Below are 144,179 nucleotides of genomic sequence, written 5' to 3' on the forward strand. Positions count from 1 at the left end.
GCTGTGCTTTTCTTAAGCTGATCTAGAATTTCTAGTTCATGAGAATAGTTTTCCACTCCTTTATCCGCAAAGAACTCCTTGTACAGCAGGCGTTGCATTGATTCAGCTAGGAGTTTTTGCGCATCCAGTGAACGACTGTAATGTCCTGCATTGAGAATAGAGTTCTGGATTACCGTTGGCCCATACACTCCAGCTTCTAGCCACACATTTTCTGCACCACTTCCTTGTAAACTCTTTCCAGTGCATTTTAGCAAAGTCTTGACTGTGTGGAATGTCCCAAGACATAGTACGAGACTCTTGAATTCCGCTGGTCGCAGAAGCTGGATCTCCTTAGCCATACAGTACACCTTTTCATCTGCATAAACGGAAAGCTTGTCCTGGACCAGTTGTGAGCATATTGCTACCAGATTCTTCATCTGTGTGTACACAGCACTATACAATGTGACGGGATATGGCAGAACAGGTAGGAATGCTACTTGCTTGAGTGGAACTTTTTCATCTGTCCAGACGGCATTACTAGCACTCCAAGAAGGCATGGTCTGCAATTGATGGGAGATGATGCGAGCAACCTGGTTGTCTTTGACCTCAAGGTTAAGACGTCCAATTGACCACGCAATGCCAGTGAGCTTCTTCTCTTCTGTGTTATCACTTTATCAGATTCGGAGAGTTCATCATTGCCCTTGAAGGAACTTGGAAGGTCAGGTCGTTTCACAGGTGCATGGAAATCTTGAAGAATCTGGCATGGGAGCGTTCCCTTAAAAGCCTGCGGGCCATGTTATGAGCTAAAATATTTTAAGAAGGTGCATCATGTGCATATTGGGTTTAAATCGAGGCATATGCAGTAATTAATACCTATTTATTCCAACAAATTACTCATCAAGTACAGTTTTTACATCAGATTATTTAAGTGTGCAATATCTAGAATAAATTGGGTCAGTATAGTTGGTACTCATAAAACAGACAGGGTACTCATCAAAATTTATATGTAAAAACATGTATTCAAATAATATGACAAAATTGGCTCAAATATGTATATTCAGCGGTACAATTCAGGACTCGTTTCCGACCCTTTTTTTAAATCTGCACGCTTTAAATGATATGCAGACAATTTTCAATTCCAGGTCATGTTTCAGACACTTTTTGTAATCTACATGCTTTGAATATGTAAACAAATCTTTCCAATTTCAAGCCATGTTTCCGACACTTTTTTTTAAATCGACATGCTTTAAAAGATAGGTATACAAAGTTTCATGCTTTCTGCCACAAGTGAACATCTCATCCATTTTTGTCGCATATCCGCCCCACTATGAGGGGCAAACTGGGCAAATATATGAAAAACGTGCCACATATGCACGCAATGATATTTGCTGCTCGACACCTATACCTCGCTGTTTCAGCACTGAAAGTAAGACTTTTGACTGAATAATACAGAATTAAAAACGTTTTCTCTTTGGTTTCTCCTTTTTGAAACAATCAAGACTGGGAGGAGTATGTTGGGAAGATTCATGGCACGGTTGGGAAGAGGTGGTTGAGTCGGTCCGGCTGGTTGAGCAACATTTCACATGAGATGATGAGACGTCAACGATTTCGAACATGTCTCTGGTAATTTTGTTCACGTGATTATTTTTTAAATTTGTAATAGGATTACAATTAGAGAGCTGAACGACAATAACGAATGAGTGAATAAGGTGGATCGGTCTCCAAATACCAAGCAAGGATTGGATTAAGAACAAATCCTTTATATATTTATTAGCGATCGAATGAGGGTGTGGTTCTGAGTGCGTGCGCAGCACACCCGGCACACCCACTTGCCAGGACGAGTTGTTGTGCAGCCATGTCGGCATGCGTGAGTTATCGATCGACGGATCGTCTCCTTTGGGAGACTTCGTGCCCCCCAAACCCACCTGACTGTGCTGCATCTTCTTTAAGAAACCTCATGCCCCCCCATCCCCATCCCCATCCCTCACCCCCTCCGTATACCCGCTTCTGCTCCCATCGTCTCCTTGGTGAAACCTCTTCCCCCCCATCCCCACCCCCTCCGTATACCCGCTTCTGCTCCCATCGTCCCCTTGGGGAAACCTCTTCCCCCCCATCCCCACCCCCTCCGTGTACCCGCTTGTGCTCTTCCTTTTCCAAGCAAAGCACGGGTTATGCTCAATCAGGTTTTATATTTGCGCACGGAATTCTTCTATCAATTATAATAATGTTGTTGTTTTACGGTTATGTAAAACTACTAATAGAAGCTTTATTTTTATGACCCAAATAGTATTAACTATAAGTGATTATCAAAGGACCTTTTATTTATTACGTGTTAAAAAGAGCAGAACATTTTTATCTCATCTTTTTCCCTCCAAAATGCGCCGATGCATGACCCTTCCCATTCCCATTTACTTTCACCATGACTCCCACGCTCCCCAAACCTAACAATTTCCATCCCCAAAAACTCCTTTTTCTTTAGACCCAACCAGGCCTCATCCCGCATGGGGTTTACATTTGGATGTGGTTATTCCGTCCGTCCAATAACCCCAATCACCGCACCCCTACATAACACCTTTAATTATACATATATATATATATTATATATATATATATATACCCTTTACAAGGACGACTACCAACATTCCACCTTGAATTATTAATTTATTGATACACATTACCAGGACAACTACCACATTCAATTATTTATTTATATACACTTTACCAGGACCACTATGGACATACCACATTGAATTTTTTATTTATATACGTTTTCCTTTTCCCCAACATTTATTTATTTATATATTTAAATGTAAATCTCGACAGCCCATTTTAAAGTGTTATTGGGGGCTGTTTCTTCGATGAGGATTTGCATCCTTGTTTTTTCTCGATTTTATTTTTGTCATTTTTCAGCACATTGTGCGTACAATCATGGTGACCCTCAATATCGTATTTAACAAGTATGACAGGTTGAAGCAGAGGTCGTGAGTGCACTTACCTTTGAGCTGTGGAGTCTGTTTGATGACCTGACTATAAACTGTTGGTTTGGTGTTTTTCAAGCAGGGCATTGCATCAGAAAGATGGACGTTAAACTGGGTGTCCCATCTGCTAGAATTAGTTGGTGAAAGCTAAATATCCCACTGTTTTTTGTGAATAGTAGGCGAGTTATCCCTAAACAAAGGCCAAGTTCCTGCCATAATCACCTTGTCAAACACCAGGCCTGGTCAACCAGTTCATGAAAAAACTGGGCTAAAAACATTCACCAGTCGACCCTGCAAGAAGATCGGAATAATTGTGGCCGTCAAAAAATGCTAATGGAAGCTTTAGTGGAAAAAATGCTAATGGATAGTGAGACCCAAAAGCTTGAGCAACAGAACTTCTTGGAGAGGATTGTTGAGAAAGTAGATGGGAGGGTTTTCCAGTCGGTCTTTTCGGAGAGACATCGTAAGAGTGTGAGATTTGTCAGGATTGAAAGACATGTTCCACTTGTTTGACCAGTCTGTGATTTTGTCCAGGTCTGCAGAGAGTGAGGAGGCTGCAGACTGCCGATCTGAGGGATGAGGAATGGAGCGGCAGATGGTGGAGTCATCGGCAAAGAGACAGAGAGGATTTTCCAGAGTCGGAGAGATCATTGATGAAGACCAGAAATAGCACAGGGCCCAGAACACTACTTTGGGGAACTCCAGCCAGAACAGGCAGGGGAGATGAGAGAAATCCATTCAGGGCCACACGTTGCCTACAACCAGAGAGGAAGTCCGCAAGCCATGAGTGGAGATTTCCATGGATACCATAGGAGGAGAGTTTGGTGAGCAGAGCTGGGTGCCAGACCGCATCGAAGGCATGTGATATGTCAAGTGGGACAGCTCTGAGTTCCTGTTTGGCATCGAGGACCTCCATCCATTGTTGAGACAGCAGAAGCAACATGTCCAGAGTGGAATGACCTGGTCTGAATCCAAATTGATGATCAGAGATTAGGCCATTAGAGAAGAGGAAGGACTTGATATCCGAAGCAATGATGGATTCCATGACTTTGCTGAAAATTGGAAGCAGACTGATTGGTCTGTAGTTGCAAGGATCTGTTTTTGCACCTTTTTATGTAAAGCGGTAATGTTTGCTGATTTCCAAGATGCTGACAGATGACCTTGAGCAAAAGAGAGGGTGAAAAGAACAGAGAGAGGGTGAGATAGAGTGGCAGAGCAGGATTTTAAGACCCGTGGGCTGATGCCGTCTGGTCCAGTTGCAGATTCAGTCGAGGTTTTACAAAAACTTCTGCACATTGTTAGGAGAGAAGGACAGAGTCCAGGAGCAGTTGGGTTCGGTGGGAACAGAGAGAGATGGGTTTGGGACACAATATTTTGACGTGCTATTTTTGACGTGCTATCAAATATTTGACGTGCCTCAACGTGTACGTGCTCTCCTGAATGCTCGTGGGGGTTGCACGAAGTACTGAACTGTAATTTTACTGTCCGTAATCCCAGTCGTAATTTAACTTTTGTTTTTGTTTAAAAATTTTTTGGCTAATGTGCAAAATAAAGAGATACTTCTCGAAAACGTACAGAAGTTTAACACAGTACTGTCCATGAATTGAGTTCGATATCAGTTTACATCACTTTCAAGTATCAATTTATTTGTTTCGAAATGTCAAATGTTTTATGTTTCTTTTAAAGGTCACATTAACAAAATCTAGAATAATTTCAACATAATTCCAATGAACTTTTGGTTTTAAGACATCTTGAAAAGTAAGTTCACCCCCACAAAAAAAAATTCCATATTAAATGCCAAGTCTGTATATATATATATATAAAGAAATAAATAAATCCAGATCCTGTGTATTGAGATCCAGAAAGTTTATTACTGTTGTGTTTACATATTTCAGATAATCAAATGATAACTTGTGACACCACTTCTCCTTCCCTCACACACTCCGTTGTGTCTGTATCCACAGGGAGCTGACCCACTTTGGATCTATTTTTCAGCTGTGGCTGGCCAGGTAATTTTTTATTTCAACCTAGGGAGCTGAACTCCTGGTTAGCAAATTGCTTATTTCAGCTGAAGCATGGTGGTAATAATTGTGTTGCTGTTGTGACAGGATGGACAAATTGATGCTGAAGAGCTACAACGTAGTCTCACTAGTTCAGGAATCTCGGGCAACTACAAGCGTGAGTGTCAATAGGGCTATTTATTTGATGTTACATTTCCCATCAGGCATGTTTCCAGATCCACATAGTTTTCCAGTCCACCATGTTTCCCGGAGATAAGTCGTGTTGTAAAATGTGCACCGATGAGGAGTCAGCGTCCATTAAAGAGCACAAACGTTTCCCCCACCCCCCACAAACGCTTTACTCAGCCTGAAAATTCTTCCACAGAAAGCTGCCCTCTCTTGTGCAGAGATCCATCCGATCTCATCTTCAGCTATCCTACCCTTCTCTGAATCTGAACCTCATGGTGAGCCAGTTGCTTTGAAACAATTTGCCTTCTCTTACTGGAAGGCTAATCCGAATGAAGGCAACCTCAGATCATTTGACAAAGCCCAAAACAAGTGTCTTCTCTCAGGTGAGCCAGAAAATAACATATGTCCAATCTCAAGAATGAACTTTCAAACTTGTCTCCCTCCAAAACCTGGTGGCGCCTTGTCAACTCGTGTATGGTCCCCTTCCATCCCTTCAAATGGCACCACAACCGACTCCACTCATGAAAAGGCCGAATTCCTCAATCATGTGTTTGCTTCCAAATATTGTGTCCCCAACCCCTCGCTCCCTGTACCCAACCTACCCAGTCACACCAAACTGCTCCTGGACTCTGTGTCTTTTGCACTTAAGAAGGTAGAGAAGTTTCTGACAACCTTTAGCCTCGATTCTGTAACTGGATCGAATGGTGTCAGCTCATGTCCAAAAACTCTGCTCTACTGATCTTGCACAACTTCTTTTTGCTCGTTTCACTGTATAATTTGCCCTAGGACCTAGGTCATCTTCCATTTGCTGGGAAGACAGCCACGATCACCACATTACATAAAAAGGTGCAAAAAACAATCACCTTACTTCCCATCATCAGCAAAGTCATGGAATCCATCATCACAGTTGACATAAAATCCTTACTTTTCTCCAACAGCCTCATCTCAAATCACGAATTTTGGATTCTGACCAGGTCCCTCCACCTTGGACATGCTGCTCGTACTCCTCCCAACAATGGATGTCGGCCCTCGATATGAGACATGAGATCAGGGCTGTCTCTCTGGACATATCTGGAGCTTTCGATGGAGTCCAGCATCCCACCTTGCTCTCCAAACTCTCGGCCGATGGCATCCAAAGCCAAATCCACACATGGCTGATGATTTTTCCTCTACTCTCATAATCAACGTGCCGCTCTCAACATCTTTATCTATTTGCTGATGACTCCACCCTCTGCTGTGTGCCATCCCTCATCCTTCAGAGAGGAAGGCTGCTGCCTCTTCCCTCTCTTCAGACCTTGAAAAAAAAAATCACAAGCTGGTCAAACACTTGGAATATGTCTTTCAATCCTGACAAATCTCACACTCACTCTTTCTCTCTACGAAACAACCATAAAGCAAACCCTTTCCCACCCCTCCATTTACTTTCTTAACAAGCCTCTTGAAGAAATTCAGTCACTCAAACTCTAGGGTCTTACTATCAGCCATCATCTTTTTTGAGCAAAGCACATTTCAAAATTGGCCTCCAAAACCAGTTTGCCAAATGCACATCCTCTGTCAAATGAAGTCCTTCCTTGGTCCCCACCTGAGCTTCTATCAACCTATAAGGCCTTCATCCACAGCTTGATGGAGCACTGCTCTCCCCTCTGGGCTTGTGCCCCTGCTCATACCTTGCTCAACTTGATGCCGTGGAAGTCAGGGCATTCAAGATCACTGGAATTGGAATCTCCCATGACAAAGCTGATTTATGTGAGAAAAGTTTAAAGCGAACCCAGGCAAGATGGCTCAGAGTTGAGTGCACATACCTCCAGGGCCTCGGCCAGTGGTTCCCAAATGTTTTTGGTGGCGACCCTGCATACAATCTTGTCCTGGTCTGGCGACCCTGAATGCTGTACACGGTGTTAATGACCTATCATTTTGATAGTGTTTATTCACATGGTTTTAATTCATTAATTACCAACACAAAATGATTTTCAAAGAGTTTGTAATTGGACAAAATGAAAAACAAATTTAAAAGGAAAATGAGACTTTATCACACGAATAATTTCTCAGTGGGTACCTGATATTGCTTCATTTTCTGGGTAAGCTCCTCTAAGTTTGGTTTTATGTTGATGGACAGAGCACAATGCAAGTCATACTGAGGATCCACGTGGGTCCACTTCTTTGCTTTAGTCTTGATTGCAACAAGACCTGAAAATCCTTGTTCACAGAGATATATTGTTTGAAAAGGGAGAAGAGCTTTTTCAGCCTCCTGAGTCAGAATGGACTTATCCTCAAGTTGCGTGAAAAATTTCGAATACGGGAGCTTTTCAAAGCGTTGCTTCTGCATTTGATTTTCCTGGGTTTTTTTGTATACAAGATCGAGGCTCGTGGAAGAGCTAATATTAATCACACAAAGAGTCAAACCGACACATAAAACACAAAAATAAGGGGAGCGGTAGACAAGATGGGGAGAGAGGGGGAAGGACACAAACAACATTTGAGAGCAGGGACATTGGGAGAAATGTGGGAGGAGGAGGGCTTTGGGGGAGGTGGGAGAGGTATAAAGCATATGAACACTGCAAGGACTTCCAGGAAAGAAGTTGGAATTACAAAAAAAGTGTATATGGGGTGAATTAGCGGGGATAGAAAAGATCAAGGTTTTGGATGGGGGAAGATAAGAGATGGTGGTGAACAGCTGTTTTAAAGACCTGGAGGGAGGAGTGGGATTGAAGGGAGTTGGGGAGTTTGTTCCAGAGGCGGGAGAAAAGGGGACTGAAAGAGGCAGAGAGCCAAGATTTTGGCAGTTTAACCATAAGAGGGTTGCAGGCAGTTCTTGTGCGACCTGAAGGAATATTAGGGGGACAGAGTACAGAGAGATCTGGGGGAGAAAGGCCGGAGAGGAGTCGGTAAAGACAGAAAGACCACCAACCTGCCTGTGGGGAGTGAGTGAAAGGCCCTCGGAGTTAGCTTCATCGCAGGAGATTCCAGTGATTCTGAAAGCTTTGGTTTCAACAGCGTGAAGCTGAGCAAGGTGTGAGGCAGGAGCACCGGCCCAGAGGGGGGAACAGTATTCCATTGAGCTGCGGATGAAAGCCTTGTATGTGGTGAAGAGCTCAGGTGTGCCAAGGAAGGACTTCGCACGACAGAGGGTGCCCAGTCGGCGACTGGCTTTGAAGGGCAGCTCGGAAATGTGGTTTTCCCAAGAAAGAGCATGGCAGATAGTGAGACCCAAAAGCTTGAGCAACAGAACTTCTTGGAGAGGATTGTTGAGAAAGTAGATGGGAGGGTTTTCCAGTCGGTCTTTTCGGAGAGACATCGTAAGAGTGTGAGATTTGTCAGGATTGAAAGACATGTTCCACATGTTTGACCAGTCTGTGATTTTGTCCAGGTCTGCAGAGAGTGAGGAGGCTGCAGACTGCCGATCTGAGGGATGAGGAATGGAGCGGCAGATGGTGGAGTCATCGGCAAAGAGACAGAGAGGATTTTCCAGAGTCGGAGAGATCATTGATGAAGACCAGAAATAGCACAGGGCCCAGAACACTACTTTGGGGAACTCCAGCCATAACAGGCAGGGGAGATGAGAGAAATCCATTCAGGGCCACACGTTGCCTACGACCAGAGAGGAAGTCCGCAAGCCATGAGTGGAGATTTCCATGGATACCATAGGAGGAGAGTTTGGTGAGCAGAGCTGGGTGCCAGACCGCATCGAAGGCACGTGATATGTCAAGTGGGACAGCTCTGAGTTCCTGTTTGGCATCGAGGACCTCCATCCATTGTTGAGACAGCAGAAGCAACATGTCCAGAGTGGAATGACCTGGTCTGAATCCAAATTGATGATCAGAGATTAGGCCATTGGAGAAGAGGAAGGACTTGATATCCGAAGCAATGATGGATTCCATGACTTTGCTGAAAATTGGAAGCAGGCTGATTGGTCTGTAGTTGCAAGGATCTGTTTTTGCACCTTTTTATGTAAAGTGGTAATGTTTGCTGATTTCCAAGATGCTGACAGATGACCTTGAGCAAAAGAGAGGGTGAAAAGAACAGAGAGAGGGTGAGATAGAGCGGCAGAGCAGGATTTTAAGACCCGTGGGCTGATGCCGTCTGGTACAGTTGCAGATTCAGAGTCGAGGTTTGACAAAAACTTCTGCACATTGTCAGGAGAGAAGGACAGAGTCCAGGAGCAGTTGGGTTCGACTGGGAAAGGTGGGAACAGAGAGAGATGGGTTTGGGACACAATATTTTGAGGCAAACACATAGTTGAGGCATTCGGCTTTGTCACGTGCGGTGTCAACTGTGTAGCCATTTGAGGTAAGGGAGGGGATGGAGGGGGAGCAAACAACAGAAACGGATTTGACCAGATGCCACCAGGATTTGGAGGAAGGAAACAGGTTTGAGAGTTCAATCTTGAGTGTGGAGAGATAGTGCTTCCTGGCACTCCTGAGGGCAGACACAGACTTGTTCCAAGCTTGGTGGAAGGAACCGAGATTGCCTTCCAAGAGGCAAAGGCAGGTTGTTTCAGGGCAACTGCCTCACCACAAGATTCAGTGGACCATGGACGAGAGTAAGGGTAAGACAACTGAAGACGAGATGGGATAAATCTGTGCATGAGAGAGAGCAGTTTACTTTGGAAGAATTCCCAGGAAGAATTGATGTCAGAGGCAGTAGAGATGGGAGACCAGTCCAGATGATTGATGGCTGCTTGCATCTAAGCCAGTCAGTCAGCCTGACTAAGCCAGTCAGCCTGAGTGAAATGCCAGACTCGCCGGCGCTGAGGAGGCTCTCTGAGAATGGCCAGAGAGATGTCCATTTTAACAAGCACATGATCAGAAGAACCGATTGGAGCAGAAGAGCAGCAGACATTTGCAGGGAAGTTTGTCATAACTAAGTCCAAAAGAAAAGATACTCCATTGACTGCGATCCGGGTCGGGAAATTGACAGATTGTGTCAGTCCCAATGAGTCGCAGAAGTCCTTTGCTGAGGTGCCATGGCTGGTGAGAGAGGAACCCACACCCAGCCAGCTGGCATGATGACAGTTGAAGTCGCCACATATGAGGAAGAGACAGTTTGGATGAGTTGATAGAAGTTGGTCCATGCTGTCCGACAGCGAAATGTAAATGGAGTCATCACTGTTTGGAGGACGGTACAGAACACATATGAACAAAAGGTGGGAGCAGAGAGGAAGCCATAGCCAGAGGTCCTCCTGGGGGTGTGGTGGAGAGAGGGCAGTGCAAGGAGAGTGAGGAAGAGTTTTTGATAAAGATAGCCACCCCACCACCAGGACGAGGCTCAGGTCTATCATACCGGAGGAGGGAGTAACCAGGAAGAGATATGAAAGCATCAGAGACATCTTGAAGGAGGAAAGTTTCTGTTAAGCAGATCAAGTCTGGATTGTCAGAAGCAACCTGAATGGAGATCAATCAGGTTTGAGCGAAGGCCCCGGATGTTTGAGGTCCATACCATTAATGAGGAGAGAGGGGGAGCATCGGGTGCAGGACACGGGAGGGAAGGGGTAGGGTCAGATGAAGGATGAGAGGGGGAGGTAGGGAGAGCAGCTGATAGTGTGTCAGAGATGACAGAAGAGTTACAAGAAAGGGAAGGATGAGGAGGACGAAAGGTTTGATGGTGATGGGATGAGGCACAGTGAGGGGTTGTTTGAGGGGAGGCAGAGGAAAGTAGAAGGTTGGGGGAGGTGGAGGTATGAGATCGAAGGGAGACGAAGTGGGGAGGAGGCAGCTTTGAGAAGGAGGTGGGAGGGGGGAGAATTTGGGAGGGATGGTTGGGGGGGAGATTTGAAGGGGAGGGGTTGGGGGGGAGTTTTGAATGGGAGGGGCAAGGGGGCAGTTTAGGAGGGGAAGGGCAAGGGGGGAGATTTGGAGGGGAGGGGTAAGGGGGGAGATTTGGAGGGATGGGGCAAGGGGGAGATTTGGAGGGGAGGGGTAAGGGGGGAGATTTGGAGGGGAGGGGCAAGGGGGAGATTTGGAGGGGAGTGGTAAGGGGGGAGATTTGGAGGGGAGGGGCAAGGGGGGAAATTTGGAGGGGAGGGGAAAGGGGGGAGTTTAGAAAGTGGATGATTAATGAAAGATGAACATTTATAACAAATTGGGTTTGTTGTGATTTTCAAGTTAGCGATCCGTTTAAGAACGATGGAGGAGGGGTGGAATGAATGAGAATTTAGAGCATGTCGTGAGAAAGAATTATAAGAGATTGAATATTTTTTTGAAATGGAATGAGTTGAAGAGGAAATTGAAAGGAGCCTTTTAAATAGGAAGAAAAACAGCGTGTTGTAATAAACCACTGACTAAAACACTGCAGGGGAAAGTTTAAACATATTTAAACAAAACCGTGAAGAACAGTCTTGTATTCACAGGGATACCAATGGGGAGAGGGCCTTGAGGGACAACCACGAGTCACTTGAACAGGGCAAAAGGTGGAAGGCAAGGTGATAATGGGGGCGGGGCAGGACAGCGCACGTGGACAGACACACACGATGGGACAAAAGCACACGAGGAGAAAGGGAAATAATTTTTTTGTTGTTGTTTTTTTTTGGGGGGGGGGGGCGGGGGTTACAACGTTAGACAAAGAGTAGATGTTCGGGGAAGTTTGGGGGAGAAGGGAAAATCTAAAAACCGAGCAAAAACAGCGAAGGAAGGAACAAACTTCGACGGTGGAAGCCTGAGGCAAGGCCGCACACACGCGCGGCAAACAGAAACGATTAATTTATGAAAGATAAACACCAAGAAACTTCCAATGGGCACACTATAGGTTCACACACCGAAAGATAAATACAGTTTCGACAAAATACAACTGTGAACAATGACTTAACTTTGAAAACGTGGAGACCGTGTTCAGCTTCGAAAATCCGTGACGTCGTCTCCAAGATCTCGCGAGATCTTGAATGAATGAGGAGAACTTGAATGAGGAGTTCTTCAAGTTCTTCTTGAAATCCCGGAATATCTTCTCCGACTTCACTGACGTTCACATTGAACACATTTCTGATCCAACTGCTTCTTGAGGTCGACGTTTTCTGGAAAATACCTGTCCATTTCTTCCTGAAGGTTCTTCAGATGATCTTCGAAAATACTTTTGACGTCAACAAGGGATATTTCCGACGCATCTTCCAGCAAAGCACTCAGTTCTGGAAAGGCAGCAGTTTTTCCTTTAGCCAGTTTTTTCTCTCCAAAGAGCAAGCTTTTTCTTGAATGAGGCAATTTTTTCACCAATGTCCACCATGGTATGATTGCAGCCCTGCATGTCTGAATTCAGTTCATTCAGGTGCATGAAGATGTCACTCAAATAGGCAAGCTTTGCCAGCCAAGCAGCATCTCTAAAGCACTCTGCCAGTGAATGTCTCTTCTCACGTTAAAAAAATTAAATTCCCGTTTTTAGTGAAATAACTTCCGAGAATCTTCCCTCGAGAGAGCCAACGAACATCAGTGTGGAACAGCAAGACTTGGTGATGTGATCCCATCTCTTCACACATTTTATGGAAAATACGTGAGTTTAGAGCCCTGGCCTTGACAAAATTCACAATTTGGATGGCATTATTGAGAACTACATGTAGGTCCGGTTGAAAACGTTGAGTGGCAAGGTTTCCCCGATGTAAGAAACAGTGAAGTATTGTAATATATCAGGGTTTTCTGCTTTACCACGAGTAACAAAACTCAAACGACTTCTCATCATAGATGGAGCTCCATCAGTGCACACAGCCAAACAATTCAACCAGTCAAAATCATGTTTCTTGAAAAAATTATTCATCATAATAAAGAAGTCTTCTCCAGTGGTGGTACTTGACAGGGCATTGCAGAAAAGAAATTCTTCCAGAATGTCGTCTTCTCCTCTGTACCTTACAAAAACCATAAGTTGAGCGTCACCTGCAATGTCGACTGATTCACCCGTCTGCAATGAAAATTTTTCTGTTTTTTTCAGTGCCACAATCAGTTGAGCCAAAAAATCATCTGAAATGAGATCAATTACGTTTGATGCTATTATCAGAAAGTGGTTGATCAGATGTCCACATACATCAATTTCTATTATCAGAAAGAAACCGAATCAATGTTCTTGGAAACATCTGCTCCGCAAACAGTTTTCACCATTGCCACTGCTGCTGGCTTCACCAGCTCCTCTCCGATGTTATGGGGCTTTTTGCATCTTGCAATATACCACGCCACTTCAAAGGATGCCAAGAAAGCTTTCTCCAGAGAAAAGGCTGAACTCGAGGGAGCATCAATCCGACTTCGTTTTACCTGTTCTTCTTTGTTCTCCCAGTAACTCGGTGGCTTTTCACCAAAATTTGGATGAACTGAATGCAAATGACGCTTCAATTTGTTTTCCTTCATAGATTCATTGGTGAGGACTTGCAGGCACTGAACACACTGAGGTCGGACATTCCCAGATTTTTCTCTCATCTCGGTGAAGCCGTATTTCAAAAAAATCATGCTTATACAACTCATCTGGAAGTTATGAATGTATAAATATCAAACATTTTTAATTTAAATAAAAACATTTAACGAATATAAAGTGCATTCGATAATTAAGCTCAAAATGCTAAAATTACAGCGCCATCTATAATATCGCATTCAGATAAGAGTGCTACTTCACAACAGGCTCTTTGCTGGTCTGCTTGACGCACGAGTATTGGACGTGAACGGACGCGAACATTATTATATTAGGGCATTAGGCGTATATGGATGCTGTTTTATCCAGCAATTACCCGAAACGTACTTGATGGTAACGTCAACGGTTCAATCCGAAATCTCAACGCAGCACAGCATGCCCATGAGGCCTCCAAAACCCTGTCTTTCCTTAGCTCCTCCCACTCTCCAAAACCAACCATCACTTCCGTTTCCCATACATATTGTTGCGGATTTGAGAATCCTGCACGTTGGTAATTGTTTGTAAATATCACCCTCTGTAAATAATGTAATAATTCTTTGTAAATACCTCCATTAATTGTAAAGATCAAAGGTCGTCCCCTTAGTGAGTCCATCGCACACACGTAGAAAATCATAGGACCTTCTAAATAGTTATCTCTTTATTATATGTCAGTAGAAGGCTCTGTTTTTCCACTAGTTCATTGCATTGCACCGAATCAAATAAGATAGGTCCCCTTCAAGGATTTCATTTCCCAGCAAAACTCTCTCTCTCTCCGTGCAAAACAGCTTGACAAGCGTGGGGTGCGCGCCCTCTCAACTGGCCCTGGTTTGAAAGCGGCGTTCGCCGCCATTGTGAACATGTGCTCCGTGCTCTGTTTGGACAAGAAGGGTGGGGTCGCCGAGAAGAGACAAGCCCGTGGCTCGCCACGGGGGCGGGGCTGTTCAGCTCTATGCCCAAATAAGGCTACAAGCCCGTGGCTCGCCACGGGGGCGGGGCTGTTCAGCTCCATGCCCAAATAAGGTTACAAGATCGTGGCATTGCCATATAAGGCCACAAAACAGAGCACGGGGGTGGTACCCAAACGGCCGAGGGCGTGTCACGACCCCGCTTGAGATATGTGTGCGACGATCGCACACAAAAAAGCTGGTACGTGCTGCTGCGTTGGTTCAAGAGCTGGATTTTGGTTCAGAGCTGGTACGAGAGCTGGGTACGTGCTGCTGCGTTGGTTCAAGAGCTGGATTTTGGTTCAGAGCTGGTACGAGAGCTGGGTACGTGCTGCTGAGTTGGTTCAAGGCTGTAGCTGGGTTTGAGGTACGAGGAGGAAGAGGATCTGGAGAGGAAAATCCCAGTGTTTCCGACAGAGAGAGAGAGAGAGAGAGAGAGAGAGAGAGAGAGAGAGAGAGAGAGAGAGAGAGAGAGAGAGAGAGAGAGAGAGAGAGACACAGAGACAGAGACAGAGAGAGAGACAGAGACAGAGAGAGTCGTGGGTCGGAACGGAACCTCGCCACCTGAACGAACCTTCTGCCATTCCTTTCGTCCCCCAGTTGTGTGAGTCTGCTCGTCGTCTGTCCTCTGTGTTGTCTGGGGTATAAGTTAAACCTGTGTCGATAAGCTAGGAATTGCAGTCTTCTTCTTCTTCTGTAAATTACTTTTGTTTCTTTCTCTTCTCTTTGATTGTGGTTGTGTAAATAATTAATAAATATCTGTTCCTTCACTTTGGTTTTCTTTCCCATCCGATCGTCTTTGTGATTTCCCCATTGAGTACCTGTGGTGCGATTTCGGCTAACGCTTATGAATCGGGTTAGTTCTCTGTTAACGGCTCGAACAAGCGGGCTGCTAAAACCGCTCGGCAAAATACCATCTTGTCCGTGGTTTCGAGCGGAGTTACCCACCTGCCTTGTGGAGGGATTGGCGGGGGTGTACGGGAATCCCTTGACCAATCGCTTCGGCCAATCCCGCCCCACAGGAGAGCGGGGTAGCTTCGGGATCGGAGACGGCCAGTGCAAATAGAAGGGGGATTACCCCCCCCCCCCTTGCTAAGGGGGAGCGCCGTCCTCGTTTCCGTAACAATATGAACGATAACATGTGAATTATAAACATAGATTACATGTGAATTATAACTCGTGGATTCCAAACATAACAGATGCTATATTATCCACAACTATTGTACTTTAATTACTATTTCAATAATCCTTCATATTGTGGCATGTGAAGTAATCCCCTTATAATACTGTTATATGTCTTTTTTTGAGACCGTCCCGCAACCCTCAGGAACACCACCGCGACCCTCATTTGGGTCGCGACCATAGGTTACGGACCACTGGCCTAGACTATCCTGCTCGCTGCCCAGAAAAATATCGATACAGTCCTGACAATACAATATTTCCTGAATGTGGCCAGAAAATACAGTGGTGAAACTAATCACTTCAAGTTTGCAAGCTTGAATGAAAGCAATGTAAAAATGTACCTCATTCATTCTTCAAATGAATGTGGTGAAAGTGTTTATTGACTTTTTCTCTATGAACCTTTCTTTACAGCATTTTCCTTAGAGACTTGCAAGCTCATGTTGGCCATGCTTGACGTATCCTTTTGTAGAGTGGTCGGACACTCGATGTTCTCACTTAAAAACAGCCTCGTCATTGGTTCCCGTAAAGACTCTAAGATCTGTTGTTCTGATGTGGTGCCAATAGGAAGAGTTGCATTGGAGAAAATGCTGTACTTGGTATGTATGCGAACAGAATGGGAGCAATCCCATCTGCCTTTCGTTGTCAAAATAATCCTTGCTCCGCTTCATGAAGATAAGTACACTGCCCGGCATATCTGCTTGAGATAACCTGTAGAATTATGGTTTGTCCCATTAGGTGGGACAATTTGAATGTGGATATAGCACAGGCATGATTGGTCAAGTGGCCTTGACCTGTGCCCTAATTATCTTGTATGGGTAAGAAAGCATGGCAAGACAGTCCAAAATTATTCTGGTCAAACTCCAATGCAATTATCAACAATCCTAGTATAATAAAACAACTAATGAAAACTTTTTTTTAATGTCAAAGGATGTTGGGATGGTATGCCAAAACATGTAAACAAGATAGGGATGGTCACAATAAATGATCATGTGAAACCATCCCTTTTTCTGAATAATGGTTGTACCCTGTGCGTCCCTGCATCCGTTTGCAATGATAGTGTATGTTTATTGTTTACATGTATGAATTTGACCAGTGAAATATAAAATAGTTAGCACACAACACACACAAACAATGGTGGATACTTTGAGTCCTTGTCGGACTCCGTTCCACCTTTTGAAACCTGCACATGAAAATAACAACCAACAACACACACACACGATTCACCTTGCATTTTCAAGGGATTATGAACCCAAATAGAGGAGTGATGTTTTGTGCCATTTGCAGGCAACAACCATTATTCAAAGAAAGATGGAGGGACATGTTCATTTGTTGTGACCATCCATACCTTGTTTACACACGTTTTGACATACCATCCCGACATCCTTTTACATTAGAAAAAGTTTGTATCACTTGTTGCTGTACTTTTAAAACTGCATGTGCATTTTTACTCAACAACTTCATTTAAGGTCTGCCACACCTCAACGATGACAAGTCGACGACAAACTGCATGGCTGCGTGCGTGCAAGCTTTATAGATGGAAGTTTCCTGGACTCAGTGCACATACACACTCTCTGTTCCGTGCACATGCCGTCATGCATGTGATAATTATCGTACATCTGGCAATAATGGTCGTCAGACTGTACATAATACACCTTTAACCACACCCACCTAGTTGTGATTGGCCCTTGGGCAATTGTCGCCACAACCCGGCCCCCACCAAGCAGATTGACAGTGGTTGTCCCACCCACTCCTCTTTTCCCTTCATATTCCGATGGGTACTTATGCCTAATTTTCATGAAATCCTATCAAGTTATGAAAAACTTGAATCATCATGGACATTTGCACTATAAAATGCAGTCAATTCGTGTTTATACCAAATCCGATGCTTAAACCATTTTTGAGTTAGGCTGTCAGAAAAGAGGAAGAAGACTAATTACAAAGTGGCTATTTTTAGTCAGTCAGTTTTGTAGCTCAGTCCAAAAGTTTCGTGAGTGCTAGTGGATGTGAAATCCTCTACACACGACTGGTGGGTTTATACAGTAAGTTGACAAATCTTATAGGTTTATGCAGTAAGTTTGCATCTTAGTTGATTTTTTTTTGGAGGATTTGTGTTGTATTAAACCTATGGAGTGTCTGTACCATCCCTACATCAGAAGCCAAGTGACTTCCTGAAAATGCAATTCTCCGAGAATGTATATGTCTGAAAATCATCGAAAACAAGCATTACGCCTCGGTCCCCCGTCAGTGAAGTGAGTTGACAAAGTGGAAGACGCAAGGCGGCCATCTTAGATTTTGACGTGGCGACCCAATTTTCAATAGCGTTCTTCCTTATGCGTAGATACATCCACACCAGATTAAGTTACTAGTTCGTTTATTTTTCAAGATATTTCGCTCACAAGGTTCAGACATATATATGATGGCGGCCATCTTAGATTTTGACGTGGCGACCCAATTTTCAATAGCTTTCTTCCTTATGCCTAGATACACCCACACACCAGATTAGAAGTTGGTACTTCGCTTATTTTTCAAGATATTCCACTCACAAGGTTCAGACATACATGGCGGCGGCCATCTTGGATTTTGACGTGGCGACCCAATTTTCAATAGCGTTCTTCCTTATGCCTAGATACACCCACACACCAGATTAGAAGTTGGTACTTCGCTTATTTTTCAAGATATTCCACTCACAAGGTTCAGACATACATGGCGGCGGCCATCTTGGATTTTGACGTGGGTTGCACCCACACACCAAATTAGAATTAGACTTACGCACACACGCACGGACGGACAGACGCACGCACACACGTACGGAGGGAAAAACCATAGTCCTCCTTTCGCTCCGCGGTGCGACAGGGGACAAAAAAGTGCTGGCCAATCTCCACCAAATTTTGTATACTTTCTGGGAGCACCCAGACACCATGGCAAGGGGAAACACCACCCCACAAGAATGGGGAGTGCACTTATATTTTTCGCCTGTACAGCTGGGACAATAATCTCCAATCATGACCTAAAACAGAAAGTGCCATTTTTTTTCTTCAGGAAAACATACCCAAATCTCACAAATAATGACTGTTGCACAGCTTAGCTTCGTTCTTCACCGAGTTATGTTCACAGAGGGAACTGGTATTTACTAGTGAGCCAAAGTAAGCTATGTATTGTAACGAATGAGTGCAAACAAATTACACTGTTGTTCCTTATCGAGGTTCAAACAGCAAGACTACTCTGGATCAATGGGTTTTGAAGAGTTCAAGAACCTGTCGACGGCTCTGAATGGCTGGAAACAGCACTTCATACGCATCGATGTCGATCGTAGCGGGACCGTAGAAGGACCGGAGCTAAATCAAGCTCTTGCTTCAATGGGTGAGTTATCCATTTTATTACTGTTTAAGAAGAAGATGATAAAAAGGTGGCATGTTTAATTTTGAGCTGCTGGTCTGGGTCCGAATCCTGACCCAACTAGCAATTGTAACCACGGTGCTTTGCAGGCAAGATCAATTAATGTGTTGTCCCTCAAAGGACGTGATGTTGGGTATCCCATCTGCTAGCACTTCCTGGTGGATATCAAAGACTCCATGGCACCCTTCACAATGGGATCTTTGACCTCCACCAGCCAGTGCCAAAATTGGTTAATGTGGGGCCTCACCGACACATGTTTAGCAGACTCACCATAATGAACATTTTTATGTTGCACCCTCAATCTAAAACAAAGAGATCAATGTTTAAACATCCCAATGAATTCAGCATTTCATCATCATTGTCTTAAATGAATGTTTTATTAACAATTTATGCCAGGAAGAGGAACGACAGACGCGCTCTTTATTGTGAGGCAGTTGCAGGAGAAGTACACGGAGAAGAGGAAGAAGTTGTTTCTTGGGTTTGTTGATCTGGAGAAAGCATTCGATAGGGTTCCACGCGAAGTATTGACATGGGCATTGAGGAAGTTAGAAGTGGAGGAATGGTTGATCAGAGTTGTGATGGCAATGTACAAAAGAGCGCGCACAGCTGTAAGGACGAAGGACGGGAACAGTGGTGAGTTTGAGGTGAAGGTGGGAGTGCATCAGGGGTCGGTACTAAGTCCACTACTATTTGTAGCTGTGATGGAGGTGCTGGCTCGGAACGTAAAGGAGGGTTTACCGTGGGAGTTGTTGTATGCAGATGATCTGGTGTTGATTGCGGAAAGTATGGATGGACTGAAGGAAAAGATGAACAATTGGAAGGAAAGTATGGAGTGGTGCCGTTAGCCAGATTCAAAATCCCGTCTCGGAACCGTCTCGATAAATTTTCAATTTTCATAACGGGATCTCGGATCGGCTCGGTTCCTGACAAAGTAATACATAAAAAAAATAAGGCTTCAAAAATAATGGAATTTCATTACAATATATAAACAACAATGAAAAAAATTCATTTCTGATGTTGAGTACTTAAATTCCGACTTAGCTTCCATTTACCGGGATGAAATAAAATACACCGCCTACATGCAGATGATCGGCCACCGCTAACGCTAAGCGTTCAATATAGCGTGCTCACCGACCTGACGCACGTCCCACTACCCGTAAGTTTAGCAACCCATTCATCGTGAATCCCCGATGAAGCCTAATAACAATAACATGTATATCTTCCACGAAAGTTTTGTTGAATTATCTCACCGGGACCGGGTTATCTCATCACAGTTTGTATTGTCGTGTAATTTCTTGCTCGGAATGTCAGAAAGGGAGAAAATGTTTCTGCCCAGGCATATTCGAGTCCCGGTTGGAGTTTCATTATCATTTTGTGAGTTGTGATCGGGCATGTCAAGCGTTCTCGTAGCTCGCGCGCGGACACATACGACCGTTCGATATTCATGAAAGTTCAATAGTTGCCGAGTCCTGCTGCTGCGCACATGTGCATGTTACTTTTTTTTTTAATAGTTCCGTTAAGCGGGCTATAATGACGCAGCGTTGCGTGCCTCAACTCAAATCGGAATGTACAATTTTTTGTTCAACCCGTTGATAGCCGTTCGGTGGACGGATCGAATATACCGACCCCTTATTCCAGAAATTGAAACTAACAACGCGAAATAACGCCTTTCATCGAATGTTCACGTGTTTTAACAATTGTCGACTGATAAGGCACCCAAGTTATCCGAGCCCATGCTTTGATCAACCGGACTGCGTTACCTGAATTCCTGGGAAGCCCCACCAGGACGACGGCAGACATTTTCAGAAGTTCCTGCCGCACAAGGAAATTGTGTTTTCGCTGTGATTATGTCTCCTTTATTGTTCGTGGGAATCGTGGCATTGCGCAAGGTCGCTGTTTATGTTGGGCCTGGGCAATGTTGTGGTGGGCATGCTGCAGCGAGCAACAGGTGACGAGCGTCGAGACTGCACGTTCTGCAACCTAATTGGTGGAACTCGGAGGCCTGCGCGTGATGTGCAACCTAATTGGTGGAACTCCGTCAAACCAAAATTCATACAAAACTTCAAACCGTCAAACCAAACCCCCCCCCCCCCCCCCCCCCCAGGCCCGAGTCCTTATCTTTACAATTGTTATCGCCATGCTGCCTTATCATATTCGTTATCTTAAACACCAAGATAGAAACAAATTAACTTAAAAAGCCATTGAAAAGTTTGAATGTGAACTCATTCTGGGATCTTGAAGTTAATTCATACAAAACGAACATTAAACTCATTTTTTCAGTCCAACACGATGGATAATGACAACATAAAGCAGAGCGAAAAGCGATGTCAGGAAGTAGTGTACTTTATATACACAAAGAATTAAGTTAAGCACCCCCCCCCCCGTTTATTTACAACCTCGCACATTACAAGTTTGTTGTCGTCAAAACAGTGTAATATACCCATGATATTGCTATATTTTCTGGAGAAGTGATATTATGGTCACATAAAAACATAACAATCATGCCGTTTTCAATATTTTATTCTGAATAATTTAAGGTGAAATTTTTGGGGAATTTTAGGCATATTTTCACCTCAATTTAAGTATGGAGCTATAGGTCCATCACGGACAGTGTGGATGACGTTTATGTTTTCTAACGTACAGTCATTGTTCTGAGAAGACCTCTAGCGATCTTTGCGTCAATAACGTGTGTAGGACCCACGTGATCGGATCCCTGACTCAACCCTACGTCTCATAGACCCTGTAAGCCGTCGTATGCGTTGCTGTGGCAGGTTGAACCCCCTCGAGCACGTTTGGGACATGTTGGGACGACAAATTGCGAAGATGGTCCCTCCAATAGCCAATCTGGATGAATTGGAACGTGCATTACATCGGGAATGGAACAACCTGCCACAGCAACGCATACGACGGCTTACAGGGTCTATGAGACGTAGGGTTGAGTCAGTGATCCGATCACGTGGGTCCTACACACGTTATTGACGCAAAGATCGCTAGAGGTCTTCTCAGAACAATGACTGTACGTTAGAAAACATAAACGTCATCCACACTGTCCGTGATGGACCTATAGCTCCATACTTAAATTGAGGTGAAAATATGCCTAAAATTCCCAAAAAATTTCACCTTAAATTATTCAGAATAAAATATTGAAAACGGCATGATTGTTATGTTTTTATGTGACCATAATATCACTTCTCCAGAAAATATAGCAATATCATGGGTATATTACACTGTTTTGACGACAACAAACTTGTAATGTGCGAGGTTGTACAAAAACGGGGGGGGGGGGGGTGCTTAACTTAATTCTTTGTGTATATATTACGTGTACAATCCGAAATGCATTATAGGCTTATAAATATGACTTAAGTTATGTACAGCAATGAAAAACGACAAACTGTAAACATCAAGTCATCAACACATTATGTGGGATTTGAAATAAATCTCAACCAACGTCAATTATTTGAAAGTACCAACTATTTACGAGTCGAATTATTTACTCGCTCGCTAGGCTTCAACAACCTGCGCCAAGATACTGCCCAGCTCCCGGTCGGGCGGGATTTGTTTTTCTTTTTCCCCTCTCGTTATCAAAGTATTTTTCGCTTCGCCGCGCCAGCCACAGCCCATAAATCTCAGCTGAAGTTGAGCCGCAGCGGCGGGTCATTGCGATCGCGCAGCGGCATGTTTGCAGCGCATTGTTTGTTGACAGGGGGAAAATCCTGGAACAGTGAGTTTACTTTATCTATCATCGTTTGTGCCAGTTCAGCTGCACTTGCGAAAAATTATGCTTGTGCAGAAGCAGAGTAATGAAAGCAAGGCTCAATAAATGCCTCTATTATGCAAAAATATCTGCAAGAAGTTGGAATTTTAACCGGGATTTTTTTTACCGAAAAATTGCGTCAGTCAATTTATCTCGGGACCATCCCGAGACCGTCTCGAAAGCCGAAACCGCCGTGATTTCGTCCCGGTCTCGGATCGGTTGACAGCACTAGTATGGAGACAAAAGGTCTGAAGGTGAATATAGGAAAGACGAAGGTGATGGCAAGTGGTAAAGCATGTGGTGAGGTGGAAAGAACTGGGAAGTGGCCATGTGCTGTGTGCAGGAAGGGTGTCGGAGTGAACTCCATTCAATGTACAATGTGCGGAGTGGGTTCATCAAAAATGTAGTGGTCTGAGAGGGTCATTAACCAATGTGGCAGCTACATTCAAATGTAAGGTGTGCACAAAGGGAGCTGCAGATGAAGGAAATGTTGAGTTGGATCTTGGAGACGGCGTGAAGCTGGAAGGTGTGAAAACATTTTGCTATCTCGGAGACATGCTGAATGGAGAAGGTGGATCAGACTCGGCAACGGTTGCTCGAGTGAGATGTGCATGGAAGCAGTTTCGGGAACTGAGTGACGTGCTGATTAGGAGGGGAGTGTCATTGAAGCTGAAGGGAAAGGTGTATGCTGCATGTGTGAGAAGTGTTATGATTTATGGGAGCGAGACATGGGTCATGAATGTAGAGCAGCAACGAAGGCTGGAAAGGGTGGAAATGTGAATGGTTCGGTGGATGTGCGGAGTGTCGCTGAGAGAGAGGAAGACAAATGATGAATTGCGAAAGATGATGCGAATAGAGCCTGTGATTGATGCTGTGAAGAGGAACAGGTTGAGATGGTTTGGTCATGTGTTGAGGAAGGATGAAAGTGACTGGTTGAGAAGAGTGATGGAAATGAATGTAGAAGGAAGTAGAGGACGGGGAAGACCGAGAAAGACTTGGCTAAAGACGGTGGAAGAAGACATGCGGGCAAGGGGGTTAACAAGGAGAGATGCAGAAAATAGGGCAAAATGGAGAAGATTGTCATGGGGACCGCAAGGCTAACCCCCGCTCTTGCAGGGAAAATGGCCTGAAAATGCATGTTGTTGTGTTGTTGTATTAACAATGTGTATACCCATAATATGGTACACCAGACTTGGTGGCCCAACAGTTAGAGCGTCCGCCCTGAGTCTGGGAGGTCAATGGTTTGAATCCCGGCCGAGCCAAACCAAAGATTATTTTAAATGATGTGCGCTGCTTCCTTGCTAATGCTCAGCATTTAACAAGGATAGAGCATGGATAAACAACACTGGTAAGGCAAAGGCAAACCATCTAGTATAACCCTTGCCAAAAAAACGATTTGGCATCACCAACGCCCTATAAGGAGTTTGGGACATCAAACTAGAGGTTCCAGGGAACCTGAACTCAACTTGTCGATATCAATATGGTTAGAATATGCATAATAGAACCACAAATTATATCGTTTATATGTGCTAAAAAAATATAACAAAAATTGATTTTTCAATATGGCCACCCTGCCGTGCCCATTTTTGGGCGTGCAACGCCCAAATGCAATCCCAAACTAGTTTGTCTTAAAGATGCTGCATAACAAGTTTCATCAAATTTAATCAATATTTGTGACTTTTAGAGCGTAGACTCTAAAAGTTATAGTAAAAGTTATAGTATTTTTTCCATTCGTGTCTTCGTCAATTTCTACTCGTTTTTTATTGTGCATGTGTTGCAGTGTGTTTTCCAGTTGGTGTTGATTTGCAATTCTTGCAAACTTTTGTATAATTTAATCGTTTTCTGTCCCACCGCGTGCACAGCCTGGTTTCTCTCGGCTTCCCTACCCCCATAGGAAATCTGCGCTTCCAATAGAGCTGAAACGAAACTTCTTTAGAGCAGCTGTTGAATCAGTTCTTGTATATGGGGCAATTACATGGACCTTGACATCATCACTAGAAAAGGCCCTGGATGGTGCATACACTTGCATGCTCAGAGCAGCCCTTAACATCTCATGGAAAGAGCACCCCACAAAATATGAATTGTATGCAAAAATCCCACCAATCAGTGTAACCATACGTCAACGTAGATTAAGATTCGCTGGGCACTGCTGGAGAAACAAAGATGAGCTCGCAAGCGATGTTTTACTTTGGTTACCAACTCATGGCAAACAGGCACCAGGGAGACCTGCGAAAACATATATCGATCAGCTTACAAATGATACTGGGTGTCTGGATAACGAACTACCTAATGCCATGAGTGACAGAGATGAATGGAAGAAACGTGTCATGGAATGCCGAGCAAGCTCGACGCAGTAAGTAAGTAAGAGCGAAGACGTCTAATTGTTTACAGACGACAGACAGACAGACGGACACTGGGTGATGACAAAAACTCAGCTGGACATAGTCCAGTTGAGTTAATAAAAACACCAAAGGGAAGGTTTCATGGAATGATAGTGTTTTCATATGAATATTACAAACAGAAATAGATGCCTTTTTAAATTTCGATACAAGGCCCATGGATAAACTTCACATGAACCACATACAGGAGAGAGACAGTAGGAGACAGCCATGAATTTTTATGGGAATTCCACTGACATCGAGTAGACAATGGGCAAATGTACATGGTATGAGGTGGTAGAAGGATTCAAACCTTAGTAAAACTTAGAGACGAAAAATGAATTGATGCAGTGGAAGCACATGATATCTCCACCACCAAAGAAGTTCAACAGCCGCTCCGGAACAAGGAAGATTCTAACCGGCGCATTCTGGTAATCAAAAGGGGGTTTTGGTGATGAGATGAGATGCTTGAAAAGGATGCACTTCAACCACATCAGTTCCACTTACATCACTCACACCTCTGTCCAACGGGTATTGGTCATCTGCAGCACATTAATGGTTTATTTTATTTATTCGTATTCAGCCTGTTTGCTTGGCTGGATCATTTTCTGGGGGCATGGCTGTGTCGCTGATGCAGTGTCCTCATTACGAGTCAGCTGGGACTCATTTTGCCAACCTCGGAAGGATGACAGGCTGAATCAACCCCCCTGGTGTTAATTCAACGGCACGACAGGGGCTCAAACACAGGACCTTAAGACGTCAAGCCAGCTACCTTGATCGTTAATCCACCAAGGAAAATCTTAATCTGATCGCACTAATCAATAGAAATAGAAATAAATCAAGGATGTAACCTCTGAAATATCACTAATCAAGGATGTAACCTCTGAAATATCACTAATCAAGGATGTAATCTCTGAAATATCACGAATCAAGAATGTAACCTCTGAAATATCACTAATCAAGGATGTAACCTCTGAAATATCACAAAGCAAGGATGTAACCTCTGAAATATCACTAATCAAGGATGTAACCTCTGAAAAATCACTAATCAAGGATGTAACCTCTGAAATATCACTAATCAAGGATGTAACCTCTGAAATATCACTAATCAAGGATGTAACCTCTGAAATATCACGAATCAAGGATGTAACCTCTGAAATATCACTAATCAAGGATGTAACCTCTGAAATATCACGAAAAAAGGATGTGTCCTCTGAAATATCATGAATCAAGGATGTAACCTCTGAAATATCACTAATCAAGGATGTAACCTCTGAAATATCACAAAGCAAGGATGTAACCTCTGAAATATCACTAATCAAGGATGTAACCTCTGAAATATCACTAATCAAGGATGTAACCTCTGAAATATCACTAATCAAGGATGTAACCTCTGAAATATCACTAATCAAGGATGTAACCTCTGAAATATCACTAATCAAGGATGTAACCTCTGAAATATCACTAATAAAGGATGTGTCCTCTGAAATATCACTAATAAAGGATGTGTCCTCTGAAATATCACGAAAAAAGGATGTGTCCTCTGAAATATCATGAATAAAGGATGTGTCCTCTGAAATATCATGAAAAAAGGATGTGTCCTCTGAAATATCACTAATCAAGGATGTGTCCTCTGAAATATCACTAATCAAGGATGTGTCCTCTGAAATATCACTAATCAAGGATGTGTCCTCTGAAATATCACTAATCAATGATGTGTCCTCTGAAATATCACTAATCAAGGATGTGTCCTCTGAAATATCACTAATCAAGGATGTGTCCTCTGAAATATCACTAATCAAGGATGTGTCCTCTGAAATATGACTAATCAAGGATGTGTCCTCTGAAATATGACTAATCAAGGATGTGTCCTCTGAAATATCACTAATCAAGGATGTGTCCTCTGAAATATCACTAATCAAGGATGTGTCCTCTGAAATATCACTAATCAAGGATGTGTCCTCTGAAATATCACTAATCAAGGATGTGTCCTCTGAAATATCACTAATCAAGGATGTGTCCTCTGAAATATCACTAATCAAGGATGTGTCCTCTGAAATATCACTAGTCAAGGATGTGTCCTCTGAAATATCACTAGTCAAGGATGTGTCCTCTGAAATATCACTAGTCAAGGATGTGTCCTCTGAAATATCACTAGTCAAGGATGTGTCCTCTGAAATATCACTAGTCAAGGGTGTGTCCTCTGAAATATCACGAGGCAAGGATGTGTCCTCTGAAATATCACGAGTCAAGGATGTGTCCTCTGAAATATCACTAATCAAGGATGTGTCCTCTGAAATATCACTAATCAAGGATGTGTCCTCTGAAATATCACTAATCAAGGATGTGTCCTCTGAAATATCACGAGTCAAGGATGTGTCCTCTGAAATATCACGAGTCAAGGATGTGTCCTCTGAAATATCACGAGTCAAGGATGTGTCCTCTGAAATATCACGAGTCAAGGACGTGTCCTCTGAAATATCACGAATCAAGGACGTGTCCTCTGAAATATCACTAATCAAGGACGTGTCCTCTGAAATATCACTAATCAAGGACGTGTCCTCTGAAATATCACTAATAAAGGACGTGTCCTCTGAAATATCACTAATCAAGGACGTGTCCTCTGAAATATCACTAGTCAAGGATGTGTCCTCTGAAATATCACTAGTCAAGGATGTGTCCTCTGAAATATCACTAGTCAAGGATGTGTCCTCTGAAATATCACTAGTCAAGGATGTGTCCTCTGAAATATCACTAGTCAAGGATGTGTCCTCTGAAATATCACTAGTCAAGGATGTGTCCTCTGAAATATCACTAATCAAGGATGTGTCCTCTGAAATATCACTAATAAAGGATGTGTCCTCTGAAATGTCACTAATCAAGGATGTGTCCTCTGAAATATCACGAGTCAAGGATGTGTCCTCTGAAATATCACGAGTCAAGGATGTGTCCTCTGAAATATCACGAGTCAAGGATGTGTCCTCTGAAATATCACGAGTCAAGGATGTGTCCTCTGAAATATCACGAGTCAAGGATGTGTCCTCTGAAATATCACGAGTCAAGGATGTGTCCTCTGAAATATCACTAGTCAAGGATGTGCCCTCTGAAATATCACGAGTCAAGGATGTGTCCTCTGAAATATCACGAATCAAGATGTATCCTCTGAAATATCACTAATCAAGGATGTGTCCGCTGAAATATCACTAGTCAAGGATGTGTCCGCTGAAATATCACTAGTCAAGGATGTGTCCTCTGAAATATCACTCGTCAAGGATGTGTCCTCTGAAATATCACTAGTCAAGGATGTGTCCTCTGAAATATCACTAGTCAAGGATGTGTCCTCTGAAATATCACTAGTCAAGGATGTGTCCTCTGAAATATCACTAGTCAAGGATGTGTCCTCTGAAATATCACGAGTCAAGGATGTGTCCTCTGAAATATCCCTAATCAAGGATGTGTCCTCTGAAATATCACTAATCAAGGATGTGTCCTCTGAAATATCACTAGTCAAGGATGTGTCCTCTGAAATATCACGAGTCAAGGATGTGTCCTCTGAAATATCACTAGTCAAGGATGTGTCCTCTGAAATATCACTAGTCAAGGATGTGTCCTCTGAAATATCCCTAATCAAGGATGTGTCCTCTGAAATATCCCTAATCAAGGATGTCTCCTCTGAAATATCACAAATCAAGGATGTAACGTCTGAAATATCACAAATCAAGGATGTAACCTCTGAAATATCACAAATAAAGGATGTGTCCTCTGAAATATCCCAAATCAAGGATGTGTCCTCTGAAATATCCCTAATCAAGGATGTGTCCTCTGAAATATCCCCAATCAAGGATGTGTCCTTTGAAATATCACTAATCAAGGATGTGTCCTCTGAAATATCACTAATCAAGGATGTGTCCTCTGAAATATCACTAATCAAGGATGTGTCCTCTGAAATATCACTAATCAAGGATGTGTCCTCTGAAATATCACTAATCAAGGATGTGTCCTCTGAAATATCACTAATCAAGGATGTGTCCTCTGAAATATCACTAATCAAGGATGTGTCCTCTGAAATATCACTAATCAAGGATGTGTCCTCTGAAATATCACTAATCAAGGATGTGTCCTCTGAAATATCACTAATCAAGGATGTGTCCTCTGAAATATCACTAATCAAGGATGTGTCCTCTGAAATATCACTAATCAAGGATGTGTCCTCTGAAATATCACTAATCAAGGATGTGTCCTCTGAAATATCACTAATCAAGGATGTGTCCTCTGAAATATCACTAATCAAGGATGTGTCCTCTGAAATATCACTAATCAAGGATGTGTCCTCGGAAATATCACTAGTCAAGGATGTGTCCTCTGAAATATCACAAGTCAAGGATGTGTCCTCTGAAATATCACGAATCAAGGATGTGTCCTCTGAAATATCACTAATCAAGGATGTGTCCTCTGAAATATCACTAGTCAAGGATGTGTCCTCTGAAATATCACTAGTCAAGGATGTGTCCTCTGAAATATCACTAGTCAAGGATGTGTCCTCTGAAATATCACTAGTCAAGGATGTGTCCTCTGAAATATCACTAGTCAAGGATGTCCTCTGAAATATCACGAGTCAAGGATGTGTCCTCTGAAATATCACTAATCAAGGATGTGTCCTCTGAAATATCACTAATCAAGGATGTGTCCTCTGAAATATCACTAATCAAGGATGTGTCCTCTGAAATATCACAAGTCAAGGATGTGTCCTCTGAAATATCACTAGTCAAGGATGTGTCCTCTGAAATATCACGAGTCAAGGATGTGTCCTCTGAAATATCACTAATCAAGGATGTGTCCTCTGAAATATCACTAATCAAGGATGTGTCCTCTGAAATATCACTAATCAAGGATGTGTCCTCTGAAATATCACTAATCAAGGATGTGTCCTCTGAAATATCACTAATCAAGGATGCGTCCTCTGAAATATCACTAATAAAGGATGTGTCCTCTGAAATATCACTAGTCAAGGATGTGTCCTCTGAAATATCACTAGTCAAGGATGTGTCCTCTGAAATATCACGAGTCAAGGATGTGTCCTCTGAAATATCACTAATCAAGGATGTGTCCTCTGAAATATCACTAATCAAGGATGTGTCCTCTGAAATATCACTAATCAAGGATGTGTCCTCTGAAATATCACAAGTCAAGGATGTGTCCTCTGAAATATCACTAGTCAAGGATGTGTCCTCTGAAATATCACGAGTCAAGGATGTGTCCTCTGAAATATCACTAATCAAGGATGTGTCCTCTGAAATATCACTAATCAAGGATGTGTCCTCTGAAATATCACTAATCAAGGATGTGTCCTCTGAAATATCACTAATCAAGGATGTGTCCTCTGAAATATCACTAATCAAGGATGTGTCCTCTGAAATATCACTAATCAAGGATGCGTCCTCTGAAATATCACTAATAAAGGATGTGTCCTCTGAAATATCACTAATCAAGGATGTGTCCTCTGAAATATCACGAGTCAAGGATGTGTCCTCTGAAATATCACTAGTCAAGGATGTGTCCTCTGAAATATCACTAGTCAAGGATGTGTCCTCTGAAATATCACTAGTCAAGGATGTGTCCTCTGAAATATCACTAGTCAAGGATGTGTCCTCTGAAATATCACTAGTCAAGGATGTGTCCTCTGAAATATCACTAGTCAAGGATGTGTCCTCTGAAATATCACTAATCAAGGATGTGTCCTCTGAAATATCACGAGTCAAGGATGTGTCCTCTGAAATATCACGAGTCAAGGATGTGTCCTCTGAAATATCACGAGTCAAGGATGTGTCCTCTGAAATATCACGAGTCAAGGATGTGTCCTCTGAAATATCACGAATCAAGGATGTGTCCTCTGAAATATCACAAATCAAGGATGTGTCCGCTGAAATATCACTAGTCAAGGATGTGTCCTCTGAAATATCACTAGTCAAGGATGTGTCCTCTGAAATATCACTAGTCAAGGATGTGTCCTCTGAAATATCACTAGTCAAGGATGTGTCCTCTGAAATATCACTAGTCAAGGATGTGTCCTCTGAAATATCACTAGTCAAGGATGTGTCCTCTGAAATATCACTAGTCAAGGATGTGTCCTCTGAAATATCACTAGTCAAGGATGTGTCCTCTGAAATATCACTAGTCAAGGATGTGTCCTCTGAAATATCACTAGTCAAGGGTGTGTCCTCTGAAATATCACGAGGCAAGGATGTGTCCTCTGAAATATCACGAGTCAAGGATGTGTCCTCTGAAATATCACTAATCAAGGATGTGTCCTCTGAAATATCACTAATCAAGGATGTGTCCTCTGAAATATCACTAATCAAGGATGTGTCCTCTGAAATATCACGAGTAAAGGATGTGTCCTCTGAAATATCACGAGTCAAGGATGTGTCCTCTGAAATATCACGAGTCAAGGACGTGTCCTCTGAAATATCACGAATCAAGGACGTGTCCTCTGAAATATCACTAATCAAGGACGTGTCCTCTGAAATATCACTAATCAAGGATGTGTCCTCTGAAATATCACTAATAAAGGATGTGTCCTCTGAAATATCACTAATCAAGGATGTGTCCTCTGAAATATCACGAGTCAAGGATGTGTCCTCTGAAATATCACTAATCAAGGATGTGTCCTCTGAAATATCACTAGTCAAGGATGTGTCCTCTGAAATATCACTAGTCAAGGATGTGTCCTCTGAAATATCACTAGTCAAGGATGTGTCCTCTGAAATATCACTAGTCAAGGATGTGTCCTCTGAAATATCACTAGTCAAGGATGTGTCCTCTGAAATATCACTAATCAAGGATGTGTCCTCTGAAATATCACTAATAAAGGATGTGTCCTCTGAAATGTCACTAATCAAGGATGTGTCCTCTGAAATATCACGAGTCAAGGATGTGTCCTCTGAAATATCACGAGTCAAGGATGTGTCCTCTGAAATATCACGAGTCAAGGATGTGTCCTCTGAAATATCACGAGTCAAGGATGTGTCCTCTGAAATATCACGAGTCAAGGATGTGTCCTCTGAAATATCACGAGTCAAGGATGTGTCCTCTGAAATATCACTAGTCAAGGATGTGCCCTCTGAAATATCACGAGTCAAGGATGTGTCCTCTGAAATATCACGAATCAAGATGTATCCTCTGAAATATCACTAATCAAGGATGTGTCCGCTGAAATATCACTAGTCAAGGATGTGTCCTCTGAAATATCACTCGTCAAGGATGTGTCCTCTGAAATATCACTAGTCAAGGATGTGTCCTCTGAAATATCACTAGTCAAGGATGTGTCCTCTGAAATATCACTAGTCAAGGATGTGTCCTCTGAAATATCACTAGTCAAGGATGTGTCCTCTGAAATATCACGAGTCAAGGATGTGTCCTCTGAAATATCCCTAATCAAGGATGTGTCCTCTGAAATATCACTAATCAATGATGTGTCCTCTGAAATATCACTAGTCAAGGATGTGTCCTCTGAAATATCACGAGTCAAGGATGTGTCCTCTGAAATATCACTAGTCAAGGATGTGTCCTCTGAAATATCACTAGTCAAGGATGTGTCCTCTGAAATATCCGTAATCAAGGATGTGTCCTCTGAAATATCCCTAATCAAGGATGTCTCCTCTGAAATATCACAAATCAAGGATGTAACGTCTGAAATATCACAAATCAAGGATGTAACCTCTGAAATATCACAAATAAAGGATGTGTCCTCTGAAATATCCCAAATCAAGGATGTGTCCTCTGAAATATCCCTAATCAAGGATGTGTCCTCTGAAATATCCCCAATCAAGGATGTGTCCTTTGAAATATCACTAATCAAGGATGTGTCCTCTGAAATATCACTAACCAAGGATGTGTCCTCTGAAATATCACTAATCAAGGATGTGTCCTCTGAAATATCACTAATCAAGGATGTGTCCTCTGAAATATCACTAATCAAGGATGTGTCCTCTGAAATATCACTAATCAAGGATGTGTCCTCTGAAATATCACTAATCAAGGATGTGTCCTCTGAAATATCACTAATCAAGGATGTGTCCTCTGAAATATCACTAATCAAGGATGTGTCCTCTGAAATATCACTAATCAAGGATGTGTCCTCTGAAATATCACTAATCAAGGATGTGTCCTCTGAAATATCACTAATCAAGGATGTGTCCTCTGAAATATCACTAATCAAGGATGTGTCCTCTGAAATATCACTAATCAAGGATGTGTCCTCTGAAATATCACTAATAAAGGATGTGTCCTCTGAAATATCACTAATCAAGGATGTGTCCTCGGAAATATCACTAGTCAAGGATGTGTCCTCTGAAATATCACAAGTCAAGGATGTGTCCTCTGAAATATCACGAATCAAGGATGTGTCCTCTGAAATATCACTAATCAAGGATGTGTCCTCTGAAATATCACTAGTCAAGGATGTGTCCTCTGAAATATCACTAGTCAAGGATGTGTCCTCTGAAATATCACTAGTCAAGGATGTGTCCTCTGAAATATCACTAGTCAAGGATGTGTCCTCTGAAATATCACTAGTCAAGGATGTGTCCTCTGAAATATCACTAGTCAAGGATGTGTCCTCTGAAATATCACTAATCAAGGATGTGTCCTCTGAAATATCACTAATCAAGGATGTGTCCTCTGAAATATCACTAATCAAGGATGTGTCCTCTGAAATATCACTAATCAAGGATGTGTCCTCTGAAATATCACAAGTCAAGGATGTGTCCTCTGAAATATCACTAGTCAAGGATGTGTCCTCTGAAATATCACGAGTCAAGGATGTGTCCTCTGAAATATCACTAATCAAGGATGTGTCCTCTGAAATATCACTAATCAAGGATGTGTCCTCTGAAATATCACTAATCAAGGATGTGTCCTCTGAAATATCACTAATCAAGGATGTGTCCTCTGAAATATCACTAATCAAGGATGTGTCCTCTGAAATATCACTAATCAAGGATGCGTCCTCTGAAATATCACGAATAAAGGATGTGTCCTCTGAAATATCACTAGTCAAGGATGTGTCCTCTGAAATATCACTAGTCAAGGATGTGTCCTCTGAAATATCACGAGTCAAGGATGTGTCCTCTGAAATATCACTAATCAAGGATGTGTCCTCTGAAATATCACTAATCAAGGATGTGTCCTCTGAAATATCACTAATCAAGGATGTGTCCTCTGAAATATCACAAGTCAAGGATGTGTCCTCTGAAATATCACTAGTCAAGGATGTGTCCTCTGAAATATCACGAGTCAAGAATGTGTCCTCTGAAATATCACTAATCAAGGATGTGTCCTCTGAAATATCACTAATCAAGGATGTGTCCTCTGAAATATCACTAATCAAGGATGTGTCCCCTGAAATATCACTAATCAAGGATGCGTCCTCTGAAATATCACTAATCAAGGATGCGTCCTCTGAAATATCACTAATAAAGGATGCGTCCTCTGAAATATCACTAATCAAGGATGTGTCCTCTGAAATATCACTAGTCAAGGATGTGTCCTCTGAAATATCACTAGTCAAGGATGTGTCCTCTGAAATATCACTAGTCAAGGATGTGTCCTCTGAAATATCACTAGTCAAGGATGTGTCCTCTGAAATATCACTAGTCAAGGATGTGTCCTCTGAAATATCACTAGTCAAGGATGTGTCCTCTGAAATATCACTAGTCAAGGATGTGTCCTCTGAAATATCACTAGTCAAGGATGTGTCCTCTGAAATATCACTAGTCAAGGATGTGTCCTCTGAAATATCACTAATCAAGGATGTGTCCTCTGAAATATCACGAGTCAAGGATGTGTCCTCTGAAATATCACGAGTCAAGGATGTGTCCTCTGAAATATCACTAGTCAAGGATGTGTCCTCTGAAATATCACGAGTCAAGGATGTGTCCTCTGAAATATCACGAATCAAGGATGTGTCCTCTGAAATATCACAAATCAAGGATGTGTCCGCTGAAATATCACTAGTCAAGGATGTGTCCTCTGAAATATCACTAGTCAAGGATGTGTCCTCTGAAATATCACTAGTCAAGGATGTGTCCTCTGAAATATCACTAGTCAAGGATGTGTCCTCTGAAATATCACTAGTCAAGGATGTGTCCTCTGAAATATCACTAGTCAAGGATGTGTCCTCTGAAATATCACTAGTCAAGGATGTGTCCTCTCAAATATCACTAGTCAAGGATGTGTCCTCTGAAATATCACTAATCAAGGATGTGTCCTCTGAAATATCACTAATCAAGGATGTGTCCTCTGAAATATCACTAATCAAGGATGTGTCCTCTGAAATATCACTAATCAAGGATGTGTCCTCTGAAATATCACAAGTCAAGGATGTGTCCTCTGAAATATCACTAGTCAAGGATGTGTCCTCTGAAATATCACGAGTCAAGGATGTGTCCTCTGAAATATCACTAATCAAGGATGTGTCCGCTGAAATATCACTAGTCAAGGATGTGTCCTCTGAAATATCACTAGTCAAGGATGTGTCCTCTGAAATATCACTAGTCAAGGATGTGTCCTCTGAAATATCACTAGTCAAGGATGTGTCCTCTGAAATATCACTAGTCAAGGATGTGTCCTCTGAAATATCACTAGTCAAGGATGTGTCCTCTGAAATATCACTAGTCAAGGATGTGTCCTCTGAAATATCACTAGTCAAGGATGTGTCCTCTGAAATATCACTAGTCAAGGATGTGTCCTCTGAAATATCACTAGTCAAGGATGTGTCCTCTGAAATATCACTAGTCAAGGGTGTGTCCTCTGAAATATCACGAGGCAAGGATGTGTCCTCTGAAATATCACGAGTCAAGGATGTGTCCTCTGAAATATCACTAATCAAGGATGTGTCCTCTGAAATATCACTAATCAAGGATGTGTCCTCTGAAATATCACTAATCAAGGATGTGTCCTCTGAAATATCACGAGTCAAGGATGTGTCCTCTGAAATATCACGAGTCAAGGATGTGTCCTCTGAAATATCACGAGTCAAGGACGTGTCCTCTGAAATATCACGAATCAAGGACGTGTCCTCTGAAATATCACTAATCAAGGACGTGTCCTCTGAAATATCACTAATCAAGGACGTGTCCTCTGAAATATCACTAATAAAGGATGTGTCCTCTGAAATATCACTAATCAAGGATGTGTCCTCTGAAATATCACTCGTCAAGGATGTGTCCTCTGAAATATCACTAATCAAGGATGTGTCCTCTGAAATATCACTAGTCAAGGATGTGTCCTCTGAAATATCACTAGTCAAGGATGTGTCCTCTGAAATATCACTAGTCAAGGATGTGTCCTCTGAAATATCACTAGTCAAGGATGTGTCCTCTGAAATATCACTAGTCAAGGATGTGTCCTCTGAAATATCACTAATCAAGGATGTGTCCTCTGAAATATCACTAATAAAGGATGTGTCCTCTGAAATGTCACTAATCAAGGATGTGTCCTCTGAAATATCACGAGTCAAGGATGTGTCCTCTGAAATATCACGAGTCAAGGATGTGTCCTCTGAAATATCACGAGTCAAGGATGTGTCCTCTGAAATATCACGAGTCAAGGATGTGTCCTCTGAAATATCACGAGTCAAGGATGTGTCCTCTGAAATATCACGAGTCAAGGATGTGTCCTCTGAAATATCACGAGTCAAGGATGTGTCCTCTGAAATATCACTAGTCAAGGATGTGCCCTCTGAAATATCACGAGTCAAGGATGTGTCCTCTGAAATATCACGAATCAAGATGTATCCTCTGAAATATCACTAATCAAGGATGTGTCCGCTGAAATATCACTAGTCAAGGATGTGTCCTCTGAAATATCACTCGTCAAGGATGTGTCCTCTGAAATATCACTAGTCAAGGATGTGTCCTCTGAAATATCACTAGTCAAGGATGTGTCCTCTGAAATATCACTAGTCAAGGATGTGTCCTCTGAAATATCACTAGTCAAGGATGTGTCCTCTGAAATATCACGAGTCAAGGATGTGTCCTCTGAAATATCCCTAATCAAGGATGTGTCCTCTGAAATATCACTAATCAAGGATGTGTCCTCTGAAATATCACTAGTCAAGGATGTGTCCTCTGAAATATCACGAGTCAAGGATGTGTCCTCTGAAATATCACTAGTCAAGGATGTGTCCTCTGAAATATCACTAGTCAAGGATGTGTCCTCTGAAATATCCCTAATCAAGGATGTGTCCTCTGAAATATCCCTAATCAAGGATGTCTCCTCTGAAATATCACAAATCAAGGATGTAACGTCTGAAATATCACAAATCAAGGATGTAACCTCTGAAATATCACAAATAAAGGATGTGTCCTCTGAAATATCCCAAATCAAGGATGTGTCCTCTGAAATATCCCTAATCAAGGATGTGTCCTCTGAAATATCCCCAATCAAGGATGTGTCCTTTGAAATATCACTAATCAAGGATGTGTCCTCTGAAATATCACTAATCAAGGATGTGTCCTCTGAAATATCACTAATCAAGGATGTGTCCTCTGAAATATCACTAATCAAGGATGTGTCCTCTGAAATATCACTAATCAAGGATGTGTCCTCTGAAATATCACTAATCAAGGATGTGTCCTCTGAAATATCACTAATCAAGGATGTGTCCTCTGAAATATCACTAATCAAGGATGTGTCCTCTGAAATATCACTAATCAAGGATGTGTCCTCTGAAATATCACTAATCAAGGATGTGTCCTCTGAAATATCACTAATCAAGGATGTGTCCTCTGAAATATCACTAATCAAGGATGTGTCCTCTGAAATATCACGAATCAAGGATGTGTCCTCTGAAATATCACTAATCAAGGATGTGTCCTCTGAAATATCACTAATCAAGGATGTGTCCTCTGAAATATCACTAATCAAGGATGTGTCCTCTGAAATATCACTAATAAAGGATGTGTCCTCTGAAATATCACTAATCAAGGATGTGTCCTCGGAAATATCACTAGTCAAGGATGTGTCCTCTGAAATATCACAAGTCAAGGATGTGTCCTCTGAAATATCACGAATCAAGGATGTGTCCTCTGAAATATCACTAATCAAGGATGTGTCCTCTGAAATATCACTAGTCAAGGATGTGTCCTCTGAAATATCACTAGTCAAGGATGTGTCCTCTGAAATATCACTAGTCAAGGATGTGTCCTCTGAAATATCACTAGTCAAGGATGTGTCCTCTGAAATATCACTAGTCAAGGATGTCCTCTGAAATATCACGAGTCAAGGATGTGTCCTCTGAAATATCACTAATCAAGGATGTGTCCTCTGAAATATCACAAGTCAAGGATGTGTCCTCTGAAATATCACTAGTCAAGGATGTGTCCTCTGAAATATCACGAGTCAAGGATGTGTCCTCTGAAATATCACTAATCAAGGATGTGTCCTCTGAAATATCACTAATCAAGGATGTGTCCTCTGAAATATCACTAATCAAGGATGTGTCCTCTGAAATATCACTAATCAAGGATGTGTCCTCTGAAATATCACTAATCAAGGATGCGTCCTCTGAAATATCACTAATAAAGGATGTGTCCTCTGAAATATCACTAGTCAAGGATGTGTCCTCTGAAATATCACTAGTCAAGGATGTGTCCTCTGAAATATCACGAGTCAAGGATGTGTCCTCTGAAATATCACTAATCAAGGATGTGTCCTCTGAAATATCACTAATCAAGGATGTGTCCTCTGAAATATCACTAATCAAGGATGTGTCCTCTGAAATATCACAAGTCAAGGATGTGTCCTCTGAAATATCACTAGTCAAGGATGTGTCCTCTGAAATATCACGAGTCAAGGATGTGTCCTCTGAAATATCACTAATCAAGGATGTGTCCTCTGAAATATCACTAATCAAGGATGTGTCCTCTGAAATATCACTAATCAAGGATGTGTCCTCTGAAATATCACTAATCAAGGATGTGTCCTCTGAAATATCACTAATCAAGGATGTGTCCTCTGAAATATCACTAATCAAGGATGCGTCCTCTGAAATATCACTAATAAAGGATGTGTCCTCTGAAATATCACTAATCAAGGATGTGTCCTCTGAAATATCACGAGTCAAGGATGTGTCCTCTGAAATATCACTAGTCAAGGATGTGTCCTCTGAAATATCACTAGTCAAGGATGTGTCCTCTGAAATATCACTAGTCAAGGATGTGTCCTCTGAAATATCACTAGTCAAGGATGTGTCCTCTGAAATATCACTAGTCAAGGATGTGTCCTCTGAAATATCACTAGTCAAGGATGTGTCCTCTGAAATATCACTAATCAAGGATGTGTCCTCTGAAATATCACGAGTCAAGGATGTGTCCTCTGAAATATCACGAGTCAAGGATGTGTCCTCTGAAATATCACGAGTCAAGGATGTGTCCTCTGAAATATCACGAGTCAAGGATGTGTCCTCTGAAATATCACGAATCAAGGATGTGTCCTCTGAAATATCACAAATCAAGGATGTGTCCGCTGAAATATCACTAGTCAAGGATGTGTCCTCTGAAATATCACTAGTCAAGGATGTGTCCTCTGAAATATCACTAGTCAAGGATGTGTCCTCTGAAATATCACTAGTCAAGGATGTGTCCTCTGAAATATCACTAGTCAAGGATGTGTCCTCTGAAATATCACTAGTCAAGGATGTGTCCTCTGAAATATCACTAGTCAAGGATGTGTCCTCTGAAATATCACTAGTCAAGGATGTGTCCTCTGAAATATCACTAGTCAAGGATGTGTCCTCTGAAATATCACTAGTCAAGGATGTGTCCTCTGAAATATCACTAGTCAAGGGTGTGTCCTCTGAAATATCACGAGGCAAGGATGTGTCCTCTGAAATATCACGAGTCAAGGATGTGTCCTCTGAAATATCACTAATCAAGGATGTGTCCTCTGAAATATCACTAATCAAGGATGTGTCCTCTGAAATATCACTAATCAAGGATGTGTCCTCTGAAATATCACGAGTAAAGGATGTGTCCTCTGAAATATCACGAGTCAAGGATGTGTCCTCTGAAATATCACGAGTCAAGGACGTGTCCTCTGAAATATCACGAATCAAGGACGTGTCCTCTGAAATATCACTAATCAAGGACGTGTCCTCTGAAATATCACTAATCAAGGATGTGTCCTCTGAAATATCACTAATAAAGGATGTGTCCTCTGAAATATCACTAATCAAGGATGTGTCCTCTGAAATATCACTAGTCAAGGATGTGTCCTCTGAAATATCACTAATCAAGGATGTGTCCTCTGAAATATCACTAGTCAAGGATGTGTCCTCTGAAATATCACTAGTCAAGGATGTGTCCTCTGAAATATCACTAGTCAAGGATGTGTCCTCTGAAATATCACTAGTCAAGGATGTGTCCTCTGAAATATCACTAGTCAAGGATGTGTCCTCTGAAATATCACTAATCAAGGATGTGTCCTCTGAAATATCACTAATAAAGGATGTGTCCTCTGAAATGTCACTAATCAAGGATGTGTCCTCTGAAATATCACGAGTCAAGGATGTGTCCTCTGAAATATCACGAGTCAAGGATGTGTCCTCTGAAATATCACGAGTCAAGGATGTGTCCTCTGAAATATCACGAGTCAAGGATGTGTCCTCTGAAATATCACGAGTCAAGGATGTGTCCTCTGAAATATCACGAGTCAAGGATGTGTCCTCTGAAATATCACTAGTCAAGGATGTGCCCTCTGAAATATCACGAGTCAAGGATGTGTCCTCTGAAATATCACGAATCAAGATGTATCCTCTGAAATATCACTAATCAAGGATGTGTCCGCTGAAATATCACTAGTCAAGGATGTGTCCTCTGAAATATCACTCGTCAAGGATGTGTCCTCTGAAATATCACTAGTCAAGGATGTGTCCTCTGAAATATCACTAGTCAAGGATGTGTCCTCTGAAATATCACTAGTCAAGGATGTGTCCTCTGAAATATCACTAGTCAAGGATGTGTCCTCTGAAATATCACGAGTCAAGGATGTGTCCTCTGAAATATCCCTAATCAAGGATGTGTCCTCTGAAATATCACTAATCAAGGATGTGTCCTCTGAAATATCACTAGTCAAGGATGTGTCCTCTGAAATATCACGAGTCAAGGATGTGTCCTCTGAAATATCACTAGTCAAGGATGTGTCCTCTGAAATATCACTAGTCAAGGATGTGTCCTCTGAAATATCCGTAATCAAGGATGTGTCCTCTGAAATATCCCTAATCAAGGATGTCTCCTCTGAAATATCACAAATCAAGGATGTAACGTCTGAAATATCACAAATCAAGGATGTAACCTCTGAAATATCACAAATAAAGGATGTGTCCTCTGAAATATCCCAAATCAAGGATGTGTCCTCTGAAATATCCCTAATCAAGGATGTGTCCTCTGAAATATCCCCAATCAAGGATGTGTCCTTTGAAATATCACTAATCAAGGATGTGTCCTCTGAAATATCACTAATCAAGGATGTGTCCTCTGAAATATCACTAATCAAGGATGTGTCCTCTGAAATATCACTAATCAAGGATGTGTCCTCTGAAATATCACTAATCAAGGATGTGTCCTCTGAAATATCACTAATCAAGGATGTGTCCTCTGAAATATCACTAATCAAGGATGTGTCCTCTGAAATATCACTAATCAAGGATGTGTCCTCTGAAATATCACTAATCAAGGATGTGTCCTCTGAAATATCACTAATCAAGGATGTGTCCTCTGAAATATCACTAATCAAGGATGTGTCCTCTGAAATATCACTAATCAAGGATGTGTCCTCTGAAATATCACTAATCAAGGATGTGTCCTCTGAAATATCACTAATCAAGGATGTGTCCTCTGAAATATCACTAATAAAGGATGTGTCCTCTGAAATATCACTAATCAAGGATGTGTCCTCGGAAATATCACTAGTCAAGGATGTGTCCTCTGAAATATCACAAGTCAAGGATGTGTCCTCTGAAATATCACGAATCAAGGATGTGTCCTCTGAAATATCACTAATCAAGGATGTGTCCTCTGAAATATCACTAGTCAAGGATGTGTCCTCTGAAATATCACTAGTCAAGGATGTGTCCTCTGAAATATCACGAGTCAAGGATGTGTCCTCTGAAATATCACTAGTCAAGGATGTGTCCTCTGAAATATCACTAGTCAAGGATGTGTCCTCTGAAATATCACTAGTCAAGGATGTGTCCTCTGAAATATCACTAATCAAGGATGTGTCCTCTGAAATATCACTAATCAAGGATGTGTCCTCTGAAATATCACTAATCAAGGATGTGTCCTCTGAAATATCACTAATCAAGGATGTGTCCTCTGAAATATCACAAGTCAAGGATGTGTCCTCTGAAATATCACTAGTCAAGGATGTGTCCTCTGAAATATCACGAGTCAAGGATGTGTCCTCTGAAATATCACTAATCAAGGATGTGTCCTCTGAAATATCACTAATCAAGGATGTGTCCTCTGAAATATCACTAATCAAGGATGTGTCCTCTGAAATATCACTAATCAAGGATGTGTCCTCTGAAATATCACTAATCAAGGATGTGTCCTCTGAAATATCACTAATCAAGGATGCGTCCTCTGAAATATCACGAATAAAGGATGTGTCCTCTGAAATATCACTAGTCAAGGATGTGTCCTCTGAAATATCACTAGTCAAGGATGTGTCCTCTGAAATATCACGAGTCAAGGATGTGTCCTCTGAAATATCACTAATCAAGGATGTGTCCTCTGAAATATCACTAATCAAGGATGTGTCCTCTGAAATATCACTAATCAAGGATGTGTCCTCTGAAATATCACAAGTCAAGGATGTGTCCTCTGAAATATCACTAGTCAAGGATGTGTCCTCTGAAATATCACGAGTCAAGAATGTGTCCTCTGAAATATCACTAATCAAGGATGTGTCCTCTGAAATATCACTAATCAAGGATGTGTCCTCTGAAATATCACTAATCAAGGATGTGTCCCCTGAAATATCACTAATCAAGGATGCGTCCTCTGAAATATCACTAATCAAGGATGCGTCCTCTGAAATATCACTAATAAAGGATGTGTCCTCTGAAATATCACTAATCAAGGATGTGTCCTCTGAAATATCACTAGTCAAGGATGTGTCCTCTGAAATATCACTAGTCAAGGATGTGTCCTCTGAAATATCACTAGTCAAGGATGTGTCCTCTGAAATATCACTAGTCAAGGATGTGTCCTCTGAAATATCACTAGTCAAGGATGTGTCCTCTGAAATATCACTAGTCAAGGATGTGTCCTCTGAAATATCACTAGTCAAGGATGTGTCCTCTGAAATATCACTAATCAAGGATGTGTCCTCTGAAATATCACGAGTCAAGGATGTGTCCTCTGAAATATCACGAGTCAAGGATGTGTCCTCTGAAATATCACTAGTCAAGGATGTGTCCTCTGAAATATCACGAGTCAAGGATGTGTCCTCTGAAATATCACGAATCAAGGATGTGTCCTCTGAAATATCACAAATCAAGGATGTGTCCGCTGAAATATCACTAGTCAAGGATGTGTCCTCTGAAATATCACTAGTCAAGGATGTGTCCTCTGAAATATCACTAGTCAAGGATGTGTCCTCTGAAATATCACTAGTCAAGGATGTGTCCTCTGAAATATCACTAGTCAAGGATGTGTCCTCTGAAATATCACTAGTCAAGGATGTGTCCTCTGAAATATCACTAGTCAAGGATGTGTCCTCTCAAATATCACTAGTCAAGGATGTGTCCTCTGAAATATCACTAATCAAGGATGTGTCCTCTGAAATATCACTAATCAAGGATGTGTCCTCTGAAATATCACTAATCAAGGATGTGTCCTCTGAAATATCACTAATCAAGGATGTGTCCTCTGAAATATCACAAGTCAAGGATGTGTCCTCTGAAATATCACTAGTCAAGGATGTGTCCTCTGAAATATCACGAGTCAAGGATGTGTCCTCTGAAATATCACTAATCAAGGATGTGTCCGCTGAAATATCACTAGTCAAGGATGTGTCCTCTGAAATATCACTAGTCAAGGATGTGTCCTCTGAAATATCACTAGTCAAGGATGTGTCCTCTGAAATATCACTAGTCAAGGATGTGTCCTCTGAAATATCACTAGTCAAGGATGTGTCCTCTGAAATATCACTAGTCAAGGATGTGTCCTCTGAAATATCACTAGTCAAGGATGTGTCCTCTGAAATATCACTAGTCAAGGATGTGTCCTCTGAAATATCACTAGTCAAGGGTGTGTCCTCTGAAATATCACGAGGCAAGGATGTGTCCTCTGAAATATCACGAGTCAAGGATGTGTCCTCTGAAATATCACTAATCAAGGATGTGTCCTCTGAAATATCACTAATCAAGGATGTGTCCTCTGAAATATCACTAATCAAGGATGTGTCCTCTGAAATATCACGAGTCAAGGATGTGTCCTCTGAAATATCACGAGTCAAGGATGTGTCCTCTGAAATATCACGAGTCAAGGACGTGTCCTCTGAAATATCACGAATCAAGGACGTGTCCTCTGAAATATCACTAATCAAGGACGTGTCCTCTGAAATATCACTAATCAAGGACGTGTCCTCTGAAATATCACTAATAAAGGATGTGTCCTCTGAAATATCACTAATCAAGGATGTGTCCTCTGAAATATCACTCGTCAAGGATGTGTCCTCTGAAATATCACTAATCAAGGATGTGTCCTCTGAAATATCACTAGTCAAGGATGTGTCCTCTGAAATATCACTAGTCAAGGATGTGTCCTCTGAAATATCACTAGTCAAGGATGTGTCCTCTGAAATATCACTAGTCAAGGATGTGTCCTCTGAAATATCACTAGTCAAGGATGTGTCCTCTGAAATATCACTAATCAAGGATGTGTCCTCTGAAATATCACTAATAAAGGATGTGTCCTCTGAAATGTCACTAATCAAGGATGTGTCCTCTGAAATGTCACGAGTCAAGGATGTGTCCTCTGAAATATCACGAGTCAAGGATGTGTCCTCTGAAATATCACGAGTCAAGGATGTGTCCTCTGAAATATCACGAGTCAAGGATGTGTCCTCTGAAATATCACGAGTCAAGGATGTGTCCTCTGAAATATCACGAGTCAAGGATGTGTCCTCTGAAATATCACGAGTCAAGGATGTGTCCTCTGAAATATCACGAGTCAAGGATGTGTCCTCTGAAATATCACTAGTCAAGGATGTGCCCTCTGAAATATCACGAGTCAAGGATGTGTCCTCTGAAATATCACGAATCAAGATGTATCCTCTGAAATATCACTAATCAAGGATGTGTCCGCTGAAATATCACTAGTCAAGGATGTGTCCTCTGAAATATCACTCGTCAAGGATGTGTCCTCTGAAATATCACTAGTCAAGGATGTGTCCTCTGAAATATCACTAGTCAAGGATGTGTCCTCTGAAATATCACTAGTCAAGGATGTGTCCTCTGAAATATCACTAGTCAAGGATGTGTCCTCTGAAATATCACGAGTCAAGGATGTGTCCTCTGAAATATCACGAGTCAAGGATGTGTCCTCTGAAATATCCCTAATCAAGGATGTGTCCTCTGAAATATCACTAATCAAGGATGTGTCCTCTGAAATATCACTAGTCAAGGATGTGTCCTCTGAAATATCACGAGTCAAGGATGTGTCCTCTGAAATATCACTAGTCAAGGATGTGTCCTCTGAAATATCACTAGTCAAGGATGTGTCCTCTGAAATATCCCTAATCAAGGATGTGTCCTCTGAAATATCCCTAATCAAGGATGTCTCCTCTGAAATATCACAAATCAAGGATGTAACGTCTGAAATATCACAAATCAAGGATGTAACCTCTGAAATATCACAAATAAAGGATGTGTCCTCTGAAATATCCCAAATCAAGGATGTGTCCTCTGAAATATCCCTAATCAAGGATGTGTCCTCTGAAATATCCCCAATCAAGGATGTGTCCTTTGAAATATCACTAATCAAGGATGTGTCCTCTGAAATATCACTAATCAAGGATGTGTCCTCTGAAATATCACTAATCAAGGATGTGTCCTCTGAAATATCACTAATCAAGGATGTGTCCTCTGAAATATCACTAATCAAGGATGTGTCCTCTGAAATATCACTAATCAAGGATGTGTCCTCTGAAATATCACTAATCAAGGATGTGTCCTCTGAAATATCACTAATCAAGGATGTGTCCTCTGAAATATCACTAATCAAGGATGTGTCCTCTGAAATATCACTAATCAAGGATGTGTCCTCTGAAATATCACTAATCAAGGATGTGTCCTCTGAAATATCACTAATCAAGGATGTGTCCTCTGAAATATCACTAATCAAGGATGTGTCCTCTGAAATATCACTAATCAAGGATGTGTCCTCTGAAATATCACTAATCAAGGATGTGTCCTCTGAAATATCACTAATAAAGGATGTGTCCTCTGAAATATCACTAATCAAGGATGTGTCCTCGGAAATATCACTAGTCAAGGATGTGTCCTCTGAAATATCACAAGTCAAGGATGTGTCCTCTGAAATATCACGAATCAAGGATGTGTCCTCTGAAATATCACTAATCAAGGATGTGTCCTCTGAAATATCACTAGTCAAGGATGTGTCCTCTGAAATATCACTAGTCAAGGATGTGTCCTCTGAAATATCACTAGTCAAGGATGTGTCCTCTGAAATATCACTAGTCAAGGATGTGTCCTCTGAAATATCACTAGTCAAGGATGTGTCCTCTGAAATATCACTAGTCAAGGATGTGTCCTCTGAAATATCACTAGTCAAGGATGTGTCCTCTGAAATATCACTAATCAAGGATGTGTCCTCTGAAATATCACTAATCAAGGATGTGTCCTCTGAAATATCACTAATCAAGGATGTGTCCTCTGAAATATCACTAATCAAGGATGTGTCCTCTGAAATATCACAAGTCAAGGATGTGTCCTCTGAAATATCACTAGTCAAGGATGTGTCCTCTGAAATATCACGAGTCAAGGATGTGTCCTCTGAAATATCACTAATCAAGGATGTGTCCTCTGAAATATCACTAATCAAGGATGTGTCCTCTGAAATATCACTAATCAAGGATGTGTCCTCTGAAATATCACTAATCAAGGATGTGTCCTCTGAAATATCACTAATCAAGGATGTGTCCTCTGAAATATCACTAATCAAGGATGCGTCCTCTGAAATATCACGAATAAAGGATGTGTCCTCTGAAATATCACTAGTCAAGGATGTGTCCTCTGAAATATCACTAGTCAAGGATGTGTCCTCTGAAATATCACGAGCCAAGGATGTGTCCTCTGAAATATCACTAATCAAGGATGTGTCCTCTGAAATATCACTAATCAAGGATGTGTCCTCTGAAATATCACTAATCAAGGATGTGTCCTCTGAAATATCACAAGTCAAGGATGTGTCCTCTGAAATATCACTAGTCAAGGATGTGTCCTCTGAAATATCACGAGTCAAGAATGTGTCCTCTGAAATATCACTAATCAAGGATGTGTCCTCTGAAATATCACTAATCAAGGATGTGTCCTCTGAAATATCACTAATCAAGGATGTGTCCCCTGAAATATCACTAATCAAGGATGCGTCCTCTGAAATATCACTAATCAAGGATGCGTCCTCTGAAATATCACTAATAAAGGATGTGTCCTCTGAAATATCACTAATCAAGGATGTGTCCTCTGAAATATCACTAGTCAAGGATGTGTCCTCTGAAATATCACTAGTCAAGGATGTGTCCTCTGAAATATCACTAGTCAAGGATGTGTCCTCTGAAATATCACTAGTCAAGGATGTGTCCTCTGAAATATCACTAGTCAAGGATGTGTCCTCTGAAATATCACTAGTCAAGGATGTGTCCTCTGAAATATCACTAGTCAAGGATGTGTCCTCTGAAATATCACTAATCAAGGATGTGTCCTCTGAAATATCACGAGTCAAGGATGTGTCCTCTGAAATATCACGAGTCAAGGATGTGTCCTCTGAAATATCACTAGTCAAGGATGTGTCCTCTGAAATATCACGAGTCAAGGATGTGTCCTCTGAAATATCACGAGTCAAGGATGTGTCCTCTGAAATATCACGAATCAAGGATGTGTCCTCTGAAATATCACAAATCAAGGATGTGTCCGCTGAAATATCACTAGTCAAGGATGTGTCCTCTGAAATATCACTAGTCAAGGATGTGTCCTCTGAAATATCACTAGTCAAGGATGTGTCCTCTGAAATATCACTAGTCAAGGATGTGTCCTCTGAAATATCACTAGTCAAGGATGTGTCCTCTGAAATATCACTAGTCAAGGATGTGTCCTCTGAAATATCACTAGTCAAGGATGTGTCCTCTGAAATATCACTAGTCAAGGATGTGTCCTCTCAAATATCACTAGTCAAGGATGTGTCCTCTGAAATATCACTAATCAAGGATGTGTCCTCTGAAATATCACTAATCAAGGATGTGTCCTCTGAAATATCACTAATCAAGGATGTAACCTCTGAAATATCACGAATCAAGGATGTAACCTCTGAAATATCACTAATCAAGGATGTATCCTCTGAAATATCACTAATCAAGGATGTAACCTCTGAAATATCATGAATCAAGGATGAAACCTCTGAAATATTACTAATCAAGGATGTATCCTCTGAAATATCACAAATCAAGGATGTAACCTCTGAAATATCACGAATCAAGGATGTATTAGGACTTCCGTTTCCGGTCCCTGGAGCAAGGAAGCGTCTTCGACCTCTGCACTGCAGCAAAAGTTATAATATTTTTTCCATTCATGTCTTCTTCAATTTCTACTCGTTTTTTATTGTGCATGTGTTGCAGTGTGTTTTCCAGTTGGTATTGATTTGCAATTCTTGCAAACTTTTGTATAATTTAATCGTTTTCTGTCCCACCGCGTGCACGGCCTGGTTTCTCTCGGCTTCCCTACCCCCATAGGTGTTCTGTGAATTTAAGTTCTTTCCTTCGCTGTATTGCTTATTTCTTCGATTTTCTCTTCTCCCCCTAACTTCCCCGACCATCGACCACTTGTCTAACGTTTTAAATCTCTTCAAAGTCTCTTCTCGTCACGGCACGCTGTCCACGCGCGCACGCTTTCGAAGTTAAGTAACTTTTCGCAATTGTGTTTTTGTCGAAACTGTATCTTTCTTTCGGTGTGTGTAACTATTGGTGTGTCTTTAATAGTATTCTTGGTGTTGGTTTTTCATACCTGTGTACAGAATCGTCGGTTAGTTCGTGTCGCGTATTCTGAGGCCTAGTGTAGTATTAGTAGGCTTCCGTGTCTGACCTTGGCTTGAGGCTTTGTTTCTGTCTCAGCGGTTCTTCGATTGCGCTCGCAATTACTTTCGGTCTCTATTTTTCACGTTTCACGTTCGGTCTGTCTCTGTTTTCATCTCAACTCAAAAAATATATATATATATTCCCTTCTCTGTTCTTATCCGTTGTTCGTTCTTATTTGTTCGTTCGTTCTTCGACCACGTTGTTTGTGATCACGTGTTCACGTCGTTAAAAAATGTTTCAACTGTCCCCTGAAGAACTGTATTCTGTCATATACTATAACACCTTTTTCTTCTTCTTCTATAAAAGGATGCTTTCGACTTGCTCACCAAATCTATTCATTCCAAAAAAAAAAATCCATCTCTTACAGTTACAGTGCCTCTTTCATACATTCCCTAAACTCTCCAGAACTCCACCCATCCTTCAGCGTCCTCAAACGTATTTTTGACTCGAAGGTCTCAAGAAACTCATTTTGCAAGAAATGTTCGTTTCCCATTAATCGTACATTTTTCAAAATCCAATCTCACCCCTCCCCTCCAAATCTTCCCCATCACCCCTTCCCTCCAAAACTTCCCCATCACCCCTTACCTCAAAAACTTCCCCATCACCCCTCCCCTTCAAAACTTGCCCATCACACCTCCCCTCCAAATCCACCCCCTTGCCCCTCCCCTCCAAATCTTCCCCATCACCCATCTCTTTCAAATATTCCCCCTTGCCCCTCCCCTCCAAATCTTCCCCATCACCAATCCCTTTCAAATCTTCCCCCTTGCTCCTCCCCTCCAAATCTTCCCCATCACCCATCCCTTTCAGATCTCCCCCCTTGCCCCTTCCCTCCTAAACTCCCCCCACACCCCTCCCCTCCGAGACTCCTCTCTCACCCCTCCTCCTCAAAGCGTCCTCCCCGCTTCTTCCCCCTTCCAACTTTCACCTTCATCTCCCTCAACCTTCTGCCTCACTCTTCCCCCTCCTCAAATAACACCTCACTGCGCCTCACCCAATTACCACCAAACCTTTTGTCCGCCCCATTCTTCCCTTTCTCCAAGCTATTCTGAAATCTCTGACACACCTTCAACAGCTCTCCCTACCTCTTCCACATCTTACCCTACCGCTCCCACCCCCCCCTGTTCTGTATCCGATGCTCCCCCTTCCTCTTCTTTAACAGTATGGACCTCAAACATCCGGGGCCTTCGCTCAAACTTGACTGATCTCTCCATACAGGTTGCTTCTGACAAATCAGACATGATCTGCTAAACAGAAACTTTCCTCCTTCATGATGTCTCTGATTCCTTGGTATCTCTCCCAGGTTACTCCCTCCTCCGATATGATAGACCTGAGCCTCGTCCTGGAGGGGGGGGGGGGGTGGGGGGGGTTGCTATCTTTATAAAAAAACTCTTCCTCACTCGCCCTGCACTGCCCTCCCTCCACCTCACCCCCAGGAATACCTTTGGCTACGGCTTCCCCTTCGCTCCCACCTTTTGTTCATATGTGTGTTGTACCGTCCACCAAACAGTGATGACTCCATTTACATTTCACTGTCTGACAACATGGACCAACTTCTATCCACTCATCCCAACTCTCTCTTCCTCATATGTGGTGACTTCAACTGTCATCATGCCAGCTGGTTGGGCGTGCGTTCCTCTCTCACCAGTCATGGCACCTCAGCAAAGGACTTCTGTGACTCACTGAGATTGAAACAATCCGTCAATTTCCCGACCCGGATCTCAGCCAATGGAGTATCTTCTCTTCTAGACTTGGTAATGACAAACTTCCCTGCTAATGTCTGCTGCTCTTCTTCTGCTCCAATCGGTTCTTCTGATCATGTGCTTGTCAAAGTGGACATCTCTCTGACCATTCTCAGAGAGCCTCCTCAGCGTCGACGAGTCTGGCATTTCACTCAGGCCAACTGCCATGGTCTTCAAGCAGCCATCAATCGTTTGGACTGGTCTCCCATCTCTACCGCCTCTGACATCAATTCTTCCTGGGAATTCTTCCAAAGTAAATTGCTCTCTCTCATGTACAGATTTATCCCATCTCGTCTTCAGTTGTCATACCCTTCCTCCCGTCCATGGTACACGGAATCTTGTGGTGAGGCTATTGCCCAGAAACAACTTGCTTTCGTCTCCTGGAAAGCAAATCCAACGGAAGGAAATCTCATTTCCTTTCACAAAGCCCGAAACAAGTGTGTGTCCACCCTCAGGAGAGCCAGGAAACAAGATCTCTCCGTTCTCAGGACAGAACTCTCTTATCTGTCTCCCTCTTCCAAATCCTGATGGCGTCTGGTCAAATCTGTTTCTGGTGTTTGTTCCCCCTCCATCCCCTCCCTCACCTCAAACGGGCACACGGCTGACTCCGCACGTGAAAAAGCTGAATGCCTCAACTCTGTGTTTGCCTCGAAATCTTGTGTCCCAAAACCGTCCCTCTCTGTACCCACCGTACCCAGTCGCTCCTGGACTCTGTGTCCTTTCCTCCTGACAAGGTGGAAAAGTTTCTGTCAACCCTCGACTCTGATTCTGCAACTGGACCTGACGGCATCAGCTCACGGGTCCTAAAATCCTGTTCTTCCGCTCTTTCACTCCCTCTCTCTGTTCTCTTCACCCTCTCTTTTGCTCAAGGTCATCTGCCATCTGCTTGGAAATCTGGCAACATCACCGCTTTGCACAAAAAAGGTGCAAAAACAGATCCCAGCAACTACAGACCAATCAGCCTTCTCCCAATTATCAGCAAAGTCAAGGAATCCATCATTGCTTCAGATATGAAATCTTTCCTCTTCTCCAATGGCTTGATCTCTGATAATCAATTTGGTTTCAGACCTGGTCACTCTACTCTGGACATGCTGCTTCTGCTTTTCAACAATGGATGGAGGTCCTCAATGCCAAACAGGAAATTAGAGCTCTCCCTTGACATATCACGTGCCTTCGATACGGTCTGGCACCCCGCTCTGCTCACCAAACTCTCCTCTTTTGGTATCCATGGAAATCTCCACGCATGGCTGGCGGACTTCCTCTCTAGTCGTAGTCAACGTGTGGCCCTGAATGGGTTTCTCTCATCTCCTCTTCCTGTTCAGGCTGGAGTTCCCCAAGGCAGTGTTCTGGGCCCTGTGCTTTTTCTGGTCTTCATCAATGATCTCTCTGACGCTCTTGAAAATCCTCTCTATCTCTTTACTGATGACTCTACTCTCTGTAGCTCCATTCTTCATCCCTCAGATCTGCAGTCTGCAGCCTCCTCATTCTCTGCAGACCTGGACAAAATCACAGACTGGGCAAACAAGTGGAACATGTCTTTAAATCCTGACAAATCTCACACTCTTACGATGTCTCTCCGAAAAGACCGACTGGACAACCCTCCCATCCACTTTCTGAATAATCCTCTCCAAGAAGTTCTGTCACTCAAGCTTTTGGGGCTCACTATCTGCCATGATCTTTCCTGGGAAAACCACATTTCAAATCTGGCCTCCAAAGCCAGTCGTTGACTGGGCATTCTCCGTCGTGCGAAGTCCTTCCTTGGCACACCTGAGCTCCTCACCACATACAAGGCTTTCATCCGCAGCTCAATGGAATACTGCTCTCCCCTCTGGGCTGGTGCTCCTGCCTCACACCGAGCTCGTCTTCACGCTGTTGAAACCAAAGCATTCAGAATCATTGGAATCTCCCGCGATGAAGCTAATTCCAAGGGCCTTTCACTCACTCACCGCAGGCAGGTTGGTGGTCTTTCCGTCTTCTACCGACTCCTCTCTGGCCTTGTCCCCCCCCCCCCCCCCCTCCCAGCTCTCTCTGGGCACTGTCCCGCAAATATTCCTACAGGTCGCACAAGATCTGCCTGCAACCCTCTTATGGTTAAACTGCCAAAATCAAGACTCTCTGCTCACCTTCACTCCTTCATTCCTCTTTTCTCCCGCCTCTGGAACAAACTCCCTCACTCTCTTCACTCGCACTCCTCCCTCCAGGTCTTTAAAACAGTTGTTCACCACCATCTCTTATCTTACCCCATCCAAAACCTTGATCTTTTCTACCACCGCTAATTTCACCCCAATTCCACTTTTTTGAAATACCAACTTCTGTCCTGGAATTCCTTGGTGTCCTTGTGTTTTATACTTCTCCCAACCCCCCCCCCCCCCTTCCCAAGCCCTCTCCCTCCCACACATCTCCCTGCTCTTAAATGTGTGCTCTCAAATGTTTGTGTGCTTCCCCTTCTCTTGTCTTCCGCTCCCTCTTTCTATATATTTTGTTTGTCTGGTTGATTTGATTGTGAAGTAAATGTCAGCTCTTTCACGAGCCTCGATTCAGTATACAAAAAAAAAAAAAAAAAATCCTCTGAAATATCACTAATCAAGGATGTAACCTCTGAAATATCACTAATCAAGGATGTATCTTCTGAAATATCACGAACAAAGGATGTATCCTCTGAAATATCACTAATCAAGGATGTATCCTCCGAAATATCACTAATCAAGGATGTATCCTCCGAAATATCACTAATCAAGGATGTATCCTCTGAAATATCACTAATCAAGGTTATCAAGGACGTGTCCTCTGAAATATCACTAATCAAGGATGTAACCTCTGAAATATCACAAATCAAGGATGTATCCTCTGAAATATCACTAATCAAGGTTATCAAGGATGTGTCCTCTGGAATATCACTAATCAAGGATGTAACCTCTGAAATATCACTAATCAAGGATGTATCCTCTGAAATATCACAAATGAAGGATGTAACCTCTGAAATATCACTAATCAAGGATGTATCCTCAATATGACAGTACTAATCATATCAAGAACGTTTATTTGACATCACAAAGTTATGTGATGTGGTTTCTGCATGATTAAACTCTCTTTTTTTTTTTTCACTTTTCTCACTCAGATCATTGAATGTCTGATCTTCATCCTTACAAATGACTGCATACATCACTTTTGTAGGTGCTATAGTTTTCAAATTAGGAGCATGGAGTGCTTTTATGCATTATTTGATGCAATTTTCCACAATGACCTCCCACAGACTAATTAAAGTTCACAATCAAAATCTGTGTTCTGATTTGAGGATTGGAGCTGGTAGTATGGCAGATAGGTGCAGGAATTGTGCCTTTGGTGATACAAGCATGGCATTTGGCACACATCACATCACAAAGAAGTGGAGAGCATCTAATTGTACCTCAATGCGGTTGAACCAATCTAACTTCGATGTGACAGCAGGAATCGTGTGTATGTGGGCTGGCAGGATGGCCTAAAGATACACACACTCGCTTTGAAGCTGTCGAGCCTGGGTTTGAATCATGACCCAGCTTTAAACTGCTTTCCCTGGTGTTTCACAGGCAGGGTGATTTGATTCATCATTGTGTATGTGTATGTCAGCCCTTAAACTTGGGGTTCCATCTGCTGACATCAGTTCATGGATGTTAAAGATCCCCATAGTGTCCTTGTCGAAAATTCTGCTTCCGGGTCACTCGCCTAGCAGGCTGAGCTGGGTCGGTCGTCCTTTGTATTTGATTGATTCCGTTGGATATAGCGTGTGCTGTCGTGTTGTGCTTTGTGTGAATGACTGTGATGGATCCCTGTTTCGTTTCCTGGCTTCTGGCGGCGTGTCTGCCCATGAGATTTGCAGTACTTTGGTTTTTACTCGCCACCAAGTTGACAATTTCGAACTGTGAGTACCTGCCATGTTTTTTCGCTGCGCCTCACGCAGCCCCGGTGTGCGCCTCTCAACAAGACAGTTCTTTTCCCGTCTCGCCCCATCGATCGTTCCACCGCTCGCCCCATCGCTCGTTCCACCGCTCTTTCCACCGCTCGCCCCATCACTCGTCCCACCGCCCGCCCCACCTCTGCACGCACCGCTGCATGTACCAAGCTCGACCATCCGCTCTAACTCCTCTATCTCGAGGCCTATTCGCTACACTCGGCAAAACTTTTGTCTTTAAACAACACCACTCGATTGTCTCCTGGACTCGTCTCAGGCCTTAGAGAACTTGAAATCGGCGTTGGTCTCCCGAGAAAACGCACAAAGCGAGGCGGGAGAAGAAAGCAGAGAAAAATACAGATTGCGATTTCTCTTCGCGACCAGCGACGGCCGGGCACACACTTTAATAATTCCTGTGAAAAAGTGTCCCCTGTCAACTTCAATAACCTCATCTATCCCTGTAGAACATACACAGCACCAAAACAACACCGTTCTGATCTGTATCTCACCTTATTCAACGCTCAGTCTGTAAGTAGGCCTGAAAAGCGAACCGAAATTACCTCTTTTATTCAAGATAACGATATCGACGTGTTTTTTCTGACCGAAACTTGGCTCCGACCCAGTGGCGACGAAGTGAGGTGTGCTGATCTCACCCCACTTGGATACACCCTGCAGTCATTTCCTCGCTCCTCCAGGGGGGGGGGGGGGGGGGCGTGGCTGTTATTGACAGCGACAACTTCTCTCCCTTTGTCTCCTTCACCACGACTTTTTCGTTCGACCATTCATCCAAACGAGCTAGCCCATGTCACCTTCACTCTGTCAGAAAACACTTCATTTCTTCTGCCTCTGCCGACCTCCACCTAACCGGAAAAACAAGCTTACTGACTATGTTCGTGACCCAGCTTCCTAATCTGCTCGACCACTGCAATACTCTTCCTGGTTTCGTCTCAATTCTTGGAGATTTCAACGTCCACTACGACCAACCACAACATCCTCTCACTTCAAAGATCATCGACCTCCTTTCTACTTTTAGACTCGGTCTGTCTCCCAACCTACACACGTTAAAGGACACATCCTGGATTGGTCAGTGCACAGATGCGATGATCAGTTGGTGCAGTCCACGTCAGTGACCTGCGCTATCGCCTCGGACCACTTCTGTGTCACCAGCCACCTGAGTATTGCTGTTCCTAGTCTTCAGCCCACCTTCATCACTGCCCGCAACATCCGTGCCATCGACCGTTCCGCCTTTAAAGAGGACCTTCACACCCGTCTCTCTGGCCGTTCCGATGTCACTGTCACAGACATCTCTCTTATGTAGAAGGTTACTAAATGCTACAATTGAAAAGTTGATTCAATCACATTCATGATAAATGGAATGTAAATAACTTTCTAGATTTCGTTTTCTTTTTAAATGTTTTTTTTTTAGAAAACTTTAAGGATAAGGGAATTTTATGCAACTGGGCCAAATATTTTTGGCATTGTATCAAAATGTGCTCATGTGTGTTTTTAGGATTGACATCTGTCCATGTGGGGCCTAAGCAAGAAGGATTGAACAGGTATATTTGTAAGGAATGAGAGTCTTCCAAAAAGTTTAAGAACCTCTTTCATGAAATATGCCTTAATTCTACTTTTTGCCATTTAAAACCGTAAATAAAGGCCTTAAGAAGCATCGACTGAGCCCTGGCTATAAATCAATCGATTAAATGAACTTGGTGAGGTAAACCATTGTGAAACGATCAGTATTTATTTTAAATATTTATAGTGTAATAAGTTTAAGTAAGGTGGTGTAAAAGACACTGCGTTAATCGCGGTAAACTTCTGGATTTTTTTTTTTGACTTTTAAAATCCTTATTTTATTTAAATTGAATTTTATACTTGAACACTGTCGAACACAAATCACCTTTTTATTGCTTCCAAAAACCTCCAGTTTTGCAGTACTTGCATATCTATTATCTATGGTAATAAAAGAGAATGTGCGTCAGTCAGTCAGTCAGTCAGTTAGTTAGTGTGTATGTCTCCTACATAACTCCAAAACCATGAAACCTAGTGGCCCAAAGATTTGCATGCATAATAAGGAAACTTCAAGGGAGCGCATGAAAGAAAAATGGATGTTTGTGTTAATTTAAACATGCCTTTTGGAGATAATTAACCAGCTCGTTAAATTAAAACAAAAGCAGGCTTTATCCTTGGTCAGCGTGCTATCCCTTCCAGGGGTCTTAAGCTTTATTTCGGCCAGTTCAAAATTGCCTTGCCTTGGAACAGGCCGCAGTGGTTTCTGCATGATTAAACTCTTTTTTTTTTTTCACTTTTCTCACTCACAACATTGAATGTCTGATCTTCATCCTTACAAATGACTGCATACATCACTTTTGTAGGTGCTATAGTTTTCAAATTAGGAGCATGGAGTGCTTTTATGCATTATTTGATGCAATTTTCCACAATGACCTCCCACAGACTAATTAAAGTTCACAATCAAAATCTGTGTTCTGATTTGAGGATTGGAGCTGGTGGTATGGCAGATAGGTGCAGGAATTGTGCCTTTGGTGATACAAGCATGGCATTTGGCACACAGTCAGAGTATGTCCTAAGAAAAATATTTGGCTCTTGGGCCATCGCAGATTTGTCTTTTTTGAAAAATGGCCGCCATTGTTGTCACAGGACAAATCTGCGATGGCCCTAGAGCCAAATATCTTCCTTAGGGGCATACTCTAACTGTGTGCCAACTCTCGTGCTTGTATCATCAAAGTCACAATTCTCCCAAATATTTCACCTATCTGCCGTACTATGGTGGACTAAATAACCTACAAAATCTGGAGTGAAATCTGTAAAAGTTAAGAAATTAGCGATTCTTATAACTATAGGTGTATTTATGTAAGCAAGGTTGTCATCCCTCATTCTGCACTGTCGTCTTAATTAATACCTCCGTAGAATAGGGTGTCATTCTACTGAGACCTGCAATACTTGTGATTAATATTTGAAGTCTTTAATTTAAAAAACCGTCCTTTTTATGGCATTTTGTATTTATACTGTATACTGCCAATGTATCCAGGGGTATGTTCAGTTACCAAGCAGCTAGCTAGCCCTTACCATGCCAGCCGTTCCTTATCAACGGTTTTGAATGGAGTGCTTGCTTGAGTACTTTCGCCACTTGGCGAATAAGAAAAAAAAAAAGAACCACCTTTGGAGGCCATTTTCCCCCGCAGAGCAGCGGATGGCCTTTTTCGGGCACCGTGGTCCCCTTTTTGAAGCAATGTTTTATGTCCGGATGCCCTTCCTGCCACCAACCCTGTTGGTCATCTCTTGCGACACACAGGGAATTATCAGCAAGCTGGTACTCAATTTGCCGACCTTGGAAGGATGACAGGCTGAGTCAACCCCCCTGGTGTTAATTCAGCGATCGACCAAGATTCGAACCCAGGATCCTAGGATCCCAAGCCAGCCCCCCCCAACCGCTAAGCCAACACCAGGCCAGCGAGTGCTCGACAATAAACTTGGGAACTGAGCACACCCCATATTCATTACATGGCGACAAGGATAAACATTTATACCATGACTTCTTTTGGCCACATTGATGAATTTGACCCTTAGTAGGGAAGATTTCGACATGACACGTGGCAATGACGCAACTTGGGTTGGTCGGATTCAAAAGGTGACTTTAGATAGTCATAGAAACTATTTTGGTGTTAATGGATGTGTGCCTTTCGTCATAATTTGAATATTCCTGCATAATTTATCCAAACATCAGCAAATTTGGTCTGTGGACAATTAAAACATTGCAGAATCACTCTCAGAACTGGACAGATGCAGAGAGTGCAATTGTTTTTTTATACAATCCTAAAGGGAAAAGTAGGCCCTCTATCCAATAAAAAAAAACAAAAAAACAAAGTCGTATGCCATCATCAGCTTTCATCTTACAAGGATTGCACATTGAATTCAAATTTGTAGGTAATTGTATAAGATGTGCCCAAAGACCTGGTTTGATAGTGATGCTTCGCCTGCTTCCTTTAAGGTTTAATGTAACTTCCACTCTGCTTCGCACTCCTTGTCCATCCTCTGAGAAAGGTCGGAATGAGAGGATCTCAGAGCAGTTAACATTATTCAAAACACCTTCATGGTAGTTCTGGGTGCATTCTAACCGTCCTTGAAGGAGCTGCGTCTGCAAATGACATATTTCACACTTTAATAGGACTACCAACTCGATGTAAGAAATAGAATAATACAACATCAATTAACTTCAGTTGAACATACCAATAATGACAAAATACTTCTCCAATTATCCAATGGCACATAAACAAAATTTGCATCACAAATACCATGAGCAACCTCATCTTATAAAGCCAAAGCTAGTTTCTGTTCAATATTAAACTATTGACAAACATTTCCGGAAAAGAAAAGGAAAAAGGTAGTTTCACAGTTTCCACACCACAATCTCCCCCTTCCCACCCTCTTGTCCCGGCCTTCCCCAATTAACAAAAAGATTACCTGAGGTATTTGCCTTAAAAAAACAAACAAAAAAACTTCCTCTGCTACATTCACAGCACTATTTCTGATCAACACTGACCATTAAACACAAAAGTCATTTCTCCACCTTGACACGAATTTCCACAAATATAAATATTTTTCCTTGAGTAATTTTCAAAATCGATGTGTGAAAAGCAAGTCTCTCTTGTTACAATTTTTTCCACTCCTAAAAATGTATTTATGGAATTTACTTCTCATAATAGTGAAGCTCTGAGGTTTGTAACATTCTGCAATCAGAGAAGGTATCTTAATACAACAACAACAACAACAACAACAACAGGCATTTTAAGGCCATTTGCCCTGCAAGAGCGGGGATTAGCCTTGCGGTCCCCATGACAATGTTCTCCATTTTGCCCTATTTTCTGCATCTCCCCTTGTTAACCCCCTTGCCCGCATTTCTTCTTCGACCATCTTTAGCCAAGTCTTTCTCGGTCTTCCCCGTCCTCTACTTCCTTCGACATTCATTTCCATCACTCTGCTCAACCAGTCACTTTCATCCTTCCTCAACACATGACCAAACCATCTCAACCTGTTCCTCTTCACAGCATCCATCACAGGCTCTATTCCCATCATCTTTCGCAATACATCATTTGTCTTCCTCTCTCTCAACGATACTCCACACATCCACCGAACCATTCGCATTTCCACCCTTTCCAGCCTTCGTTGCTGCTATACGTTCATGACCCATGTCCTGCTCCCATAAATCATAACACTTCTCACACATGCAGCATACACCTTTCCCTTCAGCTTCAGCTTCAACGACACTCCCCTCCTCGTCAGCACGCCACTCAGTTCCCGAAACGTCTTCCATGCACATCTCACTCAAGAAACCGTTGCCGAGTCTGATCCACCTTCTCCATTCAGCATGTCTCCTCGGTAACAAAATGTTTTCACACCTTCCAGCTTCATGCCGTCTCCAAGATCCAACTCAACATTTCCTCCATCTGCAGCTCCCTCTGTGCACACCTTACACTTGAATGTAGCTGCCACACTGGTTAATGACCCTCTCAAACCACTACATTTTTGATGAACCCACTCAGCGCACATTGGACATTGAATGAAATTCACTCCGACACCCTTCCTGCACACAGCACATGGCCACTTCCCAGTTCTTTCCACCTCACCACATGCTTTACCACTTGCCATCACCTTCGTTTTTCCGATATTCACCTTCAGACCTTTTGTCTCCAAACATTCCTTCGACTTGTTCATTTTCTCCTTCAGTCCATCCATACTTTCTGCAATCAACACCAGATCATCTGCATACAACAACTCCCACGGTAAACCCTCCTTTACGTTCTGAGCAAGCACCTCCATGACAGCTACAAATAGTAGCGGACTTAGTACCGACCCCTGATGCACTCCCACCTTCACCTCAAACTCACCATTGTTCCCGTCCTTCGTCCTTACAGCTGTGCACGCTCTTTTGTACATTGCCATCACTACTCTGATCAAGCATTCCTCCACTCCTAACTTCCTCAATGCTCATGTCACTACTTCACGTGGAACCCTATCGAATGCTTTCTCCAGATCAACAAACCCAAGAAACAACTTCTTCCTCTTCTCTTTGAGACAGAAGGTATCTCAATGAAGCAAACAATTCAGAAAATGATGTTCCCAAATGTTATTTTATCAGTCAAGTAGTTTTACATGAAAATTCCCATTCACGTCATCACCAAGCAAGAGGGTGGATTAGGTTGATCAATGAAAATATGAAAGAAACTTTACAATCACTTACCCTGAAATGGCATGTCTTGCATTGTTTTTTTGCAAAAACGGTATTGCAAAAACGGTATTTTTTGTTTTTTGATTAATCAATTATTTGAGGAGTTATTTAATTATTAGCGATTAATTAAGTACTTATCTAATTAATCAAATTTCCTTTCTCTTCTGACCATTAACTCAGGCACCTTTTGAGTTAGGAAGCTGATATTTGGACATGCCAATGACCAGGTGATTTAGCTGCAAAGGCTATTTTTGATTTATTGTACACCGCACCTTTCCTATGCCATCTCCAGGCATTGCAAATCGTCATTGCTGGGCACCGAAGGGGGCTCGGCAGTGACGCACGCTGAAAGGGAGTACTCAGTTTTCACTCTGTTTGTTTGTTGGACACCGCACCTTTCCTATGCCATCTCCAGGCATTGCAAATCGTCATTGCTGGGCACCGAAGGGGGCTCGGCAGTTTTTTTTTTGTTTTTTTTTGTATACAAGATCGAGGCTCGTGAAAGAGCTAACATTAATCACACAAAAAGACAAACCGACACACAAAACACAAAAAACAAGGGGAGCGGCAGACAAGATGGGGAGAGAGGGGGAAGGACACAAAAGAGAGGGGGAAGAGGGGGAAGGACACAAACACAACATTTGAGAGCAGGGACATCGGGAGGACTTGGGGGGAGGTGGGAGAGGAATAAAACATATGAACACTGCAAGGACTCTGGGGTGAATTACCGGGGGTAGAAAAGATCAAGGTTTTCGATGGGGGGAGATAAGAGATGATGGTGAACAGCTGTTTTAAAGACCTGGAGGGAGGAGTGGGATTGAAGGGAGTGGGGGAGTTTGTTCCAGAGGCGGGAGAAAAGGGGAATGAAAGAGTGAAGGTGAGCAGAGAGCCTAGACTTTGGCAGTTTAACCATAAGAGGGTTGCAGGCAGATCTTGTGCGACCTGAAGGAATATTGGGGGGACAGAGCACAGAGAGAGCTGGGGGAGCAAGGCCGGAGAGGAGTCGGTAGAAGACAGAAAGACCACCAACCTGCCTGCGGTGAGTGAGTGAAAGGCCCTCGGTGTTGACTACATCGCAGGAGATTCCAATGATTCTGAAAGCTTTCGCCTCAACAGCGTGAAGCCGAGCAAGGTGTGAGGCAGGAGCACCAGCCCAGAGGGGGGAACAGTATTCCATTGAGCTGCGGATGAAAGCCTTGTATGTGGTGAGTAGCTCAGGTGTGCCAAGGAAGGACTTCGCACGACGGAGGATGCCCAGTCGGCGACTGGCTTTGGAGGCCAGCTTGGAAATGTGGTTTTCCCAAGAAAGATCATGGCAGATAGTGAGACCCAAAAGCTTGAGCGACAGAACTTCTTGGAGAGGATTGTTGAGAAAGTAGATGGGAGGGTTGTCCAGTCGGTCCTTTCGGAGAGACATTGTAAGAGTGTGAGATTTGTCAGGATTGAAAGACATGTTCCACTTGTTTGACCAGTCTGTGATTTTGTCCAGGTCTGCAGAGAGTGAGGAGGCTGCAGACTGCCGATCTGAGGGATGAGGAATGGAGCGACAGAGAGTAGAGTCGTCAGCAAAGAGATAGAGAGGATTTTCAAGAGAGTCAGAGAGATCATTGATGAAGACCAGAAAAAGCACAGGGCCCAGAACACTACCTTGGGGAACTCCAGCCTGAACAGGAAGAGGAGATGAGAGAAACCCATTCAGGGCCACACGTTGACTACGACCAGAGAGGAAGTCCGCCAGCCATGCGTGGAGATTTCCATGGATACCAAAGGAGGAGAGTTTGGTGAGCAGAGCAGGGTGCCAGACCGTATCGAAGGCACGTGAAATGTCAAGGGAGACAGCTCTAATTTCCTGTTTGGCGTTGAGGACCTCCATCCATTGTTGAGAAAGCAGAAGCAGCATGTCCAGAGTAGAGTGACCAGGTCTGAAACCAAATTGATGATCAGAGATCAAGCCATTGGAGAAGAGGAAAGATTTAATATCTGAAGCAATGATGGATTCCATGACTTTGCTGATAATTGGGAGAAGGCTGATTGGTCTGTAGTTGCTGGGATCTGTTTTTGCACCTTTTTTGTGCAAACCGGTGATGTTGGCTGATTTCCAAGCAGATGGCAGATGCCCTTGAGCAAAAGAGAGGGTGAAGAGAACAGAAAGAGGGAGTGAAAGAGCAGAAGAACATGATTTTAGGACCCGTGGGCTGATGCCGTCAGGACCAGTTGCAGAATCAGAGTCGAGGGTTGACAGAAACTTTTCCACCTTGTCAGGAGGAAAGGACACAGAGTCCAGGAGCAGCTGGGTACGACTGGGTACGGTGGGTACAGAGAGGGATGGGTTTGGGACACAAGATTTAGAGGCAAACACAGAGTTGAGGCATTCAGCTTTTTCACGTGCGGAGTCAGCCGTTAAGCCGTTTGAGGTGAGGGAGGGGATGGAGGGGGGAACAAACACCAGAAACAGATTTGACCAGACGCCACCAGGATTTGGAAGAGGGAGACAGATAAGAGAGTTCGGTCTTGAGAATGGTGAGATATTGTTTCCTGGCTCTCCTGAGGGTGGACACACACTTGTTTCGGGCTTTGTGAAAGGAAATGAGATTTCCTTCCGTTGGATTTGCTTTCCAGGAGACGAAAGCAAGTTGTTTCAGGGCAACAGCCTCACCACAAGATTCCGTGTACCATGGATGGCAGGAAGGGTATGACAACTGAAGACGAGATGGTATAAATCTGTGCATGAGAGAGAGCAATTTACTTTGAAAGAATTCCAAGGATGAGTTGATGTCAGAGGCGGTAGAGATGGGAGACCAGTCCAGATGATTGATGGCTGCTTGAAGACCGTGCCAGTTGGCCTGAGTGAAATGCCAGACTCGTCGACGCTGAGGAGGCTCTCTGAGAATGGTAAGAGAGATGTCCACTTTGACAAGCACATGATCAGATGAGCCGATTGGAGCAGAAGAAGAGCAGCAGACATTTTCAGGGAAGTTTGTCATAACCAAATCCAGAAGAGAAGATGCTCCGTTGACTGAGATCCGGGTCGGGAAATTGACAGATTGTGTCAGTCCCAGTGAGTCGCAGAAGTCCTTTGCTGAAGAGCCATGGCTGGTGAGAGAGGTACCCACCCCCAGCCAACTGGCATGGTGACAATTGAAATCACCACATATGAGGAAGAGAGAGTTGGGATGGGGAGATAGAAGTTGGTCCATATTATCAGACAGTGAGATGTAGATGGAGTCATCGCTGTTTGGTGGACGGTACAACACACATATGAACAAAACGTGGGAGCGAAGGGGAAGCCGTAGCCAAAGGTGTTCCTGGGGGTGAGGTGGAGAGAGGGCAGTGGAGGGCGAGTGAGGAAGAGAGTTTTTTTATAAAGATAGCAACCCCACCTCCAGGACGAGGCTCAGGTCTATCATACCGGAGGAGGGAGTAACCTGGGAGAGATACCAAGGCATCAGAGACATCATGAAGGAGGAAAGTTTCTGTTAAGCAGATCACATCTGGTTTGTCAGAAGCAACCTGTATGGAGAGGTCAGTCAAGTTTGAGCGAAGGCCCCGGATGTTTGAGGTCCATACCGTTAATGAAGAGGAAGGGGGAGCATCGGGTCCAGAACAGGGGGGGGGGGAGGGGTAGGGTAAGATGTGGAAGAGGAGGAAGAGGTAGGGAGAGCTGTTGAAGGTGTGTCAGAGATTTCAGAGATTTCAGAATAGCTTGGAGAAAGGGAAGAATGGGGCGGACAAAAGGTTTGATGGAGATTGGGTGAGGCACAGTGAGGTGTTATTTGAGGAGGGGGAAGAGCGAGGCAGAAGGTTTGGGGAGATGAAGGTGAAAGTTGGAAGGGGGAAGAAGCAGGGAGGATGCTTTGAGGAGGAGGGGTGAGAAGGGAGTCTAGGAGGGGAGGAGCGAGGGAGAGTCTCGGAGGGGAGGGGTGTGGGGGGAGTTTAGGAGGGAGGGGAGGGAAGGGGCAAGGGGGGAGATTTGAACGGGATGGGTGATGGGGAGGATTTGGAGGGGAGGGGTGAGATTGGATTTTGAAAAGTGTACGATTCATGGGAAACGAACATTTTTTGCAAAATGAGTTTGAGACCTTCGAGTCAAAAATACGTTTGAGGACACTGGAGGAGGGGTGGAGTTCTGGATAGTTTAGGGAATGTCGAAAGGAGGAACTGTAAGAGATGGTATTATATATATTTTTTGGAATGAATAGATTTGGTGAGCAAGACGAAAGCATCCTTTTGTAGGAAAAGAAGAAAAGGGTGTTATAATATATGAGAGAAAATAGTTGTTCAGGGGAGAGATTATACATTTCTAGCCGCTTGATCGCGAACGAAGAACGAACGAACAAAAAGAACAACAAATAAACGAATAAGACCTGGGAAGGGAAAAAATTTTTGGGGTTTTTTTTTTTTTTTTGTGAGTACAGATATTACCAAGGAGGTACGGGGTGAACGACTGGTACGAAACAGAGAACGAAAATCATTTCAGCGCATTCGACGAATCGCTGAGAGAAAAAACCACAAGGTCGGAGACGGTACGGTAGTCTAAGCCTTCGAGTACTCGGCCGCAGAATACTCGATACCATTAACCGACGATTGTGTATACATGTACGAAAAATTAGCACCGAAAATTTTCAAAAAGATACGCTATAGGTACACACACCGAAAGATAGATACAGTCTCGACAAAAACACGCTTGTGATAGATCACTTTGCTTCGAGAGCGTGAGCGCATGGAGCAGCTTCGAAAAGACGTGACCTCGCCGTGATCTCGCGGAGATCTCGCGAGATTTCAGTGACGCACGCTGAAAGGGAGTACTCAGTTTTCACTCTGTTTGTTTGTTTGTTTGTTTGTTTTCTTGTTTATTTGTCCGGGCGATATCTCAGCCATCCTTTGAGCTGGGAAGCTGAAATTTCGGCACAGTAGTGAGCAAGTCCTTTGTCAAAAACAGTATTTTTGTTTTTGGAATAATCAATTAATTGAGGAGTTATTTAATTATTAGCGATTAATTAAGTACTTATTTAATTAATGAAATTTCCTTTCTCTTCTGACCATTAACTCAGGCACCTTTTGAGTTAGGAAGCTGATATTTGGACATGCCAATGATCAGGTGATTTGGCTGCGCCAATGATCAGATGATTTGGCTGCAAAGGCTATTTTTGATTCATTAATTAATCAATTAATCGATTAATTAATTTAATTATTCGATTAATGACTGAATTTTTTTTGTTTTTTTTAAAGTTACAGATTCTGATGAAATGGTGGTGGATGATGTGTTCTCTGACCGAATTGATTAATAATTTAATTTTTTTATGATTATTATTTATTTTCATTATTAATCATTTATTTATTTTCTTTCTCATTTGGCCAATATCTCAGGCACCTTTTGAGCTCGGAGGCTAATATTTGGACATGAGTGACCAAGTGATGTGGCTATCAAGGATATTTTTGATTTATTGATTAATCATTTAATCGATTAATTATTTTTTGATTAATCGATTAATTGTTTATTGATTAATCAATTAATTATTTAATTTTTTAATAATGACATATTTAATTAAATTTCTAAAAGATACATCTTCGGATGAAGCACTAGTGGTTTAGTTATGCTATTAGCCAATTGATGAAGAAAATATTTTGTGATAATGTTTTATTGATTGTAATTATACAATTAATCAATCAATTGGTGTACACCTCCCCCCCCCCCCCCCCCCAATACAGCCTCTACGAGCTGCACTGCGGTATTGCCGGGTCCCGGAGGCGCCCCAGAAATGCCGCGCTGTAGGATATTTAATTATTTGGCATGGGGGCGGTGTACTTTGAATGTATGTGTACTTGTTTGTTGTACACCGCACCTTTCCTATGCCATCTCCAGGCATTGCAAATCGTCATTGCTGGGCACTGAAGGGGGCTCGGCAGTGACGCACGCTGAAAGGGAGTACTCAGTTTTCACTCTGTTGTACACCGCTCCTTTCCTATGCCATCTCCAGGCATTGCAAATCGTCATTGCTGGGCACCGAAGGGAGCTCGGCAGTGACGCACGCTGAAAGGGAGTACTCAGTTTTCACTCTGGTTGTTTGTTTGTTTGTTTGTTGTACACGGCACCTTTCCTATGCCATCTCCAGGCATTGCAAATCGTCATTGCTGGGCACAGAAGGGGGCTCGGCAGTGACGCACGTTTAAAGGGAGTACTCAATTTTCACCCTGGTTGTTTGTTTGTTTTCTTGTTTGTTTGTTTGTTTGTTTTCTTGTTTGTTTGTTTTCTTGTTTTCTTGTTTGTTTGTCCGGACGATATCTCAGCCATCCTTTCAGCTAGGAAGCTGAAATTTCGGCACAGTAGTGAGCAAGTCCTTTGTCAAAAACGTTATTTTTAGTTTTTTGAATAATCAATTAATTGAGGAGTTATTTAATTATTAGCGATTAATTGAGTACTTATTTAATTAATCAAATTTCCTTTCTCTTCTGACCATTAACTCAGGCACCTTTTGAGTTAGGAAGGTGATATTTGGACATGCCAATGGGCAGGTGATTTGGCTGCAAAGGCTGTTTTTGATTTATTAATTAATCAATTAATCAATTAATCGATTAATTATTTAACTATTCGATTAATGACGAAAAAATTTTTTTTTAAGTTACAGATTCTGATGAAATGGTGGTGGTTTATGTGTTCTCTGACCGAATTAATTAATAATTTTATTTTTTTATGATTATTATTTATTTCTTTTCATTATTAATGATTTATTTCTTTTCTTTATCATTTGGCCAATATCTCAGGCACCTTTTGAGCTCGGAAGCTAATATTTGGACATGAGTGACCAAGTGATGTGGCTATCAAGTATATTTTTGATTTATTGATTCATCAATTAATCAATTAATCGATTAATTATTCGATTAATTACTTTAAAAAAAAATTCAGTTACAGAATCTGATGAAATGGTGGTGGTTTATGTGTTCTGTGACCGAATTGATTAATAATTTAATTTTTTAATGATTAGTATTTATTTATTTTCATTATTAATCATTTATTTATTTTCTTTCTCATTTGGCCAATTGCTCAGGCACCTTTTGAGCTGGGAAGCTAATATTTGGACATGGCAGTGACGAAGTGATGTGGCTATCAAGGATATTTTTGATTTATTGATTAATCATTTAATCGATTAATTTATTTATTGATTAATTGATTAATTATTTAGTGATGAATCAATTAATTATTTAATTTTTTATTAATGACTTATAGAATTAAATTTCTAAAAGATACATCCTCGGATGAAGCACTCGTGGTTTAGTTATGCTATTAGCTAATTGATTAAGAAAATATTTTATGATAATTTTTTTTTGATTTTAATTATACAATTAATCAATCAATTATTGTGCACCTCTCTCTCCAAAAACAGTCTCGATGAGCTGCACTGCGGTATTGCTGGGCGCCGGAGGCGCGCCGGCAATGCCGCGCTGTAGGATATTTAATTATTTGGCATGGGGGCGGTGTACTTTGAATGTATGTGTACTTGTTGATTTAATGCTTAACCAATCAATCAATTAATCGATTAATTATTTAATTATTTGATGAATGACTAATTATTTATTTCTTTATTTTAGTTACAGATTCGGATGAAATGGTGGTGGTTTATGTGTTATATTAGCGAATTGATTAATTATTTCATTTTATTATTATTATTAGAATTTATTTATTTTCATTATTAATTATTTATTTATTTTCTTTCTCATCTGGGCAATATCTCAGGCACCTTTTGAGCTAGGAGGCTGATATTTGGACATGACAATGACCAAGTGATTTGGCTGTAAAATGTATTTTTATTTATTGACTAATTAATTAATCGATGAATTATTTAATTATTCGATGAATGACTTGTTTAATTAATTTTTTAAGTTACAGATTCTGATTAAATGGTGGTCGTTTTTGTATTCTATGAGCCAATTGATTAACTGTTTAATTTTTTTATGATTATTATTTATTTATTTTCATTATTAATCATTTATTTATTTTCTTTCTCATCTGGGCAATATCTCAGGCACCTTTTGAGCGAGGAAGCTAATATTTGGACATGACAGTGACCAGGTGATGTGGCCATAAAAGATATTTTTGATTTATTGATTAATCATTTAATCGATTAATTATTTATTGATTAATCAATTAATTATTTCTTTTTTTATTAATGACTTATTTAATTTAATTTCTAAAAGATAAATCTTCGGATGAAGCACTAGTGGTTTAGTTATGCTATTAGCCAATTGCTTAAGAAAATATTTTATGATAAACTTTTATTGATTTTAATTATGCAATTAATCAATCAATTATTGTACACCTCTCCCTCCCAATGCAGTCTCTATGTATGTGCTGCATTGCGGTATTGCCGGGCGCCGGAGGCGGCCCGGCAATGCCGCTCTGTATGATATTTAATTATTTGGCATGGGGGCAGTGTCCTATGAATGTTTCTGGACTTGTTTGTTTTCTTTCTTGTTTGTTGTACACCGCTCCTTTCCTATGCCATCTCCAGGCATTGCAAATCGTCATTGCCGGGCACCAAAGGGGGCTCGGCAGTGACGCACGCTGAAAGAGAGTACTCAGTTTTCACTCTGGTTGTTTGTTTGTTTTCTTGTTTTCTTGTTTGTTTTCTTGTTTGTTTGTCCGGGCGATATCTCAGCCCTCCTTTGAGCTAGGAAGCTGAAATTTCGGCACAATAGTGAGCAAGTCCTTTGTCAAAAGCGGTATTATTTTTTTTTGATTAATCAATAAATTGAGGAGTTATTTAATTATTCGCGATTAATTAAGTACTTATTTAATTAATCAAATTTCCTTTCTCTTCTGACCATTAACTCAGGCACCTTTTGAGTTAGGAAGCTGATATTTGGACATGCCAATGACCAGTAGTGTAGCAGCATAGCAAACCTGTTGTGCATTTTGTGATACAAGCACCAAATTTGGCACAAATGTACATTAATATGTTGCGAACATTTTCAGATATTGGGCCACTTGAAATTCCGTAATTCTTTTTTTCAAATTTTTTCAAATTTCGTAATTTCAAATTTTTCGGGTGACACCGTCACAATTTCGGTCTTCGAGGCCGGCCGATATAGTGGGGCGGCTTAGCCCAAATATTCAAAAGAATTGTGCATTTTGTGATACAAGCACCAAATTTGGCACAAATGTACATTAATATGTTGCGAACATTGTGTGGTCAGCAATGAAGACGAGAGTCTGAATTACATGTATGCAAAAGACCTTGTGAACCAGTGAAGCAAATACACGGGTAAGCATGAATTAAATCTAGGGCATGATATAATTTCCATGATGTTTACCTCTACACTCAATGGTGGAAGGAGGTAATGTTTTGATCCCAGCTTGTCTGTATGTCTGTTTGTCTGTTAGTCCACAAAATTCCAGACAAAGCTTGTAGTAGTGGTAGTTGTAGTGGTAGTGGTGATAACAGAAATTGTTATATAGAACTGAACTTATATTATTATTATATGCAGAAAATAACTTCATTTCTATATGCCCTGCAGTGGACAGGTTAATTGGTTTATGCACTGAAGGGGTCACCCTGGTGTGCACTGCTGTGTTCTGCCTCACTGAGTTGTTCAGGTATGATGTACTCAGCACAAGCTTCCGGTCGGCCCGGAGGTGGGGGTGCGGGGCCTGTCACGGAACGTCAAAACAAACGGCCTGCCGGGGCCGCCCAAAAGTCGGGCGTGAGGGTCGCGTCCACTAATGGAACGCCTCTCGCTTCCCAGATCGAGGGCCACGTGGTCAGGAGAACCTCGTCCCTTCCGGTCACACTTTGCCTATCGGCCGGCCTCGAAGACCGAAATTGTGACGGTGTCACCCGGAAAATTTGAAATTACGAAATTTGAAAAAATTTGAAAAAACAAATTACGGAATTTCAAGTGGCCCAATATCTGAAAATGTTCGCAACATATTAATGTATATTTGTGCCAAATTTGGTGCTTGTTTCACAAAATGCACAATTCTTTTGAATATTTGGGCTAAGCCGCCCCACTACAGGTGATTTGGCTGCAAAGGATATTTTTGATTTATTAATTAATCAATTAATCGATTAATTATTTAATTATTTGATTAATGACAAAAAAAATTTTTTTTTTTAAGTTACAGATTCTGATGAAATAGTGGTAGTTTATGTGTTCTCTGACCAAATTGATTAATAATTTAATTTTTTATGATTATTATTTATTTATTTTCATTATTAATCATTTATTTATTTTCTTTCTCATTTGGCCAATATCTCAGGCACCTTTTGAGCTGGGAAGCTAATATTTGGACATAAGTGACCAAGTGATGTGGCTATCAAGGATATTTTTGATTTATTGATTAATCATTTCATCTATTAATTATTTATTGATTAATCGATTAATTATTTATTGAGTAATCAATTAATTATTTAATTTTTCCTAAAAGACTTATTTAATTAAATTTCTAAAAGATACATCTTCGGATGAAGCACTAGTGGTTTAGTTATGCGATTAGCCAATTGATTATGAAAATATTTTGTGATAATCTTTAATTGATTTTAATTATACAATTAATCAATCAATTAGTGTTCACCTCTCACTCCCAATGCAGCCTCAATGAGCTGCACTGCGGTATTGCCGGGCGCCGGAGGCGCCCCGGCAATGCCGCGCTGCAGCATATTTAATTATTTGGCATGGGGCGGTGTACTTTGAATGTATGTGTACTTGTTGATTTATTGATTAATCAATTAATCAATTAATCGATTAATTATTTAATTATTTGATTAATGGCAAAAAAAATTTTTTTTTAAAGTTACAGATTTGGATGAAATGGTGATGGTTTATGTGTTATATTAGCGAATTGATTAATTGTACACCGCTCCTTTCCTATGCCATCTCCAGGCATTGCAAATCGTCATTGCTGGGCACCGAAGGGGGCTCGGCAGTGACGCGCGCTGAAAGAGAGTACTCAGTTTTCACTCTGGTTGTTTGTTTGTTGTACACCGCTCCTTTCCTATGCCATCTCCAGGCATTGCAAATCGTCATTGCTGGGCACCGAAGGGGGCTCGGCAGTGACGCGCGCTGAAAGAGAGTACTCAGTTTTCACTCTGGTTGTTTGTTTGTTTGTTTTCTTGTTTGTTTGTTTGTTGTACACCGCTCCTTTCCTATGCCATCTCCAGGCATTGCAAATCGTCATTGCCGGGCACCAAAGGGGGCTCGGCAGTGACGCACACTGAAAGAGAGTACTCAGTTTTCACTCTGGTTTCTTTCTTGTTTTCTTGTTTTCTTGTTTTATTTCTTGTTTGTTTGTCCGGGCAATATCTCAGCCATCCTTTGAGCTAGGAAGCTGAAATTTCGGCACAATAGTGAGCAAGTCCTTTGTCAAAAACGTTATTTTTTTTTTTTGATTAATCAATAAATTGAGGAGTTATTTAATTATTAGCGATTAATTAAGTACTTATTTAATTAATCAAATTTCCTTTCTCTTCTGACCATTAACTCAGGCACTTTTTGAGTTAGGAAGCTGATATTTGGACATGCCAATGACCAGGTGATTTGGCTGCAAAGGATATTTTTGATTTATTAATTAATCAATTAATCGATTAATTATTTAATTATTCGATTAATGACCAAAAAATTTTTTTTTTTAAGTTACAGATTCTGATGAAATAGTGGTAGTTTATGTGTTCTCTGACCAAATTGATTAATAATTTAATTTTTTTACGATTATTATGTATTTATTTTCATTATTAATCATTTATTTATTTTCTTTCTCATTTGACCAATATCTCAGGCACCTTTTGAGCTGGGAAGCTAATATTTGGACATGAGTGACCAAGGGATGTGGCTATCAAGGATATTTTTGATTTATTGATTAATCATTTCATCTATTAATTATTTATTGATTAATCGATTAATTATTTATTGAGTAATCAATTAATTATTTAATTTTTATAAATGACTTATTTAATTAAATTTCTGAAAGATACATCTTCGGATGAAGCACTAGTGGTTTAGTTATGCGATTAGCCAATTGATTATGAAAATATTTTGTGATAATCTTTTATTGATTTTAATTATACAATAAATCAATCAATTAGTGTACACCTCTCCCTCCCAATGCAGCCTCAATGAGCTGCACTGCGGTATTGCCGGGCGCCAGAGGCGCCCCGGCAATGCCGCGCTGCAGCATATTTAATTATTTGGCATGGGGCGGTGTACTTTGAATGTATTTGTACTTGTTGTACACCGCTCCTTTCCTATGCCATCTCCAGGCATTGCAAATCGTCATTGCCGGGCACCAAAGGGGGCTCGGCAGTGACGCACGCTGAAAGAGAGTACTCAGTTTTCACTCTGGTTTCTTTCTTGTTTGTTTGTTTTCTTTCTTGTTTGTTTGTCCGGACGATATCTCAGCCATCCTTTGAGCTAGGAAGCTGAAATTTCGGCACAATAGTGAGCAAGTCCTTTGTCAAAAACGGTATATATATTTTTTGATTAATCAATAAATTGAGGAGTTATTTAATTATTAGCGATTAATTAAGTACTTATTTAATTAATCAAATTTCCTTTCTCTTCTGACCATTAACTCAGGCACCTTTTGAGTTAGGAAGCTGATATTTGGACATGCCAATGACCAGGTGATTTGGCTGCAAAGGATATTTTTGATTTATTAATTAATCAATTAATCGATAAATTATTTAATTATTTGATTAATGCCAAAAAATAATTTTTTTTTTAAGTTACAGATTCTGATGAAATAGTGGTAGTTTATGTGTTCTGTGACCAAATTGATTAATAATTTAATTTTTTTATGATTATTATTTATTTCTTTTCATTATTAATCATTTATTTATTTTCTTTCTCATTTGGCCAATATCTCAGGCACCTTTTGAGCTGGGAAGCTAATATTTGGACATGAGTGACCAAGTGATGTGGCTATCAAGGATATTTTTGATTTATTGATTAATCATTTCATCTATTAATTATTTATTGATTAATCGATTAATTATTTATTGAGTAATCAATTAATTATTTAATTTTTTATAAATGACTTATTTAATTAAATTTCTAAAAGATTCACCTTCGGATGAAGCACTAGTGGTTTAGTTATGCGATTAGCCAATTGATTATGAAAATATTTTGTGATAATCTTTTATTGATTTTAATTATACAATTAATCAATCAATTAGTGTACACCTCTCCTTCCCAATGCAGCCTCAATGAGCTGCACTGCGGTATTGCCGGGCGCTGGAGGCGCCCCGGCAATGCCGCGCTGCAGCATATTTAATTATTTGGCATGGGGCGGTGTACTTTGAATGTATTTGTACTTGTTATTTTATTTTATTATTATTATTATTATTATTTATTTATTTATTTTCATTATTAATTATTTATTTATTTTCTTTCTCATCTGGGCAACATCTCAGGCACCTTTTGAGCTAGGAAGCTAATATTTGGACATGACAGTCATGACAGTGATGTGGCCATAAAGGATATTTTTGATTTATTGATTAATCATTTAATCGATTAATTAATTATTTATTGATTAATCAATTTATTATTTCATTTTTTTATTAATGACTTATTTAATTAAATTTCTAAAAGATACATCTTCGGATGAAGCACTAGTGGTTCAGTTATGCTATTAGCCAATTGATTAAGAAAATATTTCATGATAATCTTTTATTGATTTTAATTATGCAATTAATCAATCAATTATTGTACACCTCTCCCTCCCAATGCAGTCTCTATGTATGTGCTGCATTGCGGTATTGCTGGGCGCCAGAGGCGCCCCGGCAATGCCGCTCTGTAGGATATTTAATTATTTGGCATGGGGGCGGTGTACTTTGAATGTATCTGTCCTTGTTTTCTTGTTTTATTGTTTGTTTGTCCGGACGATATCTCAGCCATCCTTTGAGCTTGGAAGCTGAAATTTCACCAGAATCGTGAGCAAGTACTTTGTCAAAAAAGGGTATTTTTTGTTTTTTGATTAATTAATTAATTGATGTTCTTTAATTATTAGTGATTAATTAAGTACTTATGCATTTCCTTTCTCTTCTGGGCATTATCTCAGGCACCTTTTGAGTTAGGAAGATGATATTTGGACATACCAATAAACAAGTGATTTGGCTGTAAAATATATTTTTGATTTATTGATTAATCATTTAATTGTTTCGTTATTTCATTATTAGCGATTAATTAAGTACTTATAAATTTACTTTCTCTTCTGACCATTATCTCAGGCACCTTTTGAGTTAGGAAGCTGATATTTGGACATGCTAATGACCAAGTGATTTGGCTGCAAAGGCTATTTTTGATTTATTGATTAATTTTTTTTTATTTTTTTTTTATTATTATTATTTTTTTTGTATACAAGATCGAGGCTCGTGAAAGAGCGAACATTAATCACACAGAAAGACAAACCGACACATAAAACATATAACATCGGGAGCGGTAGACAAGATGGGGAGAGAGGGGGAAGGACACAAACACAACATTTGAGAGCAGGGACCGAGAGACATGGAGACATCGAGAGATCTGAGAGAGGGCGAGGGCTTTGGGGGGCGGGGGGGGCATGGGAAGGGGGCGGTGGGAGAGGTATAAAACATATGGACACTACCAGGACTTCCAGGAAAGAAGTTGGAATTTCAAACAAGGTGGATCTGGGGTGAATTAGCGGGGGTAGAAAAGATCAAGGTTTTGGATGGGGGAAGATAAGAGATGGTGGTGAACAGCTGTTTTAAAGACCTGGAGGGAGGAGTGGGATTGAAGGGAGTGAGGGAGTTTGTTCCAGAGGCGGGAGAAAAGAGGAATGAAAGAGTGAAGGTGAGCAGAGAGCCGAGATTTCGGCAGTTTAACCATCAGAGGGTTGCTGGCAGATCTTGTGCGACCTGTAGGAATATTTGGGGGACAGAGCACAGAGAGAGCTGGGGGTGCAAGGCCGGAGAGGAGTCGGTAGAAGACAGAAAGACCACCTACCTGCCTGCGGTGAGTGAGTGAAAGGCCCTCAGAGATAGCTTCATCGCGGGAGATTCCAATAATTCTGAAAGCTTTGGTTTCAACAGCGTGAAGCCGAGCGAGGTGTGAGGCAGGAGCACCGGCCCATAGGGGAGAACAGTATTCCATTGAGCTGCGGATGAAAGCCTTGTATGTGGTGAGGAGCTCAGGTGTGCCGAGGAAGGACTTCGCACGACGGAGGATGCCCAGTCGGCGACTGGCTTTGGAGGCCAGCTTGGAAATGTGGTTTTCCCAAGAAAGATCATGGCAGATAGTGAGACCCAAAATCTTGAGCGACAGAACTTCTTGGAGAGGATTGTTGAGAAAGTAGATGGGAGGGTTGTCCAGTCGATCTTTTCGGAGAGACATAGTAAGAGTGTGAGATTTGTCAGGATTGAAAGACATGTTCCACTTGTTTGACCAGTCTGTGATTTTGTCCAGGTCTTCAGAGAGTGAGGAGGCAGCAGACTGCCGATCTGAGGGAAGAGGATTAGAGCGGCAGAGAGTGGAGTCATCAGCAAAGAGATAGAGAGGATTTTCGAGAGAGTCAGAGAGATCATTGATGAAGACCAGAAAAAGCACGGGGCCCAGAACACTGCCTTGGGGAACTCCAGCCTGAACAGGAAGAGGAGATGAGAGAAACCCATTCAGGGCCACACGTTGACGACGACTAGAGAGAAAGTCCGCCAGCCATGCGTGGAGATTTCCATGGATACCAAAGGAGGAGAGTTTGGTGAGCAGAGCGGGGTGCCAGACCGTGTCGAAGGCACGTGATATGTCGAGGGAGACAGCTCTAATTTCCTGTTTGGCATTGAGGACCTCCATCCATTGTTGAGACAGCAGAAGCAGCATGTCCAGAGTAGAGTGACCTGGTCTGAAACCAAATTGATGATCAGAGATCAAGCCATTGGAGAAGAGGAAAGATTTCATATCCGAAGCAATGATGGATTCCATGACTTTGCTGATAATTGGGAGAAGGCTGATTGGTCTGTAGTTGCTAGGATCTGTTTTTGCACCTTTTTTGTGCAAAGCGGTGATGTTGGCTGATTTCCAAGCAGATGGCAGTTGACCTTGAGCAAAAGAGAGGGTGAAGAGAACAGAGAGAGGGTGAGATAGAGCAGCAGAGCAGGATTTTAGGACCCGTGGGCTGATGCCGTCGGGTCCAGTTGCAGAATCAGAGTCGAGGGTTGACAGAAACTTTTCCACCTTGTCAGGAGGAAAGGACACGGACTCCAGGAGCAGCAGGGTACGACTGGGTATGGTGGGTACAGAGAGGGATGGGTTTGGGACACAAGATTTAGAGGCAAACACAGAGTTGAGGCATTCAGCTTTTTCACGTGCGGAGTCAGCTGTGTAGCCGTTTGAGGTAAGGGAGGGGATGGAGGGGGAACAAACACCAGAAACGGATTTGACCAGACACCACCAGGATTTGGAAGAGGGAGACAGATAAGAGAGTTCGGCCTTGAGAACGGAGAGATATTGTTTCCTGGCTCTCCTGAGGGTGGACACACACTTGTTTCGGGCTTTGTGAAAGGAAATGAGATTTCCTTCCGTTGGATTTGCTTTCCAGGAGACGAAGGCAAGTTGTTTCTGGGCAACAGCCTCACCACAAGATTCCGTGTACCATGGACGGGAGGAAGGGTATGACAACTGAAGACGAGATGGGATAAATCTGTGCATGAGAGAGAGCAATTTACTTTGGAAGAATTCCCAGGATGAGTTGATGTCAGAGGTGGTAGAGATGGGAGACCAGTCCAGATGATTGATGGCTGCTTGAAGACCGTGCCAGTTGGCCTGAGTGAAATGCCAGACTCGTCGACGCTGAGCAGGCTCCCTGAGGATGGTCTGAGAGATGTCCACTTTAACAAGGACATGATCAGATGATCCGATCGGAGCAGAAGAAGAGCAGCAGACATTTTCAGGGAAGTTAGTCATAACCAAGTCCAGAAGAGAAGATGTTCCGTTGACTGAGATCCGGGTCGGGAAATTGACAGATTGTGTCAGTCCCAATGAGTCGCAGAAGTCCTTTGCTGAGGAGCCATGGCTGGTGAGAGAGGTACCCACACCCAGCCAACTGGCATGATGACAGTTGAAATCACCACATATGAGGAAGAGAGAGTTGGGATGAGTAGATAGAAGTTGGTCCATATCATCAGACAGCGAGATGTAGATGGAGTCATCACTGTTTGGTGGACGGTACAACACACATATGAACAAGAGGTGGGAGCGAAGGGGAAGCCGTAGCCATAGGTATTCCTGGGGGTGAGGTGGAGAGAGTGCAGTGCAGGGCGAGTGAGGAAGAGAGTTTTTGATAAAGATAGCAACCCCGCCTCCAGGACGAGGCTCAGGTCTATCATACCGGAGGAGGGAGTAGCCCGGGAGAGATACTATGGAATCAGAGACATCATAAAGGAGGAAAGTTTCTGTTAAGCAGATCACGTCTGGTTTGACAGCAGCAACCTGTATGGAGAGATCAGTTAAGTTTGAACGAAGGCCCCGGATGTTTGAGGTCCATACCGTTAATGAAGAGGAAGGGGGAGCATCAGATACAGAACAGGGGGGAGGAGGGGTAGGGTAAGATGTGGAAGAGGTGGAAGAGGTAGGGAGAGCTGTTGAAGGTGTGTCAGAGATTTCAGAATAGCTCGGAGAAAGGGAAGGATGGGGCGGACAAAAGGTTTGATGGTGATTGGGTGAGCCACAATGAGGTGTTATTTGAGGAGGGGGAAGAGCGAGGCAGAAGGTTGGGGGAGATGGAGGTGAGAGTTTGAAGGGGGAAGAAGCGGGGAGGACGCTTTGAGGAGGGGGAGTGAGATGGGGGAAATTGAGAAGCAATGAGGGTGGGGAGATTTGAAGGGGAGGGGTGAGGGGGGAGTTTGGGAGGGAAGGGACAAGGGGAGGGATTTGAAAGGGATGGGATATGGGGGAGATTTGGAGGGGAGGGGTGAGGCAGGAGTCTAGGAGGGGAGGGGCGAGGGGGCGTCTTGGCGGGGAGGGGTGAGGGGGTAGTTTAGGAGGGAGGGGGCAAGGGGGGAGATTTGAAAGGGATGGGTGATGGGGAAGATTTGGAGGGGAGGGGTGATGGGGAAGATTTGGAGGGGAGGGGTGATGGGGAAGATTTGGAGGGGAGGGGTGATGGGGAGGATTTGGAGGGGAGGGGTTATGGGGAAGATTTGGAGGGGAGGGGTGAGATTGGATTTTTGAAAGTGTACGATTTATGGGAAACGAACATTTATTGCAAAATGAGTTTCTTGTGACCTTCGAGTTAAAAATAAGTTTAAGGACGCTGGATGGAGGATGGAGTGCAGGAGAGTTTAGGGAATGTAGAAAAAAGGCACTATAGGAGATGGGTATTTTTTTTTGGGATGAATTGATTTGGTGAGCAAGTCGAAAGCAGCCTTTTAAAGAAGAAGAAAAAGGTGTTATAAAATATGACGGAATACATAACTTGAGGGGAAAGTGTAAACATTGAAGGTTAATGAGTGAAAACTATCTGGGGAAATGGGGGAGAAACACGTGGTCGAAGAACGAACGAACGAATAAGAATGAATAAACGAATGAGAACAGAGAAGGAATTATTTTTTTTTATTTTTTTTTTTGAGTTGAGATTTACACAAGGAAGTAGGCTATGGGTGAAAAGACTGGGAATACAGAGAACGAAAGTTATTGGATCACAAACGACGGACCGCTGAGAGAAAAACAAAGCCTCAAGGTTGTACAGTGCACACTGTACAAGGCCTCAAGACACGACACGAATTAACACGATTTTCAATACAGGTATGAAAGATTTGCACCGAAAAATCTTCGTCGGGACACAATATACGTACAACACCATAAATAAATACAGTTTTAACGAAAATACAAATGGGAACAATCACTTAACTTCGATTTCAAATCGTTCGCGACGCGGCAAAGGCCTTGCTCGCGACACGGCAAACAGACGATCAATTTATGAAAGATAAACACCGAGAAACAACCAAAGTTGCACACAATAACTTCACACACCGAAAGATGCATAATTAAAATCAATCAAAGATTGTCATAAAATATTTTCTAAATCATATGGCTAATAGCATAACTAAACCACCAGTGCTTCATCTGAAGATGCAACTTTTAGAAATTTAATTAAATAAGACATTCATCAAAAATTAAATAATTAATTTATTAATCAATAAATTAATCAATTAATCGAAATCAATTAATCGAAATCAAATCGAAAAAAATCAATTAAATCACCAAAAGATTAATTAATTAATTAATCGATTAATTATTTAATTATTCGATGAATAACTTAATTAATTAATTTTTTTTAAGTTACAGATTCGGATGAAATGGTGGTGGTTGATGTATTCTATTAGCGAATTGATTAACTATTTAATTTTTTATGATGATTATTTATTTATTTTCATTATTAATTCTTTATTTATTTTACTTCTCATCTGGGCAATATCTCAGGCACCTTTTGAGCTGGGAAGCTAATATTTGGACATGACAGTGTCCAGGTGATGTGGCTATAAAGGATATTTTTGATTTATTGATGAATCATTTCATTGATTAATTTATTCATCGATTAATAAATTAATTATTCAATTTTTTATTCAAGACTTTTCAAATTATATTTCTAAAAGACAATCTTTGGATGAAGCACAAGTGGTTTAGTTATGCTATTAGCCAATTGATTAAGAAAATATTTTATGATTATCTTTTATTGATTTTAATTATGCAATTAATCAATCATTCATTCATTCATTCTCCCTCCCAACAGAGTACCTTTGAGCTACACTGCGGTATTGCCGGGCGCCGGAGGTGCCCCGGCAATGCCGCGCTGGGGGATATTTAATTATTTGGCATGGGGGAGGTGTACTATGAATGTATCTTTACTTGTTTTCTTTCGTGTTTGTTTGTCCGGGCGATATCTCAGCAATCCTTTGAGCTAGGAAGCTGAAATTTCAGCACAAGAGTAAGCAAGTACTTTGTCAAAAACTGTAATTTTTGTTTTTTGATTAATCGATTAATTGATGAGTTATTTAATTATCAGCGATTATTTAAGTACTTAGACATTTCCTTTCTTTTCTTGCCATTATCTCAGGCACCTTTTGAGTTAGGAAGCTGAAATTTGGACAATGACCAAGTTATTTGGCTGCAAAGGATATTTTTGATTTATTGAGTAATCAATGAATCGATTCATTCTTTTTTGATTGATCAATTAATCAATTAATTATTTAATTTTTGATTAATGAATTTAATTAATTTTGAAAAGGTTACAGCTTTGGATGAAACACTGGTTGTTGAGGTATGCTATTAGCCAATTGATTAAGAAATTAATTTATGATTATTATTTATTGATTTTAATTACTCAATTAATCAATCAATTATTGTACACCTACCTCTCCCTCCCAATATCATCTCGTTGTGCTGCATGGCGGTATCACCGGGCGCCGAAGGCAAGAGACCGAAGGCGCCCCGGCAATGTCGTGCTGGATGATGTTATTTAGTTATTTGGCATGGGGGAACAATCTTTGCAGATTTGCAGAACCTCACTGCAGAAAACTCTTTTTTTTCAAAATCAAAAAGCAACATTTCTGATTAATCAACACCTCACTTCAACTATTTATTATCAGAAATAACTTGTTTCATGATCAAAAGAATACAAAGTATCACAAGCAAATGTGCAATTATTTGCAAGATGTCAGTGGTTAGGCAATGTGCTGAAGCCAAACACAGAAGCAGTTCAGCATTAAAAGGAGTATCATATTCAAGTTATAGTCGTAACTTTAAGAGATTATAATTGATGCAAAATCGGTGAATAGCTTTCAGTCTAAATAAAAAAGAGCGTTTCACTCTTTAACTACCAAAAGCAAAATCATGTCTTGTCTTGGATATGCTTCCCTTATCAAGGAATGACTTACAGATTTTGTGTCTTGTAGTGAGGCCATCTGCAGGAACGTGTTGGGTAAAGCTCTGGATGAACAGTTCTCCAAGTCTTTTGTCTTTAAAAGTGAATCTCCTTTCTTCTGATAAACGGTTGGGCAAACACCAGAAATATCGACCTACAGAAATGAGATCACCTTTTGATTTAGCATAGAATGCTTTACAATGGCTGTAGAGTAACTCCTTTCAATCATAATATTGGAGTTTAATTATAAATGGGTGTCATAGTAGAAAAAGCAAATAATAATAACAATGCTTTCTTTCATTATAGGCCGTTTTGCAGCTTCAATTACGAATGTATACCTTCCACTTCCTCTGCATTATCCCGACATTCTTTATCTTATTTTACAATAACCGTGTGTATGTGGATGTGTAAGTGTAAGTGTAAGTGTAAGTGTAAGTGTATATATATATATATATATATATATATATACTGTATATATATATATATATACTGTATATATATATATATATATATATATATATATATATATATATATATATATATATATATGTATGTATATATATATATATATACTGTATATATATATATATATATATATATATATATATATATATATATATATATATATATATATATATATATATATATATATATATATATGTATGTATATGTATATGTATATGTATATATATATATATATATATATATATATATATATATATATATATATACATATACATACAAACATATATGCAAGCCAACATTCCACACAAATGAGGGCAAATAAAATGTTAATCTACAAGCCAGGTCTATGACTTTTGCAATAAAACACAACATGCTTCAGCTATCTTCATAATCTCTGCTTACCTGATGTTTTCCCCCTGCTCCACCAGGACACGAATGAAAATAATGAATGATCGTTTTAAGCCCATTTTCCCTGCTAGAGCAGGGGTTAGCCATGCGGGCCCCATGACAATCATGGTTTCCTGTTTGAGGCAATGTTTTTATGGCCGGATGCCCTTCCTGACGCCAACCCTTAGTCGCCTCTTTCGATGCGCAGGGATACGGTGTACCTATTCTAAATCGGGGTACACACCGTGATCATTCATCCCAGCAAGCTGGTACTCAATTTGCCGACCTCGGGAGGATGACAGACTGAGTCAACCCCCCTGGCGTTAATTCAGCAATCGACCGGTATTCGAACCCAGGATCCGAGCATCCCAAGCCGGCACCCTAACCGCTCAGCCAACACCAGGCTTCCACCAGGACACGAATCACAATTAACTCTTCTGACATTATTTCAATACATTCTCCCTTCATAAAAGGTGATTTATGATCAATTTCAATCAACCCATCTGTCACATGATTCACATAAGAGGTCCATCTGTAAGTACAGTAGTAAGATTGTATGGTATGTTTCACTGTGTGGTAAAGTTTACCTCGTCCAGCTTCTCCTGGCCTGTGAAAGGCAGAGAGTTCTGCAATGCACTCAGCAATCCACGTTTCACGTTCAGCACCCAAAAAGGCTCATCCATCAATGGGCAAAGATGTGAAACAACTCCATCTTGGAATGAGAAGTGCAGGGGAAAGTGCTCCAAAGCCTCACTGCAGAAATTGAAAAACAATGCCTCTTTCAGTCATCATATTAATCAGACTAGCAATGGTACCCGCCCTATGGGCGGGGTTTCAATTGGGAAGCCCAAATGAAAAGGAGAAATATCAGAAATTGAAGGCTTTTTTTTATTTTAAACGATTCATATAAACATCCGTTGAATCATATCACACGCAAATCATCAAAATCTAGAGTACATGGCGCCCATTTTGAAAAAAGATTGAATTCTGCAAAACGGAAGCGGCCGCTACACTCAATCTCAGTCGCACGTTTATGTGTGAAGAGTGCGCGCCGAATCTGTAACACGGAAGCGGCCGCTACACCTGTTTCTCAGTAGCTTTGCACACGCTGCCATGTTACTTCGGAGCCGCACGTTTATATCAGAAGAGTTTGTCAGGAGTCGATCTACTCTATCCTGGTACGTAGAATAAACAGTATTTGTCGAATTTCAACAAAAGCCACATCACTGTTCATATCGGTAAATATTATTCCATCGTGTTTGGAAAAATTGGAAAATTGGAAAACTTGGAAAAATAATATAGCCAATTTTACTCCCAGGGGTCCCAGGAATACCCACCCAAAATATCGTTGCGATCGGTTGAGCCGTTTTTGCGGTACCTTCGAACGGACGGACGGACATTTGGTGAATTATGGTAAGATATCTCAGGAGTAAAAATTAAAATGTTTAATTCCAAATATATTACTCAAATTTAATCTTTGTCCCCCCCCCCCCCCCCCCCCCACCCTCCACCTGCCCTCTACGATCCATTCGTCTTTGCTACTCTTCCACTTTCTCCCTTCCCTCCTCCTCACTCTCCATATGACACTCGATAAAAGCTGTTTCTCTTGCAGATCAGAGGCAGAAGTGCATTCATGGATTGGCCATTACTCAGAATATATGTCATCACTGAGCTGGTTCACTGCTTCTCCACAACTTTATGTCTCGCTTCTCTTGAAAGCTCCTCATCTCAACATACTCCAAGTGATAATGTGTGACATTAAAATCTTATTTTAACCCGCTCCTGAACGGTGCTTCTCCACCACATTATGTCTGATTTCTTTGCAAAGCTCCTTGGTCTTCATGTTTGCCTTGTGGGTTGATCAAGTCTGTTTCTGGTGTTTGTTCCCCCCTCCATCCCCTCCCTTAAATCAAACGGCGACACAGCTGACACCGCACGTGAAAAAGCCGAATGCCTCAACTCTGTGTTTGCATCAAAATCTTGTGTCCCGAACCCATCTCTCTCTGTACCCACCTTTCCCAGTCGAACTCAGCTGCTCCAGGACTCTGTGTCCTTCTCTCCTGACAAGGTGGAGAAGTTTTTGTCAAACCTCGACTCTGATTCTGCAACTGGACCAGACGGCATCAGCCCACGGGTCATAAAATCCTGTTCTTCTACTCTATCTCACCTTCTCTCTGTTCTCTTCGCCCTCTCTTTTGCTCAAGGTCATCTGCCATCAGCTTGGAAATCAGCCAACATTACAGCTTTACACAAAAAGGTGCAAAAACAGATCCTTGCAACGACAGACCAATCAGCTTGCTCCCAATAATCAGCAAGGTTATGGAATCGATCATCGCTTCTGACATCAAATCCTTCCTCTTCTCCAATGGCTTGATCTCGGAGCATCAATTTGGATTCATACCAGGTCATTCTACTCTGGACATGCTGATTCTGCTGTCTCAACAATGGATGGAGGTCCTTAATGCCAAACAGGAAATCAGAGCTGTCTCCCTTGACATATCATGTGCCTTTGATACAGTCTGGCACCCCGTTCTGCTCTCCAAACTCTCCTCCTATGGTATCCATGGAAATCTCCAAGCATGGCTTGCGGACTTCCTCTCTGGTCGTAGTCAACATGTGGCCCTGAATGGATTTCTCTCATCTCCCCTTCCTGTTCAGGCTGAAGTTCCCCAAGGCAGTGTCCGGGGCCCTGTGCTTTTTCTGGTCTTCATCAATGATCTCTCCGTCTCTCTGGAAAATCCTCTCTATCTCTTTGCTGATGACTCCACTCTATGCCGCTCCATTCCTCAACCCTCAGATCGGCAGTCTGCAGCCTCCTCACTCCCTGCAGACCTGGACAAAATCACAGACTGGGCAAACAAGTGGGACATGTCTTTCAATCCTGACAAATCTCACACTCTATGTCTCTCCGAAAATATCTTCTGGAAAACCCTCCCATCTACTTTCTGAACAATCCTCTCCAAGAAGTTCTGTCACTCAAGCTTTTGGGTCTCACTATCTGCCTTGATCTTTCCGAGGAAAACCACATTTCCAAGCTAGCCTCCAAAGCCAGTCACCGACTGGGCATCCTCCGTCATGCGAGGTCCTTCCTTGGCACACCTGAGCTCCTCACCACAAAAAGGCTTTCATCCGCAGATCAATGGAATACCGTTCTCCCCTCTGGGCTGGTGCTCCTTCCTCACACCTAGCTGGGCTTCACGCTGTTGAAACCAAAGCTTTCAGAATCATTGGAATCTCCCGCGATGAAGCTCACTCCAAGGTCCTTTCACTCACTCACCGCAGGCTGGTTGGTGGTCTTTCTGTCTTCTACTGACTCCTCTCCGGCCGGGGTCCCCCAGCTCTGTCTGTGCTCTGTCCCCCAAATATTCCGACAGGTTGCACAAGATCTGCCTGAAACACTCTTCTGTTAAACTGCCAAAATCAAGATTTTCTATTCACCTTCACTCTTTCATTCCTCTTTTCTTCCGCCTCTGGAGCAAACTCTATTCAATCCCACTCCTCCCTCCAGGTATTTAAAACAGCTGTTCACCACCATCTCTTGTCTTCCCCCATCCAAAACCTTGATCTTTTCTACCCCCGTTAATTCACCCCAGATCCACCTTATTGAAATTCCGACTTCTTTCCTGGAAGTCCGAGCAGTGTCCATGTGTTTTATACCTCTCCCAACCCCCTCGCCCCTTCCCGTGCCTCCTCCCCCCTCCCTTCCCGTGCCTCCTCCCCCCAAGCCCTTTACCTCCCACAGATCTCCCGATGTCCCTGCTCTCAAATGTTGTACTTGTGTGCTTTCCTCTCTCTCCCCACCTTGTCTCCCGCTCCCTTTATCTTATGTTTCATGTGTCAGTTTGTCTTTTTGTGATTAATGCTTGCTCTTACACGAGCCTCAATCTTGTATCCAAAAAAAAAGAAAAAAAAAAGTGAGTTGCCCGTTTAAACTCCTGAGATAAGTGGGGAGCTTAATTTTAAGATAAACAACTGATTACTTTCAGGTGAAACCTATTACACTTATTTTCTTCCCTGGCATTAATTTTTAATTTTAATTTACTAAAAAGAAATAGTATGCCATTAATTAGTGAAAGAGTTTGAATACTTATTCAACTGAGAATCATCTGATTTTTCTCTGTTAATCGAACTTCTTCACATTTTATTTGCGTTTTTTAACTTTATCACTTTGGAGTAGTTAGTGAGAATCTACATATATATATATTCAGTTTTATTTGAAAGCATCATGAAATAAGCTCAGGTGGTATCAAAATATAAAAACTTGGGAGGGGGTGGGGCTGAATATTTTTTCAGGCAACTGTACCTCACTTGATACAGATCTTAAGGAAGGGCCACCTTTAGTTTACTACTATTCTGCCTTTTGTGTGTATGACAAAGAGTCACCAATATCACTCTCAATTTCTTGATTCTTGCACATCTACCCTCCTCCACATGTTATTCCCCTTCTCCACCTGGAGCACTACAAGTCAAGGCAAAAACTGTGTTCACTTACCCTATAGTTTATTCACCAATGACAAGTCTTAAACTAAAATAAATATATTAAAAACAAGAGGAGAATTGCTTTGCAATTCTTTGCAAAGTCCAAAAAGGGTATAATTCTATGAAAAATTGACGAAGACCGAACCGAATTTCCGTTCTCAAGACCGAACTCTCTTATCTGTCTCCCTCTTCCACATCCTGGTGGCGTCTGGTCAAATCTGTTTCTGGTGTTGTGTCCCCCTCCATCCCCTCCCTCACCTCAAACGGCTACAGGGTTGACTCTGCACGTGAAAAAGCTGAATGCCTCTGAATGCCTCAACTGAAGCTGAATGCCCCAACTCTGTGTTTGCCTCTAAATCTTGTGTCCCAAACCCATCCCTCTCTGTACCCACCGTACCCAGTCGTACCAGGCTGCTCCTGGACTCTGTGTCCTTTCCTCCTGACAAGGTGGAAAAGTTTCTGTCAACCCTCGACTCTGATTCTGCAACTGGACCTGACGGCATCAGCCCACGGGTCCTAAAATCCTGTTCTTCCGCTCTTTCACTCCCTCTCTCTGTTCTCTTCACCCTCTCTTTTGCTCAAGGTCATCTACCATCTGCTTGGAAATCAGCCAACATCACCGCTTTGCACAAAAAAGGTGCAAAAACAGATCCTCGCAACTACAGACCAATCAGCCTCCTCCCATTTATCAGCAAAGTCATGGAATCCATCATTGCTTCAGATATGAAATCTTTCCTCTTCTCCAATGGCTTGATCTCTGATCATCAATTTGGTTTCAGACCTGGTCACTCTACTCTGGCCATGCTGCTTCTGCTTTCTCAACAATGGATGGAGGTCCTCAATGCCAAACAGGAAATTAGAGCTGTCTCCCTTGACATATCACATGCCTTCGATACGGTCTGGCACCCCACTCTGCTCACCAAACTCTCCTCCTTTGGTGTCCATGGAAATCTCCACGCATGGCTGGCGGACTTCCTCTCTAGTCGTAGTCAACGTGTGGCCCTGAATGGGTTTCTCTCATCTCCTCTTCCTGTTCAGGCTGGAGTTCCCCAAGGTAGTGTTCTGGACCCTGTGCTTTTCCTGGTCTTCATCAATGATCTCTCTGACTCTCTTGAAAATCCTCTCCATCTCTTTGCTGATGACTCTACTCTCTGTCGCTCCATTCCTCATCTCTCAAATCGGCAGTCTGCAGCCTCCTCACTCTCTGCAGACCTGGACAAAATCACAGACTGGGCAAACAAGTGGAACATGTCTTTCAATCCTGACAAATCTCACACTCTTACAATGTCTCTCCGAAAAGACCGACTGGACAACCCTCACATCCACTTTCTGAATAATCCTCTCCAAGAAGTTGTGTCACTCAAGCTTTTGGGTCTCACTATCTGCCATGATCTTTCCTGGGAAAACCACATTTCAAATCTGGCCTCCAAAGCCAGTCGCCGACTGGGCATCCTCCGTCGTGCGAAGTCCTTCCTTGGCACACCTGCGCTCCTCACCACATACAAGGCTTTCATCCGCAGCTCAATAGAATACTGCTCTCCCCTCTGGGCTGGTGGTCCTGCCTCACACCTAGCTCGTCTTCACACTGTTGAAACCCAAAGCGTTCAGAATCATTGGAATCTCCCGCGATGAAGCTAACTCCAAGGGCCTTTCACTCACTCACCGCAGGCAGGTTGGTGGTCTTTCCGTCTTCTACGGACTGCTCTCTGGCCTTGCCCCCCCCCCCCCAGCTCTCTCTGGGCTCTGTCCCCCAAATATTCCTACAGGTTGCACAAGATCTGCCTGCAACCCTCTTATGGTTAAACTGCCAAAATCAAGACACTCTGCTCACCTTCACTCCTTCATTCCTCTTTTCTCCCACCTCTGGAACAATCTCCCTCACTCTCTTCAATCCCAATCCACCCTCCAGGTCTTTAAAACAGCTGTTCACCACCATCTCTTATCTTCCCCCCATCCAAAACCTTGATCTTTCTACCCCTGCTAATTTCACCCCAAATTCACTTTCTTGAAATACCAACTTCTGTCCTGGAAGTCCTTGGTGTCCTTGTGTTTTATACTTCTCCCACCCCCCCCACCCCCCTTCCCACGCCTCCTCCCCCCAAGCCCTCTCCCTCCCACATATCTCCCTGCCCTCAAATGTTATGTTTGTGTGCTTCCCCCTTCTCTCCCCCATCTTGCCTTCCGCTCCCTCTTTTTATATATCTTGTTTGTCTGGTTGATTTGTTTGTGAAATAAGTGTTAGCAGCTCTTTCACGAGCTTTCTCGATTTCTCGATTCAGTATACAAAAAAAAAAAAAAAAAAAACCATGAATCTTGAACTTGTTCTGTAACTTATCAAAATAAAGCGAAGTACCAAGTTTCAGTTGAATATGTTAAAGGGTATGGGGAAAAAGTTTGGAAAACCACAGGTGGGATGGATGGAAACAGACAGACATATGAACAGACAGAGAGCAAACCTATAGTCCTTTCCGGTGAAACTGGTAGGAGCTAATAATAGGTGTGCATGGGGCCCAAAATGATTCTTCCATTTCATGTATGTACAACCTATGATGACAAGGACAATGATGATGTGACCTACCAGTTAAGCCTGATAGAGGATTATACGAATTCTGCTCGAATGAAAACAAAAGCTTTCTATCATCACAGTTACAATTTGGGAAGGTACAATTCATGGAAGACAATCAAACCAGATTTTGACTGCCAAAAAAAAAAATACATAAAGGAAGATAAAAAATAAATAAACAAGAAGACGTCATGCATAGCACGATACTTGCAAAATCCGCCCCCCCCCCCCCCCCCAAAAGTTTTCCATTGAAACAGCAAATTGTCCATTTCATGAAGATTAAAATTTACAATCTCAATCAAAGCTCGGGTCAACAGGATGAAAAGTGACGATTTTTCAGATGAAAAATGATGATTTTAGAAGTTTGACCTTGAGTTGACCTTTGACCTTTTGACCTCATAAATAGTTGGTTTCCCAATTCATTGAGGCAATGCACAAATGCTGCTCTATTTTCAAGTCAATCGGATGAAAATTGATGGGTTTTCAGATGAAAATTGATGATTTTTGGAAGTTTGACCTAGAGTTGACCTTTGACCTTTGGACCTCAAAAATAGTTGGTTTTCCTATTTATTGATACAATGTGCAAATACTGTTCAATTTCCAAGTCAATCGGACGAAAATTGACGGTTTTTCAGATGAAAATTGATGATTTTGGAAGTTTGACCTTCAGTTGACCTTTGACCTCCAAAAATAGTATGTTTCCCAATTTAGTGACTCGATATGCAAATGCTGTTCAATTTTCAAGTTAATCGGTTGAGAATTGATGGCTTTTTGGATGAAAATTGATGACTTTTAAAATTCGACCTTGAGTTGACCTCACTTGATACTATCAAAATAAAGCGAAGTACCAAGTTTCAGTTGAATATGTTAAAGGGTATGGGGAAAAAGTTTGGAAAACCACAGGTGGGATGGATGGAGACAGACAGACATATGAACAGACAGAGAGCAAACCTATAGTCCTTTCCAGTGAAACTGGTAGGGGCTAATAAATAGGTGAGCATGGGGCCCAACATGATTCTTCCATTTCATGTATGTACAACCTATGATGACAAGGAAAATGATGATGTGACCTACCAGTTAAGCTTGATAGAGGATTATACGAATTCTGCTCTCATGAAAACAAAAGCTTTCTACCATCACAGTTACAATTTGGGAAGGTACAATTCATGGAAGACAATCAAACCAGATTTTGCCTGCCAAAAAAAAAATACATAAAGGAAGATAAAAAATAAATAAACAAGAAGACGTCATGCGTAGCACGATACTTGCAAAATCCACCCCCCCCCCCCCCCCAAAAGTTATTTCATGAAGATTAAAATTTACAATCTCGATCAAATCTCGGGTCAACAGGATGAAAAGTGACGATTTTTCAGATGAAAAATGATGATTTTAGAAGTTTGACCTTGAGTTGACCTTTGACATTTTGACCTCATAAATAGTTGGTTTCCCAATTCAGTGAGGCAATGCACAAATGCTGTTCTATTTTCAAGTCAATCGGATGAAAATTGATGATTTTGGAAGTTTGACCTAGAGTTGACCTATGACCTTTTGACCTCAAAAATAGTTGGTTTTCCTATTTATTGACACAATGTGCAAATACTGTTCAATTTCCAAGTCAATCAGATGAAAATTGACGGTTTTTCAGATGAAAATTGGTTTTGGAAGTTTGACCTTCAGTTGACCTTTGACCTTTTGACCTCATAAATAATTGGTTTCCCAATTCAGTGAGGCAAAGCACAAATGCAAAAAGGTCAAAACCTTTTGACCTCAAAAATAGGATTTTTAACATTCGTCTCCAAAACCATATTCCAAAACTCTCAATCTTCTTCTTTCCTTTATTTTTCACTGCCTAAGACTCACATTTGTACATCGTCTATGACTGCAATAAATACATTGCAACTGGGATTGAATACCAGAGCATTCGCCTGGCCCAACCTCCTCTTGGTTTGTATTGTCACATCTTTGTTTTTCCAGATCTTTGTCAATCCTGACATTGCTATTCTTCCCAACATTAACCATCTTATGAATTTCTCTTCCACATTCTCTGCTCGCTTCAATCTTAGAACCAAGGAAGATGAAACTTTTCATTATTTCCACACGATTGTCTCCCAATCTTCTCACATCGATCTTCTCAGTTGACAAGATTTTAGTCTTTTCAGGTTTAAATAAAGACCAGCCTTTCCACTTTTCTTCTTCATTGTCTGCAAAAGTTATTTTTACTTTCCGCCAACAGAGTGCTGAGTGGGTATCATAAGCATATCTTACATTGATGCTTAATACATCTTCCTCCAATCCTGACTCCCCCCTCTATGTCATCCAAGTTAGATTTCCCCATGATGTACTCACCATACAGATTGAACAAGTAAGAGGAGAGAATGAACACCTGTCTGACTTCTTTCCCAACTCCAAACCATCCTGTCTCTCCATACTCTGTTCTTACTGTAGATTATTCTTTAATGTACAAGCTTCTTATCAGACATATCAGGTGTTCCGTCTGACATCTCCATTTCTCTCAACATAATCCACATCAATTCATGATGAACACAATTGAAAGCTTTGCTATCTATACTACAAGAAAGATGTCTGTTTGTCTGTCTGTGTGTCGCCATTTTTCTCATAGATGCCCAAACTGATCTTCGTCAAACTTTCAGTGGTTCATCTGTGAGTGCCAGGGAGTGCTGTAGGCAAAAAAAAAAAAAAAAATTGCTCCATAGTGCCTAAAGTTTAGGCCCCTAAACCTTTGTGGCGATGTAAACGGTAATATTAAATGATCCCCTTCCCCATATTCCTTAGTGAGGGGTAGGGACATGTTTTAGGCACCTGCAAAAATAGAATGTTTTTGTTTATTTCTTCAAAATTCTTTCTCGTATTCTCGTTCTTCAAAGGTAGCCACATATTAATTACTATGTCATTTGTATAGTTTTTATTTTATGTTATTTTTTTGTATACAACATCGAGGCTCGTGTAAGAGCTAACATTGATCACAAAAAGACAAACCGACACATAAAACATGATAAAGGGAACGGGAGACAATATGGAGAGCAGGGACATCGGGAGATCTGTGGGAGGGAGAGGTCTTGGGGGGGGGGGGGGTGGGAGAGGTGAAAAACACATGGACACTGCAAGGACTTCCAGGAAAGAAGTCGATATTTCAAAAAAGTGGATCTGGGGTGAATTAACGAGAAGACCTTCCATCTTTCTTTCACTTGTGTTTATTATGTCAGATATTTTCCCGTTCTACTCCTAAGGACCCCATTCCTTGACAAAAACCTTCCTGTGTCTCTCTTATCGTTTCGAAAAGATATCTTGTTTTTCCCGCTCTGTTGTCACTTTCTATCCCTATGCACGCCTCTTTGAAATGTTTCTCTGTCCTTCCTAGCTTGCCGTAGGAAGTTGGCATTTATTTGGCAACTTTGGTTTTCATCTCTTCTGTCTGCAATATTTATTGCCTCTTCAACCATTTATATATTTTTAATAATAATTTTTATTTACAACAGCCATTTAGCTTTTTTCTTTCTGCTTGCTTTTTGGAAGGAGGATTGAGTTTATAATGTATTTTCGCCCCTGTATATTTGTGAACAGGATGTCTCAAAAAGTTGTGCATGGATTCGGACGAAATTTGGTGGAGAGGTTGGGTGTGTGATCAAAAATAATTGACTCGATTTTGGTGAAGATTTGAATCCTGATCCGGTTCAGACAATTTTATGAAGTGATTATTCACCATCGAGTGATCGGGTTAAAACCGATATACAGCAGTATATCGCAAAAAGGTATGGACGGATTCAGAGGAAACTTGGTGGACAGGTTGGGTGTGTGACAAGGACGAATCGATTTGATTTGGGTGAAGATCCGAATCCAGATCTGGATACGAGAATTTTTTGATTTTCACGTGATTTTTCACCATTGACCAAGAAAAGGGTTTAAGATTAATTTGTGTGATTTTTGCTCTAAATTCATTCTAAAGCTTGGAAGTTCAATATGACAACTCTTCTCGTGAAAGCCAGACAGTTAATTTTGCATATTTCTTCAGAAATGGCCCAAATTGCTCGTTACCGCTGCCATCCAAATGAAAACTTGCCCCATCACCAACCAAGACATGATCACGAAAAATCTCATCCTATATGATCATCTTCGGGATTTATTGAGCAAATTTATTGCGAGCAGTTTGTTCCAACTCAGTAAACTCATGGAGGAGTTTGTAAGAATGCAGCTTTGCTTCTTTCAAAATCCTAAGGCAAGCATTCTTTGACATGTCCCCGTCGGCAAAGATGCCTGCAGCACTGACATTTTTGAGATGTTCCAAAAGCTCCAAGGATTTGGGTAACTGCCTCGCCAGTGCAAACTGTTTTGGAATAAAGCATTTGCGGTGCAAATCACGATTAATCTTGGAAATTGTTTATATTCAGTGCGAACATATTTATGTCATATTCCTGTCTGAAACAGCACTGAACAACCACAACGGAGTGGATCTCTTCCAATGAAGTGGACAAGCATGGATTTGTCGATCTATGGAAAGAAAAAATGCAAAATAATGAAATACAAATGCAATCAAGTATTAAGATCACGTATGCAATCAAGTATTAAGTATTAAGGTATTAAGGTATTAATGCAATCAAGTATTAAGACGAGGTCACGTCTTTTCGAAGCTGTTCCACGAGTTCACGCTTTCGAAGCTAAGTGATCTTTCACATTTGTGTTTTTGTCGTATCTTTACATTTCTTTCCGTGCATGTACCTATTGGGGTGACTTTAATAGGTTTCTCGGTGTTGGTTTTTCATACCTGTGTACAGAATCGTCGGTTTTTTCGTATCGTATATTCTGAGGCCTAGTGTAGTACTAGTAGTAGGCTACCGTGTCCTCAGACCTTGGCTTGAGGCTTTTGTTTTCGTCTCAGCGGTTCTTCGATCACGCTGCAACTACTTTCGGTTTTTCAGCTCTGTTTTTCACGGTCTTTTCACCCATACTCCCTTGTTTTAAAATCTCAAAATAAAAACCAAAATTTTTTTTCCCTTCCCTGTTCTTATCCGCGTGTGCATTCTTATTTGTTCTTTCGTTCTTCCTTCTTTTGCTCTTTCGTTCTTCGTTATTTGTTCTTTCGTTCTTCGACCACGTTGTTCGAGATCACGTGATCAAGTTGTTAATACATGTTTCATCTGTCCCCTGAAGAACTTTATTATTATGTCATATTCTATAACACTTTTTTCTACTTCTTCGAGAAAAGAATGCTTTCGACTTGCTCACCAATTCTATTCATTCAAAAAAAAAATTCCATCTCTTACAGTGCATCTTTCATTCATTCCCTAAACTCTCCAGAATTCCACCCATCCTTCAGCGTCCTCAAACGTATTTTTGACTCGAATGTCTCAAGAAACTCATTTTGCAATAAATGTTCGTTTCCCATAAATCGTACACTTTTCAAAATCCAATCACACCCCTCCCCTCCAAATCTTCCCAATCACCCATCTCTGTCAAATCTTCCTCCTTGCACCTCCCCCCCAAATCTTCCCAAACACCCATCCCTTTCAAATCTCCCCCCCTGCCCCTTCCCTCCTAAACTCCCCCCAAACCCCTCCCCTCCGAGACTCTCCCTCACTCCTCCCCTCCTAGACTCCCCTCTCACCCCTCCTCCTCAAAGCGTCCTCCCCGCTTCTTCCCCCTTCCAACTTTCACCTTCATCTTCCTCAACCTTCTGCCTCACTCTTCCCCCTCCTCAAATAACACCTCACTGCGCCTCACCCAAACACCATCAAACCTTTTGTCCGCCCCATTCTTCCCTTTCTCCAAGCTATTCTGTAATCTCTGATACACCTGCAACAGCTCTCCCTACCTCTTCCTCCTCTTCCACATCCTGCCCTACCGCTCCCCCCCCCCCTGTTCTGTATCCGATGCTCCCCCTTCCTCTTCCTTAACAGTATGGACCTCAAACATCCGGGGCCTTCGCTCAAACTTAACTGATCTCTCCATACAGGTTGCTTCTGACAAACCAGACGTGATCTGCTTAACAGAAACCTTCCTCCTTCATGATGTCTCTGATTCCTTGGTATCTCTCCCAGGTTACTCCCTCCTCCGGTATGATAGACCTGAGCCTCGTCCTGGAGGTGGGGGTTGCTATCTTTATAAAAAACTCTCTTCCTCACTCGCCCTGCACTGCCCTCTCTCCACCTCACCCCCAGGAATACCTTTGGCTACGGCTTCCCCTTCGCTCCCACCTTTTGTTCATATGCGTGTTGTACCGTCCACCAAACAGTGATGACACCATCTACATCTCGCTGTCTGATAATATGGACCAACTTCTATCTACCCATCCCAACTCTCTCTTCCTCATATGTGGTGATTTCAACTGTCACCATGCCAGTTGGCTGGGGGTGGGTACCTCTCTCACCAGCCATGGCTCTTCAGCAAAGGACTTCTGTGACTCACTGGGACTGACACAATCTGTCAATTTCCCAACCCGGATCTCAGTCAACGGAGAATCTTCTCTTCTGGACTTGGTTATGACTAACTTCCCTGAAAATGTCTGCTGCTCCTCCTCTGCTCCAATCGGCTCTTCTGATCATGTGCTTGTTAAAGTGGACATCTCTCTGACCATTTTCAGAGAGCCTCCTCAGCGTCGACGAGTCTGGCATTTCACTCAGGCCAACTGGCACGGTCTTCAAGCAGCCATCAATCATCTGGACTGGTCTCCCATCTCTACTGCCTCTGACATCAACTCATCCTGGGAATTCTTCCAAAGTAAATTGCTCTCTCTCATGCACAGATTTATCCCTTCTTGTCTTCAGTTGTCATACCCTTCCTCCCGTCCATGGTACACGGAATCTTGTGGTGAGGCTATTGCCCAGAAACAACTTGCTTTCGTCTCCTGGAAAGCAAATCCAACGGAAGGAAATCTCATTTCCTTTCACAAAGCCCGAAACAAGTGTGTGTCCACCCTCAGGAGAGCCAGGAAACAATATCTCTCCGTCCTCAGGACCGAACTCTCTTATCTGTCTCCCTCTTCCAAATCCTGGTGGCGTCTGGTAAAATCTGTTTCTGATGTTTGTTCCCCCTCCATCCCCTCCCTCACCTTAAATGGCCACACGGCTGACTCCGCACGTGAAAAAGCTGAATGCCTCAACTCTGTGTTTGCCTCTAAATCTTGTGTCCCAAACCCATCCCTCTCTGTGCCCACCGTACCCAGTCGTACCCAGCTGCTCCTGGACTCTGTGTCCTTTCCTCCTGACAAGGTGGAAAAGTTTCTGTCAACCCTCGACTCTGATTCTGTAACTGGACCTGACGGCATCAGCCCACGGGTCCTAAAATCATGTTCTTCCGCTCTTTCACTCCCTCTCTCTGTTCTCTTCACCCTCTCTTTTGCTCAAGGTCATCTTCCATCTGCTTGGAAATCTGCCAACATCACCGCTTTGCACAAAAAAGGTGCAAAAACAGATCCCAGCAACTACAGACCAATCAGCCTTCTCCCAATTATCAGCAAAGTCATGGAATCCATCATTGCTTCAGATATGAAATCTTTCCTCTTCTCCAATGGCTTGATCTCTGATCATCAATTTGGTTTCAGACCTGGACACTCCACTCTGGACATGCTGCTTCTGCTTTCTCAACAATGGATGGAGGTCCTCAATGCCAAACAGGAAATTAGAGCAGTCTCCCTTGACATATCACGTGCCTTCGATACGGTCTGGCACCCCGCTCTGCTCACCAAACTCTCCTCTTTTGGTATCCATGGAAATCTCCACGCATGGCTGGTGGACTTCCTCTCTAGTCGTAGTCAACGTGTGGCCCTGAATGGGTTTCTCTCATCTCCTCTTCCTGTTCAGGCTGGAGTTCCCCAAGGCAGTGTTCTGGGCCCTGTGCTTTTTCTGGTCTTCAATCTTCATCAATGATCTCTCTGACTCTCTTGAAAATCCTCTCTATCTCTTTGCTGACGACTCTACTCTCTGTCGCTCCATTCTTCATCCCTCAGATCAGCAGTCTGCAGCCTCCTCACTCTCTGCAGACCTTGACAAAATCACAGACTGGGCAAACAAGTGGAACATGTCTTTCAATCCTGACAAATCTCACACTCTTACCATGTCTCTCCGAAAAGACCGACTGGACAACCCTCCCATCCACTTTCTGAATAATCCTCTCCAAGAAGTTCTGTCACTCAAGCTTTTGGGTCTCACTATCTGCCATGATCTTTCCTGGAAAAACCACATTTCAAATCTGGCCTCCAAAGCCAGTCGCCGACTGGGCATCCTCCGTCGTGCGAAGTCCTTCCTTGGCACACCTGAGCTCCTCACCACATACAAGGCTTTCATCCGCAGCTCAATGGAATACTGCTCTCCCCTCTGGGTTGGTGCTCCTGCCTCACACCTAGCTCGCCTTCGCGCTGTTGATACCAAAGCATTCAGAATCATTGGAATCTCCCGCGATGAAGCTAACTCCAAGGGCCTCTCACTCACTCACCGCAGGCAGGTTGGTGGTCTTTCCGTCTTCTACCGACTCCTCTCTGGCCTTGCCCCCCCAGCTCTCTCTGGGCTCTGTCCCGCAAATATTCCTACAGGTCGCACAAGATCTGCCTGCAACCCTCTTTTGGTTAAACTGCCAAAATCAAGACTCTCTGCTCACCTTCACTCCTTCATTCCTCTTTTCTCCCGCCTCTGGAACAAACTCCCTCACTCTCTTCAATCCCACTCCACCCTCCAAGTCTTTAAAACAGCTGTTCACCACCATCTCTTATCTTCCCCCATCCAAAACCTTGATCCTTTCTACCCCCGCTAATTTCACCCCAATTCCACTTTTTGAAATACCAACTTCTGTCCTGGAAGTCCTTGGTGTCCTTGTGCTTTATACTTCTCCCTCCCCCCCACCCCCCTTCCCATGCCTCCTCCCCCCGGGCCCTCTCCCTTCCACACATCTCCCTGCTCTCGGATGTTGTGTTTGTGAGCTTCCCCTTTTCTCCCTATCTTGTCTTCCGCTCCCTCTTTTTGTGTATTTTGTTTGTCTGGTCGATTTGTTTGTGAAGTAAATGTTAGCTCTTTCACGAGCCTCGATTCAGTATACAAAAAAGATCTACATTTTAAAGTTATAAAGTTTTGTGGAGTGGAGTGGAGTCTTGTTCTTGTTCTTAAAGTTGAGTCTTGTTCTTAAAGTTGTTCAAAAATATAATTTGTCCAGTGTTATCTGGGATACCTTTATAGTTTCGTCCAGTGTTATCTGGGACACCTATATAGCTTTGTCCAGTGTTATCTGGAACACCTTAATAGTTTTGTGTAGTGTTATCTGGGATAACTTTGTAGCTGTATATCAAACATATTATTTTCAGGGTTGGCCCGATTGCCTCGAGGTACAGTATGTGCCTCAAAGCTCTCTGTCTCCAAAGGTCTCCAAAGAAGCTCTGTCTCACTCTTTCTCGCTGGACACTTCATGGCTGCACAGTTTCTGCTCGCCCTCCCCCTACGATTACTGTGCCTGAGTCTCGCAAATGGTGGAGGAAGTCGACACCCAACTGCATGCTAAACTGTGACCCTTCCACAGTCAAGGGCAATGTTATCCTGCAAAGGTCAGTCTGCTTCCATGTGAACAATCAATGTGTGTGGGTTTTAGTTCATCTCCTGTCTAAGTTTAAGTTCTAAGTCTTTAAGTTTAAGTTCTAAGTCTACGTTTTTGGGCTGTCTAAGTTTTTTTTGGGGGGGGGGGGGGGTGGGGGGGGGATTAATGTTAGCTTTTACACGAGCCTCGATCTTGTATACAAAAAACAAAATTATGCGAATATCTGTCCGTCTATCTGTTGTCCTGAGAATCAGTCCATTTGTGTTCTGTCCTGTGAAAATAAATCCCTTACTTTATCAAGACGACATGTCTCCCTTGCCTCATCTCGCTGCACTTAAATGTTTCAGTTCATTGGGCTTTCCCTGGAGGAAGAAATCAAATTAAGGGGATGGTCTTCATCTGATAATTACCTGTTCCTTTAGAGGTTGCAAAGGTGGACCATATAAGCGTTCGTTATCATGACCTGCTAATCATCGGCCATCCACATGACCCTCGGGTGACTGGCGTGCATGGACCTATCTATTGGGTGCTAACCCTGGCCCCAGCAGGCCACGCACATATGACACTATTATTTATGTCAAAGTATTACAATATTACTCATGAAGGAAATGCATATGTACTTCCAAATTAATGATGCAGTAAGCTGCCTTGATGCTGTAGACTTAAAGAAAGCCAATTGGAAAAAGCAAAAGCAAACCAAGGGATTGAATAACTCCAGGTGTTGAACTTTGAAGTAATTTTTTTAAACTGTTCCACTCTGAAGTACATGGAATAAAATAATGATAATGTTTCAAATACAACAAGCAAAACATTGTTACTATAACAAATAACTATATAAAAACTATAACAAAACATTGTTAGAGTTGACTCTATTATACGAGTAAAAGTTTTACATTTAAAATTGTGGATTACCCTGTTTATATGAAATATTGTCCAGATATATACAGTACATAGATGGATGCATACCAACAAAATAGAGCTAAACCACATTTATTGCAAGATGGAACCTGCTGAAGGTTAGTGGACTGCGGTTTGAAAAGTATGCCAGAAACTCAGGTGGAAGAAATCATGTTAATCCCTGCAGATAAACGGTGAAATACCTGATTCATACAAAAGACAACAAAAAGTTTGAAACTTTATAAAGGGCAACAACAAAATGTTACGACCATCAATATTTTTTAGATTGTGAATAGTGGTCAATATGTCAGTCAATATGTCAGTCAGTGGTCAGAAGGACCGACCACCGAAACACCCTCAGGATAATGCAATATTGTACACACATGTTGTGATGTTTATCAAAGAAAGTTTAACAGAATGGAGTCATGGGGAAGGTAAGTACGAATGGTTGGGTGAAATGTAGTACCAGCAGCAGAAAGAAAGAAAAATGGAGAGAGGGCTTCAAGTGTAAGTGTTTTTGCAAAATCATAACATATCAAAAACAAACCTTCATGAAGTATGCATCTTCATCCACCATAACCCCCAAATCTACTGTTTTCTTTTGTGCATAATTCTGAACATCACCTGAAAATAGTGCAAGCAGTGATCTCACATTCATTTATATACATTATGATAGGAAAAATATCATGAAACAAGTACAGATACATTCAAAGTCCACCGCCCCCATGCCAAATAATTAAATATCCTACAGCGCGGCATTGCCGGGGCGCCTCTGGCGCCCAGCAATACCGCGGTGCAGCTCATTGAGGCTGCATTGGGAGGGAGAGGTGGATGCTAATTGATTGATTAATCGTATACTTAAAATCAATAAAAGATTATCACAAAATATTTTCTTAATCAATTGGCTAATGGCATAACTAAACCACTTGTGCTTCATCCGAAGATGTATCTTTTAGAAATTTAATTAGATGTCATTAATAAAAAAAATAATTCATTAATTGATTAATCAATGAATAATTAATCGATTAATCAATAAATAATTGATCGATTAAATGATTAATCAATAAATCAAAAATATCCTTGATAGCCACATCACTTGGTCACTGTTATGTCCAAATATTAGTTTCCCAGCTCAAAAGGTGCCTGAGATATTGGCCAAATGAGAAAGAAAATAAATAAATGATTAATAATGAAAATAAATAAATAATAATCATTAAAAAATTAAATTATTAATCAATTCGGTCACAGAACACATAAACCACCACTATTTCATCAGAATCTGTAACTGAAAAAAATATTTTTTTTTGTAATTAATCAAATAATTAAATATTTCATCGATTAATTGATTAATCAATAAATCAAAAATATCCTTGATAGCCACATCACTTGGTCACTCATGTCCAAATATTAGCTTCCAAGCTCAAAAGGTGCCTGAGATATTGGCCAAATGAGAAAGAAAATAAATAAATGACCAATAAATTAATGAAAATAAATAAATAATAATCATTAAAAATTAAATTATTAATCAATTCGGTCAGAAAACTCATAAACCAACACCATTTCATCAGAATCTGTAACTTAAAAAAAAAAAGTCATTAATCGAATAATTAAATAATTAATCGATTAATTGATTAATTAATAAATCAAAAATAGCCTTTGCAGCCAAATCACCTGGTCATCGGCATGTCCAAATATCAGCTTCCTAACTCAAAAGGTGCCTGAGTTAATGGTCAAAAGAGAAAGGAAATTTGATTAATTAAATAAGTACTTAATTAATCGCTAATAATGAAATAACTCCTCAATTAATTGATTAATCAAAAAACAAAAAATACCGTTTTTGACAAAGGAATTGCTCACGATTGTCCAGAAATTTCAGCTTCCTAGCTCAAAGGATGGCTGAGATATCGCCCGGACAAACAAACAAACAAGAAAAAAACAAGAAAACAAGTACAGATACATTCAAAGTCCACCGCCCCCATGCCAAATAATTAAATATCCTACAGCGCGGCATTGCCGGGGCGCCTCTAGCGCCCGGCAATACCGCAGTGCAGCTCATAGAGGCATGCTTTGGGAGGGAGAGGTGTACGCTAATTGATTGATTAATTGTATCATTAAAATCAATAAAAGATTATCACAAAATATTTTCTTAATCAATTGGCTAATAGCATAACTAAACCACTAGTGCTTCTTCTGAAGTTGTATCTTTTAGAAATTTAATTAGATAAGTCATTAATAAAAAATTAAATAATTAATTGATTAATCAATAAATAATTAATCAATTAATCAATAAATAATTAATCGATGAAATGATTCATCAATAAATCAAAAATATCCTTGATAGCCACATCAATTGGTCACTGTCATGTCCAAATATTAGCTTCCCAGCTCAAAAGGTGCCTGAGATATTGGCCAAATGAGAAAGAACATAAATAAATGATTAATAATGAAAATAAATAAATAATAATCATTAAAAAATTTAATTATTAATCAATTCGGTCACAGAACACATAAACCACCACCATTTCATCAGAATCTGCAATAGGCTATGAGCCAAGGGGGTTGGTTGGTACCATACAGATGGAGTAAGGCTCATTGTGATTTTTAGCAAGATATATGTCCCTAGATATGAAAAAAAAGTGATAGCAGTGTATAACTCTCGGCCATCTCTGTATTATCACCCGAAATATTATTATACGCCCGCTTCGCTTCGCCAAAAAATGTGATATTTGCTAAAATTGGAATAAATATGTTTTTAAGGACCACAGAGTGCCAATAATTTGCATACTGGATGCCAACTAATATAGTAATAGAAATATAGAACATTTGTGGGGGTTATTTATCAAATTTTTGATATAATGACAAAAAATATGTTAAATTTAGTGAAAAAGTGGTCGAAATCGCTTCGAGTTCAGAATTCAGTGTACATTTTTGTCAATATTTCAAAAATGAAAACTCCCAGAGTAACATTTGACCCCTCAAAATCTTCGCAAGGAAGCACTGCATTGGAATATATCATTACTTTGTAATATGGTGGTTGTTTGGGGCACATATTTTGGCAAAGTTCAAAATATGTTCAACCATACCCCCTAATTTTGATATTTTGGAACGAAACATAGCTTTTGAACATTTTAGGTTTATTCGTCTGCTACTTTTGGTATCTCAGTGTAATTTTTGGTATTAGCTAGTATCCTAAAGTAGGTTTGTAACATTTTGATAAATATGCAAATTTGATAAATAACCCCCACAAATGTTCTATATTTCTATTACTATATTAGTTGGCATCCAGTATGCAAATTATTGGCACTCTGTGGTCCTTAAAAACATATTTATTCCAATTTTAGCAAATATCACATTTTTTGGCGAAGCGAAGCGGGCGTATAATAATATTTCGGGTGATAACACAGAGATGGCCGAGAGTTATACACTGCTATCACTTTTTTTTCATATCTAGGGACATATATCTTGCTAAAAATCACAATGAGCCTTACTCCATCTGTATGGTACCGACCGGTCAATTTGGGGGGTCTGGCTCATAGCCTATAACTGAAATATATGTACATATTTTTAGTAATTAATCGAATAATTAAATAATTAATTGATTAATCAATAAATCAAAAATATCCTTGATAGCCACATCACTTGGTCACTCATGTCCAAATATTAGCTTCCAAACTCAAAAGGTGCCTGAGTTATTGGTCAGAAGAGAAAGGAAATTTGATTAATTAAATAAGTGCTTAATTAATCGCTAATAATTAAATAACTCCTCAATTAATTGATTATTCAAAAAATAAACAATACAATTTTTGACAAAGGACTTGCTCTCTACTGTGCCGAAATTTCAGCTTCCAAGCTCAAAGGATGGCTGAGATATCGCCCGGACAACCAAGAAAACAAGAAAGAAAACAAGAAAACAAACAACCAGAGTGAAAACTGAGTGCTCCCTTTCAGCGTGCGTCACTGCCGAGCCCCTTCGGTGCCCAGCAATGACGATTTGCAATGCCTGGAGATGGCATAGGAAAGGTGCGGTGTACAATGAAAACCATATTCAAAACTAGGACGACACTCGGTAGAGTGCATACCTCCGCCAGGCGGAACAGTTTACGTTTTGTATCCCATTGATGAGTCAGATCTGGATTCGGACCTGAACTAAAAAAAAATTAATCACCTTGTTCGCGTCACCAAACCAACTCATCCACCTAGTTTTGTCAAAATCACTCCACAACGTTTTGAAATATCATGCTCTATATTGTTTTTGACCCCATCTCTCAATGGTGAAGGAATATTAAAAAATTAGAGCATCCGGATGCTGAGCTGCGCATCTCTGCCTCTGCCTTACCATCCCCAATCACTGTTCCCCCCAGATACTCAAACCTGTTTCCTTGTCTGATCTCCTTCCCCTCTAACTTGCTATTCATATATTTTCTCTGCTGCCAGACCCACATCACCTCCATCTTTTCCATGCTCATTTTCAGCCCATGTTTCTCAAATGCCTCCTTCCACTCCCGCAGTACTTCCTGCATTTTTCACCCACTCTTCACCACAACAACCAGCTCGTCCGCATACAACATCCTCCTCAGAATATCTTTCATGCTTACCTTCCTGCTTACCAGCTCCATCACCATCATAAACATGAGAGAGCTTTCCTGTCTCAAACCGATGCTCACACTGAACTCCTCCGACATCCAAGGAGCAACCAAGAGCCTTCCCTTGTACATCCCTTCCACCAACCTAACTTCTGCTTCCAGCACTCCCATCCATCTCAGTGTCTTCATCACCATCTCTCTCAAGACAGTGTCATAGGCCTTTTCAAAGTCCACAAATCCCAATGCCATTTCACCTTGTGCCTCCAACCTCTTCTCCACCATCTGTCTCAGCGTGAACATTCCATCTGTCATTGTCCTACCCTTTCTAAACTGCTGATGCTCTTCTCCAATCTCCTTCTCCACACTCTTCCTTATCCTCCCATCCAGAACCCTCTCCAGCACCTTCATGACAGAAGGAGCGTAATGCCCCTGTACTTCCCCGGATCTTGAACACTCCCTTCCCCAACCCCCTTCCCCTTCCATGTCGGCACAATTAACCCTGTCCTCCAATCCTACGGAATTGAACTCTCTCTCATACATACATTTAACAGCCTCTTTGTACAACTGACTCCGACTTCTGCACACATAACACTTCCTTCTCTGCATCTCCGCCACCTCGACCCTCTCCTTCATACATGAAATTCGTGCTTATTCAGCTTCCATCAATAAATGCTTTTCACAAAAATCACTCCGTTCCTTCACAAAAATCACAGTTCAAAAGTCACTCAGTTCAAAAGTCACTCAGTTCGACCCTCATGCTCGCGCAAAAATGCTCCTCGACTCTCACACTCGGTCCTCCTCAACTCCCACACTCTAGATCTACATTTTTGAAAACTGCCAAGCTTCACACTCTCGGTCCATCAGTTCCTTGCCATACAAGGTCGACCCACACAGGACAACCAAGCTGAGTCCACAAGCACAAGGACCAACCACAGCTCAATGTGCCGAGTCGCTGCACTGTACTGCAGGCCAAGCCAGGTTCACAAGCACAAGGACCAACCGCAGCTCTATCTGCCGAAGCACTGCACGAAACCGTGGACTGAGCCAAGTCCACAGGCACAAGGACCAACCGCATCTCGATCTGCCGAGTTACTGCACCGCACCGCTGGCTGAGCTGAGTCCACAAGCACAACGATGCCTCAAAAAGGATACCTGTCTGAAGGATACCTCAAAAATTTGTTGATGGATTCAGACGAAATTTAGTGGACAGGTTGCATGTGTGATAAGGAAGAATTGATTCGATTTGGGGGAAAATCCGAATCTGGATACGATAACGTTTTAAGTCATTCGTTGCCATTAAGAGATAGGGCCAAAAACGATATATAGCACGATATCTCAAAAGGTTGTGGATGGATTCAGCCAAAACTATGTGGACAGATTTGGTGTGTGACAATAAAGAATTGATTCAATTTTGGGGAGGATTCAAATCCGGATCAGAGAATGTTTAAGTGATTATTCACCATTGAGTGGTATGGCTAAAACCGATATAGAGCAAGATATCTCAAAAAGTTCTGGACGGATTCGGACGAATTTTGGTGGACAGGTTGGGTGTGTGATAGGGAGGAATTGCTTCCATTTTGCTGAAGATCCGAATCCACATCCAGATATATATATTTTCTATTTCTAAGTGATTATTCCCCATGGAGTGATAGGGCCAAAATGATCTATAGCATGATATTGTCCCGTCGCCAGTGGTTAAGACCACTGGATGACCGATAACTGAGACACCCCGTCTGAGACACTGAACTGAGACACTGAATAACTTTCAGATTCAGAAAAAATCTGAAAAATGGCGGTACTTTTGGCGCACGTGGAATGAAGGGAGGCAAACGTTTACCTGAACGGAACACACAGGTTTATTCCAAAACCACAAACAAGTAAACACGACAAGGAAAATTCAACAAATATGATTTAATAAAAAGAAATCAAAGACTGGAAATGAAGGCTGAGGTAAAACTAAAATTCTAACTCAGGTACTTCCACACACGGACTCAAAAACAATAGACAAGGGAAAAGCTAATTAAATAAAATGAAATCCCTTTTTGGCCGCCCAGCACTCAGCTTTGGCCTCAAATGGCCCTTTTTGAGGAGAGTGGTGGTGACGAGGCTGAGGAAGCACACAGATGGCGCCGAAGGCACCAAAAGTCGTGAGGCAAGTTGTGTAGACGGCCCTGTCTCGCTCTCCACTCTATCCGAAGCGCCAAGAGCCCCACAAACTGCAGCCTTTATTGCTCGTGGTGCCACAAAAGCACTCCCAACTCCGTCCAGCTCACGATCGGCCAAACACAGCTAAGATGGCGCAGCTTCTTATTCAATCAGGACCCAACGAGATGCAATCTTCCTCTTTTTCTCTCGAAGCTTCTCTATGACGTCACACCGACCAATGGCAAAGCTCTTTCCGAATCACCCCATGCCCTCCCGTGCAATCACATCATTCAGGGGCATGGCCTGCCGGCTCTTTCTTCCACGCCCATCGTACCACTCTGGGGGCATGGCCTTTTTCCTTATTAGGCCCATTAGGCGGGGCTTAGTTGCTGTGAGTGTACATAGGGCCGGCGCTGGTTATAAATGTTTAATGGGGGTTTTCTTGGCCGGGCATGGCCTGCCGGCTCTTTCTTCCATGCCCATCGTACCACTCTGGGGGCATGGCCTTTTTCCTTATTAGGCCCATTAGGCAGGGCTTAGTTGCTGTGAGTGTACATAGGGCCGGCGCTGGTTATAAATGTTGTTTAATGGGGGTTTTCTTGGCCGGCTTTGTAAATGTAAAATACTAGGGAAAACTACAGAGGGAAATCGCATACTGGGGAAAACTAACCTTAATCCCGAACTCGGCTTCACGCTGTTGAAACCAAAGCTTTCAGAATCATTGGAATCTCCTGCGATGAAGTTAACTCCGAGGGCCTTTCACTCACTCACCGCAGGCAGGTTGGTGGTCTTTCTGTCTTCTACCGACTCCTCTCCGGCCTTGCTCCCCCAGCTCTCTCTGTGCTCTGTCCCCCAAATATTCCTCCAGGTCGCACAAGATCTGCCAGCAACCCTCTTATGGTTAAACTGCCAAAATCTAGGCTCTCTGCTCACCTTCACTCTTTCATTCCCCTTTTCTCTCGCCTCTGGAACAAACTCCCTCACTCACTTCAATCCTACTCCTCCCTCCAGGTCTTTAAAACAGCTGTTCACCACCATCTCTTATCTTCCCCCATCCAAAACCTTGATCTTTTCTACCCCCGCTAATTTCACCCCAGATCCACTTTTTGGAAATTCCAACTTCTTTCCTGGAAGTCCGTGCAGTGTTCATGTTTTATAGCTCTCCCACCTCCCCCAAGCCCTCGCCCTCCCACATTTCTCCCATTGTCCCTGCTCTCAAATGTTGTGTTTGTGTCCTTCCCCCTCTCTCCCCATCTTGTCTGCCGCTCCCCTTATTTTTTGTGTTTTGTGTGTCGGTTTGACTTTTTGTGTGATTAATGTTAGCTCTTTTACGAGCCTCGATCTTGTATACAAAAAAATAAAAAATAAATTATCACTGCTTCACCCCTCGTGTGAAGACACACAAACAATCTGAAGCTACAGTTTCCCGACTTAAGTGCATCGATATTTCTCCTATGCGTCCACGGTCCATTCTACAATTATACAGTCCTACCTTTACTATGGGTTTCCTTCATGTACCCCCACAAATGTAACAATATATCAAAATGTTGTGGACGCATTATGACAAAACGAGGTGGATAAGTTGGTTTGGTGACAAGGACAAGATGTGCGATTTTGGTTCAGGTCCGGATCTAGATATGATCTATCAGCGGGATACAAAACGTAAACTGTTCAGCTTGGCGGAGGGATACTCTCTACCGAGTGTCGTTCCCGTATTTTCTTGCAACACACTGGCAATTCCATTGCATCAAACCAAGAGAGGATGAAACAAATAGCTAGATCTTTTTTTTGATGACCTCAGTGATAAAAAATTGCATCATTCTTATAGACATAATAAAAACCGAAGAGTGGAGATGGTCCCTATTTATTTTGCTCGGGATTTTGGAACACCGATCTTTGCCCATCACTTTGTTTTGTTGATCCTATTCTAACCCTCTGACACATTTTCAGTTAGAAGTCCAATGCCTTTTATTACTTCATGCAGCATTTTACAAAGCTTCAGAACATGTTTATAAACGATCTTACCAAAAATCTTTATTGTTTTTTGTGGGTGAATGAAGTTTATCTTCAGTTTCATATCAGGACAGTTAAGCAGCATGTCCAATGAAATGTTTCGATTGATGTTCGACCCAGGTGTTCCCAGGAAGAAATGCATGTCTACCAGTTTGGGACAGAAGGATGTTTTCTGCAAAAAAAAAAGAATGACAATGAAAAATAGCCAAAACCAAATACAACGTATAACTTTTCTTGGTTGCTTTATACAGCTTTTTTGACTAGAAGAGCAGGGAGTTATATGGGTCGGTTGTTACCTCGAATTAAGGATGATACACGTGACATCAGGTGTGTGTGTGTGTATATACACACAAGTCCAAAAGTATGTGGACACCCAAACATCGAACATCTCATTCCAACATCATGGGCATTAATATGGAGTTGGTCGCCCATTTCCTGCTAAAACAGCCTCCACTCTTCTGGGAAGCCTTTACACTAAATGTTGGAACGTTGCTGCGGGGATTTGCTCCCATTCAGCCACAAGAGCATTGGTGAGGTGGGGCACTGATATTGGACGATTAGGCCTGTCTCGCAGTCGGCGTTCCAATTCATGCCAAAGGTGTTTGATGGGGTTGAGGTCACGGCTCTGCGCAGGCCAGTCAATTTCGTCCACACCGATCTCGACAAACCATTTCTGTATGGACTTCGCTTTGTGCACAGGGCCATTGTCATGCTGAAACAGCATAGGGCCTTCCCCAAACTGTTGCCACATACTTGGAAGCACACAGTCGTCTAGCATGTCATTCTATGCTGTAGCGTTAAGAATTCCCTTCACTGGAACTATGGGGCCCAGCCCGAACCATGAAAAACAGCCCCAGATCATTATTCCTCCTCCACCAAACTTTACACTTGGCACTATGCATTCGGTATGGCAGGTAGCATTCGGCAGGTAGCGTTCTCCTGGCATCCGACAAACCCAGCTTCTTCCGTCGGACTGCCAGGTGGTGAAGTGTGATTCATCACTCCAGAGAACGCCTTTCCACTGCTCCAGAGTCCAATGGCAGCGAGCTTTACACCATTCCACCTGCCGCTTGGCATTGCACATTGTGATCTTAGGCTTGTGTGCGGCTGCTCGGCCATGGAAACCCATTTCATGAAGCTCCTGATGAACAGTTGTTGTGCTGACGTTGCTTCCCGAGGCAGTTTGGAACTCGGTAGTGAGTGTTGCAACCGAGGACAGACGATTGTTACGCGCTACGTGCTTCAGCACTCGGCGGTCCTGTTCTGTGAGCTTGTGTGGCCTACCACTTTGCAGCTGAGCTGTTGGTGCTCCTAGACGTTGCCACTTCACAATAACAACACTTACAGTTGACTGGGGCAGCTCTGGTAGGGCAGAAATTTGACGAACTGACTTGTTGGAAAGGTGGCATCCTATGACGGTGCCACGTTGAAAGTCACTGAGCTCTTCAATATGGCCCATTCTCCTGCCAATGTTTGTCTATGGAGATTGCCTGGCTGTCTGCTTGATTATATATACCTGTCAGCAATGGGTGTGGTTGAAACAGCCGAATCCACTAATTAGAAGGGGTGTCCGCATACTTTTGGTCATGTAGTACACATATATATATATATATATATATATATTGTTACATATTTATGTGAATGTATGTGAATTACCATTCAGGTCTTTGCTTATCAATGTGTAGTAGATTAAGGGTTGTTGTGGTTGGAGGGTCAGGAGCCCTTCTGAAAAAGAGACCGGAAACGGAAGAGGAAAAGACACGAGGGAGAGAAGCGACGAGGATTCTTCTTCCTCGCCCCGCTCCGACGAAAGGGGGGATCGACCTTGCGCCGCGTGGAAAAGCGGCATTCCCAAGCCCGTCTGGCGAGAAGAGTTACCGGGACGTGTACCTACCCGGTGGAGACGTCAATTTGCCGTGGGGCCGTGCACCGACCCCGCGTCTGGCACCGTTCGCGGCGCCGTCTACAAAGACGCGTACGGGTCGCACGTTGGGGCCTAACACGCGTTGCAAGCGGCGTGGGGCTTTTGCTTGCTTTACCGTACCCGCTTCGCGTGGCCACGAGGGGGCTGCAGCCGTGGTTCCTGGTACGATACCTGCCCGGTGGAAACACGTCCACCCGGGGTTCGTTCAACCGCCCGAGTACGGCGACGCCGACCATCATCTTGGTCAGGAGGGGCCCAGAGACATTGTGAGGGACAGAGACCAAAAGGGGGTCGTGAGTACAAAAGGGGACACACATATATAAGATGGCCATCTTAATCATCTAGGGAATTGATTGTGGATGGTGAATTGTTGATGGTTGTTTGTTGTTGATTGCTCGGGGAAAATATCCTTGATTGTAGCATTGAAATTGTATGGTATCATTACCCTTGAAATATATCATTGAAACTCAGTTTTCTCTTGGGTGGAATTCCTAGGGATTGCGTTGCGAAAGAGCATATATAATACAACTTTCTGGCGACGTTCCTCTCACGGTCCGGGGGTCACCGAGACCAGGTAGTCACCGAGGGGACCACGTAACAGAATTGGGGGCTCGTCCAAATTACGATTTGCGGATTCGCAATTGGGTCTACGTCCGGGATTTAAAATTGTATAACATAATCTATCTATAATTCCAGTAATCTCTGTCTGTACGTTTGTACGTTTGTACGTTTGTACGTTTGTACGTTTGTCTGTGACCGCTGTTTCTCGACAACCACGGGTCCGATATACTTTTAACTTGCCAGGTATATTGCTGGGGACCCGAGGATGTGCCTTTTCAAGGTTTCATATTAATCGGACAATTACTTACCGAGCTATGTCCAAAAAACGATTCAACCAATCAGAGAGCAGCGAACGATCGCGTGTGCCGAACGTGGCGGGCACACTCTGCCTCGGATGGCACATTTGAGAGCGTATTCATTTATTTCACGTTTGCAAACTATGTTGGCGTTAAACTATGTTTTACAACTAATAAAAACGAATTTGCGATTCATTCGCTTTCCTGCGCGTTTGTGTACGCGATGGCGATTTCTTTACCAAACTCCGGAAGCCGTTCGCTTTGGACCGAACCATTGCATGTAAATAGAGGGGGGGGATTGTCACCACTCGCAAGCCGTTCGCTTTGGACCAAACCATTTCATGTAAATAGAGGGGGGGGGATATAATTTTAGATATAGATATAGTACGGGCAATGCCCTAGTAAAATAATAATTTTATTAATTAAAATTAATTAATTAATTATTAATTGGTAAATTTTTGAGAAATTGTGGTAAAGTCTTGGGTGAAGGTTAACAGGTGTTAACGATAGTCACCATGGCGTTTGTTGCACAGAACTTTGCGGTAACACCTAGTGAGGCACAGTTCCGAGCGTTACTAAAAGCGGACCTCTTGAAATTGGCCAAACATTTTAACTTGGAGGTCCGAACTAATTTGAGGAAGGCAGAGTTGCAGACCACGGTGATACAGTCTATGGTGGGATTAGGAACATGGGACGAGTTAGCCTGGGAGTGGCTACCCGAAGAACCAGAAGATGTTGAGCTCCGGAAACTGGAGTTGCAATTACGGAGCCAGGAACGGATTAAAGAAGAAGAAAGGAAAGCAGAAAAGGAAAGAGCAGAAGAAGAAAGGAAAGCAGAAGAGAGGAGAGAAGAGAAACAAGCAGAGGAAAGGAGAGTGGAACGAGAACTCCAGGAAAGGTTAGCAGAAGAAGAAAGGAAAGCAGAAAAGGAAAGAGCAGAAGAAGAAAGGAAAGCAGAAGAGAGGAGAGAAGATAAACAAGCAGAGGAAAGGAGAGTGGAACGAGAACTCCAGGAAAGGTTAGAAGGGAGAAAAGCAGAGGAGAGGAGAGCTGCAAGGGACCTCGAAGCAGAGGAGAGAAAAGCGGAAAGGGAATTAAAGGAACGTGACTTGGAGCTTCAGCAGGAAATTAAATTCAAGGAGCTGGAGTTAATGAGAGAACGGGGAGAGGTACCACCCTTGCTGACGGGGTCGACACCTAACCAGAAAACCTGGGATGTGGGCAGACATGTGAGGCTGGTTCCACCGTTCAGTGAAAAGGAAGTCGCGAAATTATTTCCACACTTTGAGAAAGTGGCTCAACAATTAAACTGGCCGGAGGAGGCCTGGACCATACTAGTGCAAAGTGTGCTGGTGGGAAAAGCTCAAGAGATTTATTCGGCGCTACCAATGGACCAATGTGCAGATTATGAGGTACTGAAGAAACACATCCTCAAAGCCTATGAGTTGGTTCCGGAAGCTTACAGGCAAAAATTCAGGAATGCCAGGAAGAGGGAGAGTGAGACCCATGTGGAATTTGCCAGAGTGAAAGAAAACATGTTTGATCGGTGGTGTGAGTCAAAAGGAGTCGGGAAAGACTTCGAAACATTGCGTGACTTGATCCTGGTGGAGGAATTTCAGCAGTGTGTCCACGAGGACATCAAAGTGTACCTGCAGGAAAAGAAAGTACCAAAGTTGTGGGACGCAGCCACCATGGCAGATGATTATGCCTTAACCCACCGAATAGGGGTCCACAAACCTAACTCCTCGCCTAGACTTCAGCAGGGGAGTTCTGGAACACCCGGTGCGGAGAACGACCTTACATGGCGGCGGCCTCGAGATGATTATGGGGACAACTATGATACCCCAACTGTTAGAAATCAGAGGGCTACGGGCCCAAGACAAACTTATTTTTCGGGGGGCTCAAGGCCGACCCCGAGGTTCTCCCCCGGGCCTACTTGTGCTTTTTGCCATAAAACTGGACACTTGATGTCCCAATGTTACCTCCGGAAAAGGGAGAACCCGGAACGGAATCAGTCTAGTGCGACTCCGAATGCACTGGCAAGTGTGAGAAATCATTCTTGGAGAGCAGAGCTGGGGGAAGATTCCCCTGTCAAAGGTACGGCGTCCCGGGAGAACCTTGTTCAGGAGGGCTACAAACATTTCATTTCAGAGGGGTTCGTGTCGCTGGATGGCGACCCGAGTAACCAGAAGCCAGTTAGGGTATTGAGGGACACAGGCATAATCGTTGATGCTGGAGGGCATTTTGCCATTGTCGGAAAAGACGGCAACTGGGGTTAGTGTGCTTTTACAGGGGGTCGGGGGCTATGTTAAAGCTCCGCTTCATGTCATCCAGTTGAGTTCTGAGTTGGTATCAGGGCCGGTCACCGTAGGCTTAGAAGCCACGCTTCCTGTGGAGGGAATCTCTTTTATTATCGGGAATGATTTGGCCGGGGGGCGAGTTTCGGGTAATCCAATAATGGTGGAAAAGCCCAGTAAGAAAAATAACACCACTCGGTTAGAGATGGAGATTCCGGGTATCTTTCCATCCTGTGCAGTGACTCGGGCTATGGGTAGAAAGCACGCGGAAGAGAAGGAGGAAGAAAGAGAGGGGGAGTTGGAACCCTTAGAGGTACGGGAAGACAACTCGGAAAAGGGAAATAACCAGGGGAGGGATTCCCAGGAATTTCGAGAAATGGTAGCATCTGGAACAAAAGGGGACGTGGAGTGTCCGTCGGAGACCGCGGGGAACGAAGTGGAGCAAACCGCGCTGGTCCGAAGGAGACTAGTGGAAGAGCAACGCGAAGACTCGGAGATCCAGAGGTTAATTGAGAAAGCCGTTACGGAAGAAGAGGCTACGAAGATACCTGTGGGGTATTTCATGAAGGGGGAAACCCTAATGAGGAAATGGAGGCCACCGGAGGTGCCCGCAGACGATGAGTGGAAAGTTCACTATCAGATTGTGGTGCCACCGCTGTACCGGAAGGAGATCTTGAGTTTGGCACATGAGACCCCTTGGGCCGGGCACCTGGGAGTGAACAAGACCTGTGACAGGATATTGGTACATTTTTTCTGGCCGGGATTGCGACGGGATGTGGCGGAGTTCTGCAAGTCCTGCCATTCTTGTCAGCTGGTGGGAAAGCCGAATCAAAAAATCCCACCCGCCCCGTTAAAGCCAATTCCAGCTTTTGAAGAGCCGTTCAGCCGAGTCATTGTGGACTGTGTGGGCCCTTTACCCAAAACCAAAGCTGGACATCAATACTTACTGACCATCATGTGCGCATCCACCAGGTTCCCCGAGGCAGTGCCTCTGAGGAAAATAACGGCGGCAGTTATTGCAAAGGCCTTGATTAAATTTTTCACTTTGGTGGTCTACCTAAGGTCATCCAATCTGATCAGGGTTCCAATTTCATGTCCACGCTTTTCCAGCAAGTGGTACACCTGTTGGGGGTGGAACAAGTAAGATCCAGCGCATACCATCCCAAGAGCCAAGGGGCCCTGGAAAGGTTTCACCAGACTTTAAAGAATATGATCCGAACGTATTGTTTTGAATGTGCCAAGGATTGGGATGAAGGGATACCCCTATTGTTGTTTGCGGCGAGGGAGTCCGTGCAGGATTCCTTGGGATTCAGTCCGTTTGAACTGGTGTTTGGACACGCAGTGCGGGGACCGTTGAAATTGGTGAAAGAACAGTGGTTACTACAGGAGTCCCGGACACCGATGATGGAGTATGTGTCCACAGTGAAACACCGATTGGCAAAGGCGTGTGATGTGGCACGACGGAACTTGAGAATGGCCCAGGGGAAAATGAAGGAGAGACATGACAAGACCTCGCAGATAAGGAATTTCAGTCCTCAGGACCGGGTATTAGTATTGCTGCCCGTTCCAGGTCAGCCCCTCCAGGCTAGATATTTCGGTCCTTATGCAGTGGAGGAGAGGGTGAATGAGACAGACTACGTGGTGACCACTCCCGACCGACGGAAAAAGCGACAGTTGTGTCATGTCAACCGACTGAAGAAATATCATGAGAGGGAACCGGTGGAAGACGTAGTTCCTGTCTCACCTGTCGTACCGGTGAAAATGGACGGAAACGCCGGTGTGAAGTTTGATAACTTGGATGACCAGGCCTGCCCCAAATTGACGAACACCGAAGTGTTGAGTCATTTGGATGAGAAGTTAGGTCATTTAACAAGGGAACAGCAAGGACAACTGTCCAGCCTAATGTTCGAATTTAAACATTTGTTCACAGATGTACCTGGTCGTACGGACTTAGTATATCATGATATCGAGGTGGGGGAGGCCACTCCAGTGAAACAACACCCCTATCGGATGAACCCGGTGAAGATGGAGTATCTTCGGAAGGAGATGCAATATATGTTGGACAATGACATCATCGAACCAAGCAACAGTGAATGGAGCTCCCCATGTGTGTTGGTTCCGAAACCCGATGGCAGCTTCCGGTGTTGTACAGATTTAAAACGGGTGAATGCAGTGACCAAGACCGACTCCTATCCGCTCCCGAGGATTGACGACTGTATTGATCGAATAGGCCCAGCTAAATTTGTTACCAAATTTGACTTGCTGAAAGGGTATTGGCAGATCCCTCTTACCGATAGAGCTAAAGAAATCTCAGCTTTGGTCACTCCGAATGGGTTATACCAGTACAAGGTCCTCCCTTTTGGGTTGAAGAACGGGCCGGCTACATTTCAACGACTGATTAATAGGCTCATTGCAGACCTGGAGGGGTGGAGGCATATCTGGATGATGTAATCATCCACACCATGACCATGGAAGACCACATTAAGCAAATCCATGCATTTTTTCAGACGATGTCCGAGGCAGGTCTGACCATCAACTTAGCCAAGAGTGAGTTTGTAAGAGCACAGGTAGTGTTCCTCGGCCATGTAGTAGGGCAGGGTCAAGTACAACCAGTGACCGCCAAGGTAGAAGCTATCGATCGCTTCCAAGTCCCAAAGGGGAAGAAAGAGCTGATGAGATTCTTAGGTATGGCGGGGTGGTACCGGCGGTTCTGTAAGAATTTTTCGGATGTGGTAGCTAGCCCCTTTAACGAGTTTGTTGAGAAAGGAGACCCCATTCATTTGGGATGGCAAATGTCAGGCGGCCTTTGCCCATGTCAAAGCGATACTAATGAGCTCTCCGGTCCTAACCGCTCCAGACTTTCAAGCACCTTTCAAGTTGGCCGTAGATGCAAGCGATGTGGGGGCTGGAGCGGTCTTGTTACAGGAAGATGAGGATGGGGTGGACCACCCCGTGTGCTACTACTCCAAAAAGTTCAATAAACATCAGGCAAATTATGCCACCGTGGAGAAAGAGACCCTGGCTCTCCTGCTAGGGCTTCAACATTATGAGGTGTATTTAGGAATCACGTCCTTTCCCATAAAGGTCTTTACGGATCACAACCCTTTAACCTTCATTCAAAGAATGAAAAATAAAAATCAGAGGTTGATGAGATGGAGTTTGGCTTTGCAGGGGTTCAACTTGGAAATTGAACATGTACGGGGCCGGGACAATGTCGTGGCGGACGCTTTGTCCAGAGTGAGTTAATCTGGGGGGGGGTTGAGTTATCTGGTTTGTTTATCCAAATTGGCCGGCAAAGAAAGTTTTCGCTGGGTTCAAACTTTCTTTCTTGAAGGGGGGGAGTGTTACATATTTATGTGAATGTATGTGAATTACCATTCAGGTCTTTGCTTATCAATGTGTAGTAGATTAAGGGTTGTTGTGGTTGGAGGGTCAGGAGCCCTTCTGAAAAAGAGACCGGAAACGGAAGAGGAAAAGACACGAGGGAGAGAAGCGACGAGGATTCTTCTTCCTCGCACCGCTCCGACGAAAGGGGGGATCGACCTTGCGCCGCGTGGAAAAGCGGCATTCCCAAGCCCGTCTGGCGAGAGGAGTTACCGGGACGTGTACCTACCCGGTGGAGACGTCAATTTGCCGTGGGGCCGTGCACCGACCCCGCGTCTGGCACCGTTCGCGGCGCCGTCTACAAAGACGCGTACGGGTCACACGTTGGGGCCTAACACGCGTTGCAAGCGGCGTGGGGCTTTTGCTTGCTTTACCGTACCCGCTTCGCGTGGCCACGAGGGGGCTGCAGCCGTGGTTCCTGGTACGATACCTGCCCGGTGGAAACACGTCCACCCGGGGTTCGTTCAACCGCCCGAGTACGGCGACGCCGACCATCATCTTGGTCAGGAGGGGCCCAGAGACATTGTGAGGGACAGAGACCAAAAGGGGGTCGTGAGTACAAAAGGGGACACACATATATAAGATGGCCATCTTAATCATCTAGGGAATTGATTGTGGATGGTGAATTGTTGATGGTTGTTTGTTGTTGATTGCTCGGGGAAAATATCCTTGATTGTAGCATTGAAATTGTATGGTATCATTACCCTTGAAATATATCATTGAAACTCAGTTTTCTCTTGGGTGGAATTCCTAGGGATTGCGTTGCGAAAGAGCATATATAATACAACTTTCTGGCGACGTTCCTCTCACGGTCCGGGGGTCACCGAGACCAGGTAGTCACCGAGGGGACCACGTAACAGAATATATATATATATATATATATATATATATATATATATATATATATATATATATATATATATAAGCTAGCAGACAACCCGGTTCCACAGGCTTTTCTAAGGGAATTAGTTCCCAATAGAGTGTGGAATATTTAGGGAATTTGACAGGAATGTCCTTTGACAGCATAATGGCAGGCACTAGTGGAAATTCCATTCATGTAAAAGGAGATTTCGAGTCCTCAACTCCTTTCTTCTTCAAGTCCGCATCCCTCCTCCACCCCTCCCTACTCCAAGCGCACATCCTTCCGCCCCCAAGTCCAAATCCCTCCCCCTTCTCCCAATTCCAATATGGCATACCTCCCCCCTCTCCCGATTCCAATTCCGCATTTATCCCCCTCTCACAACTCCATTTCCACATCCCTCTCCCAACTCCAATTCCAATTCCACATCACTTCCCTCTCCCAACTCTAGATCCGCATCCCTCCCCTCCTTCCAACTCCAATTCCGCATCTTTCCCCCTCCCATATCCAAGTCTGCATCCCTTCCCCTCTCCAAACTCCAACTCAGCATCCCTCCGCCCTCCCAAGTCCACATTAAGGTTGGGGCAAAGAGGGCGGGGTCCCCGAGTCATGGCAGAAAATGGAGAAGAACGTCTAGAGGTGTAATAACTTGACCTTTAACTCAGAGGGGCATGATGTAAATTAAAAGTAAATGTGCCTTGTTCTCGGCTATCTAGGGAGTGCAATTTCGTTCTGATCAGACAAACCTTAGTCGAGTTATGGTGTCTATAATTAGGTCATGACCTTAAAAAAAGTCGTCAAAAAATTATATCAATACCACATACTTTATATTCCCATTATTGTTGCAAAATTTCATTCCCAACATCCCAGCTGCTCCAAGATACAGCTCGGAAATTGGCAGAAAAAGAAGGGAAAAAAACCCTAAAATAATAAACCAATAGGGGGCACTAATTTTAGAAACAACTCCTAAGAATGATCACTTCCTACTTGTTGCTTTAGTAAAGAGAATTGCATTAATGGTTGTAAAAGGAACATCATTTTTCTTTCTCCCATTTATCCATTTCTTCAATCAACATACCTGTGGCTGGAAATTGTATTTGCCTTCCAACAGATATTTCTGCAAATTTAAATCAGTCTTTTGGAGTTGTAGTGAAGCAACAGCATGGCCAGCAAGTGGAGAGAAACTGCCAGACATTGAGGTGGGATAGGACCTCTGAGAGCACAGCTTCCACCCAAATATGTCAGCATCTGTTAGGTACACAAGCAAATGTATATGGCATTCTTCCCACTAAAATCTAAATAATCATTATAATTGACATTATATTATGCTCAGACCAGTGAATGAAAAACATCATAAACACCCATTCTTACATTCACTGCTGGTGCAATACTGTTGGCCTGCCGCATTGCGCTTGGCTCTTGTGTCTATGTTTGGCTTTCTTTCATCTCCACTCACCATGTAAAACTTGGAACTGCAAACGAGGCAGTATATTATCAGGAATCTGCTCCAAATAAACGTTTATAATGATTAATGTATTAATGTTTTATGAGATGCTTTTATACAATTACCGCCACCTGAAACATAAACCTCAACACAAGAGTAGGTCATTAAGCCCATCAATGCCTGCACTAGTATTGCCAACTAGTATTGCCAACTAGCACTAGTATTGCCAACTTGTGGTTGTTTGCACATGCTCTATCCTTTTAAATGCTGAGCATCAAGAAGGAAGCAACAACCGTTATTGTTTAACCAGAGGAGTCTGGTTAAACAATAAAAAAGGTAAATATCGACTGAAAAAGTAATAAATCAACCTGACTTTGACGACTTCTATCTGCTTCTCTGGGGTGTTAAGGAAAAGTTTGAAGTCGTTTCTGTTCTTCATTTTCAAGCCACCTTTCACGTTAAAACTTGTTCGTGTAGTGCCCACCCACTCTAAGGCTGCTTTGCCAATCTCCCCCTCCACCCCCATTCGAGCTGACACCTGGACCTGAGCTCTGCAAGAACAAACAAAAAAAACAAGGTGTGAAAAGCAGATAAAGAACAAAAAAACAATCGCATAAAATTACTAATCATAAATAAAGTTTTTTGTTTTTTTTACAATTTAGCATGTGAAAAGTTTAGCAGTTGACACTGTAATTTTCAATGGGCAATTATGTGGCTTTCACAGACTGCAAGCGACCCGTAAGTTGTATTTTAACTTTAATATCTTATTTCCCGGGTACAGCTCAGAAACGTTGTTAACTGCATAATGGGGGTCAATACAGCTGTGACAGGGCACCCCATTGGTCAAGACATTTGCAGCAGGTGCTGGTGTGGCATGCATGTTCATGGTCACCATGCAAGTTAAGAGGTGTCCTTTGGCTATAATCCCTCATGGGACAGAATGTCAGCTCAATTTGTGGGGGTGAATCCATCCCACGTTGAGGAAAGCACTTTCATGGTCGAAGTATATTGTTCCATGGTCCAGGACCGGAGGACCCCTACCCTACCTCACCCCATCAACTCTCCTTTTCAAACTCACACCAAAACTGCCCCCCACCCACCCCCAACACCAAGTCGGTATTTTGTTGCTTTGTTTCTTGTCTTGTGATTGGTTGTTTGTCTTCCTTGTTGTGGTTTCAAATATATTTCTCCCTGCTCTTTATCCTGGATTTTTTGGCATAGTCTTCAGCCATGTGAAGAATTTTGTACTTCCTTTCTCGTTTTGTGTTTATTTTTACCCTCACCAAAGGAGAGGGTATTGCGTTTGAGTCCGTTTGTCTGTTTGTTTGTTTGTCTGCACAAAAAAAGTGATTTTCTCTGCAATCGTTGCTCCAATTGACAGGAAATTTTCACCAAACACCACCTGTATAATTTTTAAATGATACTTATGACGTTATAGGTCATGTGGTATGGGCGCCATCTTGGAAAAAACCGAAAACCTTTGCACCTCTATATCTCCGAAAGCGCTGCATAGAAAAAATTGAGACATGGCTGATTGTAAAGAACTCTCCAAAGGGAATAAAATATGTTAATGATGATGTCATCGATGCTTCCATTATGATGTCATAATTCGACAAGTACAAAACTTCATCCGATGAAGATGAACTTTCTTGAGCGTCATCTAGGGACAAATTGGTGGAGGAAAAAATAATAATGACGTCACCGGTCACGTGATTCGGCCGCCATATTCCTTTTAACACAAAAGCCTTAAAAACCACAAAAAACACGTCCTGGCGAGGGTCTGAAATCTCTGATTGCTCTTTCTTGTTTACATTTGTGTTGCCCTTTTCCCTCATTTATATTTAAAAAAGCAAAACTATTTTTCCTTGGTACCTTGATGAGTGCAGCCTTTGCAATTCCTTGCCCATGCCTCAACTATTTACGGTTTAAGTTATTAAGTTAGTCCGCTGTCCCAACCAACAAGACTTTCAGTAATAATGTTTTGGGGGTGTTTGGTGGGTCAACACTGAAGATTTATTTTGTCTGATCTTTTTGAAATGAGGCTTTGACTAATTTTTACAGGTAGTTGGAGGACTTGCCTAGTTCTGGTAGAGATTAAACTACCACTCAGTCAGCTTGGTTATTGACTGGTTCTCGATTTGAGGCTCTCTCAGAAACCCCTAATTGTGAGTCATAATAGTTTGCCTTTACTATGAAAGCAATAGTGACTGTAATGCTAAAGTTTCGCTGAGATGCTATGCCAACATATGGGGCACAGTATTACTTGCCCAGTACAGAATAGAAACTAAGACCCACCATGTCATGCTGCCGAAAAAAGAAAGGTGACATGGTTTGTCATATTCACAATAGGATCATGTTTGAGGTTGATCAAGGAAAAATAATTTATGCTGGAGAACCAAAATTGCAACTAGACTACCAAATTATTGGGTGTATTTTGAAGTATTGCAAGATATGTGGTCATTTTGAGGCACTGGAAAGAGCGCTGCACCACTCAGGTCCAGTGTAACCTTGTCGTACAGAAAGGCACACATAATATCACAACATGGTTGATCAGGTCATTGAAAGAATCAAACCGTGCCTCACCATTATGAAATTTCCTATTGTAAAATTTACTTCCATAAGGATGTCTGGGAGGGAGAACAATATCGCAAGTCACAAAACTCCTTGGAGAGGGTGGATATTGTTTTGTAATAACATTAATAGTATGTTATTATCAATAGTGTTGTTATGACTTTTGATATTAAAAACAAAAGTATTGTTATTACTTTTGTTATTAGAAATGGCATTGGAAAAATGCCACAGAAAAATGCCACGGAAGTGGCAGAAAGGGTCGTGCTGTTAACCCTTGTGGTGTATATTAGGTTACAGGAGATCTATGCTCAGGTCTGTTCGCCGACGGGATAAGTAGAGATTGCCTCACAGATGTTCGGATTCCTCCAAATTTATTTCAGTTTAGCGTAAAATAGCAGTCGCGACTGTTTTAAAAGGTAATCTTACGTGTTTGTGGTTTATAAAAATATTTTTACTTCTGGTGAGGGTTTTCCACAAAATGCCACGATAGGCTATTTATAAATGTTAACATGTCGTTTGTCAAAGGAGGAAACCCCCTGGGGAAAAGAGATATTATTAGTATTAATGAATGAAATATGAATGATCGTTTTAAGGCCATTTTCCCCGCTAGAGCGGGGGTTAGCCTTGCGAGCCCCATGACAATCATGGTTCCCTGTTTGAGGCGATGTTTTTTTTATGGCCGGAAGCCCTTCCTGACGCCAACCCTTGGTCGCCTCTTATGATGCGCAGGGATACGGTATTATTAGTATTAATAATATTAGTATTAATTAATTAATTTATTAGTATTAATTACTTAATTAGTATTATTAGATATTATTAGTATTAATATTGTTTTGAAATAACATGAATATTATGCCATTATCATAAATGTTATTACTTTTGCTATTAAAAACTGCCTTGGAAAAACGCCACGAAAAAAGCTACCTTAATACGGCTATACACATCAACATGCAACCGCCTTGGCAGGGAAAATCCCCTTGGGGTGGGGACAAATTAAGTCACGACAACCTCCATTGTGTGACACTTCTTTTTTTTTTGTATACAAGATCGAGGCTCGTGTAAGAGCGAACATTAATGACAAAAAAAAACCGACACATAAGACGAAATAAAGGGAGCGGGAGACAAGATGGGGAGAGAGGGGGAAGCACACAAGCACAACATTTGAGAGCAGGGACATCGGGAGATCTGTGGAAGGTAGAGGGCTTGGGGGGAGGAGGCATGGGAAGGGTGGTGGGGGGTGGGAGAGGGAAAAAAACACATGGACACTGCTAGGACTTCCAGGAAAGAAGTCGGTATTTCAGAAAAGTGGCTCTGGCGTGAATTAACAGGGGTAGAAAAGATCAAGGTTTTGGATGGGTGAAGATAAGAGATGGTGGTGAACAGCTATTTTAAAGACCTGGAGGGGTGAGTGGGATTGAATAGAGTGAGGGAGTTTGTTCCAGAAGCAGGAGAAAAGAGGTATGAAAGAGTGAAGGTGAGCAGAGAGTCTTGATTTTGGCAGTTTCACCAGAAGAGCGTTGCAGACAGATCTTGTGCGACCTGTAGGAGTACTTTGGGGACAGAGCACAGACAGAGCTGGGGTGGCTAGGCCAGAGAGGAGTCGGTAGGAGACAGAAAGACCACCAACCTGCCTGCAGTGAGTGACTGAAAGACCCTCTCAATTGGCTTCATCGCGGGAGATTCCAACGATTCTGAAAGCTTTGGTTTCAACAGCGTGAAGCCGAGCGAGGTGCGAGGCAGGAGCACCAGCCCATAGGGCTGGTATTCCATTGAGCTGCTGATGAAAGCCTTGTATGTGGTGAGGCGCTCAGGTGTGCCAAGGAAGGACTTCGCATAACGGAGAATGCCCAGTCGGCGACTGGCTTTGGAGGCCAGCTTGGAAATGTGTTTTTCCCAGGAAAGATCATGGCAGATAGTGAGACCCAAGAGATTCAGTGACAGAACTTCTTGGAGAGGATTGTTGAGAAAGTAGATGGGAGGGTTGTCCAGGCGGTCTTTTCGAAGAGACATAGTGAGAGTGTGAGATTTGTCAGGATTGAAAGACATGTTCCACTTGTTTGACCAGTCTGTGATTTTGACCAGGTCTGCAGAGAGTGAGGATGCTGCAGACTGCCGATCTGAGGGATGTATGGAGCGGCAGAGAGTGGAGTCATCAGCAAAGAGATAGAGAGGATTTTCCAGAGAGTCGGAGAGATCATTGATGAAGACCAGAAAAAGCACATGACCCAGAACACTGTCTTGGGGAACTCCAGCCTGAACAGGAAGAGGAGATGAGAGAAATCCATTCAGGGCCACACGTTGACTACAACAAGAGAGGAAGTCCACAAGCCATGCGTGGAGATTCCCATTGATACCATAGGAGGAAAGTGTGGAGAGCAGAGTAGGGTGCCAGACCGTAATGAAGGCACATGATATGTCAAGCGAGACAGCTCTGTTTCCTGTTTGGCATTGAAAACCTCCATCCATTGTTGAGACAGCAGAAGCAGCATGTGACCTGGTCTGAAACCAAATTGATGATCAGAGATAAAGCCATTGGAGAAGAGGAAGGATTTGATATCCGAAGCAATGATGGATTCCATGACTTTGCTGATGACTGGGAGCAGGCTGATTGGTCTGTAGTTGCAAGGATCTGTTTCTGCATCTTTTTTGTGTACAGCGGTAATGTTGGCTGATTTCCAAACTGAAGGCAAACGACCTTGAGCAAAAGAGAGGGTGAAGAGATCAGAGAGAGGGTGTGAAAGAGCGGCAGAGCAGGATTTAAGGACCCGTGGGCTGATGCCGTCAGGTCCAGTTGCAGAATCAGAGTCGAGGATTGACAGAAACTTCTCCACCTTGCCAGGAGAGAAGGACACAGAGTCCAGGAGCAGCTGGGTACGACTGCGTACGGTGGGTACAGAGAGAGATGGGTTTGGAACACAAGATTTTGAGGCAAACACAGAGTTCACTTGGTCTTTCTGTCAAGTTTGGTTGAAATTGGATAAATAATGACCAAATGTATTGCAGTCAGAAAGACAGACAGAACATTGCATGTTTTAGTGTGATGATGGATTTCCCTGTTTTTAAAATAAATGTCACCAATCTATTCGGATTGCAAATATTTGTGGAAAAATGAATGAACGACATACACAGACAGTTCATTCGGTACTTTTTAAAATAACAATGATTTGAAAAGGAAAGCTCCTTTAAAACTGTTATTATATACAAGTTTAGTCGCAGGTTTGATCAATATATAGTTCGCAATCCACTCCATGGAACCATAAAGAAAAGATAACCTCCAAAATAGAGGGCTTCAAATCTTACGTGGGTCGAATGTGTCCTTCAATGAAATACTTCGCAAAACTTCTCAGATCAGCATTTCCTTGTAATGTCGCATCCAAAAAGGAGGAGGCATTTACAGAAAGTCGCAGTGGAAGTCCAGCTATTGTAGGAAACACCACTTCTTCACCTAACAGGAGGTTGCTTTTTTAAAACTCTACAACCTCACCCTAGAGGATGTACATAAAAAGAAAAAATGATGAAGTTAACTGCATTATTATTTGATAATGACTATACAAAACTCTTCAAGATGGAGTGATTATAATATTGCAAACAAAAGGAAGAGCGAGTAAGCCCACCTTGAGAAACTTTATTGCTGTGTCAGCCAAATTCAACGAGTAGTATTTTGCTCGTTGAGACCAATTCTGACATTCGAAGTATGAAAGTTCATTCCCAAAGATTTTCAACCCCAACGAACAAGACAATAATTCCTTTTCCACCGTTTTCTTCAACACCTGTTCAAATGATAAGAAAGCATCAAATCATTGGCAGCATTTTATTTCAACAAAATCAAAATCATTTTCAAGGTTGATTAATAAAAAAGACATAAATTGTGTAAACTACACTAATGAACAAACACGAATCAATTTGCCAAAATTATTCTCTATTCTAAATCTCAAATGTATTTCAGACATTGCTTTTAAATAGTATTCATTCCGTTAGTTAAAAGAATGTCATACACCACTTAGATTCAGATGGGGCTGATCCAACTTATCAAAACGAGAATACGTTGCATCACGTTTGATAGTTACCGTAGGCTGGGTTGATGAAATTATATGGTTCATGCTTGAATTCCTGAGAAATACTTCATTCCAGCTCGTTAAACAGCTATGCTTTACTTCTCCGTTCTCAGTAAAATGGGGGAAAAAATTCCTATTCGTCCTTGCATGTACACAAGATACTCTTCTGGGTTTTCTCTTTATTGTGCGGAAAATATTTTTCCAACATAGTTTCCAGGTTCTCAACATGCCCTCCAACCTGCAAAAGTGCATGACAAAAGAACAACGATTCTAAACAGCTAGCCAATAATTTTCACTTCAAAACCACAAGCGCTTGTAATTTCATCAGTAATCATCCAATGATGAGCATTTCATGAGTGATGCATCAGACAAGTCATTTACATAACAAGCTGAAACTGAAACCTTCTGCAATTTTTACCAGTTTTCCATTGAAAATCCCTTAACACAACATCACTAGAACATCTAACATCCAGCATTCAAAATGCATCTGAAGCAATGATGATATTCTAATCTCCAGTATTAGTGTCTAAGTTACAATGCAGTAAAAAACCACCTTTAGAGGCCATTTTTCCCCGCAAAGTGGGGGTTGGCCTTTTTCGGGAACCGTGGTTGTTGTTGTTTTTCGGTCCCCTATTTGAAGCAATGTTTTACGGCCGGATGCCCTTCCTGACGCCAACCCTTTTTGCCGCCTTTAACGACAAACAGGGAATTACCAGTGAACTGGTACTCAACTGGTAAGTGAACTGGTAAGTTACAATGCAGTAACTAATAGATTTTACAAAGCTGGGAATTTATTTGCAAAACACAGACTGCCAAGAATTTGCTTCCAAGCCTCTGTTTGCTCAAGCTTGTTAGTGGAGGATGAAGAAAAAGGAAGAGAACAATTCAATAAATGTAGAAGTGGACACGAGTAGGGGTGGGGGAGGGAAGCTGGAGGGAGGGGGAAGTTAATTAATGAATAGAAAATGATATTTTGATCAATATCAACATTTGAAACAACAGTTGAAAGAAGCAATGCATCCGTGAAAATTTGTACAATTAAAAGAGATGAACAAAGAGTCACTTCAATGACACTTGATTCATGACTTTTAATTTTACATTTTAATACTATTGCATGCACTGCATGCATCTTCCAATGGAATGATAAAGAAAAAAAATCTTATTAAGCAATCAACCTCACAATACAATTGAGAGTTTGAGCCAATAAAAAGTCAATGCAAAATAAATCAACCGATGTCCCTGCTCTCAAATGTTGTGTTTGTGTCCTTCCCCCTCATCCCCCTCTCTTTTGTGTCCTTCCCCCTCTCTCCCCATCTTGTCTGCCGCTCCCCTTGTTTTTTTGTGTTTTGTGTGTCGGTTTGTCTTTTTGTGTGATTAATGTTAGCTCTTTCACGAGCCTCGATCTTGTATACAAAAAAAAAGAAAAAAAAGAAGAAGAAATCAGTGAAAAATATAATAACAAAAAAAACCCAAAAACAATGAAAGAAAGAATTAGAGCAAATGAAGTAAAACACAATAGAGATAAAATGATGTCATAATGTCACAACACAAAAATGTAATTTCAAATGAGAGTAATAGAATTTACATGAAAAAAAATGGCAGACAAAAATTGAAATAGGAAAAATGTTAGAGAAATTAGAAAGAAAAGAAGGGAGAAAGTTTTTAAAGAAGAGGGAGGATAGATAGGTTAAAGAAGGAACAAGGTAGAATGATAAGAATGAGAAGGAGAGTAATGGAAGAAAAGGAAGAAGAATTTGAGGTTAGAAAAAAAAGAAGAAAATGACGATTTATGAACAAGTATTCTGCCAGACAAAAATGGCAGACAAATACAATTTGGGAGAACTATATAATAAGAGAACAAATAGTTGAACTCCAATGAAGCAGTTCATGTCAAATATTGTCACCCCATAAAAAAATAGTTGGAACCACCTATTTGCAACAGGGTATTTCAAGATATGTGACATTGAAAAGAAGGGGGTCAGGGTGATAACAGGAAGCAAAGATTTTCAAAATAGTAAGACACTATACAGTGCCTTCAGAAAGTATTCACACCCCTTGACTTTTTCACATTTTGTTGTGTTACAGCCTCAATTTAAAATGGATTAAATTGAGATTTTTTTGTCACTGATCACGATAATGATAAAGCCAGATGTTTTGAAGGTCACATGGAGTCAATAGGGTAGGATACTAACTTATCATACATACTTAAACTAATCTTTAGGAGACTGACACACAAGAGAGAACAAGACAACAAAGGTAGAATGAAAGAAGTTGGGAAGAAGAGGAGGGTAGGCTTTCTCCCAGCGGAGACTGGCTCCACAAAATCAATTTTCAGGGTTTTACAGGGTTTCAGGGGTTTTTTTCACACGAGATATCTCAGATGAAAGGTATACGCAGGGGAGTAATTTTGCCAAAAAAATATTTGGGGGGGGGGGGGGTCTATGGAGGCATCCAAGAACTGGAATTGATATCACAATATTTTTTTATGGGGTCTCTCCAGAGGTAGGACGGTGTATGTTATAGCAATCCAGACTATTGATAGATAGCATTTCACACAATGTGAGATCATAAAAATAACTACCCTTTGAAAACGGATTTCATGCTAGTACTGATATAAAATGAGGAACCGTTAAATGATGATGTGCAGATTTTTGGTGGCTTCACAATAACACCATGCTGTTGTAAATGCAGAAATTCCATTTCACACACCATTTTCCAATGGCTTCCAAAATACAGTACCTCATAGTCAGGAACGTACTCACTGCAAAGGAAAATCCCTTGGAGTGAGATTATAGGAGTGATTACTATTATAAATTTGATAATACAATTATACAGCAATGGAGATTGATTGCACTACATTGTACAAGACTTTTCCCAAGTCCAAGGCTCTTTTACAGCCACAAATTCACAACTCTGTCTTTGTTGAGGCAAACCTTTGGAAGGCACTCCCACTGTTGTAATCAGCAATGATATTAAAAATTGTTCCAAAATACCACCTTCATGGGAACAAAATATAACCATAAGACTCACCTCAAAAAGGTTGATGGACTTTCCCAGAACATTAACAGTAAAATTAATCATCAGTGAACGTGGTATAAATGATTTCGGAGAAAACACAGCACATGTTTCAACATTTGCACTAGCTTCCAAGCGCTCTGCATGACTAAACAAAATCACAACTGAAACTATTTTTAAAAACATATTGCATCAAACATTTCACTGTCACTTGATAATTCAAATGAATGTTTTTATTCTCCTACAAATAGTCAATATTTTACAAGTCATAATGTTTTATGTCATACCCTTTCCATCCTATTCATTCAATTTACATATCTATATATATATATATACATATATATATACACAGGTGGTAGCAGGAAAGGGAGGGGTGAGAAAGGGAGTGGGGGGAGTGGAGGGGGAGTGGAAAGATATTCTACATTGTAGTGAGCGACACACACACACACACACACACACACACACACACACACACACACACACACACACACACACACACACACACACACACACACACACACACACACACACACACACACACACACACACACACACACACACACACACACACTTTCGCTCCGCTGTGCGACGGGGGACAATAAATGCAAGTAACAATGAAATGTGAGGTCAAAAATTAAATTCCTAATTGAGATGTCTCCATTCAGACTCGTATACAAACATGGGGAAATATACAGTAAAAATAAATGATGTTTCGTTTCGAACCGACCGGCACTTCGCTTTGTGTCCCCAAATGGCTGGTAAGGCTGGCTGTTCTCTACCTCAAACGACAGCGCGGGAAACGCACAAAATGGCGCAGAGTCGCACTCCTCGACGTCCCAACATGAGGTCCTTCTCGCGCTGCCGACTGCCCTGAACCTCTCTTGTTCAGTCTCTTTCCACAAGCGCACCACACAAGCCAAAGATGCGCCACCACCCACAACCAAGCCAGAACAACAAGGAAAATGTGAACACAGCCGTTCTCTTGAAAGCCAGCACACATCTCCAACAAATGTCAGGACGAAAGAGACAAAAATGGCGAGACAGCTTCTCTTTCCCTCTGCTCTCAAATGTTCCACGCTGACGTCACACTCTGTCCAATCACCGAGCCCTACTCAATCATCCCATCGCGCCTCCACCAATCACGAAGGCCGCGATGTGGCCTCCTCGCCACATGTCGTCGGGGGGCGGAGTCTAGTCGCTGTTTGAGAATGTTCAGATGACGTCGGCAGTCGTGAGGCGGGATTTACGTGCCGATTGGCAAATGTGCTGGGTGTTGGTTAGCCTTTGCGGTGTTGTGAGCGAATGGAGTCATTACCTTCGCAAAAGCGGAAGGTTATGTTTTGATCGCTGTGTATTTATTTGTATGTCTGTGTGTGTGTGTGTATGTTATTCGCATAACTCAAAAAGTATTCAACCGAATTGCATGAAATTTGGTGGGATGATTGGTTATTATACGGGACACATTTGATTAGATTTTGGGAGCAATCGGGTCAAAGGTCAAGGTCAAGGTCACGAAAAGGTCAAAATCGTATTTTTGTTGTTCTGTTCCCTACACTCCCATGCCAAGTACAGAACAGTAGCTGTGGCGAAGGTATGCGCTCTACCGAGTGCCCGTTCTAGTTTGTTATAGTTATTGTTTGGCGGGCTTTTTAATTGTAACAAGCGTTACGTCGAGGTTCCCCGTCGGTGAAGTGATGTGAGTTGACAAAGTGGAAGACGCAGAAAACATGCTATGATATGATATTTCGCTCACAAGGTTCAGACATACATTGAGGCGGCCATCTTGGATTTTGACGTGGCGACCCAATTTTCAATGGCGTTCTTCCTTATGCCTACATACACCCACACACCAGATTAGAAGTTGGTACTTCGCTTATTTTTCAAGATATTCCGCTCACAAGGTTCAGACATACATGGCGGCGGCCATCTTGGATTTTGACGTGGCGATCCAATTTACAATAGCGTTCTTCCTTATGCCGAGATACACCCACACACCAAATTAGTAGTTGGTACTTCGCTTATTTTTCAAGATATTCATCTCACAAGGTTCAGACATACATGGGCCATCTTGGATTTTGACGTGGCGACCCAATTTTAAACAGCCTTCTTGCTTGTGCCGAGATACACCCACACACCAGATTAGAAGTTGGTACTTCGCTTATTACCTTCGCAAAAGCGGAATGTTATGTTTTGATCGCTGTGTATTTATTTGTATGTGTGTGTGTGTGTGTGTATGTTATTCGCATAACTCAAAAAGTATTCAACCGAATTGCATGAAATTTGGTGGGATGATTGGTTATTATACGGGACACATTTGATTAGATTTTCGGAGCAATCAGGTCAAAGGTCAAGGTCAAGGTCACGAAAAGGTCAAAATCGTATTTTTGTTGTTCTGTTCCCTACACTCCCATGCCAAGTACAGAACAGTAGCTGCGGCGAAGGTATGCGCTCTACCGAGTGCCCGTTCTAGTTTTTCAAGATATATCGCTCACAAGGTTCAGACATATATATGGTGGCGGCCATCTTGGATTTTGACGTGGCGACCCAATTTTCAATAGCGTTCTTCGTTATGCCTAGATACACCTGCACACCAAATTAGAAGTTGGTACTTCGCTTATTTTTCAAGATATTCATCTCACAAGGTTCAGACATACATGGCGGCGGCCATCTTGGATTTTGACGTGGCGACCCAATTTTAAACAGCGTTCTTCCTTGTGCCTAGATACACCCACACACCAGATTAGAAGTTGGTACTTCGCTTATTTTTCGAGATATTTCGCTCACAAGGTTCAGACATATATATGGTGCCGGCCATCTTGGATTTTGACGTGGCGACCCAATTTTCAATAGGGTTCTTCCTTATGCCGAGATACACCCACACACCAGATTAGAAGTTGGTACTTCGCTTATTTTTCGAGATATTTCGCTCACGAGGTTCAGACATTTATATGGTGCCGGCCATCTTGAATTTTGACGTGGCGACTCAATTTTCAATAGCTTTCTTCCTTATGCCGAGATACACCCACACACCAAATTAGAAGTTGGTACTTCGCTTATTTTTCAAGATATTCATCTCACAAGGTTCAGACATACATGGCGGCGGCCATCTTGGATTTTGACGTGGCGACCCAATTTTCTATAGCGTTCTTCCTTATGCCTAGATACACCCACACACCAGATTAGAAGTTGGTACTTCACCGATTTTTCAAGATATTCATCTCACAAGGTTCAGACATACATGGCGGCGGCCATCTTGGATTTTGACATGGCGACCCAATTTTAAACAGCGTCCTTCATTGTGCCTAGATACACCCACACACCAGATTAGAATTTGCTACTTCGCTTATTTTTCGCGATATTTCGCTCACAAAGTTCAGACATATATATGGTGGTGGCCATCTTGTATTTTGACGTGGCGACCCAATTTTCAATAGCCTTCTTCCTTATGCCGAGATACACCCAAACACCAAATTAGACGTTGGTACTTCACTTATTTTTCAAGATATTCATCTCACAAGGTTCATACATGAACAAGGTTCATACAGATATTCATCTCACAGACATACATGGCGGCGGCCATCTTGGATTTTGACATGGCGACCCAATTTTCAATAGCGTTCTTCCTTATGCCTAGATACACCCACACACCAGATTAGAAGTTGGTACTTCGCTTATTTTTCAAGATATACATCTCACAAGATTCAGACATACATGGCATCAGACATACATGGCAGCGGCCATCTTGGATTTTGACATGGGTTGCACCCGCACACCAAATTTGAATGCGGTCCTTTGCTTACGCATGCACGCACGCCCGCACGCACGGACGGACGGACGGACGGACGGAGGGGGAAGCCATAGTCCCCCTTTCGCTACGCTGTGCGACGGGGGACAATAAAGACGGAGGGAAGATCAAGGGGAAAATTACACACTGGGGATTTAATCTTTAAGGCCTAGAATTACTTGACACAAAGCCACGCCCCTCATGGCGACATGAAACGCTCTTACCCAGACAGACGACCTACTTAGATACATCGAGATTCCTCTTTGTGACACTCAGAGACTTCTAATCTACACGATCCTATCTTGACTAAGGTATTTCATTGTTTGCCCCCATAAAAGTAACAATATGATATCTTGAAAAATTCCTGATGTTTGACAATAATAAAATCACAAAAATATCCCATTTCATTTATAATGGGGTGAAATTGTTGTCATGGACACCATTCTCTCTTTGCCACATTCTTTGCCACTTTTATCTCTGCCACGTGGGACTTTTATCTTTGTCATGTGGGGCTTTTCTCTTTGCCACGTGGGAATTTTCTCTTTGCCACGTGGGAATTTTCTCTTTGCCATGTGGGAATTTTCTCTTTGCCACGTGGGAATTTTCTCTTTGCCATGTGGGAATTTTCTCTTTGCCACGTGGGGCATTTTTCTTTGCCACATGGGGCTTTTTTCATTGCCACGTGGGAATTTTCTCTTTGCCATGTGGGAATTTTCTCTTTGCCATGTGGGGCTTTTCTCTTTGCCACGTGGGAATTTTCTCTTTGCCATGTGGGAATTTTCTCTTTGCCACGTGGGGAATTTTTCTTTGCCACGTGGGAATTTTATCTTTGCCACGTGGGGCTTTTCTCTTTGCCACGTGGGAATTTTATCTTTGCCACGTGGGGCTTTTTTCATTGCCACGTGGGAATTTTCTCATTGTCATATTGGACTTTTCTCGATGCTACTGTTACGTGGTCCCCTCGGTGAATACCTGGTCTCAGTGACCCCCGGACCGTGAGAGGAACTTCGCCAGAAAGCTGTATTATATATGCGCTTTCGCCACGCAAGCCATATGAATTTCACCCAAGAGACAACTGACGTTCAAGGATATATTTCAATGGTAATGATACCAAACAATTTCAATGACACAACCATCAACAATATTTCAATGACACAACCACGGAGATTTTCCCCGAGCAATCAACAATACATAATCATCACCAATTCCCAATTCACAATCAATTCCCTATGATTAAGATGGCCATCTTATACATGTGTGTCCCGGTGAGTACTCACACCCCCTTTCGGTCTCTGCTCCTCACAATGTCTCTGGGCCCCTCCTGACCAAGATACTGCTACTGGTCGGCGTCTCCGCACTCGGGCAGTTGAACGAACCCCGGGTGGACGTTTCTCCACCGGGCAGGTATCGTACCAGGCACCGTGGCTGCAGCCCCTCGTGGCCACGCGGAGCGGGTACGGTAGAGCAAGCCAAACCCCACGCCGCTTGCAAGGCGCGTTAGGCCCCAACGTGCGACCCGCACGCGTCTGTTTGGACGGTGCCGCGAACGATTCCAGACGCGGGGTCGATGCACGGCCCCACGTCAACTTGACGTCTCCACCGGGCAGGTACACATCCCGGGAATTCCTCTCGCCGGACAGGTTTCGGAACGCCGCTGTTTTCCACGCAGCGCAAGGTCGATTCCACCTTTTGTCGGAGCGGGGCGAGGAAGAAGAAAAACTCGTCCTTTTTCCTCGTGTCTTTTTCCTTCCGTTTCCGGTCACTTCCGTTTCCGGCCACTTCCGTTCAGAAGGGCTCCTGACCCTCCAATCACAACAACCCTTAATATAATACACACGGATAAGCAACCTGAATGGTAATTCACACACATTCACATAAATATGTAACACTCCCCCCCTTCAAGAAAGAAAGTTTGAACCCAGCGAAAACTTTCTTTGCCGGCCAATTTGGAGAAACAAACCAGATAACTCAACCCCCCCCACATTATCAGTTCCCCCCGGGCACAGTTATCACTTAAAAATAAAGCAACCAAAATTTCACCACAACCCCTCCAGATTACTCCCTCTGGACTAAGTACCAACAACGACATTGTCCCTGCCAAACCAAACTCCATCTCATGACCCTCTGACTTTGACCGTCAGTTTCTTGGGAATGAAGGTTAAGGGGTTGATCAAAGATCCAAAGTTAAGCAACTCGATAGCACTTTTTCCGGGAGGCCAAGCCGAGTATTCACTACATGGATGCCTTTAGGAACGCGGAGTTCACGGTTAGTCCGTGCAGGAAAGTTCTCTACATGGGCGCCTTGAGGAACGTGGAGTTCACGGTTAGTCCGTGCATGAAAGTTCACTACATGGACGCCTTTAGGAACGGCGTTCACGGTTAATTCGTGTAGGAATCTTGGCTCGGCGGCTCCGCCGCCTTCAGTGCTTCAACTTCTCAGAACTTCCCTAATAATTAGGGTGGGACCACTGGTCCCTGTAGTCCCATGAATAGCGGTCTCCTTCTCGGCCACCATTTTGCCAATCCTTCCTTCGGGAGCGGCCATAACTCAGGGAGCCTCCATAATAATATTGATTGCGGCCACCACCAAAACTACCGCCCAGTTGTCCTCTCCTGTAGACCTCTCGACGCCTACGAAATGCCTTCCCTACTGTTATGGTCCGACCCTCCAAATCCTTGCCATTCCAATTCTTCTCTGCCTCTCTGGCGTCTTTTGTGCTGGCAAACGTGACAAAGCCGAACCCTCTTGACTGTTGCGTTTCCCAGTCTCTTACCAACCGCACTTCCCCCAGCGGCCCATATCTGTTGAAGACAGAGGTCAGAACTTCTTCCTCTGTTTTGAAGTTCAGTCCCCCTACAAATAACTTGGCACTTTTGTCGCCATCCCGAGCTGGTGTGGCGTTATTTTCCCTGCTGGGCTCTTTACCAACCCTCTGGTTACCATAAACTTGACCCCCGGCCAAATCATTCCCGATAACCACAGATACACCCTCTACAGGAAGCGTGGCTTGTAAACCGACGGTGACCGGTCCTGACACCAAATCGGACTCCAACTGGATGACCTGAAGGGGAGCACTAACACCGCCCCCGATCCCCTGTAAACGCACCCTATCCCCCGTTGCCGTCTCCTCGGACATTGGCAAAATGCCTTCAAGCATTAAAGATTGATGGGCCCCTGTGTCCCTCAATATCCTAACCGGTCTCCGGTTAGTCGAGGCTCCATCCAGTGACACAAACCCCTCTGAAATAAATGGTTGGTAACCCTTTTGATGGCGATTTCTTACGCTAGCCATCGCATCCGGAGTTGGAATAGTCGGACTCCGCTCTGGGTTGTCCCTTTTCATGAGGTAACAACTGGACATCAAGTGTCCAGGTTTCTTGCAAAACGCGCAAGTAGGCCCGGAGGAAAACCTCGGGGTCTGCCTCGGGCCCCCCGAACTATAAGTTTGTCTTGGGCCCGCATCCCTCTGATTTCGAACCGGTGGGGTATCATAGTTGTCCCCATAATCATCTCGAGGCCGCCGCCATGTATGGTCGTTCTCCGCACCTGCTGTTCCCCACCTCCCCTGCGGATATCTAGGCGAGGAGTTAGGTTCGTGGACCCCTATTCGGTGGGTTAAGGCATAATCATCTGCCATGGTGGCTGCGTCCCACAACTTTGGTACCTTCTTTTCCTGCAGGTACACTTTGATGTCCTCGTGGACACACTGCTGGAATTCCTCCACCAAGATCAAGTCCCGCAATGTTTCGAAGTCTTTCCCGACTCCTTTTGACTCACACCACCGATCAAACATGTTTTCTTTCACTCTGGCAAACTCCACATGGGTCTCACTCTCCCTCTTCCTGGCATTCCTGAATTTTTGCCTGTAAGCTTCCGGAACCAACTCATAGGCTTTGAGGATGTGCTTCTTCAGTACCTCATAATCTGCACATTGGTCCATTGGTAGCGCCGAATAAATTTCCTGAGCTTTCCCCACCAGCACACTTTGCACGAGTATGGTCCATGCCTCCTCCGGCCAGTTTAATTGTCGAGCCACTTTCTCAAAGTGTGGAAAAAATTTCGCGACTTCTTTTTCCTTTTCTGCTTTCCTTTCTTCTTCTGCTCTTTCCTTTTCTGCTTTCCTTTCTTCTTCTGCTCTTTCCTTTTCTGCTTTCCTTTCTTCTTCCTTAATCCGTTCCTGGCTCCGTAATTGCAACTCCAGTTTCCGGAGCTCAACATCTTCTGGTTCTTCGGGTAGCCACTCCCAGGCTAACTCGTCCCATGTTCCTAATCCCACCATAGATTGTATCACCGTGGCCTGCAACTCTGCCTTCCTCAAATTAGTTCGGACCTCCAAGTTAAAATGTTTGGCCAATTTCAAGAGGTCCGACTTTAGCAACGCTCGGAACTGTGCCTCACTCGGGGTTACCCCAAAGTTCTGTGCCACAAACGCCATGGTGTCTATCGTTACCCCCTGTTAACCTTCACCCAAGACTTTACCCCAATTTCTCAAAAAATTTACCAATTAATAATTAATTAATAAATTTTAATTAAAAAAAATTATTATTTTATTATTTTATACAATTTTAAATCCCGGACGTAGACCCAATTGCGAAACCGCAAATCGTAATTTGGACGAGCCCCCAATTCTGTTACGTGGTCCCCTCGGTGAATACCTGGTCTCAGTGACCCCCGGACCGTGAGAGGAACTTCGCCAGAAAGCTGTATTATATATGCGCTTTCGCCACGCAAGCCATATGAATTTCACCCAAGAGACAACTGACGTTCAAGGATATATTTCAATGGTAATGATACCAAACAATTTCAATGACACAACCATCAACAATATTTCAATGACACAACCACGGAGATTTTCCCCGAGCAATCAACAATACATAATCATCACCAATTCCCAATTCACAATCAATTCCCTATGATTAAGATGGCCATCTTATACATGTGTGTCCCGGTGAGTACTCACACCCCCTTTCGGTCTCTGCGACTCACAATGTCTCTGGGCCCCTCCTGACCAAGATACTGCTACTGGTCGGCGTCTCCGCACTCGGGCGGTTGAACGAACCCCGGGTGGACGTTTCTCCACCGGGCAGGTATCGTACCAGGCACCGTGGCTGCAGCCCCTCGTGGCCACGCGGAGCGGGTACGGTAGAGCAAGCCAAACCCCACGCCGCTTGCAAGGCGCGTTAGGCCCCAACGTGCGACCCGCACGCGTCTGTTTGGACGGTGCCGCGAACGATTCCAGACGCGGGGTCGATGCACGGCCCCACGTCAACTTGACGTCTCCACCGGGCAGGTACACGTCCCGGGAATTCCTCTCGCCGGACAGGTTTCGGAACGCCGCTGTTTTCCACGCAGCGCAAGGTCGATTCCACCTTTTGTCGGAGCGGGGCGAGGAAGAAGAAAAACTCGTCCTTTTTCCTCGTGTCTTTTTCCTTCCGTTTCCGGTCACTTCCGTTTCCGGCCACTTCCGTTCAGAAGGGCTCCTGACCCTCCAATCACAACAACCCTTAATATAATACACACGGATAAGCAACCTGAATGGTAATTCACATACATTCACATAAATATGTAACACTACCAACGAAGATCAGAAGAACTGGAACAAAAAAAAAGAAAGCGAAAATAAATAACTAAATAAATTCTATTTTGCACCCTCTTGGCTTGGTAGTGTGGAAGTCTCTGTAAAGACTCCCAGCTGATGGTCAGATCTCATCTGGTATTATTTGTCAAAAGTAGGCGAGTTATCGCCGACCTTCTGACTGAAATTTGAAAGGAAGTGTTTGAAGTCCTACAGAGGCAATGGCAACCCATTTAATGTAATCATTCAGTAACTGTTAATAACACTGTTCCTTTTACATGGAGTGATTCACAATGAATACTGTGTGAATTGTGTGGTGATAGTAATAAGGTTTACATTGAAATCTGTGCAAGGGTGAAATACTATATTTTGCAGAGTATTGATGTATGCAGAGAAAAGACACCTTGTACATCCATCCATCTTGGGAATGAATCTGTCCTGCAAAGGTCATTGACCATAAATTTGCATTCGGACAAATGCTTATCTCCCTTCAAGTTTGAAGTTATTGTATTATTTCGTGTAGTGTTTGTCTTGGGGCAATATATGTTTTAAATTGAGTTTATGAGAGTTTTAAGACGTCTCACGAACCTGGTTGGTGCCCGGATGAGAGAGATATGGCAGATTAAATGCCACACAGGATTGCCCCCTCTTTGGTCTGAATCATTTGCAGCTGCTTATCTTTTCTTTATAGCCTGTGGTAAAATGCGAAGCAGATTTCCATTGAATTATTGTGGCTCCAAGGATGTCTCACTCCAAACCATGTGCCCTCGGTCTGGGCAGCTGTGCAAATAATCCCTCCCACCTGTTAAGGACGATGAATAAATATAAGAGCTGCTTCTTGAATGAAGAGGAAGTGCGGATCATAATGAAGATGGTCACTATGTTTCCTAACTCCGGAAATAAATTATGCTTTGAATGCCTCTTGAGTTGATGAGAGCTGAGCCTTTCTTTCGACAGTAGTGAGGTGGTTGACCAATGTGGGAGCCTATTGATTACGGCTGGTGTCCCTCAAGTGTTGCTGCAGAAGGAAGACCCTCAGACAGATGGTCTAATGGAGCCAACATGGCCTTAATGCTGGAAGGGTTCTAATGGGGTCTATAGGGTCGAAATGGTCCCAATGGGTTATCGGGGTATTGAGGTCTTAAGAGTATTAGGGATTCAATAGGTTGTTAGGGGTCTTGGGGGTCTAAAGGGTGTAAAGGGTGAAAGGTTATGAAAGGTATAGAACCGCTTTTAGAGGACAATTTTCCCCACAGAACGGGGGTTGGTTGTGCACCGTGGTTCCCTTTTTGAAGCAATATTTTATGGCCGGATGCGCTTCCTGCCGCCAACCCTGTTAGTCGCCTCTTGCAACACACAGGGAATTACCAGTGAACTTGTACTCAATTTGCCGACCTCGGAAGGATGACAGGCTGAGTCAACCCCCTGGCGTTAATTCAGCGATCGACCGGGATTCAGAACCCAGGATCCTAGGATCCCAAGCCGCACCCCAACCGCTAAGCCAACACCAGGCTATGAAAGGCTATGAAAGGGTATGAAAGGGTATGAAAGGTATAAAGGTGATGAAGGGTATTAAAAGAGCCAAAGGGTATAAAATATCTAAAATGGTCTGAAGGGGTATAAAAGATCTAAGGAATCTAAAAGGTGCAATGCCTCTAAAGGTCAACATGTCTCAAAGGTATATTCCAAAAGTCTGTAATTAATAGAGGTAATTAATAGACGTAGTCAAGGTCCAACAATACATAATTAATATACGTACTCACGGTCCAACTCACGTTCAAACAGTATGTAATTAATAGACATAGCAGGGTACCTGTCTCTGATGGGTTCGTAGATGTCTCACCTCAAATGAGTAAATTTTTGGAGTGTGTATTGGTAGCAATGGGAATTCAACGTAAACTGATGATGTGGACCATGACACGTGGTACACATTTACCTCATCGACAATGGTGGTGCTTGTAGTGAAATCGTATTCGTACTGAACCCGGGGTGATGCTCGCTGCTCGTTGACACCGCTAGGGGCGCGACTATAAGACCCGCTGCTGCGGACGGTGTTCCGAGACTTCTCCTGTGACAAGTTACATCTGGTAGACTCGCTAACGGTACGCCAGCATAGAATATTAAGCTTGCTTGCATTGAATGTTATGAATGGTCCCATGTGATGCCACATCTTATTCCTATTGCATTTCCTGTATTACAGAATGATGTCATGATCTAAAATGGAATTAAACCAACAGTTGGACTAAGTTGTGTGGACCTGATTGGTTTCCACAACACTTAATTCCATTTTATATCTACCGACATGGCGGGCAACAAGACGCTGGCGGTTGCCATATTCTGCGCCGACCCGCAAGCCCCGGATGGTGGATTGCAACTGAAGCACTGGCTCAGAACGTTGGAGCATCATTTCGCGGAGCCTGAGACCGAGCCGACGGCTGCCGCGAAGCTAGCAACGCTTCATTCAAAAATCGACTACAAGGTGTACAATTCCATCGCTCAATTCGCGACGTACGACCTCTCGATCGCGGAGCTCAAACGGCTGTACATAAAGGAAAAGAGCCCGGTGTATGCATGATATTTGCTGCTAACGCGACGTCAGCAACCCAACGAGCCGATGGACCACTACGCCCAGGAGCTCCGGCAGCTCTTGCTGGACAGCACCAGGGAGCCACGGACTCCCGCGCAGTCTCAGGATGATCTTCTTTTAGACGCCTATATTGCTGGGGTCTCCTCCCAGGAACTAAGGCTCAAGCTCCTGGAGAAGACCGACCTGACCTTCGCTACGGCACTCGAGCAAGGAAAAGTATACACCGAAGCGCGGTTGCAATCGAACACCTATGATCGCACGCACCTCTTGGCGGGAACTACGCTACACGCACGGCCGGAGAGTGCTACCGCCGAGGACGCGGACCTGCTTGCAGAACTCCGGGATGCTCCGGAGGAAGACCCAGTCCTGACGGCTGCCGCTACGGCCAGACCCAAGGCCTTACGCGGGGCCACCTGCTATTTCTGTGGGGGGCAACGTCATCCCCGGCCCGTGTGTCCGGCTCGGGACGCAATATGCCATTTGTGCTCGCAAAAGGGACATTACGCAAAAGTGTGCCGGAAAACCGCACGCGGCTCGCGGCCGCGCGCGACCTTGAATGGGCTCATTGCGGAGTCTACGAGCCGAGCCCGAAACCCAGCGCCTTACCCGGCTTCGAAGGGCAGGGCCCCTCTCTGCGGGCCCCTGGGCGCTCAGACGACCTTGGCGGGCGTCACCGGACAGCCACCACAGTCTCATCCTCAATCGGGCACGGCGTACGTGTCCTTGACCAGACTCCGGGCCACGCGAGGGGCTTTGGAGCCTCGCCAAGCCCCAGCGGTACATTCTCCTCGTGTCGCTCCTGAGACAACGGTGGCCCTCACCCCGGAAAAGGCGATTTCGAATACTATGATCCTGCCGCCGCCTTTTCCTGCCAAAAGTGTCAAAAGGCGTTTTCAAATACTACGGAGGCTTTTTCCCGTCAAAATTGTCAGATTTTCGGCTCGTCCGGCCTGGCTCAAGCCCTTATTCCCCTCATGGTTGAAGGCCATTGTGTTCGGGCCTTGGTGGATACAGGGTCTACGGATAGTTTTATCGACCAGCGACTAGTGCTCAGGCATGGATGGCGGGTCTGGAGGTCTACGAGACGGATCTTCATGGCTTCCCAGGGGCTTCGACTCAGCACGAAGGGGGAATGCCGATTGAAACTCGTGCTACAGGGACGGGTTTTTCCAGATGTACACCTTATGGTTTTACCTGCTTTATGTGCTGATATTCTGTTAGGACACGATTTTCTTAAGCTGCATGGACGTCTGGTAATGGAGTTTGGTGGGCCTGACACGCTTGTTGTGGGGGTGGAAAAAACACTTTTGCACTTGTGATTGTGTTGATAAACCACTTTTGCACTTGTATTAGTGTGGAAAAAACACTTTTCGCACTTGTGTTAGTGTTGAAAAACCACTCTTCGCACTTGTGTTAGTGAAGGAAACCACTTTTCGCACTTGTGTTAGTGTTGAAAACCCACTTTTCGCACTTGTGTTAGTGTTGAAAATCCACTTTTCGCACTTGTGTTTGTGCAGGAAACCACTTTTGCACTTGTATTCGTGTGGAAAAACACTTTGTGCACTTGTGATAGTGTTGAAAAACCACTTTTCGCACTTGTGTTAGTGTTGAAAAAACACTTTTCGCACTTGTGTTAGTGTTGAAAAACCACTTTTCGCACTTGTGTTGGTGCAGGAAACCACTTTTGCGCTTGTATTAGTGTGGAAAAACCACTTTTCGCACTTGTGATAGTGTTGAAAAACCACTTTTCGCACTTGTGTTAGTGTTGAAAAACCACTTTTCGCACTTGTGTTGGTGCAGGAAACCACTTTTGCACTTGTATTAGTGTGGAAAAAACACTTTTTGCACTTGTGATAGTGTTGAAAAACCACTTTTCGCACTTGTGTTAGTGTTGAAAAACCACTTTTCGCACTTGTGTTGGTGCAGGAAACCACTTTTGCACTTGTATTAGTGTGGAAAAACCACTTTTCGCACTTGTGTTAGTGTTGAAAAACCACTTTTCGCACTGGTGTTGGTGAAGGAAACCACTTTTCGCACTTGTGTTAGTGTTGAAAACCCACTTTTCGCACTTGTGTTAGTGTTGAAAATCCACTTTTCGCACTTGTGTTGGTGCAGGAAACTACTTTTGCACTTGTATTAGTGTGGAAAAAACACTTTTTGCACTTGTGATAGTGCTGAAAAACACTTTTTGAACTTGTGTTAGTGTTGAAAAACTACTTTTCGCACTTCTGTTGGTGCAGGAAACCACTTTTGCACTTGTATTAGTGTGGAAAAACCACTTTTCGCACTTGTGTTAGTGTTGAAAAACCACTTTTCGCACTTCTGTTAGTGCAGGAAACCACTTTAGCACTTGTATTAGTGTGGAAAAAACACTTTTCGCACTTGTGATAGTGTTGAAAAACCACTTTTCGCACTTGTGTTAGTGTTGAAAAACCACTTTTCGCACTTGTGTT

At 42.7% G+C, this 144,179-nt stretch overlaps 2 protein-coding genes across 2 annotated transcripts; one reads left to right on the forward strand and one right to left on the reverse strand.

The window, feature by feature from the left end:
• Positions 1-1,685: 1,685 nt before the first annotated feature.
• On the forward strand, positions 1,686-99,770 carry LOC137412338 (grancalcin-like). The gene is made up of 6 exons (XM_068097599.2): positions 1,686-1,846; positions 4,922-4,966; positions 5,066-5,135; positions 16,036-16,079; positions 18,837-18,984; positions 99,566-99,770. Exons 1-6 carry the CDS (start codon positions 1,835-1,837, stop codon positions 99,700-99,702), a joined length of 456 nt encoding a protein of 151 aa, XP_067953700.1. The 5' UTR covers positions 1,686-1,834; the 3' UTR covers positions 99,703-99,770.
• A 19,890-nt stretch (positions 99,771-119,660) lies between these two features.
• LOC144891317 (uncharacterized) lies at positions 119,661-121,033 on the reverse strand. Its single transcript, XM_078774115.1, has 5 exons — positions 120,861-121,033; positions 120,507-120,689; positions 120,066-120,166; positions 119,773-119,942; positions 119,661-119,687 (listed from the first exon to the last, which is right to left on the reverse strand). Exons 1-5 carry the CDS (start codon positions 121,031-121,033, stop codon positions 119,661-119,663), a joined length of 654 nt encoding a protein of 217 aa, XP_078630241.1.
• Between the last annotated feature and the right edge of the window lie 23,146 nt (positions 121,034-144,179).

Source organism: Myxine glutinosa, chromosome 1 (genome assembly GCF_964187855.1).
Source record: "Myxine glutinosa chromosome 1, kmMyxGlut1.1, whole genome shotgun sequence".
Taxonomy (NCBI): Eukaryota; Metazoa; Chordata; class Myxini; order Myxiniformes; family Myxinidae; genus Myxine; species Myxine glutinosa.

Excerpts from the sequence above, each read along its gene's own strand:
- LOC137412338 (XM_068097599.2), top strand. Across the intron at positions 5,136-16,035 it reads AATCTCGGGCAACTACAAGC|CATTTTCCTTAGAGACTTGC; the intron begins GTGAGTGTCAAT and ends CTTTCTTTACAG. Across the intron at positions 18,985-99,565 it reads TCAAGCTCTTGCTTCAATGG|GTCTCCAAAGAAGCTCTGTC; the intron begins GTGAGTTATCCA and ends CTGTCTCCAAAG.
- LOC144891317 (XM_078774115.1), bottom strand. The coding sequence starts at position 121,033 with ATGGTGACCATGAACATGCATGCCACACCAGCACCTGCTGCAAATGTC. Across the intron at positions 120,167-120,506 it reads ATAGAAGTCGTCAAAGTCAG|TTCCAAGTTTTACATGGTGA; the intron begins GTTGATTTATTA and ends CCTCGTTTGCAG. Across the intron at positions 119,688-119,772 it reads AATACAATTTCCAGCCACAG|CAACAAGTAGGAAGTGATCA; the intron begins GTATGTTGATTG and ends TCTTTACTAAAG.